Source organism: Emydura macquarii, unplaced genomic scaffold (genome assembly GCF_026122565.2).
Source record: "Emydura macquarii macquarii isolate MOO-44397 ecotype Brisbane River unplaced genomic scaffold, CSIRO-AGI_Emac_v2 contig_431, whole genome shotgun sequence".
NCBI lineage: Eukaryota > Metazoa > Chordata > Testudines > Chelidae > Emydura > Emydura macquarii.
Window position 1 is genome coordinate 13053844 of NW_027130568.1, and position 144179 is coordinate 13198022.

A 144179-nucleotide genomic window follows, 5' to 3' on the forward strand; every position below is an offset into this window, starting at 1 on the left:
GGTCATTACAAAATCCTTTTGGATATCAAAATGTGTGTAATGCCTGGCTGTGCTTTCTACAACAATCAGTTTATTTTAGTATTTGCATGGTGACCGTCTGAATACTATAAAATCAAGCTCTGTTTAAGTGCTTGGCCATAATTACTTCTTCTAGAATTTATCTTATTTGTGCTGATAATGAATTAAGCAGGTATTTATGTAGTCTCATGTGTGCTTTCAGAGGCATTGCAACATAATTCAGAATCTGTTAAGCAACACTATAAAATATGGTGTACAGTGCTATGATCCTCACTGCTTAATAACAGATTTTCTGAGTTAAAGTAATCTGAATCGATGTGCGTTTCCATTCCATTTCCAACTGGAAATATCTGCATGTAAGATAGTGTCCCTCTCTGCTGTAGTGTCAGCAAGTGGATCTTTAACTTCATTCCAAAGAGACAACTGCTGAAAAGCTATGGATTAAATCCAGAGATAAAGTATTGCCAGCAATACTGAAGATTCCATACCGTCCCAGGGGGATTGCTCTGCCTTTCACACACTCAGCAGAATTGATGTCAGAAAGTCATTATAATTTGGAGGCACATTCATCCTTGCTGCCTAACGTAGCTCCTTGTGCTGCAGCTAAAGGATAAACCTATGGCTTCTCTGAAATTCAGGTTTCTCTCTACCAGAAGTGGTGGGGTGGAGGGAAAGGAAGCCCTTCGGCAGTAATCAAGAAAAGATTTGGTTTTGTGGTTGTGTCACCAGGAGGACTAGTTCTTGTCTATAATGCTGACTGACATCATTGTTCTCAACACATTAGGGACTCTGACATCAGATAAGGGTTTTCTTTAATAAATCTCTCTAGTCAGAGCTGGATCCCTGGCTCATTGCAGTTCTTTCCAGCCCACGTCAGTTTTATAGGGGATAATTTTAATTTGAAAAATACATATTAATTTGCATATGAGCTCTCCCTTCCCTACCCCAGTGTGTCACACTCCATTTTGTGGGGGCTGCATGCCAAGTAAAATAACACATGCAAGATCCCATTCTGCTTCTTACCCGTACTATAACTGGGTACTTTTCCCACCTTGTGTACCCACCTGGGCACGCTCTGCCTGCCTTCCACATTTTTTAGGCTATGGCTATTTTTTCCCTTGTTTTTGAGGCTCCAGGGTCTCTGGTTTAAGCCCCTTCCTGTTTAAAGCAGAAATAGGAGATGCAGTCCAAGCACAGCTTTCCAAATGAGGGACAGTGGAAAATGGTTTGAGAATTTAATCTCTGCCATGGCCCAGTGTTGCTGGAGTCAGAGGAGCTGTGGATGGAGAGTTGGGGATGGTGCTTTGTCTGGCAGGTCTGATATGTAGTGTGGGTTTCTTTTAGGCCACACAGGCCATCACTTTTTCACTCCTGACAAGAAGGAATCTTGTCGGAGTGATTCACTAAGAATTGTCTTGGACAGTTGTTGATGTGCTTCTTACATTTTAAGACGTTACCCCATGTCGTCATGTTGCCTTTTTTTTAAACAGGGAGACAGAAACACAATTATTCTAATGAACAATAGGTGACAGCACATAGTGATGAGAATAGGCACATGAATCACTAGCAGCCATGGTAGAAAAAGGTAAAGGGCCACTGATCAGAAATGTTTTCTTTCAAACTATAACTGGTTTTGGGGAAAGGGCAGTTAAGAGCAGTGCTGGCCAAAGTCTGGTCATCCAAAGCTTCTCTAAACTTCTTGGGACCTCCAAACTGATCTGGAGTTCTCAAAAGGTAACTGGAATACATTGCTTCTACCTAGGCCAAAAACGATGGAAGGATAGCTTTTCTCAGTATATTTTGATGTTGTATATACTAGATCAAGCCTAACCCAGTAAATGTAGAGACATGCAGAAATTAAAAATAATCGGGAAGACAAATGACCAGAAAGTCAAAAAAAGGTTTGGTTCATGCTTAGGTTAATAGGTTGGGGTCGGTTCTTATTTTATCAAGTTTCCCCAGCCCTCATTTTGGGTCAGTCCTGTTCTCACTACTTAGACAAAATACCAAACTTACTCCAGATATGTGATCATTACCCTTGTGTTTGCTGGGTACTGCACTTTTCAAGATACAGGGGCCTGCTGTCTGCGAAGGCAGATTTTTTTTTTTTTTTTTTTTTTGAGACCGTTGATACAGCCTGTCCCACATGGATGACACACCATGTACTCTGCCATTACTTTTGTTCATTCTTATGTTAATTGTATTCCTTAATCTAACTCTTTGGGTATCCTAACAGGAGAATAATGCCTTGCCAGGGAGGAAAGCCCACTGTGGAGTGTAGCCCCAGAGGACAAGCTGACCACACAAAGAATTAATCTGATAGAGCTCAGGGAAGTGAATGAGCAGAAGATCTTGTGCTGTGTGTGCTATTTTGAGCAGGATGATGGATCTTCTTTAGTATTAGTGACCCTGTGTACTAGCAATCTATATGTTATGGATAAAAGTGTGTGTACAGATAGTGTGTTTATCTCTAGAGTTGACAACATCCCAACAGAAGACAAGCAGTGGAGGACATTGAAGGTTTTACAACTCCTATGACAGCATCCTCCAAAGCTGACTTTGGAGAATTATGAATTTAGTACATCTCTGTTTGGGACAACTTTTGTTGTAAGTCTACATAGTGAGTCACTTGTGGCCTTTCTTGAAGTATAATCTTAAAAATTTATCCTGATTCATGGATTTAAATGGATTTAATTCTGTTAGCTGGAAGCCCATAACAGGCATAGTCTGACTTCTATATTTTGGAGGGCAAAGGCTTAATAATAGTATAGGTCTAACTACTGGATTTACTGATTGTTAGTTGTAGTTAAATTACAATGTACTTGAAATCACAAATACAGTTTATGTTCATTATTTAATCAACTTTGTTTATTTTAACTTATTTGCCATGTTTACCAGCTACCACTTAAAAATCAACATTTGCGTAAAAACAAATTCTTGAATAAACAGAACTGAGAACTTTCATGTAACTATGAATCATGTTTCCCTAGTTTTAGAGTTACTCTCAAAGTGCTCGATCTAATTCTCATTGAACTCAATAGGAGTCTTTTGACAAGGTCTCCACTACACACTTACTGCAATATAACTACGTCACTCAAGGGTGTGAAAAACCCACACCCCTGAGCAACATAGCGCTATCTACATGGTATAACTATGTCGGCAGGAGAGCTTCTCTCTCCCATCATCTTATAGCATCCTCCCCAGCCCCGCTACAACGGTGCAGCTAAATCAGTGTAGTTGTGCCGATGTAAATTTCTAGTGTAGATCTGCCTTTTGAAGTCTAGCTCTTCCTATGAGAGCTTGAAGAGGTCATAGAGCCCCAAGATGTTCATAAAGACACTGGCTGATTCCATCCCTATCGATTCTATATAACTGCCCCTTCTGGGTGTCCAGTGAACATGAGTCCATTTTTGAGCGAGAACCTGAAATCAGATTAACTTCAGTTGAACTCAGCTTTCAGTTTGTTCCCCAAACTCCAGACAAACATGCCAGAGGGGAATAAAAAAGAAAGCAACATCCACAAAACCAAGATTTGTACAGCCCACTCCAAACTGACATCTCGATCTTGCACGTAATTTACCCTGTCCAGTAATTTTGATTTTCTTCAGCCCCTGCAATACCCACATCAAACAAATCCCTTGCTAAAGCCTCTCCCCTGCCCCTCCACCCCAGGTGCACCAAGGCAGGGAGTGGAGCGGGGAAGAACCTTGCAGACATGCCCAACCCTGCCCTTCAGTCCAGGTGTGGGGCAGACACAGGCTCAGCCTGGCAGGATCCAAGTGTGTGTGTGTGTGGGGGGGGGGGGGTTTCTGCGTGGGGCAATCTTGGGACGGGTGGCTCAGGGTGGGGGAGGAGATCTGGATGCACAGGGGCTCGTTGGGGGGTGCTGGGTGCGGAGGGACTCGGACTCAGCGGGGGGGGGGGGGGGCGGGACTCAGAAGAGGGCTGGTGGGAGCCCGATGCGCGGGGGTTGGGCAGATGGGAGGGGCAGCTCCCGCTATGGTGACCCCCCCCCCCGGCCCCCCGTGGCCGAGGAGCGATGGGGGCAGGAAGCAGGTGGGGAGCGGGGTGCGGAGCTCTGCAGCCGGGGTGCGGGGGGGAGGGTGTACCTGGGATGGGTCTGACAGCGCCGCTCAGCCCCGTGACTCCCTGCAGGGAAAGGAGGGAGTCCGCCCCGCCCACGCCCAGCCGGGACCGGCGGCGGCCGGAGCAACCAATCACCTGGCGCCGGCTCGCGGGACTGAAAACGGCCACCCACAGGCCCAGCCCACGTCATGTCACGTGGGGAAACTGACAGAACTGACCAGCCACCTCAGAGTGCCTTGCGTCATCACCGCTCGCGCCCTCCCCCCAAAGTTCTTTCGCGCCGTGCCCCCCGCCCGGCAGGGGGGGAGGGGACCAACGGTCACTCCAGGGGCTCGCTCCGTGCCTGCTGGTCAGTTTCCCCACGTGGGCTGTGCTGTCAGTCATCAGCAGCTGCTCCCTGTCCCCTTCCACGCCTGAGACGCCCACGTGGGCAAACTAAGTGACCACTGACCGGCAGGCACAGAACGCCTGGCGTCACGGGCCCCCTCCCCCGCCTCCCGAACGTTTCTCCGCGGGGAAGATGCAGCAGCAGGGCTACGGGAGAAAACTTCGCTTCGGCCTCACATCTAGTGGGCGGGGGCGGGGGCAATGCCCCTCCTCTGCAATCTCCGCCCATGCGTGGCAGAAAAGTCACGTGTCGTAAAACAAGCGCTAACCCGCTCTTTCAGCGGTGCAGCTGGAGGTAGCTCTGGCGAGTTGAAGAACAAGCGGAGCACACAACGCTGTGCAACAACGTAAGAGGAGGTGTCAAAGAAATGTGCATGTGAAACTCCACGTGACCAGGTTAGAGCCCTTAGCTACTAGGTCAGTTGCAATCCCCTTTTTTTCCATGTGTGTTGTGTGAAGATGATCTTCTACACCAATGGAATAAGAAGATACCTTCTGGTGGGAAGCTTTATAAATCAGTCCCCTGTTTCCCCACAAAGAAAGTTAACAATTTGCCCCTACATAATCTCCTGGTATTAAAGACAGAATCACACAGCCCACTCCCAGTAATTAAGTAGGAAAAAAAGACAGCAAAAATAAATTATGCGTAAATGAAATGAAATGAAATGACTTGATGCATGTGGAAGTTAAATACCACTGTTTCAATGCTGAAGTGCATATTTTCTGAATCTAAATGGATAAATTCAAGGCAAGGGAAAGCCTCATTTTTTCACTTTCAATTATGTTCCATGCAGTATAAACCTTTTTTCCCCTCTTAATCAGAATAAATGGCTACATTTACAGCCTGGAGAGCATGCATTAAAACATCCCTAATGAGAATGGCAGCCAGAAGCAAGGGCATTTACAAAGGGTAATTATTACTTAGATTGTGACCATCAACTTTCTATTGACATGAAAAATGTACATTTTACAGAGAGATTATATAAGCATTGTCATTCACAATGAATCATGACAGAAATGAATTTACTCTCAGCTGCTTGTAGAATCAAATTACGTGGGCCATTCTTCCAGCACAGAGAATTGTAAAGTTGGAAATTAGAAAGTCTGAGATTTATTTCCTATAAACTAAATGAGAATTGTATTGTTTATCTTCCTAGAATGTGACCTGAGGCTAAGGGTGGGTAAATGCAACATACTAACCGGGAGTGGGGGGATGGGAAATACACTTACAAGGTATCCATGTGTAGGAATTCCCACATGCCCACCAGGGCATAACATCACAGTCTGGTAAATGGACAGTACTTCCAGAATATCTCCTCCAGCAATGAGAGCGGGATCGGACACCTAATTGTGGAATGTCATTTCTGTCTGGTGTGATCATCTTATGTAATGGTAATTATTAAGGCAATCTTAAACATTCCTTATTTCCAAAGGACTGAATAGGAGTTGTGTGCCACAATATAAATTTTATTTTTTATTTTGAGGCTATAATGGAGGGACACTTAGAGCGTATCTATCCATCTGTGGTGAATACACATTCATGGCCAGAACATTGTCAGCCCTCAGCTGTCTAAGATACTTCTATGGCCCCCATCACTGTGGTATCTGAGCACCTTGCAAACTTTTATGTATTTATCCTCATAACATCCCTGTGAGGTATGGAAGTGCTATGTCCCCATGTTACAGATGAGGACTGAGGCATAGACAGGCTGGGTGACTTGCCAAGGTCACATACGTGTGTGACAGGAGGCAAAGGTTGTAAGGATCCTTTGCCCATCTTGTGACCCTGTGCAAGGGTCTACTCACTATGTAATCCTACTCCTTACTAACACCACCATGGTCACTAGCTTCCTGAAAAGGTGTATGTGTGTGAGGAAGGGGTTGTAGGGAAAATACCCTTTTCCTTCTCCAAGAGTGGGGTAAGAAGGTACCCTGGGGTGCAAGTTGTTCTGGGGGAGGTGCAAGGCTGGGAGCTATGAGGAATTGGTTGGTGCCTTTCTCTGTGATTCATGAGTGGCTCAGGGAGCATTCATGCAATCTAGCTGAGTGTAAAGTAGTTGTGCTGAGTGATAACAGTGCCTGGAGGGGTTTGCTGCTGATCACTAGCAAAGCATTATGAGAGAGAGTCCAGGATGGAGAATTAAGAGGGCCCAGTGGTCCCACAGTTCCAGGTTGTACCCTGGGAAACCCTTTACAGACAGAGATTCCACAGCCTCTCTAGGTAATTTATTCCAGTGCTTAATTACCCTGACAGTTAGGAAGTTTTTCCTAATGCCCAACCTAAACCGCCCTTACTGCAATTTAAGCCCATTTCTTTTTGTCTTATCCTCAGAGGTTAAGGAGAACAATTTTTCTCCTTCTTCTTAGTGACAACTTTTTATGTTACTTGAAAATTGCTATCACATCCTCCTCAGTCTTCTCTTCTCCAGACTAACCAAATCCATTTTTTTTCAATCTTTTGTCAGAGGTCATGTTTTCTAGACCTTAAGTCATTTCTGTTGCTCTTCTCTGGACTTCTACAGTTTGTCCACATCTTTCCTGAAATGTGTGCTCAGAACTGGACACAATACTCCAGCTGAGTCCTCCAGTTGAGGCTAGCGTGGAGTAGAATGGAAGAATTACTTCGTGTCTTGCTTATAACACTCCTGCTAATACATTCCAGAATGATGTTTGCTTTTTTTGCAACAGTTTTGCACAGTTGACTCATGTTTAGCTTATCTACTATGTACCCAGATCTCTCACCACAGTACTCCTTCCTAGGCAGTCATTTCCCGTTTTGTATGTGTGCAACTGATTGTTCCTTCCTAAGTGAAGTACTTTGCATTTGTCCTTATTGAATTTCATCCTATTTACATCAGACCATTTCTCCAGTTTGTCCAGATCATTTTGAATTTTAATTGTATCCTCCAAAGCACTTGCAGCCCCTCCCAGCTTGATATCGCCTGCACATTTTATAAGTGTACTCTCTATGCCATTATCTAAATCATTGATGAAAATATTGAACAGAACTGATCCCTGTGGGACCTCATTTGATGTGCCCTTCCAGCTGGACTGTGAGCCACTGATAACTACTCTCTGGGAACAGTTTTCCAACCATTTACCCACCTTTTAGTAGCCCTTTTAGTAGATTGTATTTCACTAGTTTGTTTGTGAGAAGATCAGGCGAGAAAGTATCAAAAGCACTTCTGATCTGCTCAGGGTCATACCTCACCATGTCATTAGTGCTCACATAGATGAGTAGCTTGGGGTAGTAGTCAGAGGGCTGAATAATCCTTGACAATCCCTCCATATGTCGTGGATATGGGAGTCTGGCAAGCAGCATACCTCCTGGGATGTCATGTCAGGCCAACGAATGGGTGCCTCTGTCCCCCACAGGAGATAGATGTACCCTTAGTGGGAAGCTCATGGATTTTGAAGTACTGTACACCTTGCTTGGCCTGTCAGTTCAATGCTAAAACTGCCAATTCAGGATAGACATGGACAAGAACTGAGGGGGAGAGAAAGAGGGATTTCTTCTTGGCTCTGGATGGGACAAGACTTCTATTGGTAAACATGAAGATTGGTATCACAGGTCTTGGAGCAACATGCTTTTGTCTGAACTTGCAGAATATTTGTTCTATATGGGCCAGACATTTCCCTTGAAAATGGCAGCCTTGCAGGTTTTGAACTGTGATGGATCTGACACCCAAGAAGGGGGTTAATATGGAGCAGAGAAATTTCAGAAACTCCTAGAAACAATCTGCCCTTTCAGCCAAAATGTTGGTTTTTACAGAATGACATTTCTAACTGTCTTGGCATTTTGATATCTTGCTAGAGGGATTTGGGCATGGATTTCTCTAGATGTCCAGCATTTTCTGTTCAGCTTGATGCAGTTCATCTGAACTCTTATTAAACCCAACCAATATCACTCAGGTTCCCAACCCAGTGGCTTTTTTGGATCCCCTGCTGCTTCTGGATGTTCAGGAAGCAGCAGTGACCAAGAGAGTTCCTACTATCTGTATTTGGTTAGGCTGATCTTTACTTTTGGCTGCAGATCATGACACAGTTATAACCTTACAACTGGATGTCCGTAATATGCTTCTAAACACCTAAGTCAATTTGGTGACCTTCACTTCATCCATGAATTGAAATCAAGTGTAAATATTTCCCCCCTGCCATGTACAAGCAACTCCCACTGATGGCCAAAGGAGTTACTCATATCCTGCAGCAGGAGAATAGGCCCCAAGATGTATTCTTTGATCAAATTATGAAACAAATATGTGGACCATTTCTTTCTTTGAACAGTCTTGTAAAACTTTGTTCAAAAGCAGACTGGGAGAGCAGGGATATAGAGCCATACTTCCCTTCCTTAAACGTTGATTATTGCAACTCATTTTAATTGGCTAAGCTACGTTCTAGCAATTTCATCTGATTCCAAGTTCTATGGCTTGCATTTTTACAAGGGCTGGAAAAATATGATGGTTTTGTCCTATTTATGGCGCTCATTATTTTTTTTCTGGACTTCATTATCCTTAGAGTCAAAGAGCACAATTTCACACATACTTTACTGCTTTTGATGTGTAGATGAGCAGAACACCCACAGGGAAAGGAGGAAGGTCTGTTATATTTGTTGGATAACTATTTCTTTCTCAAGCCTCTGTTAACTTCTGCAGATATGATCTTATAAGTTTATCATCTACTTGTCTGAAGTCTTTTGTGAAACAATCAGCCATTAAACCTTCCTCTGTGACAAATCTGTCTCCTCAAGTTGTATTTCAGTCACAGTATGTAACCAAAACGAATTAGCCCTTGATATTGTGTCAGTTTTACATTTTGCCTCCTTCAGATATGGTTGCTTTCATGTTCTCTGTGTTTGTTTTTCTGTCAGGAAAGGCTAAGCAAACTTTTTCTAATCAAAATGGCAAGATTATAGGAATTTGCTTTTCATATTGCTGAGTTTTTCTTAATATAATTTATCACTGAGATAGTGGATACATACCGAGGAGTTCAAGGCCAGAGGATAATAGCATAAACTGCCTGTTTGAAAAATTTCAGGGAGACAAATGATTAGAGAGGAAGCAAAGTGTATTCTGGTGCAATGAAGTTAAGCAACTTGTGAGGAGAATTTGTGGCCTGGTTCTGCTCTCTCTTCTGTCAGTGTAAACCTAGAGTTACTCACTGGCTTCAGCGGCATTATGCCAACTTTAAAGCTGTGAAATTGAGCAGATTTTCAGACAGCAGATGTAAATTAAGATAGAATTTGATCATAGAAGATTAAGGATGGAAGGGATCTCTGAAGGTCATCTAGTCCAACCCCCTGCTCAGAGCAAGACCAACCCCAACTAATTCATCCCAGTGAGGGTTCTTTCAAGCCAGGCTTTAAAAAGCTCTAAAGATGGAGATTCCACCACTTCCCTAGGTAGCCCATTCCAGGGCATCACCAGCCTTCTAGTGACCATTGCTCCTTGTTCTGTCATCTGCCACCACTGAGAACAGCCTAGCTTCATCCTCCCTGGAATCCCACTTCAGATAGTTGAAGACTATTATCAAATCCTCTCTCACTCTTCTCTTCTGCAGACAAAATAAATCTGTTTCCTCAGCCTCTCCTCATAAGTCATGTGCCCTAGCCTCCTAGTCATTTTCGTTGCCCTCTGCTGGTCTCTTCAATTTGTTCAAATCCTTTCTGTATTGGGGGGCCCAAAACTGGACACAATACTCCAAATGAGGCGTCACTAGTGCTGAATAGAGGGGAATACTCACTTCCCTCGATCTGCTAGCAATGCTCCTGTTAATGCAGCCCAATATGCTGTTACCCTTCTTGGCAACAAGGGCATACTTTTGACTCATATCCATCTTCTTGTCCACTGTAACCCTCAGGTCCTTTTCTGCAGAACTGCTGCTTAGCCAGTCTGCTCAGCCCCCAGTCTGTAGCAGTGCAGGGGATTCTTCTGTTCTAAGTGCAGGACTCTGCACTTGTCCCTATTGAACCTCATCAGATTTCTTTTGGCCCAATCCTCCAATTTGTCTAGGTCTCTTTGTATCCTATCCCTACTCTACAGTGTATCTACCACTCCCCTAGTTTAGTGTCATCTGAAAACTTGCTGAGGATGCAATGCACTCCATCCTCCAGATCATTAATGAAGATGTTGAACAAAACTGGCCCCAGGATCGACCTCTTGGGCACGCCGTTTGATACCAGCTGCTGACTAGACATCGAGATGTTGATCATTACCCATCGAGCCCGATGAACTAACCAACTTTCTATCCACTTTATAGTCCATTCATGTAATCCATACTTCTTTAACTTGTGGATAAGAATACTGCGAGAGACTATATCAAAAGCTTTGCTAAAGTCAATGTATATCAGGTACACTGCTTTTCCCACATCCACAGAGCCAGTCATCTCATCACAGAAAGCAATCAGGTTGGTCAGGCATGACTTGCCCCTGGTGAATCCATGCTGACTGTTCCTGATCACCTTCCTCTCCTCCAAGTGCTTCAGAATAGATTTCTTGAGGACTTTCTCCATGATTTTTCTAGGGACAGAGGTGAGGCTGATTAATCTGTAGTTCCCTGGATCCTCCTCCTTCCCTTTTTTAAAGATGGGCACTATATTTGCTTTTTTCCAATCATCCGGGATCTCCCCTGATTGCCATGAGTTTTCAAAGATAATGGCTAATGGCTCTGCAATCAGCACCCTTGGATGCATTGCATCTGGCACCATGGACCTGTGCATGTCCAGCTTTTCTAAATAGCTGGACCACCATGTTGGTAGATATAACAGCAGCCTAATTTCTGAGTAATGTGCTGGATCTCCATCCTGCAGCTATGAAATTTTACATTAGTTTGACTAGGTGATATGTTTAGAAATATTAAAGTGCTGAAAACAGACTTTTATACTGATAAGGTATTTTTAATAGCAGAAGAACTAACGTCAAATGAGAGAAAAATAAGATAAATGAGAGGAAAAATCAAATGTTTGATATCATGATAGCAAATTGCCTTAGTATCTCCAACTACCTTTTCATAATTTTACATTGACAAATATGTTCCAGTGGGAAAATGACACACTGGAGTTTTTGGGAGATGTTTGAAGAATTTCAAATAATAAAAGCATTAAAGAAAACTTCAGTTTAAAGTTTCAAGCTGTTTAAAATGTTAAGCTCTTAAATAATGAAATGATTCTGCACTGGGGTCATTTGGAACAGTTACTGTATATGCAAAATTAATGCAAGTAAAAAATATTAAAGTTCTTCAAATTGGTTTGTGTTTGAACACTATCAACTGAAAATAAATAATTAATAGTTGTGTCTTGATATATGTGTGTGTTTTTTCTCCAGCCAAAGTCTTCAAACGAAGAAGTGTTTTAACAACTACAGGCAAAAGGGTGTAAGTACGGGTGGTTGAAATTTCATATGAAACTTTTTGGATGAAAAATAACTTTCTTGTGTGAATTATTAGTCTCTCTGTGCATTGTGGCTCTATAGCAGCTCTGCTTCTACCCCGTTGTGAACCCTATGAAGCAGGGTGTAATTTAGAGCAGCCTTGAGGCTTCTCTAATTTACACTGGGGCTAAATAGGCTCCTTTGTGGCTCCAGAATATGGGGAGTGCAAAGGTGTTTTAAAGCTGCCTTTGTCCCCAGGCCCTCTATTCCTGTCTCAAGAACAGGAATGGGGGAACTGAAATTGGACCCATTATGTTCAGGGTACTTTGGTGTGGTCATGCGAAGTTGTGTGGTTCTTTGTACAGTTTATACTTAATTTAGATTGAAATATGATTTCTCCCAGAAGGACCCTGTATCCAAAAACCTTTCATACTTCTGAGACTTCTCACTCTGACCTCTAATTGTTCTATAGCTATAGCGTCTATGGCTCTGAGTTTGCAATCCAGTCTGCTATCACAGACAGACCCTTGTGCCCTCAGTGGTTGAGATTCATGTGCCAGAAGGCCAGAGACTTGATTTCCTTTTTACTGTAGTGATTAAACAAACTGGAATATAAACAAACATATTCCTTTGCCAGTTCTTTTAAAGCTAAAAATATAACCTAATAAATTATTTTCAGGCTTACTTTATGTGCACTGTATGTTTGCTTGCTATGGGTTAGATTTTAAAATAGCTTTATGTCCCTCCCCAAAAAAGAAACTTGAAATTAAATGCTAAAAACTGGAGCTATGTCTATAGGAATTATGCAGCAAAGACATTAAATATTTAATTTCCTCACAATCTGCTGCACACAATTTTCCATTTTTAATGGGAGACCTATTACAATCCAGTCACTTTATGGAAGCAGAACAGCTATAGTTGCAAGATAGTAGGAATATTCCTAAAAGGCAGCTGGACTTTATTAAGCTAAAATATTAAAAACAGAAAGGCATTGTCCTAAAGTGTTTGAACATTTGCTTTCACAAACAGGAAAAATGAGTTTTTTTCATATCTACAATGTTTCTCTTCAAAAAGAAATTTGAAACTCGGCACAAAAAGCTGGCAGGTTTTGTTTGTTTCATATTGTTGCTAATTTGGAGCCTGACTGAAATAATGCAAGTCAAGTCAATGGAAAAGATCCTCACTGACTGGTGTGGCCTTTGTATCAGGCCCTTTGTGCTGTTTCCTTTTTATATGCAATACTTCAATCAAAGCAGCTGCCTTGGTTTGAGTAATATGCTGATTGTCCTCATGAATGTTGGAAATAGCCACCAATGGAACTGCTTCCCTCTGCTAACAGGCACATTTCTAATCATGTAGGGTTGAACGCTAACAAAAATGCTTGCTATTTTTTAAAGTTAAAATTTAAGAGCTATAGTAGCTCTTAAGCAAGTTGCACTTCTGAGCAGCACTCCTATAGACTAGAAATGTAAATCAGAAATCCCATTTTGTTATACCAAGCTGTGGATCCATGTTCATTAGCTCCAATGCCCAGCTCACTTTCCCCTTTGATTCATTTTTGATCAATCACTTCAAACCGCGACTTTGCAGCAGCAGAACAAAAGCTTAAAAGGTAAGGTTTAGCTTTTATCGCTTTCATGTCAATGTGAAATACTCTCATTGCATTGTAGCCTTCCACTACAAAACACACCAGTGAATAATACAACATAAGGTACATCTTTGAAACGAAAGGTATCCCAAGCTAAACTAGGAGCTTTCAGATCTGCATCAAATGTTTCTTAGAGGAGCAAATGAGACGCTGAGGAGCATCAGCCAATTGTACCCTTTGTTCTTGCCCTGGAGAGCTTTACTATTTCAAATTGCTCATTTATGGCTCCTGGGGAGATTTAGGAAGAAATGCATTTTAACTTACCAAGTTCCTTCTATCAGGAATCACTATGCAGAGCTTCCTCTGGTCTGATCTGGCATTAGGTCACTTCTTGAACTACCTCTTTTTAGTTTCTACAAATCTGAAAATTGTTTCAATCTACTAAAAGTATTTCTTTCTATGTAGTCTACGTATCTCCATTACATTCAATCCTTCTTGGTCAAGAAACAACTGAATTTGATGAGCCTTGCATGGAGGGAGTCCTCAATGAGCAGGTGGGATTAGCATTACACACGTGCTACCACCCTTGTGAGAAATGAGAAAAAGATACTGGGGCGAAAGGAGGTGGTGGTGGTGTCTGTCAGGAAGTGTGTGTGGAACTAGGTTGGAGGAGGTCATATATCAAGTTGTTTTGAAGTCCATTAACTAAGACAAATCCTGCTCACTCATTGAAGGCAATGGGACTACATGCATGGATACAGGGCAGATGTCTCTCTCCCTGGCCCCGCATTCCAAATAGCAATGAATACATGTTTCAATAGGAAAAAAGTAAGGGCTAGTTAGATTTTTTTTTTTTGGTAGAATATTGGAGACCAGATTCTCAGCTAGTGTAAATCAGGATCATTCAGTTGAAATCAGTGACTTTAGTGGAGTTCTGCCATTGATAACATCTGAGGATCTGGCCCTGTACATTCTTTCCATGTTTCAGTACAGTGATACCCTAGTTATGTGTACATCTTCAAAGACAGAGTGTTTAATTTTACCATAAAAATCAGTCCCTGAAAAAGCTTGACAGAAAAAGTGTCTCCATGAGCAATTTCTTTCTTTCTCTGGGTAATTGGATCATTATATCACAGAACTGCCCCAAAATCTAGATTCATCAGATGCATTCCCACTGTATGTTAAGAATGAAACAGTCAGATACTAACACTCATTAAAATAAATTGTATATGTCAGGAAATGTCAAGATAATTAAGAGAGAGGTTTTCCTTTAACTATCCTAAGTTTTCAGACTATACAGATTGGTTTAATATATAATCTAACTTTAAAGGCTATGTTATCATAATCATAATCAAAGGTTTTCTTGTGATGGTTGAAATGTTGATTTCTGTAGAGCTGATATAAATAGAATCTTGCTTGCAATCATAATTGTCTGGCCTATGCGCCTGATCCCAACTCCCACTGACTTCAGTGCACTTTGGCTCAAGACTGCTATGGGTATTTTTGATGTGTGATCTTCATTGTCCCTCCTTTTTTTTTTTTTTTTTTTTTTTTTGTGGTTGAAATTTTGCCAATAAAAAGGAATTGGAGTGTCACTAATGAATGTGAACATGATCAAATAAATATAGAGCCACATCATCAGTAAAATCTGTGGCCACGGATGTAGACAGAGTCCCAGGAAAATCTGAGATTCTCCTCTTAGATTGTCTGACTGATACTCCCTTCAGTGGGAGGGATATAGCAAAGGACAGAGTGTTATGATCCAGAGGGCAAGGAAACATGATCCTCACAAGGACTGCCCTTTCTCCTCTGTGCCATGGTGCTACCTGGCCTCCTCTACCTTAGCAATGCAGCTTAGTATTTGTGGTGCCATTAGCGCCCCTCCCATGCTGATGTAATACCTCTCTTCCTGAGGTGATGTGCATCACAGAATGAGATTTAATGTTGCTCTACTTAGAACTCTGTAGCTATCCAAGCAAAGTATGCCTTGGACAGCAGTTGCTTGATAGCCTGCTCCCCTATTCTCCTAACTGCGGACCCCCTATCCTGTGAGTGGGTATGGAAGGGTTTCTGTGGGCTCCTGGAGAAGAAGAGTACTGCTGCTTCTTTGCTAGGCTTCCCACCTCGTTTGTGTCTCCTTTTGCTTCCCATCATCCATGAAAGACTAGGAGCAGCATCAAGTCCTCTGGGAAGGGGGGTGTATGTGTGATTTGTCATCCTGAATTTTGCTGTGCATGTGAAATGCTTCACACATCAGATCATGCCAACCAACCATACTGAAAAAGAATGTGTGGGAAGAGAAGGAGGAATCACACTCCATTGAGTAAAACTAGTGGTTTTAAGAACTAGCAAGGAGGAGTTTGACTCACAAATGAGACCCTTCTGATTATCCACTATAAAGTGCACAAAGCCACAACAGGTCCCTGTCTGAAACAGGTCTGCTGGGAACATTATATGCCATGACCTGCTGACAACTTTTGATTTGATCTTGCCTTCTTCTCTTCACAAAGAGGCTTTAATCTCCTGCTGTGTAAATGCTATGGGAATGATGTAATTGAGGAAGTCTGAGGCCTACTTCGTGTTGGATAAACAAGATCGCCTGAGTTCAGAAGCCCATGTGTGGAACATTCGGTTTAGTAGTGGTGCTTTGGGTTTTCACTCTAGGGGATAGTGCTAAAATCTCATGCCACAGTGGTGATAGTAGTTTGTGTAGCAAGCCAAATGTTTCCTCTACTATTTAGAAATGAGATTTTCTTCCATCACAGACTGCAACTCAAAAAGAAGGTGATGTAGTAAGAGACAATAAGAGCTTTTCCAGCACTGTGGTAACATGAAACAAACCTTATCTGAACAGTAGTTTTTCCCCTTTTTTATTCAGGAATGTCTGTCTTTGAATGTATCAGAACGACTGTTGGAAACTGACATTTATCCTGAAGTCTCTACTTCAGATGTTGCAATGTAATTGCCCCAGATAAACATTTATTGATCTTTCTGAAAAAATGATTTCTGAATGGTAAGGTCACTCATCTCAATACCTGTATGCCTTCCAGATATGATTAATATTTACTAAAATTCCTGGGAAAATTAAGCTTTGTATTTGGAGCAAATCCGTTCCCCTTCTTTAGTCACACAGATAGAGCATAAGCCTATTCTAGTTGTGGAATAGTACATCATCAATATTGTATTATTGTTGATATCTGTACATCATATTCAGGCACTGTTATGGACGGTGGAGTAATAGGATGCATTCACCTCACGCAAGGGCCCCCTAGTTGAGTGTATGTGCACCTGCCATTTTCTCAATTTCCTCCGCTTACAGTGCCCCCTGTCAGCTGCTGCGCTCATCAGGCGGGTCTTTGGTGACGCAGCCATCTGGCCAAGTCACACACAGTTTGTATGCAAAACAAACAAACCCTTTCTAGGGTATAAGTCCAAAATGTCCTGCAGCCCTTCCAGGGCTCAGTCTTCTAACAGTACAACAGGGTCCGTCGCGGTACCCCTCTGTTGGCTATGTCACTGTAGCCCTTTCCACGCTCAATCCTCAGTCTGACCAACAGTGCCTATCTTAGTACCCTAGTTGACCAGTTTACGTGTGAAGGTTCCTGTTCTGGAATGGAGCAGCACCCCCAGGATTTCCTCCCTGGATACTCTTTGCCTATTCTTTGGTCCTCTGACCCCGGATCTCCAGCTGGGTCAGTCTCAGTTCAGCCCCCTTCCGGAGGGGTAACTGTTCCAGGCACAGTCCCTTCCCTGGGCCTGTGTAAACTGCCTTCTTTCAAGGCTGGCTGTTGGCAGCGGACCTGGGGCCCACCCACTACTCTGGGCCCCCACCCAGGGACCCTCTAAGTAGCATCATGTACCACATCCCTTTAACTATTGCTGCTTTTTGTTTCCCTGGGCCACTTTCTCAGAGCCTGTCTTAGTTGAGTCCTGGCAGCCAGCCAGAAGCTATTGCCTTGCTTCCCCTATCCCTGCCAGCAACTGATCTATCCAACTCTTTCAGCTCTTGCAGCCAACTGGGAGTACAGTTGCTCCCCTGGTCCCTGCCAGCAAACTGAACTCACATGGCCCTGCAGCTCCTTTTATATGAGACTGCTGGGCCTCGATAGGCTGCTCCCTGCAGAGTCTTTCCCGTTTGGCTGTATCCCATGCAGTCTCTCTAGGCAGCTTGGGGAACCCTCTCCATTGCCCTTGAGGTGCAGCAGGGCTGCAAGGCCTCCAGCAGGGGTTATCAAGGCCTCATCTACCCCATCACAGGCAGATTAATGGATGGGCCCATAGGGTCCATGCCCAGGGGTAACAACATATTTTTGTAGGATTTCACCAAAATTTACATTAAATCCTATTTTTCAATGATTTATAAATTAACTATAAATATTTAATCTAGGCTGAGAGTCCTAAAGGTTGTTACAAGGAGGATGGAGAAAAAAATTTCTCTTTAACCTCTGAGGATAAGACAAGAAGCAATGGGCTTAAATTGCAGCAACAGAGGTTTAGACTGGACATGAGGAAAAACTTCCTAACTGTTAGGGTAGTTAAGCACTGGAATAAATTGCCTAAGGAGGTTGTGGAATCTCTGTCATTGGAGATTTTTAAGAGCAGATTAGACAAACACCTGTCAGAGATGGTCTAGATAATACTTAGTCCTGCCTTGAGTGCAGGGGACTGGACTAGATGACCTCTCAAGGTTTCTTCTAGTCCTACACTTCTATGATTCATTATGCAAGATGTGCTTCACAAAAATATCTCTTAAAATTTGTCTGATTATTATGAAGTCATGAGTGTACAGTAACCATAACAAAAAGAAATAGAAAGATTTTACTCATTTGGCATTTAGTAGATTTAGAAATGACTCATTTTTTAAAAAGGTGAAAATACTGGCAGGCAATTAGTCTATAGAATGTTCAAGTCACTTAAATTCTGAAAACCGTATATTAAGCATTGATGAGAAGTTGAAGATTAAGAACTGGTTGTAGTATTAGTGCTGCCGATAATGAGGGTTTTCAACCTGTGAATTTAGTGGCAGTACCTGGCAGTTGGATTGGTAAGAGAGACCATAATGAAGCATCTGTAATTGTGCTGGAGCTATACAATGGAACTAGAGAGATATACTGGGTCAAGAATCTTGGGTTTAGAAAACATTCCTAGATTTACATGAACTACAGTGTCAAGAAATGTATGATAATTAAATGTAATATATCTATATACACACACCAGAGAAAGTGTTAGGAATGAAATTCATACTAGCGCAGCAGGCTCATACAACGTCCTAAATATTTAAACATTACTTTAGCCCTGTGTTAATCATTTTTTGCAGAGGCGGTGGTGTGGGTAAATGTAAGAAGGGTAGGAAAGACCTTCTTACAGTAGAAATGGTGAGGTTTTTGCCGTACAAAGGGGAGCACGATTTGAGAAGATTGCACAAGAGGTACGTACACTGTGCTTGCCACAGAGCAAATAGATAGGCTTGGAAGGATTAGATTTTTATCCGTAAGGATCAGTTTCACCATCCACACAAACAGACAAAAAATAATTTCCATTGAGAATAATTGAAGTTTACAGATAGGCAAAGAAAAATACTGCTTGATAACTTATTTGAATTTGATTTAAGGATATTTACTTTGCATATTTCAATGCGATGTTGACAATTTGTGTTTTAATGAGTATAAAGTTTTAACTTTGTCATTAAATGACAATCTGCCATAATTTCACCCAACTGTGAAAATTCAAATGGAGAAAAATTGAAAAAAATGCCTGATATTTAGAGAGAGCGCATCCTTTCTCAAGCTGGGCAAGCAAAATGATGCAACAATTCCCAAGAACATAGCTCTTAAATCTGGGCAAAACAAATTTGAGTGAAAAGGTTTAAAAAAAAAAATTAAATGTTAAAAGTGTTTCATTACATTTATTTAAAAAAAAAAAAAAAAAGGTATTGAAATGTTTCTGTTCCTGAAGATCAGGTTTTTGGAAAATGAAAATTTTGAGAAGGTTTTTGATAAAATATTTCATGTAAAATAGGTCTGTTTCAAACCATGCAAAGCTTCAAACTTTGTGATTTCCTTCTTTCCCCACTCCAGCACCAAGATTATGACCAGCTCTAATAACAGTTGGTATCTGGGTGTTCCTAGTAATGCACTTATTTTCATATTGTTTTTTTGAGAAATGAAATAAAATATAGTGTAAAAGAAAACAAGACAGAAGGCACGTGCTGAGGGTCTGGCATCACACCCAAGGCATTACACACATCTTCATCCTGTTCAATGTGTGGTCATTCCAATTACCATCCACAGTTATAAACTTGTCCTAAATAGGTATTTGGGCCCTGATCTGCACAGATTTATGCATGTGTTTAGCTTTACACACTGTTATTAATCCCTTTGACTTCAAAGAGACTACTACTCACAGTTTGTAAAGGTAAGCAAGTAAATCTTTGAAGGATCAGGGTCTTTTTATATAACTGGATTTGACAGAGACTTGCACCGTACTTACAAAACAAACAAAATTGATCTGCAAGATTCATTAATATTTTCCCACATCCTTTCACCCCAGTTCAGTCACTGTTGCTGGTTTATTATGTTTGAAGTAACATTTTATGAGTTTGTATATTTTTGTTCTGTCTGAATGACTCCACAGGGTCTCAGTTACATTACATTACCTTGACCGTCACCAACAGAAACAGACCCAGATAAAATTATGTAAATGTCAATAAAATAAGTTATTCTATTTCTGCAGATGTTGTTCTTCATCTGGATCAAATCTGATTGTGGATGCTTGTCTCTATGCATAATGATCCAGAGCTAAAGGATGAAAGTGGCTCTCAGAGCAAAACATTCTGAATCTTTACTGTAAATTATACACTATACAAAATCAGTTCAAATTGTTCAAACCCTTGGACAATTACAATGTTATTATACTCCCCATGCTGACTATGGTGTAATTACCATGTTTAGCAGCAGTTTGCTTGCACTGAACCCTAAAGGGAGAGATGCAAGCTTTACTGAACAAAAATAAAAGCAGATGTTGGACCTGGTTTTGTTTTTTGACTCAGCAAGTGAAAATAACCACATAATGTGAGACCTTTTCATTTAGTTAGTTGATATAGCATAAACGAAGTATCAGCAGTGATCAAATATGCAGTACACTCTATCAAATGGATCAAATGGTTACTCACATGACTAAGGAGCTTGCAGGATTTTGACATAGGGCTCAAGTGTGCAATCCATGTAGCAGCGATAGAATTTTATAAGGTACAAACCCACTAAAGAATCATTCCCTTCTTTCATGTAAAAGAAAACTTTCTGATTTAGAACCCAGCTGTTGTCCTGTTGAAGTAAATGGTAGATTTGCCATTGATTTTTCAATGGGAACTGGATTGTTACTTGTGTATGAATTGTGCGTGAAGTATATTTCAAACATCATTAGTTAATTTTTTTTTGCAGGATCAGTTTACCAGTTCTTTTTAAAGATGATCACTGTTCTTCTAAATATTTCCTTCCATGAAGAGAATTAAGTTCTGAGAAACTTGTTTGGAAGAACAGATTTGGAAGTTTGGAAGTTACAGATTTGGAAGAAACAGCATTTAAGTTAATTAACTGAAGGCCCTATCGAGTACTGAATGCTTCCTGCAAGATGCTGGGTATGCTTAGCTGCCATTGACATCAGAAACTGGGGAGTAGAGGGTTCAGGAAAGCAATAATAGAATACAGTAGAATGGTTGGCTAGATAAGTAATGGAACACATTTTGGCCAACAGTTTAAATCTAGCTCAGGTCTGTTCTGACTGAAATTCACTATTAGCTGGGGTATATTTTGTGACCTATGTGAGTTCTCGCTAAAATCTGTTTGATATAGGTATTTATATTACGCCCACCGGTGTGTTGTCTGAGCACTAAGGAATAATCTGAAAGACAGCAGCCTTCATCCTTTCCTCAGACTGTGTTTTGGAAGGTATTTTAAAATATTTCTCTTCTGTCATCCATCTTTCTCCTCCTCCTCCCCTCTATTTTCAGGGCTGAGAAATTGAGCCATTTTTGAAATGTTGCTCTGGGAAATCTATAGCTCAGGGACGTCCGACATCTTTCTCTGCACCTGGCGAGATCGGTGATCATTCTGATGTCTAGTGGGAGTTCTAATACCTGGACCTGCCACCCAAGAAGATTCAGATCCCTGGTCCCCTGAGTCTCATACTGAAAGCTGTTAATGCCATTGTCCATGATGATCACAACTACTGTGAAAATTCATGTGGGAAAAGATGGTCTCTAAGGTTGCTGGGGCCTAACCTATTCAGAGGCTTAAATTAGATCTAAATTAGATGGAGACAGAGTATAGCATGTGGAGCACATGCTTAATGAGCTTTCTTCAATCTGAGTTAATCAAAAGATGGACCAGATTAGATTTATCTAGAGCTTCTTCAATGTACTTCTGGGCATAATGCATGGCAGTAACTTAGGCTGATGAAAAATAACAAACAGATCTGTTTGGTTAGGTCCTTATCTAATAGGAAGGGGAGCAGCCTCCTGGCCAGTCAAAGGAGGTAAAAAGTAGAGGTGGTTGAAAATTTTCTGACAGAACACATTTTCTGTAGAAAAATGCTGATTTGAGGAAACCAAAATGTTCTGCAGGAATGTGTTTATTTTGTCAAATGTTTTGACAGAAACCAGGCAGGCAGCCTTCCTGGTTCCCTGCCAGCCTGGTCTCCCCTGGCTCCCTCGGCAACTGATTTCCAAATCCCTGGGCAGCAGGTTCCCTGGGGAGTTGGGCAGCACAGAGAGCAGTTGCTTGGGGAGCCAGTTTTCCTACTCGCCACATAGCTGCCTGTCAATGCTACCTGATTCCCCAGATGAGAAAAACAAAACCTCTCACTGTTTTCATGATGCAGTTGTTTCTCCATATTATATTCCTAGGTAGATTGTGTATTGTCTTGAGTCAAACTTGTGACTAAACATTTAAAAAATAAATACCCCTCCAAACATTGGCACCATCCTAAGTTGCCAGCTGCCTTTTCTTCAATTTACATATAAATGGAAGGAATATAGCACTCACCCGCCCGTGATTTCAAATGGGTGGGAGGTGCTTTTTTGGAACTGTATAGACATTAGGAAAGCAGCCTGTGCCCCTGCAGAAGTGCCATCTTCTACAACAGTTATAGTCTCCCTCAGCTGTTGGTCTCCTCAAGAATTCAAGTTACTTGCATTCCTTAGTTGCCACTTATACACAGACTTCCAAATGTTTTGTAAGGTAAAGTAGTATAGCTGCTGCTTCACAACATCTAAAATGCTGCGATACCCCCAATAGCGATTTCTTTTTTGCAAACTGATTTACAGAATAGCCTCTGGGTGGGATTGGACCTAGTTATTTTCTTGTCAATCCTGTATGTATGGATTTTTTTTATTATTGTCAGTTGCCCCTGCTGCCTCTCTAACTTCGTTATCTGTTATACAATAATAAAGATGGACCAGCTACTGGATTCTGTCCTACCTTGGGGATCTGGCTCCTTCCCAACATTTACTGTTTTGGGAAATACTTTCCTGCCTTTACCTTCCCTTCTTTAGGGTCTGATTCAGAACCCGTTGGAGTAAACCGAAAGATTCCTATTTACTTCAATGGACTTCGCAGCAGGCTATCAATTCTGTGTCCTTCAGATGTTACATAGAAATTTCCATATTGGATAAGCCCACCAAACCGTCTAGTCCAAAATCCTGTCATCATGACTTAAACCGGGTTTATAGTACATGTCACTTGAGTTATTCCTGCATTATAGCAGTGTAACCAAGAAACATCTGAAGCTACCAAGCACGTCCCGCAGATAGGAATGTCCACTTGTGGACAGCTCCAAGTAATGAATAAGGAGCTGGGGACCTACAGGATGGGGTTGGTAACCCCACCATATAAAACAAATTTACTGCAGAAACAAAAACCAGGTGCCATATTGGTACACAGCTAGCTGAAACGAGATCAGCATCATGCAAAGAATATGAGAGGCACTGGTCAAACTTGCAAGGAAGCCAGAGACCCAAAAAGTCCCTTGCTCAAGGCCAGATCAGTAATGATGATAACTTGATTTTGGAATGTAAGAACAGTGCATAAAACTACACAAACAGCTCAAATAATTAAAGAAATGGATCGATACCATCTTGATATCCTTAGAATCACTGTGTGTAGGTGGACAGGCTTTAGAGAAACAAATAAGAACAAAATCTACTCTGGGAATGCGTATGGTAGCCATGATGTTTGTGTAAAATTCAAATGTTGAATGAAACTGAACAAGCACTGACTGAGTGGGCATCAGTGATTGCAAGAATGATCAGTTTAAAAGAATCTAGTCTGAAAGCAAGCGCTAGCAGTCATACAATGTGGTGCATCAACCAACAAAGAGACAGAGGAAGAAAAAGATGCTTGTTAATTATTTGTTGCAGGGTGTGTTAACCAAAGTTCAGAATGATATAGTGACAATAGGTGATTTTAATGCTGAGGTTGGAAGCAACGATGATGGGTTGGATAAAGATATGGGCAAGTGCGGCAGGGGTTTGGATGTGAACCAAAATAGACAGCAATTAGTAGAAATTGGTTGTGTGTATAACCTAGTGATAGTGGAACAATATTTCCTCTAAAGAAATTCATAAAGTGACATGGAATTTCCCAGATGGTACTACAAAGAACCGGATAGCTCATTTCTGCATTTCAAGAAAGTTTTGCAGTTCATTGGTTGATGTACGTGTGTACAGGGAAGCAGACCTGGGTTCATACTGCTGAACTGAAGATTGAGTTAGAGAGGATGAAGAAGATTAAAAGAAGTCTGCGCATCAACAGTGCACAATTAAAATTCTAAACACAAAAAGTGCTTGTCAGATTGAACTGAAAAACAGACTCAGTGTTCTAATGGAATCAAGTGAAGATACTCTGGGGGAAAATACAAGAGTACTATGAAGAAAGTACAAATATATTCCTACAACAATGAAATCTAAAAAGGAAGAATGGATTAGCGATGCTACTTGGGCAGCAGTGGAAAAGAGAAAAAGTATAAAGCAAAAGCACATGAATGCTGAGAATGTGACGAGATGAGCAAGTGGTAAGAAGAATAGAGTTCTAGACAGAGGTATAAAGGAGTCCTAGAAGGGACAGAAAATATTGAGAGGCTGAAGATGCTAGCGTATCAACTTACAACCTTGTATAACAGACAAAAGGAGACTTTAGCACTACTGGAGGCCCTATTAAAGATGCAAATGGAATGATATTTGGTAAGAAGAACAAAGGAAAAGATGGACAGAATATTTTCATATTTAAATATGAAATATGTTTTAAATAGATCAAACCTAAGTGAAGTATTAGAAATAAGTGGTGAAGACCTACACCAGAGCTTGATATTGATTTAGGAGATATTACAATGGAAGAAGTTAGAAAAGCCATCCAGACACTCAAAAATGGGAAAGCAGAAGGAGAGGATAACATTACTGGAGAGATGCTTAAAGCAAGAGACAAAACAGCTTTCCAAACTTTCCTTGAATTTTTTGATAGAAAGTGGAATAAAGAAAAGAACCCAACCTGATGGAAGGAGAGGTCTTATATAAAATTGCTAAATAAGGGGGTGACCTTATCTACTACAGTAATTGAAGAGGAATCAAATTACTGTCTGTGCCCAGGAAAATCAAGCACATCATCATCTTGGAATGTATCAAGAAACAAATAGCTCTCCAACTTAGAGAGGAACAAGCAGGTGGGAGACCACTGAGATTCTATGCAGTCTATATTATTCTCAGACATGTTATAGAAGAAAGTGTGGAGTGGCAAGCACCTCTTGTGATCAATTTTATAGATTTCCAGAAGGCATTTGACAGCATTCACAGTGAGAGTCTTTGGACAATGACATATTATGGAATATCAGCAAAAATAATTAGAATAATCAAGAACCTATATGATAATGCCAAATCATAGCCAGAGATGATAACATTTCTGTGACAACTGAAGTAAGGCAAGGATTTATTATGTTCCTGCTATTTTTTGCACTGATAATTGATTATGACATGAGGAAAGTAACCACAGAAGGCAGCCAAGGAATTTTATGGACAAATAATAAAGGATTATTGGTTAACTCATTTTTTGCTCGTGTTATCCTGTCTAGTTCAGCACACCATTTCATGGAAGAAAAGACCCACCTGTTAGACACAGCAAAACAAGTTGGTTTGTTTATCAACAAGGGAAGACAATATATGGCTATCAAAGTTCCAAAAACAACTATGAGAGTAGATGGAGAAATATTAGAAGTGAGTCAGTTTTACTTATCTGGGAAGTGACATGTGCAATGATGGTGACACCATGCTAGGTGTCAAGCAATGAATACCAAAAGCAGAAAATAACTTTCATAAACTTGAAAAGGTTTGGAAAAGTAGCATGATTGGTGCTGATACAAAAATACTAATTTTTAACTACCTTTAAGGAACAGAGTCATAAGACCAGCCATATTGGGTCAGATCTATGGTGCATCTAGCCCAGTATCCTGACAGTGGCCAGTGGCAAATGCTTCAGAGGGAATGAACAGAACAGGGCAATTTTGAGTGATATGTCCCCTGTCATCCAGTCCTAGCTTCTGGCACTGAGAGGTTTAGGGGTACGCAGGGCATGGGGTTGCATCCTGACCATCTTGGCTAACACCATTGATAGACTTATCCTCCAAGAATTTACCTAATTCTTTTTTGAACCCAGTTATATTTTTGGCCTTACAACATCTCATAGCAATGAGTTCCACAAGTTGACTGTGTGTTGTGTGAAGTGCTTCCTTATGTTTGCTTTAAACTTGCTACCTAGTTATTTCATGAGGATAACCCCTAGTTCTTTTGTTAGGTGAAAGGGTAAACTTCCCTGTTTACTTTTTCCACACCATTCATGATTTTATAGACCTATATCATATCCCCCCTTAGTCATCTATTTTCTAAGATGAACAGTTCTTATCTTTTTAATCTTAGTTTTATGTTGGAAGATTTACTGGTGGAAATGGTCAGTGTTATTTATTTATTTATTTATATTATTTTAATGCCTAGGAGACCCCCCCAGAAGCCATTTTGTTACACACTATAAATACAGGGAAAAAAAAGACGTTTCCTGCCCCAAAGAGTTTATAGTCTAAGTATAAGGCAAGAGATAGCCAGATGGGGGGAGGACAAGGAAACAATGAGACAGTATTGATCACCTTGATAAGCTATGGTGTCAGTACACCAGCAGCCTAACGATTGTAAAGTTTCTATTTTTTATTTATTTATTTTTTGTAGCAAAGGAGAGTTGGTTTCTTGGGGAGCTAGAATCATAGACATAAAAGACTGGAAGGGACCTCAAGAGGTCTTCTAGTCCAGCCACCTGTACTCAAGGCAGGACTCCTTTGGCCATATTCTGATGCCCTCGCTTCATATTGAGTAGTAACTTTGCCCAGAGTAGTCGCACTGAAGTAAACTGAACTACTTGTTAAGCATAGTACTACTCATAGACTCTGACCTGTGTGTGTTTTTCTATAGCCATAGTACTTTGGTTAGATTTGATAATTATTCAAAAAATAAACAACAGTTTATTGCTAAATAGATATTAATTAATAAAATTACAGTTTTTCTCTGATCAACTCAAGAAAGGATAGTGCCTTGATTTATATTAATATCAGTCCCTTGTATATATTTTGTCTCTTCCACCTCCTGTAAAAAGGAAATAGTTTTCTTTTTTAAATCACAGATAAAAAAAGAGCTGCAAGGAATCACACCGGTAAACTTGTGCCCTGCTTTGAATGAACAAGAACATCTTTGTGGTACACATTTCCCTTGCAATCTTTTTTTCGTGTGTTTTGTTTTCCACAGTAATATAGGGTGAGTTACACAAATGCTTCCCATTTCCCATCCATCACTGTTCTCTGCAGGTGATTAGTCAGCCTGTTGGTGCTGGATTAATGGCAGAAAACAGATTTTATTGTCCAAGTCATCTGTGAGTGATGAGATTCTCTGCAAATTCCCATGAAACCCAACTAATGTACCAATTGAAATAGTGTGTTTATAACTCAGGCTGCTCGCTGTGAGCAGATTAAAACCACATAAAATCTTTTGATACATCTACAAAACAAAATGATAATTTGTTCTGTTTTCCTAAATTCCACATCACTGAGCTATTTCTCTTCAAATCTAGCGTAAATATTAGACCCCCCCCTCCAGAGCAGTCCTTTACAGAGACACCCATTAGTTTCTTTTCCACTGCTGTATCAAGCCAGGGCAAAATTAAAACATAGGAAGGGATTCTCCATGAACAAGCTGTGCAAGAATTACTTTACTGTTGGATGCTAAGAAGCTAGCACTAGTTGACATTTTCTCAGCATAAAACCATTAGGCACAATACAAAATATACTGTCCAAAAATACCTCAAACCCAGACTTCAGAACAATCCTTAAACTTATGTGTTTAATCTTGATAATGACCCCAGGTTAAAAAACAAAGAAACATGCTACAATAGATCTATAGACTCAAATAGTTGGTTTATATATTATCCTTTTTCAAAAATATGTAAAGGAAAAAAATTAGGCTATGTTTAGCAAAATTCATTGTGTTACTTCCTTCCTCTCTCAAACACAACTGGTACCTGTTTGGGCATTGTGGGCCTGAGCCAATGCATATTGAAATCAAAGAAACAACACTCCTTGAATTTCATAAACTTTGGATTGGGGTTCTAAGTTGTTTTTTTTTAAAAGTACCATGTGCAGGGATGCAAAATGTATGACGTATAAAACAAAATGAAGCATAAAAACACTAAGTTCATTGACAACCGGGCTTATTGCTATTTGACAGCCATGATTACTGTTGCTGAGCTGGAATGATTTCAGTCCGTAATTGAGCCTGATCTTCCACTTCTTACTCAGGCTGTACAAAAGGAGCTCTCTGAGTAAACAGGACAAGCTCATGTGTTTTAATGCTCTTATGTGTAATGATACTGTAGGATATTATTTGGCTACTATATGTATGTGTGTTGCACAGAGTTCCAGACAAGGGGCGGTCTTTGATAAACAGGCAAAAGAATGATCTTGAACTGTTTGGAAGCTGCTTTGTAGCTGTTTTATTTAATAAATACATCCTGCTTAAGACAGACTGTGGCTGTATATCATGACACCATGGAATCATAGAAGTGTAGGACCAGAAGGGACATCGAGAAGCCTTCTAATCCAGTCCCCTGCACTCAAGGCAGGACTAAGTTAGTCCTCCATCACAAAAAATCAAACCTGTATAGCTTGTATAGGGGCCTTGTAAGGTCAAAATGTACCATTGGTTGGAAGGGTGGAGCCAAAGTTTTGGGCTGTCAGCATGCTGGAGAGTTGTTGGTCCAAAAAAGCAACCCTGATACCATGCATACCCACATATACACCTCGGCGTGGCACAGAGCCACACCAGATAAACTACTGGATGTTACACACCATTCTTTATTCTGTTCATGTTTCTAAAGAAGCAGCAATAGAATCTTTAAATTCATGCTGTTTAATCTGCTAGTGATACTGATTTTTGTGTTTGAGTCTTAAGGAAATCTTTATTCAATGGACAAAATCATTATGTGGGGTGAGTGACTCAAATTGTCTCTTGACAAACTTCAGATTCCTATAACTTAATGTTATACAAGGTCAAAGCACCATTGATTGAGTGCAGAGCCTACTTATTCAAATGACAGCATGTATTACAGGAACAAATAATTCCTGTCTATAATGATGGCACATAGGCCAGACTTTTTTCCCCCAGACGTGATGTTTATAGGACTAGTTGAAGTATAGTGAGTATTTTCCATGAAAAGTTTTCATTTTGTTCATTTTCTTCAAATATTGTAGATTTTTTTCAACATTTTGATAAAATTAATAATTCTGGTTTAGTTTGAAGTTATACTAAAAATGTTGTGGAATTTTCCCCCCTCCCTCTTTCTTTCCCCTATTTCAGTGTTTTTCTTAACCTGGGGGTTTAGAGGGGTCGCAAGTGCAGATCTGATATTGGGGGTGGCAAGAAAGGCAATTGCCTGGAGCCACAGGGGCGCCATGAAACTAAGTTACATGCCTCAGCCCCGTGGGGGTGGGACTCAGGCTTCAGGGGTACAATAGTTTGGAAAGGTTAAGAACCACTGCCCTATTTCCTCTCATTTCCAAGCTGGGGGGATGGGGATGGGAAGAGGAAAAGGGGAAAATAAAAGAGAAAGGAGAGAACAATTTTCATTTTTCATCAGGAAACAAAACATTGTCATTTTCTGTTATGTAGAAGATTCCCTGTAGGGGGTGGTGCCAATGGCTCTCCCTCTGCATCAATCTCAGCAGGAGGCCACACCTCCCGGCACCAACGCCTTTCGGGGAATCTGAATTAAGGGGCAGCTTCCGGCCCTCAGTAGGGCGAGCCTTGGTTCAGGCCGCTCCTTTGGGGGAATAGTCTCTTGCCCCACAGGGTGTGCCAGCAGTCTGCGGTCCGGCCCTCAGCCAGGGATGGGCCGGCAGTGGGAAACAGCCCTCAGCAGGATGAGGAAGCAGTCTATGGCCTAGCCTCTCTGGAGGGCAGGCCAGCAAACAGTCTCGAGCCCCAGGCAGGGCGAGGAAGCAGTCTCGCGCCCTAGGCAAGGTGAGTCAGCAGTCTATGGCCTGGCCCTTCTGTAGAGCAGGCAGGCAAACCCACACAGGCTCGAGCCCTTGGCAGGGTGAGCAGCAGTCTATGGCCCGGCCCTTAGGCAGGGCAGGGCAGGCAGTAAGGGACAGGTTCTGGCGCTCAGCCGGCATCCACCCCAGGTCAGGATGAGGGAAGGGGAGAGGGGACGCAGGCCCACCTGTCTCCACTGCATCCCAGCCCAGGGCCCTGTCAGTGACAGGGTGTCCTGTGGTTGGGTCAGCGGGGCTCCGGTCGAAACACGCCGACACACAACGAGTGTCAGCTCAGCTGCACCGTAGTCAGCTTCCCTGGGCTTCTTCCTCCCACCCTCTCCCTAGAGTACCTGGGGCTAGTTGTCTCCCTCTGGGTCGCTGGGGTAGAAGGCATGTGGGAGTCCCACAAGTCCCTCCCCATCAATTGGCGGCAGGTCCGGAAACTGTGCAGGGTCCTCTGCAGAGAACAGTTCCTCTAAGTCCTCAGGCCCCTAGGCAGTAGGCAGCTCTGGCAGGTTCTCAGGGTCCCAGGCAGTAGATAGCTCAGGCAGGTCCTCCGGGTCCCGGGCAGTAGGTAGCTCAGGCAGGTCCTCCGGGTCCCAGGCAGTAGGCAGCTCGGGCAGGCCTTCCTCCGGATCGTATGGTTCAGGCAGCTCCTCTGGATCCGCAGGGCCCCATGCTGTGGGTAGATCCGGCAGCTTCTCCTCTGGGTGGATGTTGGACGCAGCCCTAGACTCGATCACCAAGGGAGAGGCGTCCTTCTCCCTCGGCCGCTGGCCCCTGACTGAGCGAGTAAGTCTAGGTTTTAAAGGCCTAGCCCCGCCTACCTGTTTCCAGTCAGGTGTTGTCTTTCTGAGTTCCAACCCCCGGTGGGGCGGGAGGTTTGGCTCTCCCTTTGCATCAATCTCAGAGGGAGGCCACACCTCCCGGCTACATGCTAACATTTTCATTTTGGATGAAAAGCCATTTTTTGTTAAAAATAAAAGTTCTGATGAAGATCTTTTCAACCAACTCTAGTTACTTGTTCCATGGAGAAACTGAGGGATAGAGGGATTGTTATGTCTTACAGATGGAGAAACTGAGGGATAGACTTTAAATGACTTGTCGAGGGTCAGACACTGAGTCATTTGGTGAGTGGGAATAAAACCCAGTAATCTGATTTTTAGTCATCTTGCTTTAAGAATAGAGGAAATTTTTCGGGGAAGTGAACTCTTATTTTAGTTGAATCTGTTCACCCATTTCTACTTGTATCACTTCTTCCAATCCCTCTTTTCATTACTGTGATTGTATCCCATGCACAGTGTTACAATATAATGTACACCACTTACAGACTATAAATAGTGTGTGTATGGTGGAGGTTGTGTACTTGAAAATCTATCCGTTCCCTAATCACAAAATGCTCACTAACATTCTGAGGATTTGATCCTGAGAGGTGGAGAGCCACTCCAACTCACTGTTGATTTTAATAGGAATGTCAGGTGCTCAGCACCTGTCTCTTAGGTTTAGGTACTAAAGCAGATGCCAGCCGGATTAAGGCAGCACTCATAGGCCAAGGTCAATTCACTGGAGTAACATAGATGATAAAGGTATTTTCTGTATAATTAAATCAAAGGTACATTATCAATAAATGTTTAACTACTCCATTATTAATAGATGAAGCTTGTAAAGAACATTTGCATATTTAACAAGTTAATACACCATATACAGATCATTAGCTATGAATCATTTAAGCACTAACTAATATTTAGGAAGCATGATAATTGCCATGTAACTTTATAAGCTATCCTTTAAAATGCCAATCAGTCATTTACGATTCTGCATTACTGAACAAAAAATAAGAATCAAACAAACAAAAAAAGCAATTACAAGGGGACTTTGTAGCTCCAGGAACTAACAATGGCAAGATGAATGAGCCTTTTTTCTGTAGGTTACCTTCCTGCTGATTCAAACCCAACCCAGCAGTGATCAAAATTTGTCTCTATTTAACAGTGTGATGTGTTTGAGGTTTCAGTTCATTTGCAAAGAGACCAGAATCCACACCACAAAATAGTACTTATCATAGGTATGCTTGTTGGCAGTCTCATACGGGTCAAGGACAGAATGATCATGGACCACTTCTAATAATTAAAAACTGGTAAGGTCACACATAAGTCTGATCCTGCACCACTGCAGTGAGTGGGAGTTTTCCCCTTGACTTCAGTGAACTCAAGATCAAGTCCTTAGCTGGGAACTCTCCACTAAGAAAACCTCTGAGATTATGGCAAAAACAACAAGAGTTCTGTAGCACTTTAAAGACTAACAAATTTAATTTCAGCAGGCATAAGCTCTAAGCTTCAGCCCAACTTCCTCAGATGCAATTGGTAGAAATAATACAGCAAATATTGGCAACATATATAGGAGGATGCTGTAACTAGCCTCTAATGGCCGAACTACTCTCCTCCCGAGAAAGTTAACAGTTGAATCACGTTAGTAGGGCAAAGAGGAGAATCGCACATTCCCACTGTACTGTGGAGAGCAGGGTGTTTTCTTCAAGGCCTTTCACAAGCTCAGCATTCTTTCCTCAAGAAAACAAGGTTCTGTTGGTGAAAGTGAGCATGGCTGTCAAAAATAGTTTTGATACAAAGAATATTAGTGACATCCCTTAAGCTTTAAGTCTGCCCCTAAGACATTCTGTACCAAAACACTGAAAATCTAAGTACATAAATGGCAGGTCATCAGCAGGTGTAAATTATCACAGTTTCACAGAAGCTAGTGAAGCTATAACAATTTACACTTGGTGAAGATCAGACCCAAAATGTATTCGTTGTTGGTTTTGATGATATGGATGCTCTCTCTGTCTGTTTCCCTTCTGTTCCTTTCTTCCATTCTGTCTGTCTGGTTCTTCCTCTCCTCAAGGCATTGATTTTGTTCTAAGAATACTGAAAAAATGTGAAACTCAATTTATAGTGAAGGTGAACAAACACCCAAATACCATTTATATAACAATATTTATGGGGGGGAGGGAGGAGGAATCCAACTGAAGATATATTAGTAGTCCGTACTGGATGGGATTATTTTGTTGAACTGAATATATTAGTTGTCCACATAGAGGATTTAGCCAGAATTTTGACTCATTCTTGTCTGTTTTGCATGGCATACTTTACAAACTTTCTCACATCTTTGGGGCACTTTACACTTTATGCAAGATACACGAACTTAACTGTATTTCCGTATTTCCACAGCAGTCTTCCCATGAAAGCTGTGTGTGAGTCATTCCATTATGATGTTGTTAGGCCCAATCCAGCGAGGCACTGAATTCCCTCAACCGTTAGTGAAGTTGCCAGCAGTTAAGTGTACTCAGCATTTCACAGGACTGGGCTCTTTAATTTCTTATCAAATTAGCTAATTGTTAGCTCATTAATGATGTTGAAGTGTGGAGTTCTGGGCAATATGACATTTGTCCACACATCCTAGTTTTTATTTCTTTTTTCTCCCCATCCCAGTATTGTTTCATGTTGAAGTGAATATTTAAAATAAGTTTGAGAGGAAGTGTAAAGGGGCACTCACTTCTTGAGTGCCTGTGAATGGGTGGGTGCAATACCCAGTCCTTTTGTCATTCCTGATGCCCCCTGCAGACTGTTGGTCAATCTTGAGGAGTCTCCAGAAGCTTGGCCCTCTGGCTAAGTCACAAAGTCTTAGTGAACCCCTTCCAAGCTATTAAAGAGTCCAATAAATAAACGGCCTATTTGCCCTTGCTAAGGTCTTCAGCCCCAGCTCTGACCCTTTAAATTCAGCTCTTTGTTCAGGCTCCCAAACAAGCCCTATTCCCTTCTTTTTTTGGTTTACATCACTTAATCAGTAGCCGGTAGGGGAACCCAGGCTCAATCACTACAACCCAGGTACCCTGTATACAACAGCCAAATCTTGTTTATTCCAATCCATCCCAGCCATTTCCCTGGGCCTCTTCCTACCAGGCCCTTTTATTTCCAGCCCTATCTCAGGCCAGCATCCTTAGGTTCTATTCTTCTCTCTCTGCAATTTCAGCTATGTAGGTTCAGCGAGCCATAAACTCTGGCTACTTGCCAGGCTGCTTGGGCCAGAAAGGAACCCCCTTCTTCACTCCTCTGCTCCCACCCAGGAGCTGTGGTGCTAAGGCTAGGCAGCTCCTTTTATCTGGGCCAGCAGGGCCCTGATTGGCTGTTGCTAGTCCCTCTAGCTCTTGGAGGACCAAGTGTCTGTGGTTTCCAAAATAGATGCTGTGGAGAGTCCTCTCTAGGCAAGTATGGAAGATACACCTTCACTGCTCTTGTAGTCTCAGCTCGCCACTTCTTGGGGTGGGATGATATAGGCGTATGGGCTCCACCCCAGCAAGGAACCGCTGTGACACACTGCACCCCCATGTACACCCTTATGATGTGATTGTGTATCACTTATGTTCACCCTTATAATATAGCTGTGTATTGTTTAATGCAAAGTATGTCATGTAAGATGTTTTTGGAATGCTCACGGCATACTGAACGTTGTTGTTATAATAGCATGTTTGTTGCAATGTCATGTGTATGGTTATGAGGCTTCTCTATTTAATTTTCCCAGATATGTGTCTCATGGCTTGAGGCAGATCTAGGAAAACTCCACAGAACTGGAGAGCCATTCACACCTCACTAAGACTTGTATAGAACTACCCAGCTCAGCATTTCAAGAGCAAAGGACCACCACAGATGTCAACATGTGAATCCACAAAGAACCGCAGTGTCTCAGGATGTGGAGAAAACCATGCACAGATACTGTTTGTCACCTGACCCTGAAGGGGGATGGGGGTGAGGCCCTAGAGCGGGGTGAAGGGACATGTTGAAAAGGGGAGACATTTTGGCTGGTCTCTCTCTCTTCCACTCTCATCTACATACAACATCAAGCAACTGAAGCATTGATCACAGGGAGACAGCCTGGTTAGAGGCTGACCAACCAGCCTGTAGTGAGAATTATCTGAGATTGTAAGGTTGCTGAAAGTATTAAGCTTAGTTTAGAATGCGATTTGTTTTTTATTTACTTAGGATCAAATCTGACCTCCTTTCCTCTGACTTATAATCACTTAAAATCTTTCTGTACTTAATACATTTGTTTGTTTTATCTAAGGCAGTATATGTGGTTTGGGTGTGTAGAGACTCCAGTTGAAGTACAAGGCAGGTGCATATCAATTTCTTTGATAAATTGATGAACCAATGAGCTTGCAGTGGATAGCACTGAATGTTGTAAGATGGCAGTTCCTAGGGTTGCATCTGGACTGGAGATGTTAGCTGGGGTCATACCATTGCATAATCCCATGAGTGGCCAGCTAGAGGCACTCACTCACTGAGTCAAGGATCACCTGGCTTGCTGGTGGTTGTGCGTGAGCTGCCCAGGAGTGTAAGCAAAGCAGAGTAAGACATGCTCCAGGAATGGGGGATTGCGGTGGCAGCAATATACCAGTCCAGATTGCAGAGGGGAACATCACAGCCTCAAAGGTTAAATACATTCCATCACAGGAAGAATTTTGTAGAGAGACTTCTTTGTGTAAAGGGGTGCCAGGGTGTGGTGTTGGATTTAGGTGCCTGTCCTGAAAGACAGGTGAAAGTTCGAAGGAGGGAGATAGAAAATAAGCATTGTTTTTCAGTTTTAATGACATATATCTGAATGCCTTTCTGTTGAGTAATGACTCTGAACTCCCTGCTTCAGCCTGTCTCTTCTACTATAAAATCTGTGTTCATTCAGTAGCCGTGATGTGTATGATGTTTCCGTGAAAGTGACTGATTGTCCACTGGATTTTGCATATTTCTTTCTATCACCCTTTCTCTGCTCTGGAGGCTATCCATCTTTCATTGTCCAAACCTTGAAGACAGGTAATTAGGTTGTGTCAGTTTTGAAGATTTTTTTATCTCTGGAGGATTGAAGGACTTTTCCTTGCAAAAAATTTCAGCTATGCTGGAGATCTCTTTCTTTCTAAAGATTATCTTTATTCCACTTACCAACGACCAACTTTTACCTTTCTGCCCTGACACATCATCCTGTCCCATTTCCTTCTTAAAAAATAAATATTACAATATTCTATATTTGTGATTCCAAACTCAATAGCTTCTAATGGGACTGCAGTGTTTTTGGACAATAATGGTAGAATATTGAGATACATTTTATAAATGTCTCAGATAAGATCCTTGTGCATAGTTTCAGCAAAGGGAAAGGAGAACAGACTGGCATGTATAATTTTGTATTCGTTGTGAGGATCAAATTCTGATCTTGGTTAGTTACTCAGGGTTTACACTAGTGTAACTAGAATCACAACCTGGCTCTACATGTCTTAAATTCAAGCATTAGTGGAAAATGTCTTTATACTAAGGCCCCAATCCAGCAGAGTATGTTAGCAGGTCCTTAACTTTAACCATATGAGCAATCCCTTTGAATTCTTTTAAATGAAAACCAGGAACTTAAATTGGACGATGTAATCAACTGCGAAATTTCTGTCAGAGGACCCAAACCAGGATGAAAAACATAAAAAGGGAAGACTGTGATGTTGGGAGTCAGACTATGTCCATGACAGGATCTCTATCTCTAACAAAGAGTGGGCAGAACCCTTGGTCTAAGAGGTTGGCTTCAGCTTCTCTCATGGTTTGATCCAGACTGCAGGATCATCCCCTGACAGACAGACAGCTCTGTGGTGAAATCCACAGTGCAGTGAACTCCTTCTTGTGTGGTTCAGCTATAGTATATCATATCAGAATAAAATATAATAAACTAAAATAAGAGGATTGTGTGTTTTGAGTGTGCAATATTAAAGGGACTGTGTTTCTGACATAATTTCTGAGTTTCCCTATTTAATCTTTTTCCATGTTTTGTATTTTTTAAAGGAAAAGTCATATAGCCTGGACCTCTACTTTATGAATTTTTGGTCTCATGGGTTTGTCCTTTAGTATATTTATGTAACAGGGCATGATAGGAAAAAATAATAAAAATTGTAGGAATACAGGGAAAAACTCTTAAATTCACTATAGGTAAAATTTTCAAAAGTGTTTGAAACACACAGACTCAGACGTATAGTATCTGAATGCTTTTGAAATTTGTAGGAATCTAAATTGCTTAGTCAATGATCTAAGACCTTTAAATCACTTAGGTACTTTAGAAAATTGTATTCTAAGTTTCTAACTACAGACTTTTCCAGAGGAGACTGACGTCTAGCTATTAAGGAAATCACAGACAAAGCTGGGATTTTGGCTGAACTGTAAGATATTATGCTATATTTGGAGACTTTTCGAGTAAATATAGTTGAGCAAAGCCTAATCAATATCTGGAAAGTGAATTGGCTGTAATGCTGCAAGGATTTGCTTAAGGTTTATCAATATGATTGGTTTTGACTTTTGACATTGTTATAGTAAGATGATATCCTCTGCCTCCATGTCCCTCACCCTTCTGCTGGTGCCAACCTGAATTATGGAGGCTAATAGCACCATGTAGTCTGAAGCTTGTTGTGTGTGTGATAAAACTCCATTTATTCACACAAGTTTTTGCTAGGCCTTCTTTATTTTGTGTTCAAAGGCTTCCGTCCCCATCTGTCAGTTTCCTAGGTATGCAGAGGTATTTCAGATAATGTGTGCAAAGGCACTGAGTGCACAAAAGTGGAAAAAAGAATTTGAGTCCCAGGCAAAAGTTCACTTACTGCATAGAATCACATTCCAGAGATTACGAAGCTATCTGTCTTTTGGATGCAGACTCTTTCAATTTGGTGACAGTAATAATTCCACTCATAACTCTTTGCTAATGCATTAGCATAAACTATAATTTTTGTCTTTCGACAGGCTCTGCAGTATGTGGCATGATGGTTTCTACCCTATAATTGTAGGATCCTCATTAATCAAAAAGAATATTATGACATTGTGAGCTCACAAGAAAGACAATTCATGACTGACTCAATAAAGGCCTAAATTATGCTTCTTTTGATGATTAGAGATGCAAAATTGCCTTTTTTCCTTTGCAAAAATAGGATTTAGCAGCTGTAAGAAAAATCACAGTATAATGAAAGCCGAGGGTATTCAGACACAACACACCAGATCTGCTTACAAGAGACCTTTATTTCAGAGAGAAATTAAAATTTCAAAGCTATTTTTGGTGGCATTTTTATTGATAAATCTGCATTTAAATCAGGATCTTGAAAAATGTATGAGATTCACATTGCTGGAACATTTGTGTTTTAGAGTTCACTGCTGTTAGTCTTAAAGATTACAGAATTTTATATACAGCTTTGGACAGTTTCTAAGATATGTTTTGACATATATGAAATGATTAATACTCAAATATGCCTGATAAGATGTATTCTCTTATACATATTCCCTTTTGTTCTTAAGTAGCCAAAGGTTGTCTATCACTTTTGAATTATAAACTAGAGAAAAAACAAAAAATCCTGCAGAGCTAAGTATCTTCTACTGAAATTAAACGGAGCAAAGTACAAAACAATTGAAGTCCATGGGTGAATTTATTGGGCCTAATGCTCATTTAAATAAGGAACAACTGCAATGAAGCCAGTAGAATTACATACCTGTAAAACTGTTGTATGAGGAGATTCATCTCCACTACATGCTTTCTTTGGGTGACTTAGCAATTACCCACAAGTGCCATAGTGAGTTGGGAATAACTTTCCCCCCCAAAATCCATTTATGTTGCCTAAGGTTGTTTCGTGTGTGTGTTTGGCTCCATGCATTCTCACTCATTGCAGTGCCAGCCACGTTAGTCAAAATGATGGTGTCAACCCCTCTCAGCTATGAATTCTGATTCACTTCTGCCCTGACGTGTGAACTTTGAAATGTCTTTCTACCTGTCCTTATGAAAGGAAGTTGAAAATATATGCTTTAGAAGATTCTTCCTGAACGTTTTTTGAACCTGTCGTTTCCCCAGATTCAACATATACACTGGGGACAGAGGCATCATGTTATGGTGGTTGGTTGGAACTCTTATACACTGGATGGAAGAAATGAATGGTTTAGATAAATTGATAGAAAAATAGTAATTTTCATTAAACTCCTATTTCTAATTTCTTGAAATTATTAAAATTCTAATTGACTTTCAGTGAGAATTAGATGCCTAATAACTCACGTAAAAGGCCTATCTGAATCTTGTAAGTCCCTAAATGCCTTTGTAGATCTGGCCCCTTAGCATTTAATTGGCTATCACATGCTGCACACATTTTGCTCTTTGGCACTGAATCCCAGGGGAAAGGCTTATCTAGGTCGTCTCTTGAATTAGTGAGTTGAGCCATTTCTGTGGTGAAACTGCTCACTTTTGAGAGATGAGACCAAAATGCACACCCCTCTAAATGCACAACCCCTCTAGATACAAGAGTTTTATGTAAATGCAAATAGCATCTCCGCACTTACAGTGATCAGCTATGGAGGCTAGTCCAAAATATTGATCCATATGGTCTCCACAGCATGAAAGAAGCATGTGGAATGGAGAATTCCTATTCAAGGGCAAGAAATACTGATTCCGCTCAGATTTCAATTCCTGATCTCTGCATTAGTATCAGACCTCTCTTTAATAACCCCTCCTTGATCGTTGTCATAATATGGTTGAAAGTGTTGCACCCCTAAATCATTGCTGTGCTTTATCACAGTATTATTCTGAGTGGACTGTTCTACCTTTGTTTTCTCTTTGTTAGTTGGGAACTAGGTAAGATTGCCAACCCTATTGACTCTTTTGTTCTATTTTAGGGCTGCATGTTATTTTCATAATGTATTGGATTCAAGATAGTTAAATAAAATGAGGTTGTTAAAAGAAATTTCACTCATTTCCAGGACCAACATAGAGCTTATTTTTTTCTTTTGAGATTTTGTAGTGTTTGGAGACTTTGTGTTTCAGGTTTATGTCCTTGCCAGAAGTGCAAAAATGCCATGAGGAAAGTTGTTCTTTGTGGCCATCCTGAAGTTGGAAATTATTACATCTATTACTTGTATTGCATCTTCTCCTAAGAGCCCCAGTCATAGACCATTGTGCTAGAGACTATAGAAACACACAACAAAAATATGGTTCAAAGAAAAGCCGGGATCATGACTTTTTCAGGTTAGTTTTGCAGTTTCAGGAGGTTTGAACAGTGTGGATAACAATCCATACTGTTGCATGCTTATCCAAATGGAATGGCAAACCCTTGAAGTTTGCCCATTCATAATTTTTAGCACTGTAACAGAAGTCTTAGATCTTCCTGATAATATGTACAGATTAAGTCAAATCCTTATGATCCATGCCTCATAGAAGAGGCACAGATGGAGTAAAGAGTCTGAGATAATTGAGCAAGCAGCAACAGAAGGCATAGCTGATTTCTGCCAGGCAGCTGCTTCTTGGTGTCTGTCTACCTTGCTGAAGCAAAAAATTAAGGACCCAGAAAAGGGAGGGAGAATAAAGATCATCTGCAGAGTCCATTTTGGGGACAAGAGAGTGCTGATCTGGGAGGAAGTTTGTTTTAGAGCTGGAGAAGTTTACTCTTTTTGTTTGTTTTTGTTTTTTTTAGGAAGGAGACAAACATTTGGGTATCCAACGTCCCTTTATCCTCAGTACACCTGGTCCTGTCCCTGCTGTGACACCGTTGTGCTTTCACCATAGGAAAACCAGGAGACATAATTCTTCCCTTCTCTGGTAGGAATTGTATGGAAATGTTCAACTCAAGTGTTGATTCAGAAGAATTAACAAAATAATATTTTTAAAGAGAACAAAGTTCTTACAGAGGTGGCAGTATAAGTCCATTTATCAAAGTACAGTAGAACCAGCTCACAGTGAATTCTGATACAAAAATACTTTTATAGGGCCAAACCACTGTCTGAAATAAGGGCCATAGAAGGCTTTCAGTGCAGTGGAATTGGAATGGCTTTTATAGAGGCATAAAATTGCTCACAGTTAAAATACATTTCTAGTCATAGGTATAAGGACATGCACTTGTGTTTCAAGGAAGAATTATGGCTTTCTTCACTGTAAAAAAAAATAGCGATAATGACAAATACCCGGCCTCCCTCCCTGCCCAGTCCCTTGTATTTTCTGGTGGAAATGGCCACGTTTTGCCTTCATCCAAATCTGCAAAGACTCTCAAATTCTTACTAACATTCCCCAAGTGAAAATCTAGCATTTGGTACAGGCGGCTTTGTTTCTCTCTCTCTCTCTCTCTCTCTCTCTCTCTCTTTTTTTAAGTGATAACTGATCTCCTACCACTGTCTTCATTATCAAAGAGAATGATAAGGTGGAGAAAATGTACTAAAATGACAGAAACCTGAGCATTCAGCAGAAGGACTGGAACCACAGTCCCTGAGACCTGAAGGTAAGACCTGAATGATCATCCTTGGCTGTGGCAGGAGGTTTTGTTTCATTATTTCTTTCTCACTTTGGGCTTAATCTTGAGCTAGGTATCAGAGGGCCAGATTCTAATATACTTTCACTGGTTACTTCGTGAGCAAACCCATTGACGTCATGAGATTGTTTGTGGCGTAAGGTGCTACTAAAGCAGGGGAAAGGTCTGATAAACTGGCCCAGAGGGATTCAGTTGGGTGATTCTTTATTGTTGTCTTAACAAATGTTCCCTCTTCTCATATTCTCTTCCCAAAACATTAAACCAAAACTGCTAGTGAACTCTAATTACTTAGGCATTGTGCATCATCCTAATTATGGTTTTCTATATAAGATAATAATATATATCTTTATCATCTATATGACAATAATAATCTCAATAATTAAAAAAAAAATCAAGTACTCAATTGCTTGTGTTACCATCTAAAATAGCCTTTTTGTTCTAGATCTCACAACACCAAAGAGATGATAATAAAAACCTTCCGTGACTTACTTGTTCTTGGGGGAAAATTGGTTCCACTATACACATTGCAGAGTTAAACACATTTAATCCAATTTAACTACCAGCCACTCAAAAGTTCCAGTGAATTGATGATACTAATCTACAGACATTACACAGGTGTCTCACTATTTTTAAAATATGTTTATGCCTTCTGGTAGACTGCCTAACTGATTTTAAAGTGATTTTATAAAATGTGTTTACTACACATTCTAAAGGAAAGGATATAATTGAACAGTGATTTGCAATGACATGAGTACAATATATACTAATGGAGGTAGCTTTTATTAGCGCTTTAGTATATTAGTCCTTGTTGTTAGTCACCCTGTACGAGGACAGCATCTGGCTCTTTAAATGTCTTCCCAAACAATGCCAAGGGTTACAGTCCACTGTGTACAGGCATGAATCTTTATGTTAGGTCTGCCACTCTGAGATACTTTCAGGCTGTGATTTCTGTTTTTTATTATGTAGAATGTCAATTTTATGTGCATCTTCAAGTCTCTTTCATTTAACAGTGATGCAATCCATCTCCGTTTTAACCTTATTTTCATCTTTCTGTCCCAGTTCTTCTTAGTTCCCTGTCACAGGGGGCTGAGTCTAATTCTGCTCAGAGACATGAATCCCAATTAGAGATAATCCTATTAAATACTCCATTATTTGCAAATGTGCTCACAGGCAAGGATTTTTGAAATGGAGAAAGTCTTGTGTTTCAAATGTTGTGGAGACTGAGTTTTTTACTTTGCTCACATATGCATTATAAAGCATACATCTAAACAAGTAACCTCTTCCGTTATTTTTCTGGGTTTTCATGGCTCCAGCAAAAAACACTTACAGCTTGTTTTAATCCAGTTTTTGTAGTAACTTTCCTCTCTTATTCCTGATTGTTTCTTCTCATTTTTGGAGTTCCTTAAATCCAATATGCTAGCATCAGCAACTATACAGTTGGGTCAAAACATGCCTGCCTGTTCTTCAGACTAAAGTGAGACAGAATAATTCAAAATCCTTCCTTTCCTATGAAAGTTATTGATGTTTTGACCACACACAGAAATAAATTATTATATTTCTGTAATGGAACTAAAATAACTTGGCAGAAGATTCCTGAGTGTGGCTGGTTTTATGCCCGGGCATGTAGTGTTTCTGTAGTCCAGTCAAGTGGTGATGAAGGCATGAATAACCAGTGCCCCACTCTGCCAGGATGGGATGACTTCTGGCCAGCTGGAAATGATAAAAAGCATTACTTGTGAATGCTGGTGTGTGAGAGCTTAGCATCAGTGAAGAATCAAAGAGTATTCTGAAATTGTAGTCAGAATTGACCAATTGTTGGTGTTTGCCTTTAACCAAAGCAGATGCACTGTGGCTGCAACTTCTTCAAAGTCCTTTCCTCTGCTCACCGACATTGCCTTTCTTGCTTGGGTTCAGCTTCAACCATCCGTTCTTCATCCAAGAGCTGATCTTGTCCAGCCACTGGCCATCTGGGTGGCAGAAGTGTGGTCTGTGTGTGATGAAGGATAGGTAGAGCTGTGTATCATCTTGTTATTGGCACCTGAGTCTGTGTCATCTGGCCAGTTCACCTACTGGCTACATGTAGATTTTGAAAAGGACCAGAGAGGAACTGATCCTGTGGGATTCCACAAGTGAGAGGTCTGATGGAGGAGGTGCAGTTCCCCATTACTACTCATTGGTTGTGTCCCTCCAGATAAGATTCAAACCAAGTTATGTATTGCCCTAAACTCCTGCCACATTTCTCAGGCAAGACAGCAATATCAACATGGTCAGTAGTGTCAAATGCTGCAGAAAGGTCCAGGAGGATGATAATGGATGCCAACCCTCCATCCAGTGACCGGAGGACATCATCCATCAGTACCACTAAAGCAAATTTGGTCCAGTGTGCTGGCCTCCATCCAGACTGCATTGAGTCTAATATATTAGCTGCAATTAGATACAATAGCAGTTGGCCTTGGGCTAGCTTCTCTTTGTGCTTACTCAGGAATATAAGGTTTGATACTGGTGGTAGTTAGCTAGAATTGACATATTCAGAATAAGTTTGTTCAGTGTTGGTCAGACTATTGTGTGCTTGAAGGAGAAAGGGAAGATTGAATGAGGCATCAACTCTTTTAGTCATGAGGGGCCCCAGTTGCTCATGACTCTTTTCCACAAGCCAGGAAGGGCATGGGTTGCATTCATAGGTTTTGGGTTAAGAATCCTTCAGGTTGTCCAGAGCTCCAGGAATACAGATGGCTCTTTTCTGTGAGCAAAGAGGGAGTAGATAAATGCTGTTTGAGACGACTGTCTGAATGTGCATGGTCTTCACATTGAAGCAGGATCATATTTCTTTGCAGCACTTGGTGCTGGGTTCTATTGAGAACTGTAGGCACTCAGGATTGATGAGTTGGTTGGTAAACAGCTGATGAGGCTGTTTACCAGGATTGATGGGGCTGTTACTAATAGCTCCTTGGAACAGGATTTGGCAGCTTCAGTGGAGGCTGATAGGATTTTTCTCTTGGCCTGTAATACATCCTAAGCATAGCTTTGGGGAAATTCTATGTTTCATCTTCTCTGTATCAGACTTCATTTTTCACAATCTGCTTTCCAATTTCTACCCCTCTCCATCTGGCACTTGTCAGAAAAACAAAGAGATCTTTATGGGTGATGGAAAGAGATGGGCCATTTGGGGGCCAGCATGTCAACGGTCGAGGCTAGTGTACAATTATGAAGATTCACCAGAGCTTCAACTCCTCCTCTTGTGGATGAGGTGCAGCTGGCTTTTAGCATGCTTTAGAATGTGATGAAGTCCATGAGTCTTTGCAGACTAATCAGGATCATGAGTCTGTCTGGTTGCCTAGTAGCTGGGAAAGCTCTGACCCCTGCCTTAATGAGGCGATGGTCTATCCAGGATAGTGAGTGAATTGTCATGGCCTTGTTATTGACATCTAATCCAAAGACCGGATCCAGGGTGTGACCAGCTGTGTGGCTTGGATCAGAGATGACCCGTGAAAGAAATAGAGGGGCTTTAGGGTCTGTGCCTCATCCAACTCCCATTGAAGACAATAGGATTATTTCCAATATCTTTAGTGGGAGAAGGATCACTGCATGCTTTAATGATTTATGTGTGGTCATTAGATATTTAAATTTTCAGAATATTGTTTAAAAACAAGAAAACCCTAGCAGTGCATTGAACACAATGAAGTTCACATGAATATTTTGCTTGTTCAGCACATAGATGCCACAGTAATGGGTGCTTTAGGAAGGCCTGCAAGAGATCATTGCTGCATTGGAAATGCAGTATGAAAATCACATCTTTTTAGCCACAAAATTATTGCTCAAGCAGTTTCATCATCTCAATAGCAATTTCCATTTTCCCTCCCATGGTAAATATATATGTTTACATTAACATTACAGCTGTGATAAATTTGTTTTTATTAAATGTCATAATGAAAATGGCACTTTCCAAGATAAGAGATTTGTTAATATCTTGTCTTACTGAAATGACTAATTGGGTTGGATTATCATATTCTATTAGCAGCAGTAGAGCATTCAGGAATTTAACTAATGGCCCTATGTCCAGGCTATCGTGGCTTTTTTTCAGCTTTGTGTCAGCTTGTCTGTCTATCAAAATGTTTGATATTCTGTAAAATGCTTTTAACATCCTCTCCTTGTCCTTTTCGCCTTCCAGGGTAAAATGTGTATGGGTTGGAGATGGGATGCACTTAACAGAGGAGGGAGCATACCAGATGTATCCTTCAGGGCAGTTTGGGAAGGAAATGAAGTGAAAGGGCTGTTTCAACATTTTCAGTATTGGACTCTAACTAGATGCTCTGATTATAAAATTAAAAAAAAAATTGATTACAGTGTTTTAAATGTGGAATGTTTTAATTTATAGACCTTTCTGATTTAATTAATCTGTTTTAGGACAGAGATGTGGAAAGTCTCAGGTGATGATGAAAGTTTGCTGTTGACATCTCAGTCTGGTGATAGCCTCCCCAAAATATAGCCAACTAGAAGTTCCAGTAAATCATGAAATTGCAACATCTAGTGTATTTTGCTCTCCCCTAAGCATTAAACTATTTAGCACAAATCTAATTTCCCACGAAACAGCTTGAGGCAGTTAGTACTTAGCTTAATTCTTTAGACCCAAACTAACTGTAATAAACTGTGTTATTCTGAGTGGCTATATAGATAAACCCATTTTACACTATACATATTCAAAGTATATGAAAATAAAAAGATGATGTTTTATGGGTGGCATTACAATAGAGTTAGAGACTGGATTAAAAGAGTGTTTGTTCCAGGACTAAATAATAATAATAATTAATAATAAAACTGTTCCTTTAAAGCTCAGACAGAGAAAGATAAATCCAAGGAATTCACCAGGATGAAGCATCTCAAGGTGTTTTCAATGACTAAAAGGGCTAAATGTGTATCATGATACATGGAAGAACCAGAGTTCATTGTCCCCTCAAATCTAAGTCCGTGCTTTCACAGTGGTTTGTTTTGAGGGCAACTTAGCCTTCCAAATTAAAAGTATTCCCTTGCTAAAGTTCATAGTCTGGAATTGTCAAGGCGAGTTTTGGTGACTAAATGAGTTATTATGGATATAAGAAGACTGAAGGGGAGACTGGAAGAGAATAGCTGGGAATATGAAGAATGTTGTATGTGGAATGGAGAACACGTGAGACTTTTTTGAATAGTGCCCAAGGCATATACAGTATATGGTCCTCTGCATGGAGGACTTTTACACTCCAAGAAAAAGTATTTCCTTTAGCAAATTTTTAAATGAATTGAATACACCATTGTTCCTGCTCTCCATTTCCCTTCACTATCCTGTTTAGTGGCATCTAATATACCTCTATTGTGTCCCCTTAGTTTAGGCCTCGCAGTTAGTTAGTTTTGCTTGTCCGGGGTACATATGATCAATTTATCAATTTAAATTTGTCATAAAACCCAGCGACTTGCACGTGGTTTCAGCTTTTGCTGCACACATTTCATGCCTGTTGATTATGACAATAAGATGCAATTACTAATAGATGTCATTACACTTTATATTCTGGTGTTCACACTTGTCTTGGCCAGATGGCTACAGTGGATTATGGAATCTCATTGAGTAGACTGACACGTCTTTGTGTGGGGCCCATTGATTTGAAGGCTGGTGAAACTGGCGAATAATCCTTAGAAGCGCAAATTTTTCCAGTGGTTTTATCGCAAACCATGTTAGGAACCTGTTTCAATGATGGTTTTATTGCAAACTCTAAACTACCTTGCAATATGAGCTTCCAGATCTTGTAATAAAATAGTGGTATTTCCTAGAGAAAAGCATAATAGAAAGTCATGGTTTTAATAAAGACTCAACCAGGAAGCTTACAATTCCTCCCTCGTTCCGTAATATATTTTTCTATTAGTTTTCTCCTGGAAGCGTTACTCATGCACAGGAATGACAAAGAGAAGAGAATTTGCTTTGCTGGGGAATGTCGTGTCTGGCTCCAAAAGAGATGTACATAAGTTCCATTTTAAATCCAACCCATAATGTCATGAGATGATTTACCTTTGTAGATTCTCATTTGCTGGTATCTTTATATGTCATCGTCGTCTTCTTTAGTGGGACCAAAGAAATTGGCTGAAGGCTGACTTTTGCTGTTTCTTGGTGTGATGGATATGTAGCTGGAGAACATGTAAGATCTGGATTCTAAATAGAAGTGGATGTTTTCCTTTTCCTGCTGTTTTTGCCATGGGATATGTTTTAATTTGGTTTTGTTGCAATTTTGAAGAATGTTTAATTTCTTCCTTCATTGCTGAACTGGAGAAATATATTCATACTAATCTGTGAATCCTGAAAATTGTTTTATTATCCTACTGTATATTATAAGGCTCATAATTATTACTGATACATGGTTACATTTTCAAGAGCTTAGCTCGTCTGTAGACACCCAAATAAAGGCCAGATTTTCAAAAGAGCTCAGCACTCAGGGCCTTTAGGGCAATATTTTTAAAGGGCTCAATGTGCTGAGTGTTAAAATCTAGCCACTAAGAGCTGAACTTAAGTCATAATGATTTGCAGGATGTTACTTTAAAAAGGCAGGTAGGCGATTGGGTGAGGTAGCAACAAAATTCAGAAGAGATGGGTAGGCAGAAGGAACACTGAGCATTGTCTGGCCGGCTAGCACACAACTGCAAAAGTGCCAACTGGACCAGGAGAGCAGTTGCAGCTATATGCTGTCTGGACACTATGGAAGAGCAATGTTAGGATAGGGAGAAGGAGAGGCAGGCCTTGGGGAAGAGAAAACCTGCAGAGCAGTCAAACGGGAGCCAATTCCATAAATTGAATGAGTGTGAGTCTGTTCAGAGCACTGCAGCCTATGGCATATTGGATTCATAGATTAAGAATACAGGGCACACAACATATTTGGGTTTATGTATGCTCATGGATTGATCTATCACTGTATATTATGGATGCAGTTTTCAAACCAGTTCTTTTCCAGGCATGTTTTTTCACCTGCACTTTAATTGTGCTTTCATTCTTGGGCCTGCAGTGAATTTCAGGTGCAATTCCTTCTACATAGACAATTAATTACCTGACTCTGAATGGTAGCTTTTGTGCCTGCAATGAAATTTGGGCATACAAATGTGGGCGCCGTTATTTTGAGGCAGTGTAGTGGCTGCAAAAAAACCAGAGACCCATCTTGAAACTCAGGCCTTATAGAAAAATTAAAAGAAAGACTATGTCCTTTTTATGTTTGGAATTTAGTGGCCTCTTGAAATTAAGAATAAGTGTGTATGGGCACGGGGTGGGGGCAGGACATATTTTGGGATGTTGATCTTCTCCAAACACACACACACTACTAGCTGAAAGATCAAAAAATCGTTTTAGAACTTGATTGATTTTTTGAGCTTCACAATCCGAAGGATAAAGCATGCTAGAATACTAATAATAACAGCTTTTGGAAACTCTGTCTTTGAAAACTTTTATTAACAAGTATCTACTTAGGTTCGCATGTCTAAGTAGTTGGAATTCCCCCAAGGGACCATTGCTTTATTCCACATGATTAAGCACCTTATGTGCTTGCTTCCAAACTGTCTTTCTCCATGCAAATATTACACAATGCTACTGGATGCATGTTGCTATACAATAGATAATCTTAAGAGAATACGACTGCGGTGTATTCCTGCCCTCACCCCATGTCTTTTTCTGTTTCGAGTTTCTCTCTTTCTAGAAGATATATGTATCATTTCTACCACTGACATTTCCAGCTTTGCTGCCCAGGCCAGTCTTGTTTTTCTTCTCTCAGTAGATTAGTTTGCATTCAGATGGATTAAAAAAGTTTAGAAAGCAAGGGAGCTGGCAGGAAGAATATGAATTGTTTAGAAATGTCAAAAAGTATCAAACTACCAGCCATTTGGGGGACAGCAGCATTTTTCAATCAGTCTGCACCAGAAAAAGCAACCCTAAGAAAGAGCCAGGGAGAGCCATGGAGATAATAAAACTTACATGTATTATGAGCAGAAAAGGAAGAGAGATTTTCATACAAGGCAATTGAGGCCTGACAAATCAGACAGATGAGCACACAATATAATAAATAGTCAGACTTATTAAAATGGTTCTATAGGGGTGGATGTAGGGGAAGGCAGACATGGGGAGGAAAAGAGGGCCAACCTGATTCCTTATGGTTATCAGACCTCAGTCTAGTTTTTTGACCTTTTCATAGGCAACTTGCTTCCTGGTGCCTGAAAACTGTCCACTGGCTAAGCCACCATTGCCCAATTGTGCTTATTTATCAGAAATGGCAAATTCAATCCTCTTCTTTATATGTATATGTCCTCCCTCTCCCCCCCTCTAAACAAAAAGCCGAAACACAAATAGGAAATTGTCTCCTATATGCCCTGGGGTAAAGCAGAGCAAAGCAAACAGAACGCTGTAGGAATTTGAAGAAGAAAAGACAAAAGGAATACCAGGTAAGTCTCATTTTCACTTCCTCTGTGTCACAGTCCAATGTATACTCATTTCAAGAGAGTACACCAGAACTGAAGAGACTACAATATAAAGGAAACATTTTCCCTAGAGTCTTGGAGAAGGGAAGTAATGGATTTCCCACTCACTCTCCTCAGGATTACTACTTTAAATAGTATAGCAAGAATTCCCCTCACTGCCACAACAAGAGCTTCTCAAGCTCTTTGTTCTGAATGTTGTTCTTGTTTTTGATTTGCAGATGTGTCATGAATCAATCGTAATGTTAGTGGATGTTTTAGTTCTTCCTAAATATTTTGCCAAATAGTTTTAGTAAATAATTTTTAGCTTGCTGATGGCTGGTAAACAGTTTGCATCAAATATTCAGCATTTGTAATTTGTTATAACTTATTCATGTTGTGTGATTGCTCACCTGAGTCACACAGCATTGTGACTGCTGCCTGATCGGATGATTCAGGAGAATGTGGAATAATGGCTAACAAATATTCATTACACATTTTCAGAGGAATAATTGTTCAGGTTAAAATTTGTTTAACTTTCATGATTTGCAAACATTTTCCAGAATCCTCGGCAGTCAACCACATACTCTCAAATATCACTCACATATCATAGCAAAACAGGCTATGATATAGGCTTAGGACTTTAATTTAGAATATACGACCCTGATCCTGCAAAGGTTTACATACCTGCTTAACTTTACCACTGACTTTAATGGGACTGTACAATGTGTAAAGTTAAGCAGGTATTAGTCTTTGCAGATCAGGCTTAAGTGTTAATCAGTTGTTGAGTTTTTTTAATCTTTGACCAGCAGCACTAAAGACTCCTTCTATCCCAGATGAACAAAAGAAAGAGGAAAATAAACAGCTTCTAAATGGACTGGTCACTTTGTACTTGTCTCTGAAACATTCATTAGCTGGGACCTAGCAGTTGCTCTTCTCATTGCAAGAGAGATGAATTTGAAAAGTCAGATAATGCTAAATATATAGAGCAAGAACTCAACAGACACTGATAAAGAGGAGACTTGATGAAGACCACAAAAAGACCTGAAAATCCTTATTTTAACATATCGAAAAATGAGTCGTGTGTGATAACAGAGAAGATGCATTAAATACATTCCCTCTTCACTGTCCCTCACTGGGCATGAGATGGCTATTTATGCAAACTGGATTTTACATAGTCATTTCACCAATGGTTTTAGGGTTTTTAAAAAATGTCTTTAAAATGCCACAAGTGTCTGTGGATCCAGATATCAGTGTATCCAGGTCTCTGTGTGGCGATGCTGATTTGGTGTGCTGGGAGATGAGCAGTAGTCCTGAGAGGGCCCTTCAAGAATCAGGGTCTCAACATGAAGGCCCTGGGTTCCTACACAGTCTTGGTCCAACATTTCCCTAACCCAAACCCTCTTCCTGACATAACCTCCTCCCCTTCCCAATCATCTCACATATTTCCCAACGCCTACATGGGCATTCAGGCCTCTCTATCCCCATAGCCCTGACAAACCCCTAAAGCTCCCCATAGGGTTGCCCATTTAATAAAAAGGCGTGTGGTGGGCAAGAGGTTGCTCAGAAACGTGTGAGAGAGTGGAGAGGTGGAGGTCAGGTTGACACTAGGCTTGTAGGGAGAGGTGTACACTGTCTCTGTGCTGAGGGGTTGGTGCTGGAAGGGTTCTCCCCAGTCCCTGAAGAGCCCTCCAAGTGCTGATCCTTCAATGCCGGGCTTTCAGGCCTCACAGGGCTGAAGCCCATGGAACTATTTGCGCATAAGTTGTGTTCTATTCAGAATAAGTAAGGGTAGCAGCACTGGGTATTTACATTAGTATTTCATCCTCTCTGTAATCCCAGTAAAGCCATAGATACGTGTTTTGTTTTATCAGTGTGTTTTTAATGTCTAATGCTTGTTGACAAAACTGTACAGTAGTTGGTTGTCTGGTGGAACAGAAAACAAGCTGTTTGGACTAAGAGGTCTTCCTTTCTCACCCGACATTTCAGGTGGAGGGACTCTGGAGGGTTACATTTCACTACATTTCTAGTCAGAACTGAATTAGCTAGCAGGGCTTGGGCTCTAGGGTGCTGATGTCCCCTGTCACTGCCCACATCTACTGTGCAGATCAGTGCAAAAGGATTATCATCCCCACTGATTATTGTTCTTAGGTATTTAATATATCCCAGAATTATGAATACTTCCGCACCCGCACAGTGCATCCTGAGTGTTTTCTATTGAGGTAGTTAAGTCCATACATTTACAAGTTCTGTGTTAGGGGCTCTCCAAGTCACCCTGCAAATTACTTTAACGCAAGCTATATTCTGATCCTCTTGTAGTTTTCACTGTGAAAAATAGACATTTTTACTATGTTCTGGGAGGGAGGGTAGAAAATTGGGCTTTAAAACTAACTATTTGATTTCAGACTGAGATAATGATCTGACACTGTATGGGCTGCTACTTATCAAAAAACCCCATTAACAACAAAATTCAACCCCACATTTTGCTTTTCTTAGCTAAATTATTGTTGTTTAAATTTGGGAAAGGCATAGAAGTGGCTTGCTCCAGTAAATATTATTCTTCCTTAGTAGATTCACTGGGACAGAGATTCTTCCCCTTCCCCCACACTTTCAGTTTCAACTCAGCATGTCTAATGAAGACACATGAATTATTGCTTTATTGGGTAGCACACAGTACACTAGATGGCAGTAACACCCCAGTTTATGAAATGGTCTGTTGGGCTTCTCCCCTCCCCCAAATTCTTCCTGTCTGAAACAGCATGGTAAAAGATAAAATAAAATAAAATCCCTCTTCTCTTCCGCTGTACATGGCTCATTCAGAAAAGCTGTTATACACTAAATTCTGCACAGCTTCATTCTATCTATACACACACACACACCCCTGCTCCCCCCAAAAATCCTCATGTTTTTTCTTTAACAAATTTTAATTAGAAAACAATTTAAGTAAGACAGAATCTTACAGCGCCATAGTAAAGGATGATACATCGTCCTTCCCTGAAGAGTGAGATACATTCCTGCTGCTGATTGGCCAAGGTTTCAGCAAACCTGATGCCCTTACTTGCAAACACACCAGGTTTTACACATCAACAATAACATGAGTGTTTTGGCGTTTTAGTGAGTAGCATTTTCACTTCTGATTGAGTTAGTCACACAGATGTGCATTTCAGCCAGGGATCTAGTAATCCTCTCTCTGCCCCAAGGATGGATGGGCTGTATTATGCTCCTGGTAGATAACAGTGTGGTAGAATATCTGTGGTAAGAAGAAACTAGAGAGCCAAAGGCACTGTTGAAGAAGAAGAAGGGGGAGGGAAAGCCCAGTGTCCTGGTTAATTTCCTTCATTGGTTCATAGGAATGTGTCAAATTTCCCTCATCCCCCTCAATTTATCTAGATACCAAATGTGAGGTCATAAGTTTAATCAAATACTGGAATCAAACTGAGCCATTGAAGTGGGATAGTAGCACTTTTCCTGCCTGCTGCTGTCTGTGCCCTTACTTCTCTAGCAGCCAATAAGATGTGGTGAGTAGGCCACTCCCAAAACCTTCTGCAGCAGGGAGATGGAAATGTGCTACTCAGCACTCACCATCCAAAGAAAGAAATGGTGTGGAGAGACAGAAAAAATAGCTGTCATCAATCTTGCATGTGTATTGTACACATCCACATGGTGCAGCTAAGGGACATGTATTATTCTCTGTAGTATAGCTAATGCCAAGACAGAAGGTGGGCATTTGAATTACGATAGCTGTGAGCCTGCCTTTGAGTGAAGCAGTTATACGTCAATGTTTTTTAATGTCACTTTGCAGGTGAGGATGGGGGAAGGATGGAGAATTCATCACACTAATTGAGAATTTCTCATATTAATGTTGCTGGCTATTTTGGATCATGTAGACAAATAACTGGGAAAAAAAAAAGACCGAGAAAGTAACTACAGTAATTAGAATGCTCACACGCCTCTCTGCCCCCCCTCTCCCTCCCCCGGCTCTCTCAACTCAGCTCAGTTTGAAGACATTGTCCCATGATGAATGCATGAATGAATAAATTCTAATGTTGGTAACTAAAGTGGTCATGGACCCACAATGCAAGCAGATAGGTTTCACTTCTTCAGCAGCAGAAGAGGCTGCTGGCAACCTAAAGATTCCCCTCTTTATGCAACATTAATCAGTTGAATTTGATGAGGGACCCAAAGAATCATCTCTTTGGATACCCCCAAAATCCTAAAAGCCAAAGTTTCCATTGATGCTGCCGTGTATGTTGCTTGTGTACTAAAGGATGCGATGAAAGTTATAGGGCTATGGTAAATTGATAACCTTTCGCCACTGTAAATTTCTTGTTGAACTGTCAGTATTTTTTGTGTGTATACAAAATGATTATTCTTCTTGTTGAAGGAGTGGGGGAAAATAAGACTGCGGCAACAGTCTGAGGAATAGTAAGTGCACACTTTTATTTATTTGGGTGCATGTATGTAAAATCCCAGGGCCCATTTCTGAATAAATGTAATCACATGGGTAGTTTTTTTCATATAACCATGTGGCTAGTCACAATGGTTTCAATAGGACTGCTTACCTAAGTATGAATTAAAACCTTGGCTCCAGACAGTTGGATGAGTACTACTTTTTTTCAGGCTGTGCGGTGAAGAAGCAGCTAGGTTTTCATCTTTATTTATACCATTTTGTAAAATAAAATATTTAAAATATAGCAACAATATATAATATACATATATATTGTACAAAATAGTACAAAATTCAAAATTATTATATGTGAGAGTGAATAATAGTGAGCCAACAGCGTCAGTGTAGTAAAGGTTACACCAAGAATTCCACTTTATTTTAACAGGAGTGAAAAAGGTCTTTAAAAATTTGTGTTTTGAGGTAGAGGATCAATTCCAAATGCATATTGCAATTTATGGACTGCTTGAACTTTCTGTAGAGGTCTGTGGTGGAAAAAATATAAGACTTTTTTAATTACTCTTTTTTAAAAGTTCCAAGTGACTTGAAATTTTTCTAGTGTCTGTCATTTCTTCAGATTCCTTTTTGAAAGTAATAGAACAATCTGATCTATGAAATTAAATGTGTGTGATTCTGGCTGTGTCTAGATGGAAAGAACACTTGTTAAAAGTTGCAGTGTGTTTTGTATAATTGTTTAAGGTTTAAAAAGTAGATTGTCAATATTGAGACAATGTTATCACTGTCCAGGGCAATATTATTATTGCTGATCCAGAGCAATATTATTATTGATGACATAACTCTTATGCTGTCCCATTATACCTTATATTGACACAATGGCAGAGAGTGTAGGATAACACAGTGTATCGGACATATGGTTTACTGCCATGTTACTGTACTTCAGTAAGATGCAGTTGTAACCTAGCATGTCCCATTGGGGTTCTTTTGTCCTCTTGTAGGAGCAAGACTACAGATAGAGGCAGTGTTTAAAGAGGTTTTGGGGCTCAAGCAATTTTTTTATATTCATAACTGATGCAGCAAGCCTAGAGGTGCTGGGGCTATGAACTGCCAAGCCTGGAGATGCCAGGGCTCAGCCCTGGATAGAGGTTTTGGTTTCTTGATGAACTAACTCATCTTTTAGTGCATGTACTTGAGGCTTGTGCTTCTAACTCCCTAGATTCCAGATTAAATCCCTGCAGATGTGCATGGGGATTTGAACTGCTGTGGATCTCAAGTCTCGGACAAGCTTCTCCAGATATGGAGAGAGGGTAACCTTTGCTTATACATGGCTTTCTGTTACCCACTATTGACTAGACTGCGTGTATTGATTTATGAGTCTGTTGCTGCTGCCTTTGAGTGGCCTTTTAACTAAAGCAGTAGAGGCTTGTGCAGTGTTAAAACAAAATAATTTTCCAAATGAACACACTGCTGCAGACCTTCCCTTAACATGTGATTTCCAGGCTCTTACGGATTTGAGTGGATGAGGTGGATCCTGACATAAACAAAAAGTACAATGACAGTTAAGGTTAATATATTTACCAGGTTAGCAATGAGGAATCTCTGTGGCTGTGGAGAGGAGTCAGGAGTCAGTCACTCTGGATCAGTGAGTCAAGTGGGAGCCAGGCGAGAGTGGGCAGAGAGGGAGAGGGTCAATGGGAGATCTCTGGGGCTGGTCAAGGGATCATGTAGAGAATAAAGCAGTAGGGAGAGATGAATGGGGGGGAATCCCTGCGGTCAGTGGCAGTAATAAGTGATGGAGCCAGTCTTTGGGAGGTAGTGAGTCTTCTAGGTCATAGATGGGATGAAAGAAGGTGGTGAGAGGCAGGCTTGTCAGTGGAAAAAAGGTAGGAAAGAGCCAGTATACTTACTGATAGAGGCCTACGTTTTCAAAATGCCCACTAATCATGTGTGCATCAATTTTTTGGTGTCCAGCTTGAAGCAACGAAGGCCTGATTTTCATCCACAACTGATAGTGCTTTGAGCTGAAGTTGTCTGTGCTCAGCACCTCTGACAATCAGGACCTAAATATTGTCAGCTGAGGTCCTTAACATTAGTGCACACGTTTGGATATGTTGGCCCCAAATTTCAGGAGTCAGATTTGCAGAAATATGAGTTGGCAAAATTTCTAGGCTGATGTGTAAAATCCATTCCATTCCAGGGAACCAACCCACTTGGATCCAGTAATTAAAAAAATCAACCAAACAAACCCAGATTAGATATACAGTAATTGTATACTAGGCCTGAGGCTACATCTGAAAAGTTAGAGAATGTGATCATTACCGGGTTTATCAGATGAATGTTACATTCCTACTTGTGCATAATTTCATACAACTATATTCTGTATTCTTGTGCATGCTAATTATATGCTTTGTAAGGCACTTTGAAACATCAGATTGCATAAAGGACACCATGAAGTTGCAAGTTATTGCAGAATAAATAGTATTAAGAAAAAAGGAAAAGCAGAAAGTTGCCATAATTTTCTTCTGATATCCTTAAACTGATTTTTTAAACTGCACCTACCAACTGTTGTTTTTCATATTGCATTTGATGACAAGACAAGTCATTATTAAAATAATATATTTAATGAGGGGATAAATCCATATTAAAGCAATTAAAGCAAAATGCACTTTAAGAAAACATTTTAGAAGTGACTTGGAAGAGTAAAACATAATCCTGCCAACATGTAAAGACACTCTTAATGCATTATTTATAGATATTATTTTACCAGCACCAGTCATTGAGATCTAGGTCACCCAGTGGACTCCTGGGCAACGGGTCAAGACTTGAGAGGTGATATTGATAACGCCAGCTGACAGTTTATTGGATACAGCTGGTATGTTACTAAGAAGAAACATTTTCTAACTTTTAATGAACAATGAAAAGTTGTTTGCTGTGGAACTGCTCATGTCTGTCTTGATCACAACTCATTAATTATGGTCAGTAACAGTGCCAGCACTGGTGTAACTGCTATCTCTCTCTCTCTCTGCATCATTCTGTAAGTCAGCCAAGTAAGTTCATAATATGAATATATGCAATCACTAGGCATTTTTCTGCTTGAGACCCTGTTTCTCCTCTCTTTGTCTCCTGCCAATGACATATTCCAGCATTTAAACTCCCTAAGTTGAGGAGTTGCATTGTGCTGGGATTGACTATAATAAATTGTAAACTGTGATTGAAGCAGACATAAACAGTGTCCACGACTCCTGGCACACTGATTCCCTGTTTGGTGGGAGAGGTTTCCATTCATCTTTATAACCTGTTCTCTCTATTTATTGCCATGAGCTTGTGCTTTCTTCTTTTCTAACTCTGTTTAGTTTTGCATAATTTCTCCCAAAGGAAGAGGAGAGGAAAACCCTCTTGCCCTCTTTAGTTAGATCACACATTCTCCATTATCAGTGTAACAGCTCATAGTCTGATATTCATGATATTCTTCAGGGCACTGAGGCACTGCCCTTTCCCCACACTCTTTGCTTGATAAGATCTCATGACTGTGTAAAAGACATCCTATTTTCCTCATGCTGTTGCTATGGGACTGGCAAAACCATAACTTTATTCTGCTCTGTCACTGTTCCAGCTATATGTGTCTAATGTATTTCTGCCTCTATTGACTTATGCTATTGACAGTTAACAACCTACTGATGCCTTCTGGGAAGTATTGATCAAAAAGTTTTATTGATGTACATTTTTGCTTGTCATGTATTTTCTGTATTCCTCTTACTACTTTTTAGTAGCTATTCTCAAACCACAACTGCTTAGCTGTTCATCTGTTCCTCATCTTCTCTTTGAGACATCTCAGTCGTTTCTGGAGCAACCAACTGTGTTGTCACAAACAAAGGATGATGACTTAAAGTGAGAAAATAAGCAGCAGGAATAGATAAGATGTAAAAAACAGATCTATTTTCTTATTATCACTCTCACACACACACACACACCCTTCCTCTAGGACTGGGCTACAAACTCCTCCTTCTAATTTTGAACTGAAAGGATCTTAAAAATAAAGATGGAGATAAGGGATAAGACTCAGACTAACAGCCCTTTGCAAATACTAACAGGACTGAGGTAAAAGTTAGCTGGCTATTAATGACCCTATTTTACAGATGGGAAAATTGTGGCAAAATGGTTAAAAGACTGACCAGACATAGAGAAAGACAGCCAGCTATAATCAGAAGTGGGGCAAGAACTCATGAATTCCTTATTCCCAATCCTTTATGATAACCACTAGACTCTGTGACAAATTTTGCACTCAGTAACACTGGTAAAAATCTGGAGGAACTCCACTGAAACTGATGGAGTTACACTGGGATTAATCTGGTGTAATGTGAGGCAGAATTTCTCTCTCTACCTTAAAAGAAACGAGAGTTCTGTAGCACTTTAAAAACTAACAGATTTAATGTCTGCAGGCATAAGCTTTCGTGGGCAGTAACCCACTTAGTCAGATGTAAGGAATAGAAATCAGATTGGTGGTGTGTATATATACGTGTATATATATATATGTGTGTGTATATATAATATACACACACACACACACACACACACACACACACACACACATCTAAGGTTAGGGAACAACAATGGGGAAGTTAGGTATAAGCAAAGTCCATTCAGTTGGAGTAGTTGAGGCCTATTCACAACCATTGATTAGGAGGTTAGAATGTGTGAACAGTGACAATTACTTCTTGTAATGAGATAACCATTCCAAGTCTCTATTTAGACCCAGTTTGATTGTGTCAAGTTTGCAGATAAGTTCCAATTCTTCAGTTTCTCTTTGAAGTCTGTTTTCGAAGTTTTTTTGTAGAAGTATAGCAACTTTCAAATCAGCTACAGACTAACATGGCTACCCCTCTGGAACTTTTCACCATGGAAGGCACTGAATTTAGAAATGAAATGGAAAGCTACCAACTTCATGAAAAAACTCACACAGATACAGACAGACATCATCTTCCTCTCCAAGCGCAAACAAATGGACATCATACCAAATGGACTGAAAGTGAAAAATCCCTTACGATCAACGTATTATACAGACTATGGTGAGATATCGTGTCACACACACTCAAAAAAAACTACGGAACCACCTGATCAGCATTCTGTACAGCAAACAGGAGAAGATCAAGAAAGAACTCTCAATATTGAATAATCTCATGAAAAGCCAAACTTCCACAGAAAATTCAACGTGGTTGATCTTTACAAAAACAAGACGGGCCATTTACAACACTCACTTTGCTTCTCTACAGAGGCAAAAGGACTCTAAACTATCTAAACATCTACATGCCACAAGAGACCACAACTGTGATACTCTTGACTCATTCAACAATACTGTAAATCTATCCAGCTATACACTTAACCCAGCAGAAGAATCTGTCTTATCTCGGGGACTCTCTTTCTGGCTCCCCTCCTCCCCCACATGATACAGTTCTGCGGTGACCTGAAATCCTACTTTTGCCGTCTCCAACACAAGGAATATTTCCACCACACCACTGAACAACAAGGGGGGACTCCAGAGAGACCTTCTAAGGTACAGTCCCAATAAAGAATTTCAATGTTATCTTTGAAAAGCTATTGTGGGCAAGGTTTAGATCAGTTCTTTTGCTGAAAGAATTCTGTCTTGTTGTTGAGCTAAATCCTTGGTACTGAGCAGTCATTGTTCTGGAGTAGTAATCGTGCTGTAATATGTGGACCTAGTAATGGAACATATCCCTGTGTATGTTCTCCAGACATCTGTGTATATGGAGCTGTTCATCAGTTAGTGGAATTGCTCTGTATTTCTCTCTCCTCCTCTATCTGATGCCTTTTTATTCCATGCATACCATACTGCCTTCAGTGCCCTCCATTTTTGCTGGTCTCTTGCAGCTGTCTTGGCTATTCTCACATCATTTTGGTACCGTTCAATTCTGCCTCTATTATACATTTCCATGTTTTCCTTGGTCTATCTCATCCACTCTTGCACTGGGCATTTCAGTCCAATGCCTGACTTGTTATGTTGTTTTTGTCTTTCCTCTACTCTGGCTGTACAGTAATGTAAATAAGATTGGTGTCACATATGTAAATAAGGACAGCATTTGGTCCAAATTGCTTAGGGCCATATGAAATTCTCTGGTTTTGTTTTGTGAATATTGTGCTGATAAAGCAGAGAATTTTCATGAAAATTTGTGAATTTGGAGCAAGCTGAAATGTTGTCATTTTCTCTAATGTGAATGGTGATATGTTGTGCACACAGCCCCCTAGCCATTATTAAAACTAGGAGACTGGGGTGTTGTAGAAGGCATCCAATGCTTAGGCTTCAGAATTTTGCTGCCTGGTGGGTGGCAGGTGCTATTCATAAATAGTAAACAAAAGTAAATTATTTTTCATTATGAGAAAAGATGTGGTCCCAAACGATCCAATTATTTGTGATGACTCCTTGGAAATATATGTACTTTCAATTAGCCGTGTGGATTGCCTAAAACAGTGGTTCTCAAACTTCTTGAAATGTGCCCCCCTTCTTTGTGCCTATAGTAGTTTACACCCCCTTTCCCCTGCCACACAAGTACATATACCGATTAAAAGAAATCAACATGCAACTTTTACTAAATATTAAAACAGTAAGGCATTTATTCAAACAGAGCCAACAATCCACTATAATAACAGCAAAAGCAAAACTGTGATTTTGGTCGATACTCACAATTAAATGTGCACACCGCAGTCATAGCAAACGGATTAACACACGTCGTATAATGCTATGCAAGCTTAACAGAAATCCATCAAAATGCACTGTGCCATCTGAAGACCTGATACGTCTGGAAGAATCAGCTTTGCTAGTTATTCATTGCGGTGGGTAAAACGTGCTCAGTAATTTTTCCCCACAGAATACATACTGCAACCCCAAATGGGGCCTGCCCCCAGTTCGGGAACCTCTGACCTACAGGACTTCTGTGACCTGGATTGATGACATAACAATCAATGTGCTACCTAGATGTGTGAAGAGATTCCTTCTTATCTGCCTGGTCTGAGAGACTTCACTCAGTATGTTTCCTAAGAAATTATGAGTTTAGAGTAAAAACAACAAGAGTTTTGTGGCACTTTAAAGACTAACAAATTTAATTTCAGCAGGCATAAGCTTTTGTGAGCCTCAGCTCATTTCCTCAGATGCAATAGTTAGAAATGATACAGCAAATGGTACAGCAATGGGTAAACGAGTTTAGAGTAAGATGCAGTTTATTTTTTAAATATTAGTTCCTCTATGCCCAAGCCTATTCAAATCAATCCCATTGACTTCAGTGGGTATTGGCCCTAATTCTGTGGTTCATATCAAACCACACCTAACTTGCCATGTACCCATGAAGATTTAATAACATTTGGGCATTAAAAAGGCTACACAAAATGATGTCATGTACAGTAATTGCATATACAGTACCAGCAGTTATTTTATTAGCATGCCATTTAATTCCTTTGTGATGGAATACAGCCACATTCACACCTTACACACTACTGTAATAATCTTTGTACAAAGTATGCCTTGTAATGTATCATTTGAAAACTCATCATTTGGTGGTCATTATTGTCTTGACAAAATATGTGTGGCAACATTGTTTGTGAAGTTATGAGATTCCCCTGTATGATGTTATTAACACATGTTCTAAACCCTACAGCCTTGCCCAGGTATAAGTCATGTTTGTCCTAAACAAAGGAAGGAATGTGTGTTTGCCTTAATTTGCATTTAAGAATTAAGCAGAGTCATCAAGCAGGAAGGGAAGGCAAAGGAAGTTCAAACAGGTGAAAAAAAACCCAGCAGGAAACATCCTTCCACATGGACTCTTTCGCTTCTGGTTCTCAGCTGGAAATGTTGTTCAGGAGGGACACTGAAACTATAACAAGAAGGTGTCGGGGAGTAGATACCCCCCTGTCCCCTTTTGGGGGTCATATTGTCCAGGGGTCTGAGTCAATAGCACTGCCCAGGGACTGCGAGGCAATAGGGCCCAATGGCCAGAGTTATGTGGCCCTTCTGGATCAGGGAAGCATGGTCTAGTGGCCTGAGTCAGTTATGTCGCCCGATTCTGGGGGACAGTGTGGCCGGTTGTCCCGTTGGGGGAGTGCAGTGCCACCTAGGGGCATGGGGCACCCAGGGTAGGGGGGCCCAGGCCCTCCCTGCTCTTCTGAGCCCCAGCCCAGACCCTAATGGTGGCAAAGATACTTGCCACTGAGTCAGCGGGGATCCTCCTACACATGCTGACTCTTCCTTTGGTCAGGGCCAGCACCCTTACCTGGGCTATTTCCTACCTCATCTCCATAAATGGTGGCTTATCGGTTGGTTGGGCCTCAAGGTCCTTTGACGAGTCCAGCCTTTGGGTGGGCAGTCGCAGGCTCCAGGGTATCTCTGGGGCTCACTGGGGCTCCAATTCTCCTGGTCCCCAGCTGTGCTGGTTCCATGGTGGGAGCCTCCAACAGGACTCCTTCTTACTCAGTGGTCAGCCCTGAATGAGCTGGGCTGCTCCCTTTTGTACTGAGGCAGTAGTTGGAGCATGCCCATCACGTTCTAAGGGGCGGGACTTCCTCTGCCCATAATGCATGCTCAACTCCCTTGTCTCTAGTGTGGGGTAGATCCACTCCAAAACACCCCTCTTTCTCTCCCTTCCCATCACATTCTCTGCACCTGCGAAGACAAAAGGAAACAGCCATTGAACTTTGGAGAAAGGGTCCTGACCTGAAGAGTTTGGTCAGTAAGCTGCTGGAGAGTGTGATGAGAAAGTTTGCTTTGCAACTAAGTTAGTTTCTTAAGTAGATGCTAGTAAGTATTTTATCTTTATATTTCTTGTAACCATTTCTGACTTTTATGCCTCGTTACTTATACTCACTTAAAACCTCTCTCTTTCTAGCTAATAAACTTGTTTTACTGTTTTATCTAATCCAGTGTGTTTCAATTGGAGTGTCTGGGTAACTCCATTTAAAATAATAAATGGACATATTATTTCCTAACTTTTCTGGGCATAATTTTTTTTTTTATTATTCCAGATAAACCACACTTACACCTGAAATCATAATGAAACAACACAACATGAAAATATAAGGCTAACTCACTCAACCCTGTTGAGTTGTGTTTAACAGAAGACTGGGGATGGGCAGGGAAAAGTGGCTTTCAACCATCTTTATTCTTCTCTAATCCCAGCGCCAGCCAGGAACCAGGTCAGTCCCTGGCATAAATTACAGCAATCTCAGGACTCTGATTTATGCCTTAATATCTACAAACCCCAGGGAGATGTTTTTGCAGCTGGGGAATTGCCCAGGTGTAGACACATTATGGCTTATGTCCCCTTTCCCTTAATTATGTTTCCTTATGAGAGGCTTTATGCCACTTGGAGATTCTTGTATGTGGGGGTGAATCTTCCGTTATCCAGTTAAATTCGCCTAACATCTGCTTTACACTGCTGGAGTAGCACAAAGCAACTGGATTAGGCATGAGGACTGGAGTCATAGGATGCAATGCTGTTACATGTATTTATTGAGTATACCATGCACTACTAACTCTGTGCATAGAATGAAACCATTCTGAGAATTCCTGGTAGTAAGTGAAATAAAATTCCTGCAAACCCAATGCCAGTGAAAACAGCGGCTGGTGTTTGTTGAATTAATTCATCTAGATAAGAAAACGCATTTGATTTTTCTTCCTCTCTGTGGAAATGATGCAGGAGTGGGATGTATATAAATAGCATTTGCTCTGCTAAATATATTCAATCTCTACTGCAGCACATCATTTTGCAGATATTAGAGGGAGGAATAGTTCAAATAAGCTTCAGATACTCGTATTTAAGTATGCTTATCTATCCCAAATCTCTCAGCTTCTTAGGTACATCTATAACCAATCTTTATACCCTGATCTTTCAAACACTCCTGAAACTTCAGCTTGCTTCAGAACAATAGAATCATAGAAATGTATGTAGAAGTCTGGAGTGAGGTCTGAATTGAACCCTCATCTAAGTTTTGAATCTGGATTTGAATGTTGCATCACAGGTCTATCGCTAATTGGGTCACCTAGTTTATTCATATTCCCAGGCAATTCATACAGTACATTTTCCAGTGCTTTATCCTGTCTAGTTTTAAACATCCTAAATGATGGAGCCTCCACTCATTCCCTGGGAAGGTTGTTCTAGAGGCAAATAGATTACATTGTCAGTACATTTTTTTCTTGAGAAAGTTTTTATTTAATCTTTTCACCCTCCTCAGTGCTTACACTTGGATGTAGTTATCATGTCCCCCCTTAGTCATCAACCAGCCTTTGGTGGTTATATATGTTTTCTTTTACCTTTTTACTATAGCAGGAAAGGTGCTTGAAAACATATCTCTTGTTTTTACAATGAAATACTTCTAGAATATGTAATGTTTTACCACCTGATAAAAGGTTAAAGAAAACTTTTAAACTATGTCCAATGTATACCTACTTAACTCTTTCAATCATTCTTTATACTGTTTGTTACTCATTCCAGCCTCCTAAATATATTTATGGCTATTCTCAGAACTCTCTCAAATATATCAGCCAATATCTTTATGGTAATGATGTGCCTCGTACTCAACATCAGGGCCGTGGTGTGATGACTCTATACCTGAGGCTTAAAATTGCATTGGCCTCTTTTGTTATTTTGGTGAGTTGCAATCTAATACTTTGCTGTTTTCCAGGTTTCAGCCTCCTAAATCTATATTTTAGATCATTTTTCTTCACATATTCGTTTGCATTTTTTCCAGAATGAATCTCATTCTTTTTTGTTCTAACCTCTCTAGGGTGGTTTTAAATATTCCTCTCCTTGCCAATATGTGCAACACTTGTCAGCTGGTCTGATTAAAATGAGGTTTGTTTACTACTTCTTCCAGATCACTCTATTACTTATGATGAACCCCTTGTGACAAAACGATGTAAGCTGGATGAATATAGATGATACAGTATCCCTTTCCATCAAGAATAATTGTCTGATTATTTCATATTATACTATATGTTGAGTATACGACCTCCTCTAAGCATTTCAGGTATATACTATGCCATCCTAAACACTTTATTTTTGTTTCCTTGGTAATAACTGTCTTATGGATTTTGCATAAAGTTATAAGGAGTCAATAATATATTTATAACCATGCTGCCAGTAGTGTGCAGTCAGTCACTTATAAATATATTACAGATAATTTACAATGCATTTACAGAATACGACAGTTATAACACATCAAAGATTATTGCAAATACATGTACTGAATTATAAAAGTTGTCCATTTTATTATAAATGGCTGAGACATGCTCTGCAAACCATTTCTAATAAAATGAGTAGCCCTTAGCCACATATGTGCACTTTTAGGGGCTTGTGACAAGTTGAAACTCTTTAGCAAGCCATTAATAATAAGTTTCATATTGGTGGAGACACAGTGAATGTTACTATTTGTAAACAAGATGTCATAGAAATTGGAGTTGGTGAAGTAATAGGATGTCATCTAATCCATCCTCCTGTCAGCAAAGAATTGTGCATTGGAATATTCTTAAAGGACCTTGCTAATTCTAGGGTAAAATGATTCAGAAAATAGAGTTTTCATTACCTCCTTTGAGAAACTGTTCCACAGGCGAGATCTCACTATTAAGACTTTTTTTCTGATATTTCTAATATAAAATTACAGTAATCCTAAAATAAAGACATAAATGTAATGGAAGCAGTTGCTGTTTTGGAATAGCTGCTTTGTGGTTAAATATACTTTGTTTTGTTCATATATGAATGTCTTACAAATAGCATGAGCTGTTCAAAATTGGTTAATATGTTTTACAAATGTTTTCTCAGTAAAATTTTTGTTTTTAAACTTTTCATGACTTTGTTTTCTCAATGAAAAAATGTGAAACAAACCTTCTTTCTTCCCCCCCAAAAAGTTTCAATGGAGAAAAAAATACTTTTGAAATCCCTCCCCCTTCTTTTCCACTGGTCAGCCTGCTCATGTCTTCATTTGTGCATTCTTCTGCTTAATCTGTCCCTGTATGTCTTTTAATGAAATCAAATTTGGATGGGGGAGTACTTCTGTAGTTGGAAGGCTCCAAGTCACTTTGGCTCATCAAAATTTTGAGTGACTTTGTACCATGTTGCTTGTGTAAGAGTATATTCCACATAGGGAGAAGGTAGATAATACCTCAGAGCAGACTTTCATTCTTTACTTGTTTGTTTGTTTTTTTTTTTTTTTTTTTTTTTTTGTGGGGCGGGGCAGGGCAAGGGTCCTCAGTATGGCTTCTTACAGATAAGAACAGCTTTCTGTTTTTAATTACTAGAAGTGGTTTCTAAGTGGCTGGAACAGCTTTTGATACAACCTGATTTGAATATATTCCAGGCCCCAGATAGACACATATTTTAAAGTCACAGCATGCTTAGCATGGCTTCCTGCCAGTCAAACAGTTGTCACTTGCTAGACAGTCCTAAACAACTTCTGCTTTCTTCCTTTATTTGCTGTCTGTTTGACTGATGGGAATTGCAGTCCCCCCCGTCTCCTTTGTCCTGCACCAGTATCACCAAACCCATGGGAAATTCAGTGAACACCGCATTGACCATGCTGCTAGCAACAAGAATTGAATTAGGGCTCTCAGAAACAGATTAAGGGAGAATATAATATTAGTTCCCCAAGTCTCCTCTGCCATATTCCTCAGTTCCTTGAAAGATCGAACCACATCACTGGGGTTTTTTTAATGGTTTTTCCCCCTTGTATTACTACTAACATTTTTAAGATCTGTATACATCATCAAAAATGAAATCCAGCTCTGCTTTTTCTAACTACAAGGAGCCAGATCATGTGCCATTTGCATTAACATTGTGGTCTGGCACCTTAACAATGATGCTCAGAGTCCTAATCTGAAGTGAAGTTATCATGATAAGTGTACAGTATATGTTTATTCTGCTTTAACTACATGACATAAATACCATGAAGAGGCTTTAGCACTGTAGCCAGATCAGCAATGAAGCATCCAAACTAGTTCATTAAGCCCATAAGAAACCCAAATTTACCCATATTTTCAATAACTGTGGAATTCTCCCCCAGGCCTTAACTTTTGCTGGTGCCCTGTGAAGAACATCAACATCTACCACATGGTCCAAATGCTCTCTGGAGCACTGGAAAAAGTTTCATTTGTCCTTCTAAACTCACAGATCATAACTTTCCCACTTCTGCAAGATTTCATCTAGATTCTGAAAATGTTCCCTTTCATTCTTGTCAGTTATAAGCGTTTCATCTAGGTACTCCTGGAATTAATTCATTCAAATATTGGTCCTGGCCCTCTGGAATAAGGCTGCCATTGTTATTATGGGAAAAAGCACATGGAGGTATCAGTATAACTTTTAAGATTAAGTATTACTTAACCATGCACTTTTCCTCAGGTATTTAAATCTTTCTTTGCAAGTAAACCTTCCAACCCCAGGTCATTTGGTTTGTTTTCTTGCTTTTCTCAGAAGTTCCTCGAGTTTGCCAGTGACGAGGGGTAGAAAATTTAGCGTTGATCAGTGGCATACAGAGAGGGTATGGGTGGGGGGGCCAGGCCCCTGGTCACTGGTCTGTGAGGGGACGCCAGGCTGGCCCTTCACCGTGTGCAGGAGGTGGGGGGCGTAGGAGGCTCTGAGGGGCACCCTCGTGAAGGGCCATGCTGCGGGGCTGGAGCAGTGGGTAAGTGTGGGGGGCATGCCAGGCTGGCCCTTTGTTATGGGTGAGGCGCGGGGGGGCGCAGGAGGCTCTGAGGGGTGTGTCGTGATTGGCCAGCCCAGTTCTCCTCCCCAGGCCAGGGGGTGAGGCTGCCCCATCCAAGCTGGCGCTGGGCTGCAGGGCTGCAGTGGGAGAAGCGGGCACCGCATGGCAGGTAAGTGCAGGGAGGATGGAGGCGGCAGAGCCAAGTCTACATTTGCCCCCCCTCCCACCACGTTTCACGCCTACCCCTCCCCCACAAGTACAGACCCCAGTCCCTGGTGCAGTTGGGGGGTGGCACTGGGACCCCTCCTGTCTTGCACGGGGAGGTGTGTGTGGGGCAGGGGGAGCGCAAATTTAGGCTTGGTCACCGGGTGCTGGAGACCCTCTGTACGCCACTGGTGCTGATGCTGGAAAACAAAAGCTGATTCAGACAGGATGAAACATGGCGAATTCCTCAAGGCCTATGATGAGGCTGTATTAAAGTACAAGAGAACCTTTCTATCAGCCTCCATTGAGATGTCCAAGTCCCACCCCAAGGAGTTACCCATGATGAGAAACTGTTTCATCAGTCCTGAGTGCCTACACCCTGCATCAGAGCTGAACACCAAGTGCTGTGAAGAACTACCATTCTACCAATATGAAAAGTATACACACATCTGAGAAGACTTCTCAAAGAGCAAGTATCCACTCCACTACCACCCACCAACAGGCCACCTGTATTCCCAGAATTCAGTAATTCTCTCATACAGAAGTTTTGGACAGCCTAAAGGAATCTCGACCCAAAACTATTCAGTCCAACCCATGCCCTTGCTGGCTTGTGAAGAAACATCATGAACAACTGGTGCCACTCCTGACTGAAATAGGCAATGTCTCATTCTGAGAAGAAATCTTCCCTTTCTTTGTCAAATTCACAATAGTCCAACCAACGCTGAAGAAATCTACTTTAGGGTACTTCCATCCTAGTTACTACTGCCTAGTGTTAAACCTCCCATTCTTGAGCAAGCTCATAGAGAAGCTAGCAAAAGGCTGACTACTAGCTCATCTGACTGAAGCTAACATTCTAGATCCGGCACAATCTGGATTCAGGCCAATACAGCAGACTGAAATTGTTTTAGTGGCATTGATGGACGATCTCTTGCTGTCGATGGATAGAGGATAGATATCCATTCTCATTCTCATGGACTTTTCTGCAGCATTTGACACAGCTGACCATGTGGTTCTGCTGTCTCTTCTGAGAGATGTGACGGGGGCCCAGGGTAATGTCCTCCTGAAAGGACATTCCCAAGCAGTAGTGATGGGAAACTTAACCTCCGCAACTAGACTCCTCACTTGTGGAGCTCCACAATGATCACTTTTCTCTCTGGTCCTCAACATCTGCATGGTGAACGGGTCAGGCAACACAGACTCAAGTACTCGCAATATGCAGACGATACCCAGCTCTATTTATCCTTCACCAGCTATGACCACACCACTGCCACTGAGATGCCCAGGGTTGGATGAGATCAGCTGATGGATGAAGAACAGCTGGCTGAAGCTAAACCTCAGCAAGACAGAGGCGATGCTCCTGGGTATTTATTTTAAAGAGCTTGAAGCCACAGTTCAGTCTCCACGAGTTAAGGATTCACATGTACAATTGGTCAGTTCAGCCTATAGTCTAGGAGTATGCTTGGATTCCTTTCTGACTCTAAGCTCTTACATAGCAGCATCCACAAGTAGCGCTTTCTACCATCTCTGCTTGGCTAGGAAACTCTGTCCCATCCGGGCATATGAAGACCTGGCCTCAGTTATTTGTGCCTTTATCGCCTCTTGGCTGGATTACAGCAACACAATATGCCTGAATATGAAGCCTTCGGCATGTAGGAGACACCAACTAATTCATAAAGTTGCAGCATGCCATCTCAACGGTACAGGCTACCAGTACAAGCTACAAAACCCATCCTCTGCCCGCTACATCGGCTCTATAGAATCTTGAACCAAGTTCAAGGGCTCAGTCCTTATCTTCAAAGCATCCATGGCTTGGAGCCAGGGTATTTAAAAGACCGTTTAAAGCTTCAGGATAAAGATCTTGTTGGATAGCCACGTTCCTCTGGCACAATGGAATGCTCAACAATAAGGGTAAAGCTTGTCTCTGAAGGAGAAAGAACTTTCTCAGGGGCTGGTCTGAGACAGTGGAATGAACTCCCCCAAGCACTAAGGACCATCTCAGACCTCACCACCTTCAGCTCCAAATGCCAGGTGCAGTTCTTTGACCTTGCCATCTATAAAATGAACATATGGAATAGGTCTATAGATATCTATATATATAGAAATAAAAAAGACACACACTACCTAACAAGACACACTCCATTGCTTATGCTTCTCCCTCTGGAAGGAGGATGAGAGAACAAACAACACTAGATGGATGTGTAGTCACATGGCTTAATGCACTACTGGAAGGTTCTCAGAGACTATGGTGATGAACACAATACAATAACCTCCGCAGAACTAAATAGAATAGAATATTAGAGCTAGTCGGGAATTTTCCTTCAAAACTTTTTTCTTCCACTGGAAAATGCAGTTTCCACAAAATAGAAGTTTTCCATGGGAAAATTTCTATTTTAGCTGATTTTTTTTCCATCAGGAAAATAAAATGAAACATTTATCTTTGTTATAGGTAAACCTAAATTGAAAAATGTCATGAAACTGAATTGAAAAATTTAGTGTCAGGCCAGTTTGACATTAACCTCTGTCTCCTGAGCTGCCGTGGTCAAGTTCAAGTGCCTCATGCCCCCATTCCCTTTGGCTGGACTACAGCTCCCCTGATGCACTGCAGTCACAGCCATACAGAGAAGAACTTAGATCTCTCTTTCATGACAATAGTACCATTACTCCATGCCATGTTATATGGCTCCTATCATACAGAGGTCTCTTTCTTTCTCTTTTTTAACCGCCTTACTCCTTCCATCTTTGGGGTTCTCCTTTCCTTCTGGGATGCTTCTTTCTCACATACCACAGTTGGTGAAGCTATATGGATATGGTGAATTCCAACAACTTAGGCAGGTTTCACATTCCAGAAACTCCTGCAGTAAAGGAGTTATGGGGTTTTTTGCCTGATGGCAGTGTGACAGGGGAGTCATAATCCTTACCACCACTTAAGTGTTCAGAAGTTTAGAACTAAAACAGGCCCTCAGTTAGATAAGATGCCGCAGTGACAAGTCAGCAACAGGTTCTGTCTTTATTATGATGATAGATTTTACAGAGAGACAAAATTAAGATGCCTATTGCTATCACATGATTTTAATGTGGGCTATTTATTTCGTGCAAATACTAAACAGAATACCAATCCAGACCATTATAAAACAAAAATGTTGTCATTAAAATATTGGCTAGGATTCAGTTTTGAAAAACACTGATCTCTTGCTTCCGGGAAGAATTATTTTTACTAACATATCCCATCACCCTGTCTCATTTTGTGTTTATAACAGAACAACTGGACTTAGACTCAGCCAGTAAAATTCAATCATTGCTTTAACCTGTGATAGATTTCCCCCTTCTTCCTAGACAGGACCTGTGTACATACTAAAATACACATTGTGATGACTGAAACATTTCATGGAACTGCAAAGGAAAAAGAGAGAGGAGGAAAAGAAAATTAGAATATTTAGTTTAAGCAATAATAGCTTCCAATTTATATTATAATTTATTTCTTAATATGTCCCATAGCATTCTCAAGACTCATCTTTTAGCTTATTGACTCATGGAGTGTGGAAATATATTCCACTGTAACACAGTTCACACTGACGGATTTATTATCAGCTGCTACCAAACCAGGCTTTAAACTGTGAAATGTTTTATTTTCCTTTTCATTGTTTGTTTATTTTAATGAAAATCCGTGAGCTGGAGTCTGAATGCAGACCTGTTCTACTCATAGGCTTAGTATGAAAGATTTCAAAAGATAGACTTTTTTTTTTTTTAAAGGAGCAGAGCTCATAACTGGTAGTGATTTAAATGCCAATGTTATTTGACTCCCCGTTTCTGCTGTTCATCTTCAGAGCTAGCGGAGCAAATTGCACTTTGAGGAGTCACACCCTTTTGCACTACTTTTTAATATTATTATTAAACAAAAATACAGCACTATGGAAATCTTAATCCTAGGGCTTTTCAGTTCAATACATGTAAAGGCATGAAATCCCCAAGAATAAGTATCTATCTTTAAGGGGACACTACCAATATAAAATATATAGGACTCAGTTTACTGGAGTGTGCGTGCATGCGTGCACAGAGCGGTAATCTCTGAAGCACAGTGATTTTCATCCAGGGAAGAGACACTGTTGTTTCTGCCATCTCCCTTCCTTTAGGGTTACACCAGGGTAAAGCAGCTTAAAATTGCAATCACGGCTCCAGATTAAAGTTCAGACACTGTTTGTATGTCCACACTGCAGCTAAGCACACATGGGTGGCCAGTGTCCACTGACTTGGGTTTGTGGGGCTTACGCTGTGGGGTTGTAAAATGGTGCTGTTTAATTACAGAGTAGACAACCCTATAGGTCTGTGCCTAGGGCCCTAGCTCCTAGAGTCACATAGTGAGATCGGAATTTTCACTTAAAAAAAGTGGGAGAAAAGCTTGGAATTGTGACCTGAGCGTACCTAGTACCTGTCTGGGTCTGCAGACACCCTAAACCAATGTCTCTGGGAGGTGTGAACTTCCCCCTTCATTGTATTTCTGAAACCTGCTGCCACTTCAAGGAAGGCCAGGGGAAAGGCCATGGTGTGGGCCCCAGGTGGAATATGCTGAGGATCCCAAATTGCTTTAATTTGGTTCTGCCTCACAGCACAGGCTGCCTGGGGATGTGTTGAATCAATATATTGTTGGAGTCACAACTAGAGTGTATGGCACGCTACATAAAAATTACCATTACCTGCTTTAGAGTTATTGACAGTTCAGAAGTGCAGTACCTGGAATGCTTCTAGATCGATGTTCTAACTGACAAATCATAATATCGGACAATGGTGGAGGTCTGTTATATATTATATCAGAGTAGAGAAAAGGATGAGCAACTGCTTTAACATCTGTAAGCAGGGTCTGAAGGAGCTCTCCCCTGCCAAGCTGGCTGGGATGAGGGGAACAGGTGTCAGGACCAGATTGTATTTGCATGAGCACACCCACCCTGCTTACGTGCTCAGCATGAAGGGACTGCTTTGCCTAAATGATCCCTTTGGCTGGTGTTGGGTTACAAATCACTTTGGTGTTAAATGCAGGGGTAACGAAATGTTGTTCCCCTTATTGTGTGAGCAAAGGGCAGCAGACCTGTGCTTAGCCTGCTTTAACTGAAGGGTTACTCTCATCTGAACAGAACTGGCTAAGCAAGGGGCTCAGATGCCAGCAGTCTGTGAAAGATGATAGGGGTGGGGACAGGTATTCCTGCCAGGAAGTGTGGGCTCTGGTTTAACCTCCCTCTCCCACTGTTCACAGATAGAGCTAATTAAGATTCCTTTAGGTGTCTTTTGTTTTGTTAAATGCTCGTTAGAGCTGAAATCATATACTGTCGGACAGCACTCTTGCCCAGCCTCAGCACTAAGATTCTCCCACTAAGAACTGGCAATTACTGAGAGCTGAGAATCAGAGCTGGGTGGAACCTCAAAAGACCTTCCCACAGAAGTCATAATGGAGAAGCAGGTGGCAGCTGCGGGTGACAGTGTGCAGCAGAACAGCATAGCAGGGTGGCTGGCAGAGCAGCTGGTGAAGGGTGGCTAGCAGAGCAGTTGGCATGGCAGCTGAGAGAGTGGCTAGAGGGCGCCTGGCAGAGTGACCCACGGAGCAATGAGTGGCCAACAGGCCATGACAGAGCATCAGGTGGTGCGGCTGGCAGGGTCGCCTGTGCAGTGGGAAGCGGTGCGGCGGTGATGGCCTGCGGGGAAAGCAAGATGCCTTCTTCCTCCCAGTCACAGCGGGAGGTTAATTTACTCAGATACACCCCTGAACTCTGGGTCATCGCTGACCAAGGACAACTGCTGTGGCGGGGTGTGGGGGAGAAAGAAAGGAGAGGCAAAGGACACTGTCAACGTACTCTGGGGTGGGGCTTTAGCTCATGGGTTTTATGTTTATAAATCCTGCTTAGGCTGTTTTTCCCAAATTGATGCTGAGTTACTTCCCTCCTTTTATCAAATGGTTTTCTTTCTACACTAGGGGTATGTCTACACTGCCAGGGCTGCAGGGATCAATGCAATGGGATCAATTGAGCAGGTTGTGGAGACCCGCTCAATCAATCCCGGAAATGTCCTCTTCCCAACACCATTAATCCACCTCCCCCACCCCCCAAAAGGAGTAAGGCTACATCAACTGGAGGGTGTCTCCCATTGATGCAGTGTGGTGGAGATGCCGCGGTATGGCAACATAAGTAAGTTGATTTGAGATACGCAAGCTACGTTACGTATTACACCCATTTTGGATCTCATTCTGACAGGTAAAGATGAATTGATCACTGAACTACAAATTAATTGTCATCTGAATTCAAGGGTTCATGACCCAAGCAAATAATTACGTACAAACAGAATACAATCCTGACCCCAGTGATATATATATTGTTTTGTTGTATTTGGTGTTTTAAAAGAGTTGAATACAATTATGAACAAAATTGAGTAGGAAGAGAGAGTTAAACAAAATATGTGAATGTTAATTGGGAGTTATTTAAAAGAAGTTTTAAACGTGCCCCTCCCCCACAATTCCACAGACCAGTGCGTGGGAGAGGAGTATTTGTTTGTTAAACTACTATTCCTGGTTAAGAAGGAGAGTGAAAGTAGAAATAAAAATATAACTCTATAAGAAATGGGAAAAAAGGGGTAAATTGATAGCAAGACCTATACATTAGCAGCTATGAAATGCAGATAGATGAAGGAAACTAAAGATATCAGTGAAAAATCTATGGTCAGTAAGGTTAAGGGCAACAAGAAGTAATCTTAAAAATATATCAGGAACAAAAGAATTATTAGCAATGGTATAGGTGAGTTTCTAGAAGGGGATGAAAAATTCCCAGTAATGATGCAGAAAATGCAAAATTGATTAATACATTCTTGTTCTGTATTTGGAAAGAAGCAGGATGATGTATTGACCCCTTGAAGTGACAATGAAATACTTTCCATTCCAACAGTAACTAGGGAGGCTATTAAACAGCAAAATGACTAAAGATAAACATTTTAAAATCTGTGTAGAACCAGACGCTTATACCTAAGAGTATTAAAAAGAATTGTCTGGGAAGCTCTCTGAACCATCGATGTTGATTTTTAAACAAATCTTAGAACAATGGGGAAGCTGCAGAGGACTAGAAAAAATCTAATGCTGTATCAATATTTTAAATAAAAAGGAAATGAGATGACCCAGGTAATCATAGGCTGGTTAGCCTGACCTAATTGAGTCCTGGAGACATCATGGAAAAGGTAATACTAGATGCAATTAGTGAGAAATTAAAGGATGGTAACACAATTAATGATGATCAGCATGGGTTTATGGAAAATAGGCCTTGTCAAACAAACTAGATATAATTTTTGATGAGATTAACAATGCCAACAAAGTTACCTTTACCAGCCAATCTTGTAGATTAGTGCAAAGCATTTGAGTTAGTATTTTTTGACATCCTGAGTTAAAATTAAGCATTATACAAAAACTAGGTGGCATATATGAAATAAAGTAAAACCTGTTTGACTATTGTAACTCAGACTATAAACGTATAATCATAATACATTGGGAGTATTTCTATGTTCTGCAAGGATCTCTTGTTGGCCCAATGTTGTTCATTAGTTTTATGGATGATTTGTATGAAAATATAAAATTGCTGGTGAAGTTCACAGGTGACACAAAAATTAGTTGAGAGGTAACTAATGATAAGGATTGATCAGTTCTACAGAGCAATCTTGGTAACACATTTGAACAGCATTTACTTTAATACAGCCAAATACAAGGTCATACGTCTAGGAAGAAAGAATATAGGTCAGACATACTAGAAATCTGAAGGTCATACATCCTAGAAAGCAGAGACTCTGAAAATGGACATGGTGGATAACCAACTGAACATGAGATCCCGGTCTGATGCTGTAGCTAAGAAAGCTAATGTGATCCTTTGATGTATAAGCAGGAGAATATCAAGTAGGAACAGAGAATTTATATTATCTCTCTATACTTCACTGATGAGACCATTCCTGGAATACTGGTATCCACACTTGAAAACAGATGTTGAAAATTTGGAAGGTATTTGGAAAAGAACTAAAAGAATGATTCAATGTCTGGAAAATACAGGAAGAGACTAAAGACCCAACACATTTAATTTATCCAATAGACACTTAAGAGATGACTTGATCATAGTTTATAAGTACTGTACCAAAATGGAAAGAACATTTCTGATTGAGAGGGTTTTTTAATCAAACAGATAAAGGCATAGTAAGATCCAATGCTTAGAAACCAAAACTAGACAAAATAAGACTAGAAATAAAGTAAAAGTTTTAACAGCAAGGATAAATAAGCATTGGACCAATTTATCTACAGGTGTGAGGGGCTTCTCCGTCACTTGAATTCTTTAAATAAAGATAGGCTCTGGTTCAACCAGAAGTTATAGGCTTTCACCGAGGAATTACTGGGTGAAATTCTATTGTCTGTGTTATGCAGGAGGTCAGACTAATCACAATGATCCCTTCTGGCCTTAAAATCTATGAATCTCTTTCCAGCACTATGCTCTTTTGATGGCTATGCTGGCCAGTTGTTGGGTCCCTTGCTGAGTACACGCACCACCATGCACTGTCAGAAGCACCTTCCAACCAGATTTTATGTCCCCTGGGGGTATAATCCTTGGATGTCATAACAACATGTTGAATTAAGTCCAGATAGTTCCTCAAATCTCTTGCTAATATTGAAAGCAGACAGCTTACTTTCATTTTCCAGTTCTCATGCATTCATGCTGCTGCATATGTTGGGGTTCACAGCCAGAACTGTGTAGGATTTCTCTTAGGCAGCTAAATATGGATGTAAAAGAATCTAGATTTGAAAATTTTGGCAATATATGTGCATTATTTAGCAATGAAGAAATTTAAAAACAAAGTACACAGTATAAAGAGAAATCAGCAGGAGTATAGAAACACCATAATGTATATGTTAAAAAGATGTCAAGGCTAAATAGTAGGCTCACAATTTGGTAAAAACAATAGGCTTTATTTGCAGTGTGTTGAATTTCTGTTGTTGTAATGTTAAAGAGTGCACAGACATGAATATGTGGTAAAGTGAATTTGGCCAAACCTTCATAGGCAGGTGAGCTCTGTCAGGAGAGTTCAATGTGACCGTCCTAGGAAACCATGACTGCAATCAGTGAGACATAAACAATTGGGAAATTGGAACTGTACCTAATACACACTCTGAAAACCAAGAGAGGCCTGTGTGAGCTCCCATATACACTCAATGTTCATATCAGGCCAAATCCCACTCACCTACCTATTGCAAGAAGTCCTGTTGAAGTCGATGGTCTATTGAGGAAAAGTGCTATATGAAGGCTAAGTGTTTATTTTCAAGAATACTGCAAGCAAGATCTGGCCCATCATATGGCTTTTTGCTTGGTAATGAGGAATGGGAACAGTCTGACTGTAAGTATAATAATGAGTTACTTACCTGGGTTGTCACTACCTCCCACAGATAACAGCTGTGGAATATATTTTCATTTATACTGAGAATCAATACAGAATAACTGGTATATACTAAACCAGACAATCCCTTCGCTTTACTGCCCCCAAGCACATTTTTTACTTGACTCTGGCCTTTTGAGGAGATGTTGAAGAGACATTCTTTCCTGGCTTTCTTTTGTAATTCTCCAAGTGGAAGATAAAACTATTATGATTCTTTTTGAAGGAATCCTAAGATCCTGGCCAATGTTTTTCCAGATGAGGTCTCACCAACGCCTTATATAATGGTACTAACACCTCCCTATCTCTATTGGAAATACCTCGTCTGATGCATCCTAGGACCGCATTAGCTTTTTTCATGGCCAGATCACATTGGTGGCTAAAAGTCATCCTGTAATCAGCCAATATGTCCAGGTCTTTCTCTTCCTCTGTCACTTCCAACTGATGCGTCCCCAGCTTATAGTAAAAGTTCTTGTTGTTAGTCCCTAAATGCATGATCTTGTATTTTCCACTATTATATTTCATCCTATTTCTATTACTCCAGTTTACAAGGTCATCCAGATCTTGTATGATATCCCAATCCTTCTCAGTATTGGCAATATCTCCCAACTTTGTGTCATTTGCAAACTTTATTAGCACATTCCCACTTTTTGTGCCAAGGTCAGTAATAAAAAGGTTAAATAAGATTGGTCCCAAAACCGATCCCTGAAGAACTCCACTAGTAACCTTCCTCCAGCCTGACAATTCACTTTTCAGTATGACCCGTTGTAGTCTTCCCTTTAACCACATGTCAAATAAGCATTGAAGCCTGTTTTCATGTGATGTTAACATGAGGCTGTGAAGTCAACATAGAGCCAGCACAGCACGGAATAAACTCTGGGAGCAAAACAAAGATTTTGGGGAATATAAAGGGAAGACAAAAAGATACCCCTTCATCCTTCACTGAGGAAGCAAGAAGGACAGTTCTTTTGGCATTCATGAAGTGGAGATCCCAGCCATGTTGGTTGGAGACATTGGGAGATTGCTTTAGGTGAGAGAAACTACTTTAGATGAGGATTTAGCTTGTTAGTTACATTTAGATTCTAGGAAGCGCCTTATACTTTTTGTTTTATATGTAGCTATTTGTGTTTCCATTGTTATCCCTATTCACTAGCTCTTAAATCTTAGCCTTTGATAATAAACTGATGATTGTTTTCACCATAACAATATCTGTGTGCCTATATCTATATCATCCATAATATCTATAACATATCTACAACATCTGTGATGTTCTGGGGAGCTGATCCTCACTTGAATCAAACAAGCTGGTGCATGCACTGTTCCACTGGGGACAGCTTACCTGGTAATTTCTGTGGGGATCCGGTGAGCAAAGGCTGGACACTTCAAGTATACTCAGGGATTGGGGTGCCCCTATTGTTAACCTGTGAGGCAAAGTAAGGACTGGCAGAGCCCTGAGGAGATTGTTTGGGTCACTAACAGACTGAGGGTGTCAAAAAGCTGACACCCAGCACAAGCAAATCTTCCTCCTGCAGGGGGTAACAAGGCACTCAGAGTTCTGGGCACCCGAGAAAGCATGACTACTGGGGCAAAGTCACAATAGCTCTGTTCTCCCTTCACCATTTTGGATATCAGTTCTGCTGCTGAGCAACTTCAGTTGTGGTTGCCCCTTGTGCAGCTGAGCTTGCACAGTACAATATACAGTAAGCCCATAAGATTAGAAGACCATTTCTTCAAAGGGACGTTCACGCCACACATTCCCATCAGATAGGATCATCGTGACTAAAACCGTGTAAGGAATGTCATAACCACCAGTATCATTCTTTAAGTTTTCATAGTGTTCCTTGTCTTTATCTTAATTTGGTAATAGCTTGCTTCACATGGGGTTTTTGGATTTGTTATGTCGGTCTTATCTTCTCACTACTCCATCTTCCCTCTTATAAAAGGGCTTGCTCCTGTGCCCACTGAAATTATTGGGACTTTTGCCAGTGATTTCTGTAGGGTCCAGACTGGTCCCCAGGTTAGCTAACAGCTGATTAACTGGAGATGCTCAGAGGTGTATAGCAATGACTTGCTGATTGCCAAGAGAATACCAGATTGCCAGCTCCTGGCGCTTAGGGTGAGCTCCACTTTAGCACTCGCTTCCCCTGGCAGTGAGTTCTGTGCTGTGCCTCCTGGAGATTCAGCACCTACTTCTCACTCCTACTTTCTATGAGCTTACTCAGCACATAACCTAAATAGAAGGCTGAACATGAGCTCTGCTCAGCACGACCTATCATCAATGGTGTTTAAATTGTCAATAGCTACTACGTATGTACACTGTGTGCATGCAAAGGGTCATACACACACTAATATATGTTTATATTTGTGTATATACACTGTATATACAGTATCTAATATATTCTATAGAGGCAGCATGAGTAGAGCTGGTATTTAGGAGACTTGGGTTGTATTCTTAGCTCTGCCACTAACCAGCTGTATAACCTTGGGCAAATCTCTCTCTGAGTCTGTTTTCCCTCCCACTTTTTGTCTGTCTAGTCTATTTAGACTGTAGGGCCTTCAGGACAGGGATTGTTTCTTAGCTTGTGTTTGTATAGCACTCAGTACAACTGGGCACTGCTCTTGGCTGGAGCCCCTAGGTGTTAGGCCTTGTCTACACTAAAGAAATAAGTTGACGTATTTATGTCGACTTTCAGCCACCGCTATAGCAGTGGCTCACATCCACGCTGCTCTCCTTGGGTCAGTGGGGTGTGTCCTCACCAGGAGCAGAGAGACTCATCTGCCTGCTGGGGAGGAAGCAAAAAGGACAACTCCCTGCTGGGATCCCACAGGCTCCCGGGAATCCTGTGGGCTGCCCTCCCGACAAAAGCCCTACACCTCTCGTAGAGGTGGTTTTATTTTGTCAGAAAAACAGGGCAGTTTTGTTGGTGGAGAGGTGACTGTATGTGTATGCTAGCTCTGTTTTGTTGACAAAAGCCGACTTTTGTCGACAAAACTCTCTGGGGTAGACCAGGACTTAGTGTAGTAATTAATAATAATATATAGCTATAGTTCTATGTACACACGTTTTGAATAAAATAGATTTCACTAAAATAGAGAAGTTAAATAGCCCCTACAGACTTTAGAAAGAGTCAAGATGTTTTGGCTGAAATGGAGACAAATCATGTAATGTGTTTTTTATCCATTTGCTTAAAAAGTATGTTTCAAAGACTGAAAAGGGCACCTTTAAATGAGTACTAAACATTTTCTACTGACCTACAGGCAGGCTTTAGAAAATAATTAATTTGGTTTTTTTTAGAAGTCTGATTTCTTTCAAGTACGTTTTAGTATTATTATTTAAACAGATGCTTTCATTTGTAAGACGGGAACCTTTTTTATATTCAATAAAATACAAGCCTTTAGTGAACAGAAAATGCAAATCTAAAAATCACTCATCTCCCCTTTCTCTCTCTAAATAAGATCTTTTGTTCCTAAGCAAAAATTTAAATTGGAATAAAAAAAAATCCCAGCCCTATTACTTGAAAGAAAATGTACCAATACTTACTGAGCTCTCTCTCTTTCCTCAGTATCTAGAAGTCTCAATTATATTCTCTTGTTGGCATTAAGGTTCTTAATTATGCAGTTGTCTGTTTATTTTGAATAACTGAAAGACTGTGCCAGGGACAGGAAGGGGGAAGGGGAAAGAGAGAAACAGAGAAGGGAAAGATAGAAACTCATTACCTTTTGCAAACGGCTAATCATTGTAAATGGCCACAAAGGCCAGAGGAGATTGCAGAGAATTACTATCAAGCGTGAAAGAATAAAAATACCCTAGTCTATATTAAAAAAAAAAAAGAGAGAAGAAGAAAGCTTCTTGGTAATAAAGCAACTAGACTGGAAAGAGTAATGGAAATGAAGCACAGTGAGGGGTCTTGGCAAGTCCCATAAGCAGGAAAAAAAAAAGAAGGATTTTTTCATTTCTTGCTGAATACATTGGATGAACCAATATCAAATACCAGAAAGTGCTCTTGGCAATTTTTTAGCACAACTCCTTGCTATTATTCAGTTTTTCTCTTTAGTGCCACTACCCTTCTCACCTCCACATTCCCCTGCTCCTCACCAGCTGCAGTGGATACAGCAAGCCTAGATACTCAGAGGCGTACATTTTAAAAATAAAATCAGCCTGGCCATACCAATTAGTCAAAAGGACAAAGGACCTAGCCCATCAACCTGAGAGAGAGAAACTGCAGGTGATTTTTAGTTTTGGATTTAACCTCAGGTTCAAACTCTGAGCCCACAGCTAAGATCTCAACGATAGATCAGTGTCAAGGGTAATGAAAAGACCAGCCCAGATGCAGATAGAGCTCCAGGCCCTGAAAATCATATCAAGGTAGCAGGCCAGTGCAACTCTACTTCATGAATTCTTTACAAAGCTGAGCCAAGTGGTCCCCAAGCTATTTAAAGTTTTTATTGGTTGCCTGACAAGCTGGCCTAAAGTCATGAAGCTGCCTACCAAATTCAACGCTAAATATTAGCACTGTAGCAAGGAAAGCTTTCCCTTGCAGGTTTTTATTGTTACTAATATTAAAGAAGATTAACTTAAAGTTTATCACAGATTGAAAGTACTGTGCCTGGGTTCCGATAGACAGACCTGCCAACTCAGAATACCACCCATTAGTCATCTATATTACATAAGAAAAATATGCATTCATGAAAGAGAGAGAAAAATGAACTAATAATTTAGAGAGGAGAGGAGAACTAATAATAAGAACTAATCATTTAGAGAGGAAAAAAACCCACGTGGTAGGAAATTTATGCCCCCTGGATTGGTTTTTCATAATCACAGAATTTTGTATTTATCTCTTTCTATACCTACAAGCTAGATTTCCTTTTTGTTTGGATTTTGAATTTGAAAATGTCAAGTCAATCTAAAAACAAACAAAAATAGCTTTTCTCTAAAAACCTATCAAAAAGTATTCGCATTGATATCAAAATGAAAACAGGCCATTTGGTGTTAACTTTGGGCTAAATGTTCTAAACTACAGACATCTTTCACATCCACTTTTTGTCTTTCAAACTACTTTTGTACATACATAACAAAAGCTCATCAGAAAATGTGAGGTTTTTTTGGTGGGTTGGACTTGATAATTTTTCAGTTTTCACAAAAAATCTAAAATTTCTGTGGACATTTTTTGTGTGGAAAAAAATGAGTTTTGTTGAAAACACAATTTTCCATTGAAAAATAGTTTTGACACATTTTTTTCAACCAGTCCTATACTTAACTATTTGACTTTCATGTGAAAATACAATTGGTTACTTACAACTCAAAGTTTATATATTTTATTTATCTTCATTCTGTTTAGGGTCGCCTACCATACCCATTGCTTTGGTGTCTGAACTCCTTTTCTCATGTTCATGAAATACTGTTTATCCAAAATCTTGGGTGTGCAAAACACAACATAGAGACCAGGTTAACATTCATTTGACCTTTTCATCTTTAATCATCATTGTGAAAGTAGGTTTGCTACTGCAGCCCCTAGTGACACAATCTGCTGCATCTATCTTGAAATGGACATGAGATAATTTTCCATTAAGTGTGTAAGATTAATTCTCAGTGAATATCTTTTTGAATTGATGGGAGGGTAACCCCCTTGTTCCTCGTTTCTTTTGTGGAAAGGGGATTTTCTGTAGGAACTTTCCTTTCTATAGGGAATGGATATTTGGGAAATTCACTTGGCTTAAGATGTTTTACACATAGTAGAAAACTATTCTTTTAAAGTTGCATGTAAGCTGAGTAGATATCTTGTGAAGTTCTCTGTTCGCTTGTCTAGTACAGACCCAATCCTCAAAAAGGCTAAGTGCCTTCAACTCCCACTGATTTCATTGGGAGCTGAAAGTGCTCAGTGCACCTCACAAAATTGGGTGCTGTAGAAGCATCTTTAGCTGCACCATAAACCAGAAGATCATTGAAATATTATAAATGGCCTATACGACTATAATGCCTATATACACAATAAAATATCTAGCACAACATGAACACATAATGTACATATATTTTATGTTACTGTTTTATTTCATATCAGACTGCTGGCCTGACAGATCTATCACATTGCAAGATCTAGGTTCAGATCTAACCTCAAGCTCTTACACATCGTGCTGGCAGAGCTTAGGCTGGTTGATGGGATCAAGCTCTCAGCCTTGGGCTGGTGGGTGGGCAGGGCCTCATGTATGCTGCATTGTGCATAGTCCCTCCATATTGGACCCTGGGAGGAGAATGACTTGCCTCTTAGCTGCAGGGATTTTAGAGTTGATAGGTAGGGGGAGAATAGAATTAAATAGGGGAGAGAATAGATTTAATAGGGATATGATTATAACAGTGAAGAGCTGGGGGAAAGCACCAAAACGTCCACTCAGCCCTGCCCTGATTCTTCTGTCTCTGCTTATGGGAGGTGAAAGTACATGCCATGAAGGGGTGGGCATTTGATTTGACATTAATATTCATATTCAGGGTTCTACCATTCATTATTCTTGTATGTGGCAGATGGCCTGATTTTGAAGATAGAGATGGAGGAAACAATGAGATGGTTTTGGAAAACTCCATAGGTCAGGTTATGGTTTTGCAAATGGTCCAACCCCTCGGTGATCAACTTTGATATGCGGCTGGTTTAGCTGAACCTCCACATTCTGGCACTTAGGATAAATGGTTCTGTTTTGGGCACCTGTCTACATTAAACCAATGAAAATGAAGAGTTGCTAAATTCATAACATGCTGGTCAGTGTTACTCTAACCCTGGAATGTGTGAACTGTCCACTACCTTTAGCTGCACTGTTGGTAGAACTAAGTTTTTGCCCCCCAAATATGAAAGCTTTCTGGGCCTCTTTATCTCCTTGCTGTTTTTCTGCTTTTACTCGCTTTTTTCATCTCTCTGCTTGGTCCTCTTTGCCTCCATGCTTCATTTCAGAAACTTGGTTAAATTGGACCATGTTCTGTCAATAACAAAAAAATAGGAGGACATATATGAAAGGTAGGCACCCATATTTCAAAAGAAGGGATCATTTCCCCATTTGTTTTCTTAATTTAGATCGGGAGGGTCAACTCACCCTGTGTGTTTTGGGCATGCAACCCGGCATTCTATTCCATTGGGAGGAAAAAAGAGTGAGAATGAGGTTGTGTACTCAGGGCGCAAGGCTAAGCTCTAAAATAAACCTGACGCCCCAGCTTTCTTTCTCTTCTTTTCTCTAACTGGAATGACATTACTTGTTTTATTATTGGTATAGTAGCCACTACAGTAGCAAACCTTTCTGATGCTAACAACTCTCGATTTCTTCTCTTCTGCCCTTGCTGTTCTCCCCAATCCCAGGGTCTGAAGAAAGTCTGCTAACCATGGCATAAAGAGACTGTGAAAGAAAGTATTTATATAGCAAGATAGGATAGCCAGGTCTACCAGTAAACTCATCATCTAGCATGTCCAAAGATTGATTTCCCTAAATTCATCCACTACAGGCTCACTTGACAGTTTACAAACTTAATCAGTCTAGTAACATATAGGTAATTACTCATTAAGAGGGATCCAACCACATTGAGGCTCGTGTGTATCAATTTATCATTTCATTTTCATGCATGTCAGAAAAGTATATTTACTTTTCTGAAGCATCATTTGTGCAGACAAGGTTAATACTAATTTAATTCACTTTAACAGTAATCTAAATGAAATGCCTCCATGAAAATAAAGAACTGGACAGACTTCTGATTAAATCCAATCAAAATCCTGCTGTCTCAGCGGCAGAAATTTATTTTTGATAGATAGTGATATTGTTTTGTTAGTCCACACCGTAAGTTTTTCAGAGTATCATCTTCCATAACTGGACTGAAATTACTGGAGCAGCCAACTAGGATTTTATGTCAGAGTTTTGGTTTCTTAGCCACCGGCCATACAGTAAAATGGTGTGGAGCTGCTACAAACTGGCTAGTAGTTTTTTATGCACTCAGTCCTTAATGGGCTACAATTTGCCTCTGCAGGAGTTGAACACCTGAATGGGTGTTTAAGAAAGAATATTTGAAATTCCTTAATGGCCAAGCAGAAAAGATGGCTGAAAAGATGGTTGGCAAAAAACAATAACCACAACCATACAACAACTGAAAACAAATTTTGATGAAAAATGGAAACAAACATTTGTGAAAATTTGTTTTTAGCATTTTTCAGTTAGTTCTGCTCAATAAATATTGTCCAGATTTCTGCACTTAGCTCATCCAAGGTACACACTCCTGTTCTTGCATTTGGTCTCTTCTATGCAGAACAGGCCTTAAACTACAGCAATAAATTATTTGCACACTCAGAGAAAGAGTTAGTCACTGCTTTGTACAGACGTGAACATTTCTCACATAAGGTGAAACTGGTTAATATCTAGCTTGCGGTTGCCATTAAAAAGTCGAGGACCAAAATTTTCATAAATAGGTGCCTCAAGTTAGGTGCCTAAATCCATTTAGGCAACTAATTAAGTAACCTGATTTTCAAACATACTGAGCACTAATAGCTCTCACTGAAGTGAATGGGAGCTGTGGGTGCTCAGCACATTTTATGAATTTAAAAGCCTAATTTCAGGCACCCAGGTTTGAATGTTGTGGCTTAACTTGTTATTTAACATGTAAAATCAACTTTCAATTTGATCTCAGTAATGCCCTGCTTTTTCTATTTAACTATATATAATTCTGGAAAGTCTGGGCCAAGTTTCTAATCATATACCATACTATATTAGATGAAGTGTCTGCAAAATGCAGACAGTTTTTATATGCCTGCAGTACTTGCATATTGCTAAATAGTTCTAAAAACAGCTTCCCCAAGACTTCTAAAGCAGAGTAGTCATGTACCTGTAAATTACACAGTGTAGTACAAGATTTCCGGGCTTGTGTCCAAGTCATCATTCCTGTGCTGAGGCAAACCTTTATGTTAAACCTGTTATTTATTCTTCAAAATGCAATGTTAATTTTTTTCCCTTGAATCTTCCATAAAGCTTCATAAGCTGAAAGACAGAAGAAAAAGAGGCGATGAAAGAAGTCTGTATGTTGTTTGCTGGTACGCAGTAATGTCACACTTCAAATCTACTTTTACTTGCTGGGATCACTGGACACCAAAGATACAAAACCACCCACATGTAATAGAGCTATATTACACAATGGTGAAGAATGGTTTAAACTGTTTATTTGCTTTTGTGGCAGACCTAATACAGTTCCTTCTAGCCTTAGCTCCACTTCTTTCTCCTGCTGTATTTATGGTCATCTCAGCAATGGCCTAGTTTTATTCCAGGATGCAAACTATTTTCTCATTCTCTTTTTGCATAGCCCTGTCCCTTTTCCCCCCAAGAAAGAAAGAAATGCTCCACAAATGGGGTAAGTCACTATCAGATAAGATCTCGCAAAATCTTTGCTTCTTATAGAGATCACTTCTGAGCCTGCTTTGAACCATGCAGTGGAGTGAGGGGACATAAGAAATCTGCCCTTACTTCACTGCTACCTGCATCTCTAGAACCTGTGTGGTGGGCATAGCAACTGCTTCTGGGTTGCTACTCCCCTTCCTGCTCTGGGGGGGTGGAGAATGGGCAGTCAAGTAGAGAGAGTGGACCGGACCTTGGCTTCATCCACCAGTGCATCAACCAGCTCACCAGAGCAATCCTCGATGCGGAAATAATCTGTGCCAGAAAAAGGGCTCTCAAGTAGGGGAAGAAGGGATCAGATTGTGACCCGCTCTGCTCCTGGGGCAGCACAACTACGCACTGCCTCTTGTGAGGCTACTACCCCTGCCCCGTTATTTGGCAAGATACAAACATTAAACCCGATAGTTTACAGAGATGTGGATTTCAGATCTATTAAGAAAGGGGATATCACGTTCCTCTCTTACAGTTTCCTCTTTCTGACTAATTGGGTAATGTAAAAATTCAGGAAATTGTATTTACGCCTGCCAACAGGCTCTATCTGGCATGCCTTACTCAGGCAAACACTCTTTGGACCAAATTCTAATGTCTTTACTCAATCACAACTCCCATCGACTTCATGTTAAATATGAGAAAGGACTGAGCAAGAACCTCAGGATCTAGCCCTTAAAATATTATCAGGAGGTTTGCTTGAGTAATGAGTACATGGCTGGGCCCTAAATCAGTTAATGGTAATAATATTATTGACAGTTATCTATGTAATGATGTTGCCTCCTGAATGGGTTTATAAATAATTGAAAATGGGCACTTTCAAAAGAGCTTAGTGAGAATAGAAGCTCAACTTTTAGTATTTTTTAAAAATATTGTTGCATAAAAATATATCAGTATTATCTGTATTTTTCTCTCTTCACTTATTTTGTGGTTGCAGGTGGATGTGAGCCGCTCACATCATCCTCAGAACTCTGAGTATCTTCCGAACTCAAAATACCACTTTAACTTGCATTGCTGTATTCAGCTAAGTGTCTGCTTGGTTCTTTCACCACATTCTTTCTTGATGACCTTCCTCTGAACCAGTTCATTGGAGCTGAAGGAGCTAAAGGTGAAAGACAATGGGGATGGATCCCCTATTATTTTTTCCCTTTGTTCCACACATTAGTGATCCTGCTGCCCTTTTAGGAGGGAAAGCAGGCTGTATAAGGCCAAGATCCCTTATGTGGGAAGGGACATGAAGGGTAACAAGAAGGCTTTCTACTGGTATGTTAGTAACAAGAAGAAGGTCAGGGAAAGTGTGGGCCCCTTACAGAATGGGGGAGACAACCTAATGATTGATGATGTGGAAAAAGATGAAGTACTCAATGCTTTTTTTGCCTCTGTCTTCACAGAGAAGGTCAGATCCCAGACTACTGCACAGGGCAGCACAGTATGGGGAGGAGGTGCTGAAAGAACAGTGCTGAAAGAACAGGTTCAGGACTATTTAGAAAGGCTGGACATGCACAAGTCCGTGGGGCCAGATGCAATACATCCAAGGGTGCAATGGGAGTTGGCTGATGTGATTGCAGAGCCAGTGGCCATTATCTTTGAAAACTCATGGTGATTGAGGGAGGTCCCGGATGATTGGAAAAAGGCAAATATTGTGCCCATCTTTGAAAAAGGGAAGGAGGAGGATCTGGGGAACTACAGACGGGTCAGCCTCATCTCAGTCCCCAGAAAAATCATGGAGCAGGTCCTCAAGAATCCATTTTGAGGCACTTGGAACAGATGAAGGTGATCAGGAACAGTCAGCATGGATTCACCAAGGACAAGTCATGTCTGACCAACCTGATTGCCTTCTATGATGAGATGACTGACTCTGTGGATGTGGGGAAAGCAGTGGATGTGATATACCTTGACTTTAACAAAGTTTTTGATACAGTCTCCCACAATATTCCTATCAGCAAGTTAAAGAAGGATGGGTTGGATGAATGGACTATAAGGTGGATAGAAAGCTGGCTAGATCATCGGGCTCAATGGGTAGCGATCAACGGTTCAATGTCTAGTTGGCAGCCACTAACAAGCGGAGTACCCCAAGGGTTGGTGCTGGGGCCAGTTTTGTTCAACATCTTCATTAATGATCTGGAAGATGGGGTGGATTGCATCTTCAGCAAGTTTGGAGATAACACTAAGCTGGGGGAGTGGTAGATATGCTGGAGGGCAGGGATAGGATACAGAGTGACCTAGACAAATTATAGGATTGGGCCAAAAGAAATCTGATGAGGTTCAACAAGGACAAGTGCAGAGTCCTGCATTTAGAATCCCATGCACTGGTACAGACTGGGGACCGACTGGCTAGGCAGCAGTTCTGCAGAAAAGGACCTGGGAGTTACAGTGGACAAGAAACTGAATAAGAGTCAACAATGTGCCCTTATTGCCAAGAAGGCTAACAGTATATTGGGCTGCATTAGTAGGTGCATTGCTAGCCGATTGAGGGAAGTGAGTATTCTCCTCTATTTGGCATTGGTGAGGCCTCATTTGTAGTACTGTGTCCAGTTTTGGGCCCCTGTAGGAAGGTGCAGTGGCCTTCCTCTGAGCCTGGGCCTGAGGAAGGGCCACAATGCCCAGAGCAGGCAGAAAAAGGGCCGGCTGTGCAGTCTGGGGAGCTGGCCAGCAATAGGTTCCGCCGGCCAGCCAATCCAACAATGGAGGGCCGGAGCATCTGCCGAGGCTGAGAGTATAAAACTCGGGGCCCACAGCTCAATGAGGGACAGGCTGCTGCCGGAGGCAGACGTGCCATCTCGCTGGCTGCAGCCAAGGCTGGAACCTAGCCAGGCCACTACCCCAAGCAAGCGCCTCACAAAGCCTTGAACCTGGGGATGGCCCCAGCAACCAAGCCTAAGGGTTGGATAGGGTCTCCAGGCCCCCTAGACTGGCCTAGGCCTAGGCCTGCCAGCCCCCAGGACTGGGCCCCCTGGGCCCCAGTAATTGGACCGAGTTCTCTGAGCCTGCGGGCTGGGAGATCCCCCCCGAGGCCGGACCTGACTGGAGGAGCTGCCTGAGGCGGCGCCATCCCCCGAGATGGGTCAGGACCTGGAGGAGCTGCCTGACACTGAGCCATCCCCTGAGCCCTGTGACCTGGAGGAGCTGCCCCTCACAGAGGAGCTCCCCGCCCTGCCGCCAGTGGACGCAGAGGGACTGACGAGCCTGCCATGGGCTGTGTACCCCAGTGACACCGAAGATCCCACTGGTACAGGTACCTGGGGATACGGAGAGGAAGTGGCCCAGGGACAGCCATAGCCATGGCTGAGAAAGGGGCAAGTCCCGTCAGCGTGTTGTGGCAGGAGCCCCGCCGACTTAGTGGCAACGCCTTTGCCACTGATAGGGCCTGGGCTGGGATGCAGTGGAGTTGGGTGGGCCTGAGTCCCCCTCCCCTCACCCCTTATCTTTGCAACCCCGTGAAGGAGTACCATCCCTTGCTCTCCTGACTCCAGAAAACTGCTGGCTCGCCCGCCCTGCCAAGGGCCAGGGTGATAGACTGATGGCTCGCCCGCCCTGCCAAGGGCTGGGGCGATAGACTACCTAGCAGTCCGCCCTGCCTGAGTGCCTGGACAGCAAGTATCCAGGCGCTAACATTCCCCTTTTTGGAAGGTGCAGTGGCCTTCCTCTGAGCTTGGGCCTGAGGAAGGGCCACAACGACGGGGCCCAACGAGCCTCCGTGCTACAGCCCCCCACTACAGAAAGGATGTGGACAAATTGGAAGGAGTCCAGCGGAGGGCAACAAAAATGATTAGGGGGCTGGAGCACATGATTTATGAGGAGAGGCTGAGGGAACTAGGCTTGTTTAGTCTTCAGAAGAGAAGAATGAGGGGGGATGTGATAGCAGCCTTTATCTACCTGAAAGGGGGTTCCAGGGAGGATCGAACTAGGCTGTTTTCAGTGGTGTCAGATGACAGAACAAGGAGCAATGGTCTCAAGTTGCTGTGGGGAAGCTCTAGGTTGGATATTAGGAAAAAGTTTTTCATTGGGAGGGTGGTGAAGCACTGGAATGGGTTACCTAGGGAGATAGTGGAATCTCCATCCTTAGAGGTTTTTAAGGTGTGGCTTGACAAAGCCCTGACTGGGATGATTTCGTTTGGGTTGGTCCAGCTTTGAGCAGGGGATTGGACTAGATGACCTCCTGAGGTCCCTTCCAGTCCTAATCTTCTATGATTCTGAGAATTACCAAAATCTTCAGAGCAAGAATTCCACTTCAGAGATTTCCATCATGTTTCAGGTTACAGGAGAATTCAGAGTTGTTAATAAAGGTGACAAAGGTCCAATAAAAGAGGTGGCAGTAAAACTGTTTTAGAGGGAGAGCAAACAAAGAAGGAACAGTTCTGCTGAAAATGCATTTTAGGCACTGTGGATTGGATTAGGAGAACACAGAGACGAAGGTTCCCCTTTCCCCTCCTAAAGCTAAAGAATCCATGATCCAATACAGTGACTATCCCAGCGTTCTTGCTCAACTTCTCCTAGCTGGACTCTCTCCCTTCATCTCAACAGTTGTAGCAATAACTAGTATGATTCCTGTTTGATTACAGACGTTTTTTACTAGTCCTAAATAGCATCTGACACCTTCCACGTGTTTAATAATTTCATGAGATTCTGCTTTTCAGAGACTGTAAAATAACACGGAGATCAGGATTACACACCTTCAGATATTTTTTGAAAGTGTGATTGAATCAGAATGCAGAATGTGAGGAATTTTTTTCCATCTTGATGCAGGCATATAACCCCGTTGTCAGCAATAATTGGAGATGCATAAGAAGTGGCTGCTATATGTGTCTGTTAACCATTTATAACACTGGGAAAATGGAGCTCATTGCAACTTTCACTGACAGAATATAGTTTTCTTTTGCTTTAAACCAAAAGTGTCATGGAAATGAATTATTTAGTACTGTTTTTTTCAAAGAAACCATTGGTTTCAGTGCACTGAAGGCCCAGAGTTACAGTGAAGAAACAGAATGTTTAAAGAATTACTGGTGCAAAAAACTGAAATGTATCTCAATCAATAGGCATTGTTGGTTTAGCAGATATGCCCTCACACACATCACACACAGTAGCATAGATTTATTATTAATCCTCGTGTTTTTGGACATTTTCCAGTCATGCATTACCTTTTAAACTCTGTATATTTGTCTGATTGGCCTGAACCTTTCCCTTTACAGAAAGGCCCCTGATCCAGGCATCTTTTATTCTGTCTCTGTAGTGAAGTCCTGGGGCAAAAACAACCCCAACACAGCCTTCTACTTCCATAGCAGTTTCCTCTTATCAGTGTCCTCAAACACTAAAATGCTTCACTCTTACTTCTACTGTCCTCTTGCCTAATGGAGAAGAGCAGCAAAGAGGCAGGTTGCTTCCTGAGATAATGAAACAGGCTTATTAAGCCAGATCTCTTCCTACTCTCTACGGCTCTAGTCCATACAAGTGATATAAATCTGATTTTTATCCAGAAAATGTTCCAGGCATGAGAAATGCTCTGTAATGAGTGTGTGAGGATCCGTCTGTATGTGACACTGCGAATTCTGAAAATCTTGTGTAGCTGAGAACACATAAGCCAAAAAATCATGAATCATTGGAAGAATTTAAAGACAAAATTTTTGATACTTCACTTTCCAAATTCTCGGGGGTGATCTGACTGACAGTGGTCTCAGTAATCCCTCATTGGTGTCTTGTCCCTGTATAAACTCATGGGGCGTATCAGGAAGTATCTAGGCAATAATGTGGATTTCTAGCTAGCTGCCATGACCTCTGTGCTTCTCTGTGCCTGACCTCCTGGTATTGACCTTGGTGCTGACTTGGAGTCTGACTCCTAATTGGCTGCTGGAATCCCAGCATGCACCCTGATACCTAGTATTAACCCTTGCCCTGATTCCTGACTATGGACCTGGCCCTCAGTTTAACTCCTCACTCTGACTCTGGTCTGACCCTCAGCTTGACCCTCTTGACTCTGATACTGGCTCTGCTCCTGCCTTCAGTTATGGAACCCCAAGTTCCTGCCACTGGTCCTACCGACCTTCTCCCAGGACCAGGAGAGTTACAAGGCTAAGGGCTGTGACTGTGCATGGTGTGGGAAGTCATAGATGTTTTCAGTTTTTGACTGTAATGATTAGATTATAATGGCCTGAAGCGAAGACAATTTTAGAAGGTCCTCCCAAAACAATAGAAATTAAATTTCATTTAAATTTATTCATTTAAATACATTAAATGATTTATTCTTTGTCCCTTATTCCAGACCACAAGTGGCCTACATAAATATTTATGTTCATAGTTATATTACTGCATGACTGCATCATTTTGAATTTCCCTTTTACTGTCAGAGTATCAGAATATGCCTTTTTTGAAGAGGATAAAAGATTAATATTTTGAGATAACGGGCTAGGTTCATTATACTGAGGAGTCAGACCGGTCCACTGAAAGCTATTCCTCTACTGTAAAAGTTGTACATATATAATTGGATTTATTTGATGGATTGAGGTTAAGTGAATGTGGTATAAATATTTATAATACACAATCATACGATATATAATTTATATAGTACATGGAAAAATGCCCTGACAGACAGAATTCACTATAAGATATTTTAAAATGCTTTCACTTTAGCCTTTTTTCAGGAATAAAATATTATATATACCTCAGTGAAACTGAAAGATTCTATGATATAATTCTTGTGGGGCTTTTGTGAGGATTTTATTTTGGAGTAGGGGAGAGAGAGGAGGAATACACTTAACTCTGAATAGAACCTTTCACCCAAATAATGATTGAGCTATGGCTATCCTAAGATGAGCCTGATTTTTAAAGTCCTGTACTATACAACTGAAAAATATCCCCTGGGTTATCTTAACTTTCCCTGGTTGTATTAATCAAATGTTGATGACCATGACTTTAGGCCTGAAAATATTATGGTGGAGAAACCTTGGCAGAGAGCGAGGCAGATTGCATGTGAGTGGAGAGATTCATCATAGTGTCACCACATACCTAGGGAAGTGAATTTTCAAACTGATTTATTACAGCATTGTTTTTCATTTTTACTAGACACTGATAGGACTTAGGCTAAGGCAATCTCATTGTGATCCGCAGTGGAGCAGTAAGAGTGACACTGCTACTTCATGGGCTTTTTTTTTTTTTTTGGGTAGCTTTTTCTTACATCTGCTATCTTCTTGGTAACACATGGAGGAAAGCTTATCTATGCTGTCAGCTCTGTTGGTGTAGCTAACAGAGTCTAGTGCTGTCTGATGGCAGCACTGTGATCCCTAGACAGAAGCGGCAAAGCTTCAGTGCAGATGTGACCTGTAAATTTGAGCTGGATGTGTGGAGTATCCTTTCATAAAACTTAATGGGCCAACTCCTCCGGGGTCACTCAGCTGACACAGTTTTGTCAACCCTGAGTGTTCAAAAGTCTTAAAGCAGGCCCCCCAACTCCAAGACATTGGTCTAAAGTCAGGAGGTTCTTTTAAAAAAAAAAAAAAAAAAAAAAAATGAGGGTTCTTTCTATTTGCCTTTGAACTGGATCATATTCTCAAGCTTGTCTCTGCAGCCATGAGGACAAGAAACTTCCTATTTTGTAAATGAAAGTTGAGACATCACTCGCCTCTAGGAGCTGGGGCAGAGCATCAAATATAGTGATATTTGCAATACAATTGTGTGAGTTGGCAACATTAGAGTGGCCATATAGCGAGTGTGAAAAATCAGGACAGGGGAGTGGGGGGCAATAGATGCCTGTATAAGAAAAGGCCCCAAATATCGGAACTGTCCCCATAAAATCGGGACATCAGGTCTCCCTACTGAAGATGTTCCTGGCAATACTGTCTACCTGTGAAGCAGGAATTGAATCCTCCAAACCATACCGATATAACTGACACTCGAGTCTATGACTCTTAGGCCCCCAATCCATGCCTGCTGCTACATATAGTGTTGGGGTCACTGGGAAGTGAGGCCGAGACTCCAGGTAGCCTCCCAACATGAAGAGGTCTCCACAGTTAAGTGAGAGTGAGGGTACTGAGCCCTGGAGTTGACTGAACAGTGCGCAGCAGCCCAAGATTAACTCCTCTGTCCTAAAGGCAAGTAGGGGCAAGAACCTAGCCCTCCATGACTATGGAGCTATGTCTACACTTACGGCAGTGTGTAGAGTACAGGCACTACATGAGTAGCTAGCTACATGCTGCAGTAAAAGGCTCCAGCAGTTGGGAAGGCAACGGGGAAAGGTTTTGGCCGGGTGGAGGCAGCAGGAAACTAAACTGCTAAATATAGCAGTGTAGATGTGGGAGGCAATGCCTGGCCTGGAGCTTCTGGTGCGTAGCACTCTGCTCGACTCACCTAAGCTGTGCCTCACCAGTTACACTGCTATTTATACCTGTGTTAGCTGGGCGTGCAATGGCTGTGCTCTATGTGCTGCTGTAAATGTAGGCATACCCTATGTCAGAATCATTCGCTTTTGGGGGAGGGCTCCCTCTGAGTGTCCCTTTTTCCCCAGCCCCTTGTTCCCTCTCTCTACCCCAAAAGGGAGTAACACGGCTGCTACTACAACCTGCTGGGCTGCAGTAGCATCCGTGGCCCTTGAATAGGAAAGAAACAGAGGCTGGGTTCTGTGAAGGGCTCTGGGAGCTACTCTGTCATACAAATGAGACCTCCAGCCCCTTCTGGGCCTCTGTAAGGCATGGCCATGGAGTTATTTAGCAGCTGTGCATGTTCCTTCCGTTCTGGCCTGCCCGTGTTCATGCTCAATTTACCTGGCATAAAGAACCTCCTCTGCAGAGAAGGTAGCCAAAGCAGTCCTCAAAATTTGTGCTTACGTTTCTTGTTTGTTTATTCCTTAAGAGTATATCACAAGAGGATGGTCCTCTGTGTCAATGAAAAGCTGGTATATTTCAAAGATAAATATTGGAACAACACCCCTTGAGGTCAGCGGACATTGACCCCTGTCGTGACAGAGGTATTAACCTTTGCTTTTATCCTGAGCCATGTCAGGTGACTGGAGCCAGGAAAGTGTCATCTCTCACCAGCACCCCTTTATTACAGATATAAAGTAGATTTAAGCTGGTGAGAGGTAAACTATCACCTATGGAGACTGTATCATATACACAGAATGGATGCAGCAGGAGATGTGAGTGGCAGAGGGGAAAACTTCTCCACACAATCTCACTAATGATGCTTCCCCCAAAGAGAGACAGCTCTTCTGTTAGAATTTGCATTTTTCATTATGAATAACATTTGCTCTTGAGAATGGTGGCTATTTGTGCTGTGCACATGAGAACCTTCTACTGGACGGGTGGGTTAAATGTCAAGAATGGACCCCCAGCAGAAACCTTGGATGGCTCATCATTATTTTTACCACCTACAGTAGCTAGACCAAATAGAAGATTGATTCATATTCCTTGTGTGTGTGTGTGTTAGATTTCCCTGTCTGAAGATTTGAACACGTTCTTTGCTCTTATTTAACCATATTTGTGACTAATCAAAATATTAACCGCTTAAAGATTTTCTTCTCAGTGTTTAATTTTATGCTTAATATGATTAAGCAACATTTGGTGTTCAAAGTATAGTACTTTCTCCATCTCTTATGAGATTTTTATGTCACTTTTATATGATTTTAAAGGGAACTGTGTTAGTAGATTTTATCTAGGAAAAGAGAGAGACTTCCTTTAACTTCATACAGTAGCCATCTTTCTGATACCATATCATTTAATCGTGGTTTTTTTAACTTGGCTCAGCTTCTGACTATTTTCAGTTGGAGTCCTGAAATACAGAAACAGAATAATGCATTAGCTATCAATCAAATGAATTGAGTCTCTACGTTTAAACTAATGCAAACTGATTTTAACCCACAGAAGCAAGGTAACATAGAGTTAACAGTTGAATTTCTATCTTAACTCATACTATTGTATTGCAGCAGCATGTATGGTACATAGAGTAAAATCATCCATTTAGTGCTTCCTTTCAATATATGCTCTGAAACAAGAACATGGAGGTTGAAGTCCAATTTTCCCCTATAACTGCCATTTTCTTTCTTTCTTGGTTGTGTGTCCAAGGCTTGTATTTTATTTGCTAAGCTAACCAACCCAGGTAACTTGTGAGGGTTTTTTGGTAACATATATCAGCATCATTTCAAGTCTGACATTTTTCTGAACATTGTGGGTTTTTCTCTCCCCTTGGTTTTTCAAAGAAAAATATTTTCAGTTTTGGGGTTTTATTTTTTTTTTCTGCTTTCTCTTCTCTTTTCTTCCCTCTTCTTTTCTGATGGAAAAAAGGTGGGAAAGGTGAAAATAAGGGAAGGGGGAGGAAAAACAGAACAAAAATTGAACCATTCTAGGGTTTTTAGTTTCCTTTATTTCCAACAAAACTCACTCTTTCCACCCCATACACCTGCCTGAAGCACCTTTGTTTGTTTCTTCCATTCAATGCACAGTGTATATAGCACAAACATGGGGGTTTTCTACCATACATGTTTTCGGCCATGTCTTTGGCTGGTGGTAGTTGGCACAGCTCCAATGAAGTCAATAGAGTTATCCTGACACCAAGTGAAGCTATAGGCTATTTTCCATAGACTATGTGCAGTATGGGCCTTATCCAAAGCCCACTGAAAGACTTTGATGGGCTTGGAATCAGGGCCCATATGAGATCATTGTAAGTGAAAAAGCAACATCTTATTTTTTTCTCTACCTGGTTTTCTGATGATAAAGGAAGGCTAAGTGACTTGCAAGTAAATGAAATCCTGCTTCCCATGAAGTCCAGGGAATTTCTGAAGATGACTTAAATGAGACCAGGAATAGGATTTTTATTGGTAATGTGTCTGGACTAGGACTGATATTCAGAATTCTCTTCTAAACCTTCCACACAGCTGCATAATCTTATGCCAACTTAATTAACGACGTATATGTGTCTGTCTGATATCAGTCCTGGAGAGGAAAGGGAAAGCTGATACAGGATTCAAATGGTAAAAAATTAAAGCATAAAAATACAGTTAATGCTAGTCAACATGGTCTTATGGAAAATAGGTCTTGTCAGACAAACCTGACTTAATTCTTTGATGCAACTACAAGTTTGGGTGATAAAATGAACTGAGTAGATGGAATATACTTAGACTTTTTGGTAGGCATTTGATTTCATACCACATGACAGTCCAGCATCATGACATTCTGCATTATAGAAAATATCATAAAGCATATGTTAAATCAATTAAGAACTGGCTAAGTGACAGATCTCCAAAAATAGTTATCAGTGGGGAATCATCACTGAGTGGAGGCGTTTCCAGTACTAGGCCCAACACTATATAACGTTTTCATCAATGATCTGGAATTGAATGTGAAATTACTACTGATAAAATTTGCAGATGGCACAAAAATTGGAGGAGTGGTAAACAGTGATGAGGACAGGGCAGCTGTACAGAGTGTTCTGGATGGCTTGGTAACCTGGGCCCAATCAAAAAATGTTTTAATATTGTCAAATGCAAAGTTATATGTCTAGGAACAAGGAATGCAGGCCATACCTACAGAATGGGTGACTGTATCCTGGAAAGCAGTGACTCGGAAAAGGATGTAGGGGTCATGGAGGACAAACAACTGAACATAAGTTTCCAGTAGGATGCTGTGGCAAAAAAGGGCTGATGTGATCCTTGGATGTATAAACAGGGAAATAGTGAGTAGGAGTAGGGAGGTGATTTTACCTCATATATAGCATTGCAATACTTTGTATAATTCTCGTGTCCACATTTTTAAAGGGTGTTGAAAAATTGGTGAGGGTGAAGAAAAATTTTTGTGGCTTTTTTTGAGAGCTGGAGAAAATAGGGTTCTAGGGTTAGAGACTTAAAGAGTTTGATCTATTTATCTTATCAAGAAGAAGATTGAGAGGTGACTTAGTTATAGTGAAGAATTACCTTCATGTGGAGAAAATACTGGGAAATAAAGGGATCTTTAATCTTGCAGAGAAACATATAACAAGAACCAATGGCTGGATGCTGAAGCCAGACAAGTTCAAATTAGAAATTAGCACACATTTTAAAAAGTGATGGTAATTAATCACTGGAACAAACTGTCTAGAGAGATAGTGGAGTCTCCACCTTTTTGATGTCTTCAAATGAAGACTGGATGCATTTCTAGAAGATATGCTTGAGTCAAACACAGTTATTGGACTCAATACTGGGGTAACTGGGTGAAATTTAATAGCCCATAATACACAGGAGGTCAGACGAGATGATCTAATAGTGCATTCTGGCCTAAAAGTCTATGAATGTATATATATATCATTATTCACTGTATTTACTGTATTCCCCATATTTAGGAAGCTTTAGAATCCTCAAGAGTGAAAAAAAAAGTTTCTATAAATATATATATATACACACATTTATCATGTGGTTTTATACTTTCTTAACTAATATGTAACATTGAAATAAGACATGATAAATAAACTGAGAACACAGAATTGTGAGTCCTGTCCCTATAGTAAGACTTTCTGTCCCAAACAAGAACAAACAGTGATTTATGGGAGTGAGGTTCTGGGAAGCCCAGAAGGAAGGAAATTTCCCAACCTCCAAATGATGGGCTAGAACCTCTGCAGGCATAAATCAGCATTGTCAGTGTTTGCTTTACCAAAGTATACAAATTATTACATTCCTGGTGTTCCCTGAAGCCAGTGAAGCACTGCTGATTCACACGAGCTGGGATGTGGTATATGTTCCTAGCTGTTAAAAAAAAAAATAATAATCAATAACTATGCAGTCATGAAGGCCCAGATTCACAGAAGTATTTAGGTGGCTAACTCCTATTGATTTCGATATGTGCCTATGTACCTTTATGAGTCTGGGCCAGAATTATATTTGCCTCTTCTTGAGCAGCCTGAGCCAAAACCTGCTGAAGCCAGTGGCAATTTCAATGGACTTTGGGTCAGGCCCTGTCTCTGCTATAAATGTTACGATTCAATTTGTTATTATTTACTAGCCATATTACAATTCAATTTCACCTCAATCCATAGTTTCAGAAACTTTGTGCAGTTTTCCTAATCATCTTTAAAATGAATAAATCACTGGGACTAAGTTATACAAATATAAATGATCGTTTTTCAATACAAGGTGGTTGTTTAACAATGTTGCAGTATGAAATCCCATTAAATAAATATAGGATAGATCTGTGATGCAGTGTCTTTATCATGGCTACCCCTGCTTTCCCTCCAGCCAAGAAGCCACATATTTTTAATATCAGGATGGATGCTATTCTAGAAAAGATTAAAATTAATTTATCATTTTGCATTTTCTCAAGTAATTGAAAATAACATGAATGCAATAATTGCGTACTGTTTCTAAAAGCAAAACTTTGCCCAGCTATTCTTGAGAGATTTATACCATCTTGAGCTACAGCCAAACGACATTTTGAAAATAAGCCTCTTCTGGTTTTGAATCCTACCCAAAACCAGAAGGTTTCAGATCAGAGGATTCAAACCTTGAACCCTTCCCCTAACCCCAAATTTCAAGAGTGGGAGCCATTTAGATGTGAAGTTCTGGTTTCAGGTTAGTTTCTAGTCACTGAAAGAAGGTCTCCTCTGCCTAAGCACATGTTCAAGAGAGCCCAACACAATGTTAACATGATGGAACTCCCTTCCCAGTAAGCATAAACATATCATGCATCTGCTGACAAAAAAAAACTACTCTCTCTACCTTTTCCTGATATCAAACTATTGTGCAGTCAATTAAGCCATTACGAAGGAAATTTCCTTCCAGACAAACGGTATAAAAAAATCTCTTTGACTTTCAATGCAAAGTCTTGCTCAAATCCAATGATTTAAACACTGAGGGCCACTTCACGGGAACTGGTGAATGGCTGCTCCATAGGGAGCTGATGTAAAACCCAGTGAAGTCAATCAGAAGCCTCTGATTGACTTCCGTGGGCTTTGAATCAGGCCTTACAGAAGGCTCACACAAGAAACCTCCCCTCCCTTGTGCAGATATACATTCTCGGTATGCTGGGGAGCACAGGGAGGGCTTACTCCTGCTTGTCAAAGTGAGTAAGGCCTAGATCCACAAAGGTATTTAGGCCCCTAACTTCCATGGGAGTAAGGAGCCTAAATGCCTTTGTGGATCTGGACCCAGGATGCCAGAAAAGGAGTAGGGAGGAGGCAGCATCATTGCCCTGTCCCCTCCCTTCCACCACAGCCCAAGAACAAGGCCCAAGCCCAAGAATCCACCTAGTGGATGGAGCAGATTGCTCAACCCCATCTGTCAGGGTCTGCACTGTGATAGATTGTTCCACAGACAGGCACCTTTTAATGCAATCTCTCTAGGGCTCCTCTTGGAGTCTGGAAGACCCACATTGCCCCTGATGGGGCTGTGGTGAAACTACCATGGACAAGCCTTGAGTATTTGCCTTTTAGCATGTCTCAGGAATTACCTTGTCTAATTTCCTCTCTCTCTCAAAATATTTTTACCGGAGCTAGAAGTGATGAATTGGATTTCTGTCTGAATCATAAATTCCTTGACAAGGATGAGTTGAAGAAGCTATGCTTAAAGAAACTGAGTTCTTTTGATGTCCTTTTCTGTACACAATTTCATTATACCACTGGATTCTCCTTGCACATCCACCATACTTCATGGCAGGCAGAATTGTACCTAGGATGTGGTGGTCTGGGTTTCCAATTCTTTTGCCCAGTGTAGTTCTCTCAGAGTTTATTCTCTCAGTTGTCTAACTTATCACATACCCAGTACTGATGGAAAGCCTCCTTATTTATAATTAATATTTCCTTGTGGTATCTGGTTTGGTCTCACGTCAGTTCCCAGTACATCTTACACCATTGCTTTTAGTCATAGGGTATAAGAACTAATTGTTTGCTGCCCAGACATAGACTTGCTTCTGTCACACTATTTGTGCTAACAGCATTTCTCAAACTTTTCCAAATGTAAAGTCTTTATATTTTCCCTCATCCTCAACAGATGCCGGCCCAAAAGATGAACTTTTCCATCCCTTTTATTTTCCATACAGAAAATATTAGCGGGAAAGATAGTCATTTAGTTTGCAGTCCTGACCTTTTCATGATTGATGCTCCCCAGTTCTTTTTAGAAATAGATCTACAACTTAAAATAGATATCCAAATAAAATAAACCCAACAAAAAATCACTGTAAATGTGACTGCACAAACGGCTACGTAGTTGTGATTGTGCAATATACTTTGCTATTCTTTAGTTGAGGTAATAGTTTATTTTTATGGAAGTAGCCAACTGCATGGTATAAACCAGCTGTTTGGACTGGAGTCAGCTGCACATTCATCACTGTATGTATCCAGAATGGTCCTGAGACTCATCTAGATAAATAATGCAAGAGCCATTCTCCACTGTATGTAGAAATGGCATACATGGTATACACCAACTCTCTGGAGTATGGTACAAGCTACAACATCCATTACTTCATGGATGTATAGGGTTTCAGAATTCAGCGAGGCAGCATTCCCCAGTCTCTGAAGAAATAGTATGTATGTATTACACAAACCATCTGTATAGGGGAATATTATATCAAACAGCAGCACCCTACATGGTCTAAAACATATTTCACCTCAGATCCTCTGAAGTAAATGTCAAGAGATTTAATACTAAATGCAGAGCGCTGAGAGATACAAGGACTAAAAAAATCCTTCCCTTTTGACTTCAAGATAAACCATTTGTTATTTGTGGAGAAGATTGTTTTTAGAAAAATCCACTTCATGTTTGAGAGCTCTTGGAAAGTTTATGTAAAGTTATTTGTTGTTGCTTTAAAATCTGCCTACTCCCGTTCTAATGCTCTTTTCTACCATATGCTTTGCTTCTGCCTCAGTGGTTTCTCTAGAAGCTTCTGCTCTCTTTAGAGCATGTTTTGGGACTTGAGAAAATTGATTCAGAAAGACTGGAAGGCACATTCTGCAAAATTCATCAGTATTAGGTTCAGTCCTCAAAATAGTAAGTACACCAAAGGAAGAGAGGCTGTGTTGGAAAATTATTCTTTTGTGTTCCTTACTCCTACTTAGAGGCTACTTTCAAGAGGCTCCAGATCTCTCACTGGTTTTCATTGGAACAAGCATATTTTAAATTGATAGGTGAAGAGTCATAGGGCAAGATGTGCAGCTGAAGTCAATGGAGCTAAGCCAATTTACACCGGTTAAGGATCTAACCCTATGACTGCGCATCCATCAATTTAAAATATACCAGTGTGCTACATTAAGCCATTGTTTTGAGGATTTGAAACTGAGTATGTAAATCAAATTAATTTTTTTTAATAAAAGAGATGTTTCCCATCAAGTCTATCTCATCTTAAGCTAGAGTTAAGCCTGAAAGTATCAGAAGCCTGAGAGTTAAAAACCTTAAAAGAACGCTGTAGTTCTTTATTAAACAATAGGCATTACAAAGCCAGAAATTTCTTAGGTAAGGTTAAAGAGGCCTCTCCTTCTGAAAATATGGAATTGCCCATTCAAGGTCACTCAGACAACTGTAACCTCTGCCTGGGAGAGGGGGGAGACCAGCGAGAGGGGGGGAAGAGACAGAGAAAAAGCTGAACAACCTGAGACAGCCATATGCTTCCATAGTGACATAGGCAATATTGAAAAAGTCACTTTTATTCCAGAACAGTGTCCACATGGGGAGTTACACCAGCATAGCTATAGTGGTATAATTAGTCTACCATAGTGCTGTAGGCCAGTTTCCCTGTGTAGACAAGCCCCAAGTCCTAAAGATGACTTTCAGAAATAATGAAGTAGCAGTTGAGTGGGAACCTGGGCTGGAAGGACCAGATCAGAATATTTCTAAAATAAAACCAAGGTAAAATAAAACCAAAGGGGAAAGAATAGGGAGAGCTCAAATTCTTCAGGGTTTGAATATCTGATGAACAGTTCATTTGTAGCTCCGACTTCTTCATCTCCCTCCTGCAATTCAGGGATAAAAAGAGAGGCCTCTTTAGTGTTGTCAAAACTACATTAAAAACATGCAACCAAGGAGTGACAGTAGAAAGCTTTCATTTTCCAGGCTTTCAGATACTCAGATTCCCCAGTGAATGGGGGGACTCTTTTGTGAAGAAAGTCACATATGGCATGTCTCCATCTTAAATGCCCTGCTCTTTTACTATTGCATTCTTTCCTTGGTCCCCCAAGTCAGAAAGCAACTGATGGTCAATACTCAGGTAAAGATAATATGGTCAAGGGAGCACCCAAATAAAGCTTCTTGTCCTCCAGATATATCCTGCATCTGTAGCTCAATGAAATTAATCATTTTCTGTGTATTAACTTCACCCCCCCAGCCCTTTTGGTTTTTTTTATATTTTTTGCCTCCCAATGTGCTCAGTGGGTGATGGTTCCTGTTTATCATTTGTTTAGGCCTAGTCTTTCATCCATTCACACAAGGGGTGACACCACATCCATTTCAAGTGACAGTTAGCAAATAGCCTAGTCTTGCCTGATTAAGTGTATACGGAGTTTTCTTCCCCCATTCTTCTTGTTCTCTTTCTGAAAACTGTGTGTGTGTGAGAGAGAGAGCAAGATATGCCATGAATGGATGGTGAGTGGTTGACTTTGAGTCAACTCTATGAAAAGATTGTGTGTTGGGGGTGGGAAACAAAAAAAAAAAAGTTTTGTGTTTCTATAGAATGTTGGAGAGTTGGCTGGAAAGTAGCAGTCAGCAGCACTGGGGATATACTTTAGTCAAATGGGGTCATAAATGAATATTAGTACTGAATGGAAATTTTAATCTCACTGCTGGCACAAATAATGCAATGGTACTTTTTGCTTGAAACAGTTTGGAAGCTTCTTATAGTCACCTTGTCTAATAGTGTGTCAGTAAGAAACACAGTTGGAGTTGGCAATGTGCAAAACCCACAAGTCAGAAGAATTTTGACTCAATTTAGAATTATCCAGTCACTCAGGTATGCAGAAGAATACAAAGACAGAAGGATGACTTGCTGTGTGTGTGCTATAATCTAGCAAAAATCACCAAAGCAATCATTTTCATATTTAATTAAACAGCAAGAGAGAATGCTAGTGATTCTTATCTTTATAGATTGAACCAATGTGTGTTCTAAATTCCGGTTGGCAAACTTAACTTGGTACTCTCTGATAAAAATAACACTTCAGAATGACAGTGAAGGGTTGACTGTCAAAAGTAGGGGAACATTACAATACAGTGCTTTTCAAAAAAAGGATGCAGAAAGAAACTTGTAGAGATAAATGACAAGTGACAAGTGTAATCTAAGACAGACTGTTACTTTTTTAATATAGCCAAAAGGCTTATTAAGCAGTACTTCAGGATGAAAATACCTAAAAAATATACTAAGGTACTAAAGGAGAAAGGGGGGGGGGGGGGTAATGTGCATATTATAAATACAGTATATATATTCCATAGAAAAATTGTCATTAGGAGATGTTAAGGTTGCAAAGTAAATCCTCACAAGACTGGAAATACCAGATTTAAGACTGACCATGCTACCCTAACAATGTTCCCTTTTATGTGTACACACAAGCATTATTTACATGATTTCAGTATTTGTCTATGGGACCCTGGCCACATCCAGTGTGAAGGAGACTGCTGTTGTACACTTATTTTTATCAGTCTTTAATGGGTGGTTCCATGCCTCACACTGCAAACTAACTAACTTCTGCATTAGGCCCTGATTTGGCAAAGCACTTTGATCTTGTGCTTCATGTTAAGCATCTGCTGTAGAGCTTTGTTGAATCAGGACCTGAAGGAGGCAAACGTTCTTTGGATGCCTGACCTATTTACTGCTCAACTCTGCCACTTTCACGGCACACCGCACAGTCCAGCTTCGGTAGAGTGAAATTCTAATAGAGTGAAATAGAGTGAAAAGATATATTAAATCCACATGCACTTTGTCTGCTAATAAGAAGTTTAATCACTGTCTGATAACTTTGAACATATTTGGTATTTGGTAAAACATGTGCAAGTTGTTTTGACTTCTAGATGCTGAGCAGCTCTAATATCAAGGAGAGTCACAAGCCACAGCCTCTTGGGAGTAAATAGGCCCAATGAAGTGTTTAAGTTTAACTTTGCAAAATTGACTCAGCTTTTGGGGATCCAACCTGAGTCGTCTTGAGTTCAGTAGGGGTCCATGCAGGTACCAGGCTGTGCCCCTATGGGTCTGATTGCAGGATCAAGGCCTAAGGTGCTTAGTTGGAGAGAAAAGTAATGAAGAAGTTTTAATTTCTTATGAAAAAAGAAACTATTACATTTTTTGAAAAAGTAGCAAAATCTTTTGTGTAAATGTTGGTCTTATCCAGAATGCTTCTAAAAAACCACTGAGTTCAGACCTCTACAGCTTCTCTAGCCCTTAAACCACACTTCCCCCACACACTGCAAGTTCCTTTTGCTTTACTGGTGACCAATAAGAGGAAATTCCTTTTAAATAGATCATATCAACCTCTATGCATTCTGGGTGTAGGAAATTTTATTTTCTCTTGTTCTCATAAAATTTATAACTTATTCTTCTTGCAGCATAAATCAGTTTCTATTCTATGGTTTTATGAGAGGTATTCCATCTTGTTATTCACTATGCTATATCTAGTCAGTCACGACCATATAAAATATTAATCACATGTGTTTGAAGGTACGTTGCTATAGCAATACATTTAGTGCCATGAAAAGTCAGGATATAACAGGGCACGGATATGAGAACAGAAAGAATTACACAGCTATAATGACACTATTAATGCATTACTCCATTGTTATGATATTATTTCCTAAATATTCTAATCCCCAAATGGCTAATTTTCAGGGTAAAATTCTTCAGTAGGGATTTCTTAAATGGCTCCAACACAAAATATACTTGCAGCAGGAAAAAGGCATTAAGCAATTTGTTGAAGAAAATATTTTTAAAAGAGAAACAAAGCCAATGCATAAAATATCTTCTGTTCCATACATACCACATTCTTCCTGTTCCATATTCATGCAGGTTTCACCCTCAGGGACCTAACATGACAGGGTTGAATGGAGAAGATTATCAAGAGCTCGCTTAAAAAGAAGTGCTGTGATCTTACCAAACAATGCTGTAGAGAAAGGAAGATACGACAGCCAGCAGGAGAATGAATTGGAAATGTAATACAAGGTGAAAATTAGAAAAATGACTGGAAAATTTTAGAAACAAAAGAGAAAAGACATTATTTCTGATACGGTTACAATTATTTGAGGGAGAATGGAGGTGTCCGTCTAAGTGTCATCTGAAGAGACTGTGCTATGGCACATGTGACTGAAAAGAAATATGGGATGAAGCATAGTAGTAAAGCTGAACTGGTTGTACATGGATGCATTTAACCTGTATTGAGTCATCGTGTGGCGTAGTGAACCCACTTTACATCGGTCTTTAACAAAAGGATACACCGGTGAAAAGAATAAAAGTCAAGTCTAGAAAATTGTACCACTTCAAATATATAAATATAGTTAAAGTGGTACAACCCCCCAATGGGAATGCTGTTCTAATGGTAAAATTGTGTGTTATGCTGGTATACTAATTCCCACATGGGAAGGGCAATAACTTTACTGGTATAAGGCGCCTTGATACTAGCATAACTGAATCTACAGTATGGGTCGTGCAGATAGATATATATCAGTAAAAAAATTTGCACCCTTACCTGCCATAGATATACCCGTACAACTTTCAAGTGTAAATCAGGTCTTACATGTGTCAGGTGGTGAAGCTTGTGCTTACAGAAGGCTGCAAAGAACGGCTAACTGAGACTTAAACTCCAGCAAGTATGCCCCTTAGACTTACGTAAAAAGGGTGGACTTTGTCTTGTCCATTAGCTGGCGGGGCTTGCATCTGCTTCCTTTGCCCCTTTGGCTTAGTTTATCTGATTGCTTCAGCTCTGGGAGATGGTCAGCCAAAGGGGGAGAAAGAAAGGGCATGGATATGTGCTGACTGTAAACTAGCCCACGTGTATATTAATTTCCCTCTCACACATGTGAACTATTTGTTTATAAAGGTAGCAATTAGGTAACTATAACTTCTTTCAAAATTGTTAACAGGACTGCTCTTTTTATTTGTTACAAAAATTTTTAAAAAATCATCTCATTAAGGAACCTGGCCTAATGTTGCAGGCTGTCTTAAAGTAACACTGACTAGCTTTACCTAAAGATAGACTTACACCCAAACCCGGGATCTAAATATCTATGAACTTTGCAAATGTCAGCAGCCAGCTCTGGGTATGAACTTTGCGGCTCAGTGCCATCTCTAGTTATAAATCACTCAGGAGTGAGGAGAGCTTTGAAAAAGAAAAATGAGTGCACCAGACAGATTTTTCTAAGTGTTCACAGCTGCAATTATTAGATCTGTTAAATGAAATAGACAAGTCATATTAATCCATTTGTTTTTTCACCTAATTTATTCAAATGAGCACCTGGTAGAACACTAAGAATTTGAGAAGGCAGGCTTTTGCCCAGGCTCTTAATTTAAGAGCTCTGCTTGTATTTATGGCTTTCTTGCATGTTCTTGTAATAACCACTTGCAGTCATACAACCTTGTGCTGTCTCCTTATCAGATCTAAAGCTAAGTAGAGTGCAAAATCACCAGATACCACCATTTTTCTGTGTATTGCCTGCTTTTGTGAGCACGTGACCCCCGTGACTGAGTACTTCCATTAGTCAAGACACTGCCTAATATTTCTACTAATGGAAAAATGTCTTGGGATCTCTAATAAGTAAAAGTGGTCAGGATTTCAGTTTTTCATTAGCTGCAGAAGACAACCCCTCACTAGTACAAGTTGGGATATTTGTTTTGTAATGACTCAGAGGAGATGCCACCAATGTTGGAGATTTCCAGTCCAAGTAATGACAAATTTCATATCCGTGTGCGTGTGTGTAAGTATAGTGTTCACCATCAATGTTCAATACATATACAATAAAGGCACTTTCATACTATAGAGGGTAGGTGATCCTTAGCATTTTTAAACTTGGGTGATTAAAGGAGACACTGAAATACATTAGGCACTTGTAAATGAGTTGCCCCATTTTCTGCAGCCACTTGAAATTCCTCTTGAATTCAAATTCCTAGAAATGTAGAATGAAGGGATTATTATTTGCCTGTCTTTTAGGTGCTTAATTTTTCAAGTGTATATAAGAATATAGAATTTTTTATATTATGTTTGCATGTATGTGATAAATAGTATGTGATCATTAAGGCTATGTGTGTTACCTAGAGGATAAAAACTATTACTTTTAGGTTTTCTTTACAGAAGGTCATCTGGCTTCTTACTGATCGAGACACCATTCACTTTAAAAAAAAAAATGGTTCCATATATCTCCCTTGTAGTGGAGTATGGGAGAATGTCTTAGGGTTGTTAATGGTTTTGAACCGTGAAATTCAGGACTTGCTCTTTCTGTCCCACTTGTGTGCGGTGGCCGAAAGAGTTAGCTGGGCAGGGAGTAGCTTTAATCTTCTAAAGGACATATCAACCCTCCCCCCACAGCAAAAATGGGAACACTGGAGGAATTGTGACTCCCAAGGGGTGTCCTTGAAACACAATTCCTTCTTGAGAGTCCACCTGGGGTGATGCAGGTACATGTGAGCCTCAGATGCATAAACAGAGGAATCTCAGATAGAGGTAGAGAGGTTATTTGGCACTGATGCAACCACTGCTGGAATACTGTGTCCAGTTCTGATGCCCACAATTCAAGAAGGAGGTTGATAAATTGGTGAGGGCTCAGAGAAGAGCCATGAGAATGATGAAAGGGTTAAAAAACATGCTTTACTGTGATAAACTTAAAGAGCTCCAGCTCTAGCTTAACACAGAGAAGGGTAAGGGATGACTTGAGCACAGTCTATAAATATCTCCATGGGGAACAAATGTTCAATAATTGGCTCTTTAGTTTAGCAGAGAAAGGTATAACATGATCCAATGGCTGGAAGTTGAAGCTAGACAAATTCAGACTGTAAATAAGGTATACATTTTTAACTGTGACTGTAATTAACAATTGGAACAATTTACCAAGGGTTGTGGTGGATTCTTCTTCTTTGACAATTTTTAAATCAGGATTGGCTGTTTTTCTAAAAGATCTGCTCTAGGAATTATTTTGGAGAAGTTTTGTGGCCTGTGTTATACAGAAGGTCAGTCTAGATCAGGGGTGGGGAACCTCCGGCCCACGGGCCGGATCCGGCCCGCAAAAGAATTTGATCCGGCCCGCGGGCGGGCGGGAAGTGCGCGCCGCCGAAACCCTGCCGCCGTCTGCCCATTTTCGGCGGCGGCGGGAGCTCGGAGGCGGTTACTGGCCCACGGCACCCCGCGGACACTGTAAAACTGCGCCGCCGAAAAGGCGGAAACGGCGGCGGCATTTCGGCGGCCGGGGGGTGGAGTCGGCGGCGGCGCGGTTCCGTGGGGGGGCGGGGGCGGGCAGTTCCTGCCGCCGAAACCCTGCCGCCGTTTGCCCCTTTTCGGCGGCGATGGGGGGAATTCGGCGGCGGAATCGGCGACATGGCCCGCGAATGAAGGTAGGAATATCAAAATGGCCCTTGGCAGGGAAAAGGTTCCCCACCCCTGGTCTAGATGATCACAACGGTCCCTTCTGGCCTTGGAATTTAGGAATTTATGCCACTTTCTGCTCATGATGAGTTTAAAGGCCTAATTTAGCACTTTAAATGCCAGTAATGACAACTAGATGAATGAAAAATAAATATTAACTTAAATATTAAAATGATTATTTTCCTTATTTTAACTGTAATGATGAAGTTTGTTTGTCATGACAGCCAGCCGGCCTTGGTGGCCATGTAAATGCAGACTACACTATAATGCACATGCAGAAAAAGAGAGATTTAAGACTGCATGTTCCATCTTACCTTCAGAGTTTCCTAGGTTTTTTTTTTAGAAAGTGCTTAACATTTCCCTAAATACCTTCCCACTGAAATCAGTGGGAGAGTTAGTATTGTCTTCAGTGGGAGAAAATTAGGCCATTCCCACTCTAAGCCCACGTCTCCACTAGGAGCATTTTACTAGTGAATAGCATACTATACTGGCAAAGCTATGGAGACACAGCAATACAGCTAAAGAAAGCTGTGCTTTCTAACAGTGTCGTAAAACCACCCCCATAATCAAAATGAGCTATACTGGTAAAAGTGCAGCTTTGGCAGTTTAACAGACTTCTGCTGGCACAGCTATGTTGGTCAGAGATAACCGTTCTTCACCCTTCTGACTGACATAGCTATACTGGGAGAAGTCTATAGTGTAGATATAGCCTTGATGTTTAATTATTGAAGTATAACGTTCTCCTAACATAAATGTTTGTATGGAAGTATAAAGCATTTTGATTTGTCTAGAATAGAACCAACACTTCTCATGACATGTATTTCCAATTTCAAAAGTCTGATGAGACCATATGAATGTATTGTAGATTCATTCTTCAATCTATTCTTTTAAGAAAGGTTGGGGGCAGCAAGCCAGCTTTGCAGAAGTCCTTCAGATTTGTCCCATTGATTTAGTGTCTGAATGGGCAGGAAAAACCATTTATACCTGAATGAATGGGATCAAACAGCAAAGATCAGATAGGGTTGGTAATGTATTATACACATCCTTTCTCCTTAATTAAAGGCAAACATGAGCCTTCAAAGAAAAAGAAGCACCAGTTCAAATAGGCATTAAGTTTAATACCAAGCCTGCTTAATAGGAAGAGATCTTTTTTCTCAGTATTTCATTGCATAGCACATCAACAACAAAAAAGAAAAATAAGCTGAAGTTGTTAATGAAAAAAGAAAGCAAAACAAGGCTGCTTTTGTTTAAAGCATTTTTCCAGAGGAAGGGAATTTTTGAGGGGTAAAAGGAAAATCTTATTGGACTGAAGTTTAAAAAAACAAAAGGACTTCCTGGCTCTGAGAGTCTGCTTGGGAAGTGTGTGGATAGAACCTAAACAGACTGCTTAATTAGATTTATTCTATGGTAGATCAAATGAAATCAGGCAAGTATAGGTACCGAGGCCATTTGGAGCTGAGCAGTAGCACTTCCACACAGTACCGTCCCAGTAAACTGTGATGTCACTTTCCAGATGCATAAGAGCCAAAAGTCAACTACATGAAAGATTCATTAACATAATCAAATGAGTCTAATACTCATATAGCACTAGTGTAGGCTGACCTCCAGGCCAAAAGTTTTCATAGCTGTGAAGTGCCAAGTCTGTGGTAAGAAACTATGATACCACAAATATATGGCTTTCTCTAAGGGAAAACCCATCAGTTATCCTATAATAAATTAGGTATGTGCCAAATATTAGATTATTAGTAAACGGCTGAACTTAAGAAACGGAATTCTGCAGACAATAATTTCTGACAATATTTCCTGTGTTCTTAGTCCATAATACAGTAAGTGTGTGTGTGTGTGTATGTGTGTGTGTGCATGTATGAACAGAATGTGTGTGTGTGTATCATCCATCTAATTATCGCTGTATGTTTGTTTTATATGATTTGTGTGTGTGTGTATATATATATAGAGAGAGAGACACTGCTCCCTAGAGCTCTTTTAAAAATCCATCCCCAACTACTTTTCCAAACCTTTGCTTCAAAATGTTAAGGTGATGTAAGTGAAACCTACACTGACAGCGAAACTTGCATAGGAAACTATTCTTAAAGAAACTCCCCCCATATGTTTGAGGTCAGGTCTGTTGCACCTTTATTCAAAGACCACTTCTGTTAATCAATAACCTGAGTTTTACTGATCCCTTGAACGGGCCCAAACCAAGTTTTCTCTGTTGTATCTAATCTTTCTAAAATAATATGTATGCACAAACAGAAAACACAGGTGAACTACAAAACATCAAAAGAGGCATGCAGCCAAAACGTAAGTCTACAGAACTTTGTTTCTATTGGGCTACTCACACTGCCCCCTCAAAGGCTCCTTACTGCAGCAAACCTTTGGAACTAATCAAGATACTGTGGGTGAAATCCTGGTCTCACAGAAGGCAGTGGAAGTTTAGCCATTGACTTCAATGGAGCCAGGATTTCATCCTGTATGTTCATTCAAGAAGGAATGAATTCTTTAACAACACCCCCTCTTTCCGCCCTGCCCCAACCTGCATACCAGCAGGGGTGCTCAGAGCCTTGCATTCTTACTGTCTCTGATGGGAAGGTAATAATGCAGTTTATTTGTTTTTGTTCATAGTTAAAGCTGATTGTTAAGTGAGAAATGTACCAACCTGACTCATAATAAATGGCCTTTTAATGAACTGGTTTAGGATTTAAATTATCCAAGAACCTGGAAAATGCATTTTAAATTCGAAACCTTTTTAGGCAATTAAAAGCTGACATGCTTCCATTGAAAACAGGCCAGGGAAAATAGTGATTCTTCCTGTTGAGATTCACCACTCACAAAGGGAGATAATGAAATTTCAGACACCCTAGGTACAGTAACCTAGAGAGGGTGCTCAAGTTTCAGCATTAGGAATTAATTCAGGCTGCACTCAGCTAGAGTTGATCCTCCAAGCATGAGAAGGCTTTTGGTCATCGGACAAACAGGATTACTGTGTCTTGGGCCTGTGCCACCTGAAAGTATCAGGAAAATAGTTTTCCATATTCTTACAAGATTCATTCACTAAAAGACAGAGATGTTTAGCTTTTGTCCAGTTATTTAATTGTCTTTCCAAGCAAATCAAGTTGAATATCTGGAAGCTAGAAATAAACCTTTTTTTCAGAATTTGCTAAATATCCCCTGGGTAGCTGCATACATTTTAACAAGTGTTTCCAGAGTTGCAGTGCTTCATTGCAATGGAGAATTACCTCTATTTGTACAGCCCTTTCATTTGTATCTTGGATGAAATCTGCAGTAAACAGGCATCTCACACCCAATAACTGCATATTAATCAGCATTCAGTACATTTCCTCAATACACTTTGAAGAAATCCACAGTTAGTGAAGATAATCATAGACAACACCTAATCACAAACATATCATTAATACACTCAATTTGCTCCTTGGTTCCAATCTTGCACAATGTTTAAGTATGTTCTTAATTTTATGCATGTCTGTGGCTCCTTTGACTTCGGTGGGGCTACTCATGCCTAAAGTTGAACGTGCACTACTCATGATTATTTATTTGTATTGCAGAAACCCCTAGAAGACCCAGTCAGAGACCAGGACCCCTTTGTGCTAGTTGCTGTACAGCACAGGACAAATAGACGGACCCTGCCCCAAAGAGCTTATAGTCTAGGGATGTACTTCGTTGGATTGGGGCAGAGCAGTATTTGGAGGATATAATTCATTCAGTATGTTTGATGTATAGAACTATCATACATGCACCCAGAGCTTTTAAGTTAAGCACATTTTAATAAATAAAAATATATTTCTCAGTGAAATGTGTTTCCTTGTTTTTATTCTTTTTTGACATACCTTTAACATTCAAATCAATACTGCAAAACAACACTATAAGATTGTTATTCTAAAATTAATGACTTGGAGGGTCATTAATTACTGCTCTTCTACAAGGAGGAGGAAGCCTGCAGTACCCAGTGTGGCCCGCTAGCATGCACTGGTTACTCTGCACTAACTCCCTGTGTGGCCAATCTCACTGCACACTAAGGCTATGTCTCCGCTCTGAGCTACGAGTGTGATTCCTCTGCTCATGAACATAGACTTACGCTGGTGCAAGTATGAATTGCAGTGGAGTTGCAGTAGCGATGGTAGCAGCAGTCGAGGCAGGGGGAGCCAAACCTGCCTGAAACCAGTGGGGATGTACTTGGCATGGCTGAGCCAAGCCTCCGCTGCTGCCACCGTGTCTACACTGCTAGTTGTACTCCTGCTAGCTCGATGAGCACTAGCATGAGTATGTGTACATCAACAGGGAAATCACACCCTTCGCTCGTAGTGTAGACATAGCGGAAGAGTGCCTTAGGGTAAGTCTACACTAGAAACACAATAGTACCATAGTGTAGATACTTACTACAGTGATGGAAGGGGTTCTTCTGTCACTGTAGTAAATATACCTCTCTGAGAGTCAGCAGCTAGGTTGATGGAAGAATTCTTCCATCTATTCTGGGGCTTAGGTCAGCTTAACTACGTCTCTCAGGGGAGTGAATTTTTCACACCTCTAAGTGATGTAGCTGGGCCAACCTAAGTTTTAGGTGTAGACCAAGCCTTAGGCTATGTCTACACTAAGGAGGCTATACCAGCATAGCAATGTCGATATAGCCCTCGAGTGTAGGCACAGCCTACACTGACAGAAGGATTTTTTCTATTGGTGTAGGAAAACCACCTTTTCACTGCGCTTCCATTGATATACCTGTGTCTACACTGGGAGTTTTGCTGATATAACTGTCAGTCAGGGTTGTTGTTTTTTTCACACCCCTGACCAATATAGCTCTGACAATATAACTTTTCAGTGTAGACCAAACCATAGGACATAATAGTTTACTGTACTTAGAAGTGCATGAAACTAAACTGAGTGTCCACATGGGGAGTTAGTGTGGAATAGCTAGTGCATTTTAAATTCACACCTGAGCTTATGGTGCACTAACTTCTCTATGTAGACAAGTCCTTAGACTTAAAATATTGTATTTTTAAAAAATAAACATAACCTTGTTACTGCAAAGTAGACCTTCAAAGATGATTTCATGTCTGTAGAAGTCTGTACAAATCCTTTTCCCTGATAGTTCTTCTGTTCTGATTGGCTGTGGTTGCAAGAACGAGCCTAGCTGAATCAGCAAGTTCAGGAGTGAAGCTCTTGATACAGCTGAACAGTTTAAAAAAGAACAGAATCCATGACAAAGCAACAGCTACTTTAATGAGGTCAAATTCGCCGCTGTCAGATCGATCTATCTGGGTAAATTGAGCAGTCAGTAAAGACCTGCTCAATTGATCCAGAAGTCGATGCATTAAAACCACCCCCTCAAGTGGTGCAGTGCTACATTGATGGGAACACATTTCCCATCGGCGCAGCACAGTGAAGACGCCGCATAGAAGAGGAGTCATGAAGTTGAAGGGAATTATGCAAGTTACTCTGCGTAGCTTGCATAACTCCCATCAACTGCTGTTGAATTTCCAGGTAAATGTAGGCCTGGCCTGAGCATTAGGATCTTTGTGAAAGTGCCCAGCTGACTCTGAAGTAGATCTTGTTCTTCATTAAACCAGCCATTGCTGTGTCAGTAACCTCTTCTGAATCTATTCTCATGCATCATAAATGAATCCTTATGTGCAATGAACAAAGTTAGTGAAAAATGGGAAAAGTTATATTTAAAAAGTTTTATTGAAAAGTTAAACAACTCGATCTGTTGCCATGTGCTGCAGTATCATGCCCTCCCATCCAAAAATGGAGCTTTTCATGGTGAAGGGATAGGTTTTTCTAGTCCAGCAACATCTGTGTTGCATTGTGGAGGAAGATCTTCAGCAAATCTGCAGCTACATTGGAAAAAAAGAAAAGGATTTCCATGAAAATGGGGCTTCTGAGCTGGCTGGATAATTTTATGAAGATCTTATTTTTCAGCATGCCCCTTTCCCAAAAATAAGTGCATGTGATTTTCTGGAAAAGATTGTAGGGAGGAAGTCTGGTCTGTTTGTGGTGGTGGTGGTGATGTGAAGTTTGGCGAAGTGTGGAAAAGTTGACATCAATTCTGGAGCGGTGTTGTTTGTGGTGCATGATGGTTGTTCTAATGGTGAAGTGTGTCTCTCTCAGTGGTGGCAAAGAGGTTATGAACTTTACTTAACTTAACTTTTCATTTCCTTGCTTTTGTAGTTCTTCTATGTTAGGTATGTTATGTATAAAGCACCCTCACTCACATATAGTGTAGTATTTTTGTGTATTAATAACCTTAAAGGAGGATTTGACTGATGAGAGGATAGTGCCTGGTAGAACAGAACATAGAGGGAGTTCCATGCCTAGTGTCAGCACAGAAGAAGGCATGGATATGATTGTAGGAGTAGGGGTGAGCATCATATCTAGGCTGCCACCAATAGCAGAGCACAGCTGAAAGTGGGTGTTATAAGAAACAAGGGCTGAGATGTAGGCTCAGGGGAAAGTTTATGTAAAAGCCTTGATGGCCTTTGAAAAGGGTAAACCATTGGAAAGATCAACAGGGAGGGGCAAGGTGATGTAATCAGATTATATAAATACTTCTCAGTATTTTTAAAAGTAAAATAAACAGCCAAAAATAAACGACTGCCACCTGCTTTAAGGCATTATCTGCCAACTTCTAGCACAAGCATTAGAACCCTGTACATTAGAGTAGGGCCAGGGTTCTGCCTGCTCCAACACTAAATCTAGTGGAACTTAAACCTTCCTAGAAAAGGCCCTTCTTGGAGATGAAGTTCAGCCTCATTTATAGGTGGAAATTACCCATAATTCTCCCACCCAAAGGATTTAAATCTTCCCCTCCAATCATAAAAACCCACCAAATTACTTCAGATGTACAGCAAATAGGCCAGGTAACTCATCACTGTCTTTTAATGGAAGCCTTCAATCAATAAAACTACATTTGTTAATTTAACTTATCACAACCATTTTGGCAACAAAATGGCTACTCACTCACTAAACTGCATGACATTTTCCAAAAGGCCTCAGGTCAAAATTCACACTCCTCTAACATGGAGAGAAGGGTTTACCTCTTGTCGGTGCCTTCATGACAGGGAACTAGAAACTACAGGTAATGTGCCCAGGGTAAGTAGTAGCATCCTGTTACGTAAAGAAACTCACTTCTTTTTTTTTTTTTTTTTTTTTTGCAAACAGCAAGATTACATAATAATTTCAGTTTCACCAATCTCATGCATTCATGAGTCAGGCTCCAAAAATTGTGAGTGGCTTAAAAAAATAATACATTCCATGATGTTTTTCATTTCCTTGTGGTTTCTTAGCCTTTAAAGTACACTCCCTTCATGTTTTCAAGCTTCTCTCTACAACCAGGAGGGTTAGAAACTTATCTTTCTTTTAAATAAAAATTGAAATTATCATGTAATTTCTTGATTCCAGGAGCTGGGGCTTTAAGGAACCCCCCCCTGCAAATATTGCAGAGATGACAAGATTGAGAAACATCACGATTTGTACACAGTTTTCTCAGTGTGGCTTAAAATTACCTTAATTTTATGTCTCATGTATTCATGCTTCTCTAGAAAGAACAAGCTGCTCCTCCTAAACTCAAAAACAGAGCTGGGCAGAAAAAGGTCATTCTGTTTCAAGGAGGATGTTGATATTTCCAAATCTGGTTTTGTTTCAATTCAATTTCAAACAAACCCCCACATTTTTTAAATTCTCTGTGCACACTGGAAGCCTTGGGGCTCCTGACTCTGCCGATTGGGCTGCCCAGAGACAGGAAGTCTGGGCTGCTGAGGAATGATAAGCCTGTGATCTGGGGCTTCCAGGCTCCAGTCTCCCTATCAGCCTACCAAACAGGCTGCTGAGGAGCTAGGCAGCTGAGCTGGCAGGAGCCTATGAAAATTTGCATCACCACCTCATCTCCAGGAAACATTTCAGTTTCAACTCATCAGCAAGTTCTCATGAAAATTTTGTTCGAATTTTTCTGCCCAGCCCTACTCAAAAGTCCTTTTAGAAGTTCAAAGCCTAATACCCTTTTTACCTATATATACATTTCTATAATGTAATCCTTGAAGCACAGATGCTGTGTTCCTACATTCTTGCAGTTGGTCTATGAACTGAATAAGGGGAGTGGGTCAAAAGTGGCTTTAAGGCACCTTTGTGCCTTTTTAACTAGGCCATGCTTGAGGACTGCCTGCTCCTCAGTGCAACTTTGAATAGCCATGGCACATTTTTGCCTGCTATACCCTACTTGTACTTATTTCAGACAATTTTGGATGCTTAGCTACAGAATTTCCCAGTTTTCTCAAGCACATTTCTGTTTCTGAGCATTCAGGTAGGTATTTTTTTATTTAAGTGCATGATCATTTTTTTCACAGTATCTGTTCCAGCCCACCTCTGAAAATCTGACTCCTCTAATCATGACAAGAAAGTTGTTTGACTAAAGCATTAAATATGTATATTTGGATTTAAAATGAAAACACGGAAACAAGCACTAAAGACAGCATGATACATGATACTCTAATGCTAGATTTCTCTGTGTTTCTGCACCCAGCACCATTTTTATTTCAATTTAATGGTCATAGGCATGTCTTTCAGCTCAGGGATCTGATCATGCTAAATAGTAGCAGTAAGGTTTAATGAATCTGAAAACAAGTTGGTTTGAACTGAGTCTGATCTGCAGTAATGCTAACACTCAGTTCCTGAAAGTTAGCTGATGGAGAACAATGAGCTTAGCTATATGGCATTGCAAAATTAAATAATCAAAAACAACCCTTCTCTCTCTCAATCCCTCCAGTTTTTTTAGCGGTTAATAATTATAATAACATACTCAGATGCAGGCAGTATTATTATCTGCTAATGTCTGAAATTTGAAATGGGGCTATTAGCCACCTGAGGCGAAACATAATTGCCCAGTTTCTGTGCACTATCAGATGGCAGATGATGTTGCTGAATGTTATTACTTAAGTATTTCAATTTCTCATATGGCAAAGAAATTAAATTTCAACTGTATGCTGCAGCAAAGCGCTTTGTTTAAAAGGGTGTGAAGTGCTGCTACTGTAACTGTTGTATTTGTAGGTGTTGTGAAACTGCTGCCTTAACTATATAATTAAAGCTTAAAACCACTGTTGATAGTGACTTTACATATTGTATAGTGATGGCAAACGATAGTTGCTTCTGGTCTCTCACACTGCTATGTTAATGATGACCTGGTATCAAGTTTCATGAATATGAGAGGTCTGAAGCACTCTCACTGTGGTGTTATTTATTCATTTAAAAGGAGCAGTAGTATGTACCTGGCATTAGTCACTGTGTGTGAAAACCTTGCCCTATTGAAGTCAATGGCCAGATGCCTACTGACTTCAATAGAGTAAGGATTTTACTCTGTGTGTGTGTGCGTGCTTGTGCGTGCATGCGTGCGTGTGCGCGCACGCACATACATTCACTGTGGGAGAGGAGGGGAGAATGTTTCCCTTTTGACAGTGCATAAAGAACACATTGTTACTGGCCAAAAAATGTTTTTATTCATCTGCAAATCCTGGCATTGCAAACAGCAATGTTAGTTGGTTGAGCCAGGCGAGGAAAAGACTTATCCTAGTATATGTCCAGACAGGCCTGATTATAGCGGAGGTAGAATAATACTTGTCAACTCTTCCAATTTGTCTAGGAAGTTTCCCATTATTTCTTAGACTGTTCTTTCCATTTTGCTCATTATCACTTGTAACAAAGGTTCTGGAGGCCAAATTAGGCTCTCATCTACACCTGTGCAACCACATCACCTTCAGTGGATTTGCACAGGCCTAGATGTTCAGAACTGATGCATCAAGAAGGAATGGAACCCAGCTCACTCTTTCTTAGCTGTGCTGGTTCTGCTGGGGTAAAAGCAGTGAAAATTGGTGTTATTAACGTCTGTAGGTGTGACTTGATATTCACACAGAGGACAGATCTTGTGAGTAAGATGATGCCACTTTTGTGGTCACTTTTTAGAGTGCAACCCCACTTTGAAACATCAAATCTATCACATGGGAGATTCTATATAATGTTGCCTGAATATGTGGAAGAATTTCTTAAGGTTTATGTATGTTTGTTTTTTAAACTGCATTAAAATAACAAGCTTCTCACTGCAACATCATGTCAAAAAAGTTCAGCTATGTTAAGGCTTTTACCTCCATCCTTATCTTATACTATTTTCCTACTGCAGAAGTCAGAGACAATTGTTGTATGCAGTACTGTTGTAGCTGTGGTCCCAAGATTTGAGAAAGACAAGTTGGGTCAGATAATATCTTTTACTGGCCCAACTTCTGTTGGTGATAGCTCCAGAGAGCTCTTCTCTTAGCTCTTTCCATCAACAGAAGTTGGTACAATAAAAGATATTTCTTCACCCACCTTGTCTTTCAGAAAAAATTGTGACAGTTATGTCATATAGTAGATGCTGCAGTTCTTAGATAGAATATTGCAACTTAAGTCTGAACTTGGAATTGCCTGGCTTTTAACTATAATACATCTAATTTTAAGACAAATTAATCCATATAAACCTTCAATATGCCCCAATACTCCCTTAGGACTCAGCCAGGCAACAAGGTCTGTGCAAGCGGACCCCTGCAGAGCTCATCACAGGATTGGGGCTTTAGTCCCCTGAAAAATTTCCTCTATGGGTTTATTCCTGGGTTCTTCTCCCACTCAGCCTAGAGCTCACTCATCCTACTTCAGGTCCTCACCCTCTTTCCTTGAAAAATAAATCAAAAGGTTATTCTCCTCAGGGCTATTTGTATTTATTTCTCTTGGATGAGCTCATAATATAAAGCTTCTTTTCATATGGAAATGCTAATTAAAAAAGGACATTATACTTGAGTATAAAAATGCCTTTCTTCTAGCTGCCTGGGTGAACTGTGCTGAATATACCCAGCTGCTTTAGTCACTTTTATTTAGTGACTCAAGGACTCGAGTGGAGCCAGTGATCTTCAGCTACAGCTGGTAAGAGGGCCCTGTGCTGACCTAAACCTGTGTCACATGCCGCTGTAAAAGCTGCAGGACTTGGCAAGTCTCTCTCTTTTTTTAAAGAAAGCACAACTAGAATACAAAGAATGCAATCTCCTTTTGGGCTTTTTTAGTGCTCTGTCTGACAACTATGTGTCTGTTCTCAACAACTGAGAAATGTAATGATCATGTGCAGAGAGAGTCTCTAAACAAAGTGGAACCTTCTGGCTCTCTGCCTCTTTGCAAAGAATAATTTGTCAGACACTTGCAGTAAAACAGAGAAGGTCTGGGATTTAGGGAAGAAAGCAGGAGTTCAAAGCCACCCTACAAAGCTAGACTGAAACAGTAAGAAGAAAGATAGTTTGTTCTCACCACTGGTTTTCCTCTACTGTAATTACTGAAATACAGTCCTTTGTATGTACAATTCGGTGAGTGAAGCAGCATGGGAAGGGCTGTATATATAGTACTGAGTGCTGGAGTACTGCTGGGGGCTGTGTACCACTTGCAGCTCCTCAGTCTACATAATGCCTGGACTAGAGTAGTTTTCCATAATGGTTCCACAGTTGATATTCAGCTGCAGGAAAAGCAGTTTCGTCCCATCATCTTACCATGTAGGGAAAGAAGACTTCAACCCTTTGTGCCTAAAGACATTACACTAGGAAAATCTATCTATTACAACTGAGGAATCAAATTCACAAACTGACTTACACTGCGGGTCCAGGAAATCCAAAACTGTCCTTTGCAGCTTTGCTGTAGAAATGGGTCCCAGAGAACACTCCTTTGAACCAGCCACTACCCCGACTTATCCAATCCAAAATTTTGGTATGTTCAGATGGGGACCCCAAAGGCAAATTAAGGAATATCCAGTCTGTTAAGTCTTGAACTGGAGGATGTTCATCAACAGAACCACTCTGTTCAAAAAACGTTCTTGGCTATCCTGGAATTGTACTTGATTATGGTAGATGGCTCCAGATGCCTGGGATATCTACATGAAATGTACAGTAGAACCTCAGCATTACGAACACCAGAGTCACAAACTGACCAGTCAATCACACACCTCATTTGGAACCGGAAGTATTCAATCAGGCAGCAGCAGAGACCAAAAAACAAAAAAGAAAACCAAATACAGCACAATGCTGTGTTAAATGTGAACTACTAAAATATAAAGGGAAAGTTTAAAACAATTGACCAGGTAAGGAAACTGTTTCTGTATTTGTTTCATTTAAATTCAGATGATTAAAAGCAGCATTTTTCTTCTGCATAGTAAAGTTTTGAAACTGTATTAAGTCAATGTTCAGTTGTAAACTTTTTAAAGAACAACCATAACGTTTTGTTCAACGTTACGAACATTACAGAGTTACAAACAACCTCCATTCCCGAGATGTTCATAATTCTGAGGTTTTATTGTAATATGAAGAAGAAAATCCTTATTTCACAAGTTTGGGGACTATCCCAATACTGTATCTTTTTTTGTACAATGTTGTGGTTGATAGGATGAATTTAGTCTGAAACTCTTAATACTTAACTCATTGCAGACTCCTTTTATTATTAAGAAAATTACACTGTTTTGAAAATGAAATTGTTGACATGCAGATATGGTTTCTGAGCATTATTGTGGTTTCCACAAATATGGTTTATATGACTTGAGATAGCTAGGAGGGTTACTAAGATTGATCAATGTATTTGGAGGGAGATGAATTGAATGATCTAATTTCTACCTCCACATGCCAGTACTAATTTCTATTGCAATGGAATTGACTTATGCTGTATCAACTAGTAGAACTCATTGTCAAAGGATATAATAGAAATAAAGAACTTGACAGGATTCAAAAAAAGATTAAATATTTATATAGATGATAATATCCACAGATATTCAGATATCTTATTGATGGCTGCAGTGTAAGAACTGCGACAGACAGTTATATTAGGACACACAAATGTTATAAAGAGAAACAATCCTCATGCTTAAGTTTATAAGCCATCCATCAACTATTGGATATTAGGAAAACACTTCCTCTGTTTTTCTATGGTACTTATCTAGCCTCCATTATAATAACAGAACACCTCAGAATCTTCAATCTCTTTATACCCCTGTGAGGCAAAGAAGTACTATCATCCCTATGTTACTGAGGCACAGAGAGGTTAAGTGACTTGTCTCCGGTCACACAGAATGTCTGTAGCAGAGCAGGGACTTAAATCTAGGCCTTCCAAGTGCCAGATGAGCCCCCTAATCACTGGACCAATCCTTTCTTTCTAAAAGTTCCACCATTTCTGAAAGAAAACAGGTGGGATTTGAAGCTGTAACCATTTGCATATAAAGCAACAACTGTTCCACTGATCTACCCACTCTCTGTGGAAGTATTTCCCCAATTGTCTATTATGTAGTTTCTTTCACCTTCTTCTGAGCTGGGTTTCTTCGTAGGCACTGCCTGGTAGTGGGGCATTTTGGAGCCCCAGAGGAGTACCAGAGGCATTCTGCCTCAGAAAGGTACAAAGTCTCCTAGAAGTCCTTGGTGTACAGAGAAAGTCAGAAGCAATTACATTCTCTTCAATGAGTGCAGCATACTGCCCTTCTCCTCCTCTCTGCGTGCAGCTTGCAAGCTGTACTGGCCGGAGCATGTGGGGGAGGGGGAAGATTAGAGCCAGGATCTACTCTTCATCCCCTCATATTGTCTTTGGCGCACTATGTGGCCTATGGGGATAGTTAGAGCAGTCCCCGTTCTCTCTCTTAGCACAGTGACTACAGTTCTGTATAGCCCTTATATGGGACCCAAAAGTGTGAGGAAGCGATTTATTCCCATCAACTCCCTGGGAACCCGCATAAGCACCAATCAGAATCTAACCGTAAGAGCCAGATTCTTTTCTCATTACACTGGTGTAACTCACAATAACTCCACTGTAATAAAATAGAGTTGCCCCAGTGTAGAGGAAAATCAGGTTCTGAGTGTGCTAGTTCTGTGAGGCTCACAATCCTAGCTGGCCTGAGGAAAGCATCCTTTTTCTCTGGACATAGGGCCTGGGTAGGGCTGTGTATAATGATCAGACTGGTCTTACTGCTAGGAATTTTTACTTAGATTAGGGGCGAGGGGAGGGGATCCAAAGAATTTGAAGAGCAGGAAACTTGCCAACTTGCAACTTGGAAATTGCGAACAGATAATGACTCAAAGTTAATTTTTAATAGTAGGCTTCTAATTTTTCTGGAAATAACTGAGCAACTCAAAAAACTCTGTCTGAACACCGACTTCATGACTATTCTTTGGCAGTGCTACTATTGAACTACCCATCACAACCCATCAACATCTCAAAATGGTAGAGTTCCTTTCTATCAAGGGTTTTTGATAATCCATAGACTTCAGTGACAAAACTGGAAAACAACAAAATAAATAAGCTATAAAGCAAAAAGAAAAATGATATTCATAGTACTCAGCTCAGTTTGTTGAGGGGCATAAAAATCGAATCAATTGCCTGTGCATGAACAGCAGTTGTCACATTGGGCTCTAATTGAGAAGCCAGATGTCGTTGTAGACTGTAGCAGTATTCCTGGGACACACAACACCACATGAGGCAATGAGCAGTAAGCTCATCTTCCTATCTGCATGTAGGGAGGACTCTGCTTACAGACAAAAACAGATTTCCCAAACCAATCATAGGTAGTTCAATGTGCTTCTCTCCTGAATGTAACAGATAGAAACTTTGCTTATAATGGACACTTTACATTTTTATAGATATTACTAAGTGCTCAGAAGCAGGGAGACGTGTGGGTTCCTAATGCCCAGATGACGTGGAAGAACCATAGAGATTCAATTGCCTTTCTAGTATTTTCAATGAACTATATACACATAGCTCATTTAGAAGGACAATGTCAAGGTATTTTTCATAAACACTTTATCCCCCAAGGTTTATTTAAAACAAACCAACCCTTTGGAAGTCTGAAACTGAAATCTGTTTCTCCACTGATTTTTTTTCCTTCTCCATTGTAAATCCATTCATTTACTGAGCTGTTAGCATATTTTTCACTACTATTATTTTTTTAAGAATTGAGATCGGAGAAATTTTTGTCTTTAATAATAACATAAATCAGAACATCACATTTGACGTCATGATTTACATGGAGTGTAAAAAAGTCAAAAAGTAGGTCAAAGAGTGGGCTTATAAAGGTTGACAGTGTTCTTTTACATGAGTACTACTGAGTCAAGTCTAAGCTTTTAAAAAATCCTTGGGCCAAATACTGACCAGATGTCCTTTACAGCCCAGACTCCTCAGGACCAACTTGGTCCAGCTAAGTTCTATGATCATGGAGGGGAAACAACCCTACAATATGTTGTAATGTTTTGGCACCATGTAATGTTTTTATTTTCTTGAGTGGATATATCTTCTAGCCAATTCCTGTGCCCATAAGAAATGAATTCTGATCACAACCTTGGGAAAAGAACATATTTTATTGGTGAGATGCATAGCTGGTAACAATAATGGAACCACCATTGCCACCTTAATTCTCATGTATCCACAGGATCAGTGCCACGCCCCTGGCTTTGGAACAGTTTCTTGGAAGAACCCCTTCGATATCCCTGACCCTCTAGGGGTCTCACTCTTGCTTCAGGGTATGCCACATGAACTCGCCGCCTCCTGAGACTGAACCTCTGGGTTTAAGCACTCCTACTGCACACTATGATCGCTGTTCAGAACATCCAATTGATATAGACTCCTGGTAGAGGCTTGTACCCTCTTCAGGGGTTAATGGACCTCACCAAGTATTTACAGTGGCACTCAGGCAGCACTGTCAAAACAGTCAGGTTTATTAGTCAGCTGAAACACAGCACAGGAAATCCTTAGGTTAGCACAGAGAAATAAAGGTTGAAGCATAGTCTATTCTGGTCAGTCCAGAGCCTCAGCCTAGCTGTACGGAAACTCCATTTTCAGGCTCTGTCTCCTCTCTCTCAGTCTAACCTCCTTAGACAGTTCCCAGGTGAGAGATCCCACCTTCCTTCAGAAGCCAACACTTACCATTACTCCAAGATTTAGCTACCTATACATGCAGGTAAGGAGAATTGGTAACATTACCTGCAATGGTTCTATCTGATTACATAATGCTACACGATGAGATTTTTAACAAAAAAACTTAAAATCAGACTTCAGTAAGAAACTGCAGAGCTGGAACTCATATGCAAACTTGACACAATCAGACTGGGTCTGAATAGGGACTTGGAATGGTTATCTCATTACAAGAAGTAATTGTCACTGTTTACACATTCTTACCTTCTAATCAAAGGTTGTGAATAGGCCTCATCGATCCTAACTGAATTGACTTTGTTAGCACTTGCCCTCCACATTGTTATGTTTCTCACCCTTGGATGTATAGATATACCTCCTATCTGTGGTTTCCACTTCATGCATCTGACAAAGTGGGTTGCAGCTCACGAAAGCTTATGCCCGCAGAAATTTGTTAGTCTTTAAGGTGCTACAGGACTCTCGATGTTTTTGCTGTATACAGACTGCCATGGCTAACCCTCTGGAACTTCCCTCCCTGTTATTTATCCCTCTGATATATTTATAAATACCAATCATATCTCCCTCAGCCTTCGTTTGGTTAGGCTAAATAAACAAAGCTTTTCGAGTCTCCTCTCATAAGGTAGGTTTCCCAATTCTCTGATCATCCTAGTAGCTCTTCTCTGCACCTGTTCCAGTTTGAATTCATCTTTCATAAACATGAGAGACCAGAACCACACACAGTAATTCAAATGAGGGCTCAACAGTGCATTTTATAATGGTACTAACATTGCCCTATCTTTACTGGAAATACCTCACCTGATGCCTCCTAGGATCTCATTAGCTTTTTTCATGGTCACATCACATTGTTGGCTCATAATCATCCTGTGGTCAGCCAATACACGCAGGTCCTTCTCCTCCTCTGATGCTGCCAACTGATAAATTCCCATCTTACAGCAGAAATTCTTGTTGTTAGTCCCTAAGTGAATGACTTTGCACTATAAAATTTCATCCCATTTCTATTACTCCAGTTTTCACGGTCATACAGATCTTTTTGTATGATATTTCGGTCCTCCTCTGTATTGGCAATACCTCCCAACTTTGTGTCATTTGTAAATTGTATTAGCGCAACCCCACTTCTTGTGTGAAGGTCGTTAATAAAAATGCTAAATAAGATCGGTCCCAAGACCGATCCCTGAGGAACTCCACAGTAATCTCCCTTCAGCCTGAGAGTTCATCTTTCAGTATGACCCTTTGTAGTCACCCTTTTAACCAGTTCCTTATTCATCTTTAAACTATCATATAAATCCCCTTCTTCTCCAATTTAACTTATCATTTTCCATGTGGAATTGTATCAAATACCTTACTGAAATCCAGGTAGATTAGATCTACTGCATTTCCTTTGTCTAAAAAAATGAGTTATCTTCTCAAAGAAAGAGATCTTCCTTTAAAAAAACTGTGTTGTATTTTATCTCAGTTAGCGTTTACCTCTATGTCCTTAACTACTTTCTCTTTCAAAATTTGTTCCAAGACCTTGCATACAATCATAGTAACAGGCCTACAGTTTCCTGAATCACTTTATTTCCCTTTTTTAAAAATAGGTAATACGTTAGCAGTTTTTCAGTCATAGGTTATGAACCCTGAGTTTATGGATTCATTAAAAATTCTTGCTATTGGGCTTGCAATTTCATATGCCAGTTATTTTAATATTTTGATGGAAATTATCTGTCCCCCTCTTCCCCTAGTTTGGTCCCATTAAGCTATTTGAGTTTGACTCCACCTATTTGAGCTCCACCAGCTATTTGAGTTTGATTACCACCTCAGATGTGGTAATTTCTACTTTCATATCCACATTTCCATTAGCCATCCTTCCATTATCCATAAGATCCTCATTACTCTTAATAAAAACTGCTGCAAAGTATTCATTTAGATGTTGGGCCCTGCCTACATTATCTTTAATCTCCACCCTGTCCTCAGAGTTTAGCAGTCCCACTTCTTCTTTCCTTGGTTTCTTTTTATTTATATAGCTATAGAAACTTTTAAAATTGGTTTTAATTTCTCTTGCAAGGTCCAACTCTGCTTGCCTTTTCACAGTTCTCCCTTTTCTCCCTACACTTTCTGACCTCCAAGAGGTAGCTTTCCTTGTTGATCCATCCCATCTTCCATTCCGTGTAGGTTTTCTGCTTCTCTTAATCACCTGTTTGAGAAGTTTGGTCTGCAAGTCTTCCCTATGAATTTTTTCCCTTTGCTTGGGATGTAGGCTTCAGATACTTTAAGTTAAAGTTGCAGAAACTACTTCCAAGCCTCCTCCACATTCAAATCCTTGATTTCTTCAGACCAGACCCTTCCATAACTAATTCCCTTCAGTTTTTAAAATTTGCCCTTTTGAAATCAAGGACCCTAGTTGCAAACTTATTTTTGTTTATCCTTCCATTTAGTTTAAACTGAATTAACTCATGATCACTCAAACCAAGTTTGTTCCCTACAACCAATTCTTCTATGAGGTCCTCACTACTCACCAATACCAAATCTAAAATGGCATCACCTATTGTTGATTTGGTGACTATTTGGAGAAGAAATCTGTCAGCTATTATATCCAGGAAAATCTGGGCCCTACTATTATTAGTAGCACTTGTCCTCCAATCTACATCTGGGAAATTAAAGTCTCCAATAATCAGGCAATTCCCAGTAGTATTTATTTCATTTAAATACTAAAGAGGTTTCTATCCATATCCAGACTGGATCCTGGGGGGTCTGTAGCATACCCCAAGCACTGTCCCAAGGGAGCTTCTAGTAACTTTCTTCCTCAAAGTGACTGATTGAAACAGACTCTGTTTATCCATCTCATCACTTCTAAATTCTGTACAATTTACCTTGTCATTAATCTACAATGCTACTACACCACCTTTATCTTTATTTCTGTGTTTCCTGAACAGCCCAGACCCTTCAGTACCTGTTATCCAATCATGACTACTATTTCACCATGTTTCTAGTTGCTCTACCCAGGCTCCTTGCATTCATGTACTGACATTTTAGTTGCTTCTGCTTCACTTTGCCCAGATTTCTCACCTGATGAGTTACAGTCATTCTACTGCCAGTATCACCTGCCTGACTGTTAATGTCATTGGTATTGGCCCTATCTTTCCTCTTGATGTCCATTTTCCTACCCTCTGCTGTTCCTTTCTCCATTGTCTTATCCATTTTTTCTTGATTTTTCTCCCACTCAGTATTGGAATCAGGCATGGAGATTATATGAACATCTCGCAACCATCTCCCTTGAACTCCTAGTTTAAAACGCTTGTAAGCAGTTGTGACAAGCTTCATTCCATAAATCTATTTCCCTCCCTACTCAGGTGGAGTCCATCCCATGACAACAGTCCTTTGTCCGTGAATGCTTTCCAGTGGTCAAACATTCCAAAGCTCTCCTTATAGAACCACTTCCTGAGTCATCTATTGATCACAATAATCTTGTTTTGTCCTTGTCTTTCCCCCCTTCTAGGGACAGGTAGAATCCCACTGAAGATCACCTGACCCTCTTTTTCTTTAACCATCTTCTCCAGCCTGGCATAGTCTTCCCTGATGCATTCACAGAGAATCTAGCAGTATCATTTGTTCCCATGCGACGGAGAGTCAGTGGATTCTTTCCTGCTCCTGCATTAGGATCCTCTTCAGCCTCTGGTCCATATCCTGTATCTTAGCTTCCGGCAGACAGCACACCATTCTATTCTCCAGATCACCTCTGGTGACAGACCTGTGCGTTCTTCATAGTAGCGAGTCACCAATCACATAGACCTGCCTCTTCCTGGTGTTGGTGTGATTCTCCAGCCTTCCTCACGTTCTTTCTGGCTGCAATTCCTCTTGTCTTTTGTTCTGTCTAGAAATCTTCTGTAAGTCATTCTTTGTTCTCCTGGGGCTCCAAACTCTGACTACTTCCATTGACTCTTCCCCTCTTCTTGTAGGATTAGCCACTCTTCTTGTCTTCCTTGCCCTCCCACCTTCTGTTACTGCCTGCTGTGTCCCTTCTTCATTTTCCAACTCAGAAAATAATATAAATAATAATAATTAAATATTGAATGAAATACCTTCTGACATTTTGAGATGGTCTGTGGTCACACTGGAGAGAAGGGAGAAGTTTCAACTGCTTCTGACTGCACTTCACTTCCTTTGTTGGCAGAGGCCATGCGCATCTAGGATTGATAGTCTTAAGATTTCTCTTTTAACCATTGAATTTCCTAAATGTTTAAGGAAAAAAATGTCTGTAGCCATTAACTGTAAAACATAGTCTTTATTGGGATGTGTGGGTAATGAAACTCGCACTAAGCAGGAGAACATCCACTTCATCTTCAATTGAATGATAATGTGTCCACGCTCACTGAAAATTTCATAACTAGATAGTTCTTCCTACCAGTGCCAACAATGCTGAAGAGATGCTGATTTGCCAAAGTTGAGATCTGTCAAATCATTGCTCTGGAGAATACAGAATCACTCGACAGGTAAGAAGGTTTGTGCAGATGTCCTCTCACACGCTTATAGTATTGTTGATTCTACCCAGCATGTGACATGGCATTTTCTAGCTGTGTGTGTGCACACGCACGTGTGCATGCCCTCACACTTCCATATATGAGTTCAGTGCAGTCAATGGTATGGCATTGCCTAGCTGGTAAAGAGGTTGACCTGTGGTTAAGTGTGCTGTAGGACACAGCGTCACCCAGCATATAAGTTGGTCTCTGCCTGTGTTCAAGCAGCATTCACAGCAATGGCACTCAACCTTACGAAGTCAAAAGCCATTTTTTCATTGGCACTGGCATTGCATGGAGCTAAAAAGGATTTAAAAACCACAGAATACAGAGGTAGATGTGAATAGTTTATTAATGGTGCCTAATAATTATCCTTTATTAAAGCAACGTTCTTCCTTGTTCTGTGTTTTTACAGCACCTAGGGCAAGGTGGTCTTGGACCATGACTAGGGCTTCTAGGCTGTACAGAAACACTACCACTACTAAATAAATAAAGAGTGTAAATTAGCAAAATTTCTATCAAGAGGGGCCTGAACCAAAATCTCATATCCAAGCCTTTTGATCTTTTCCCAGGTTTAGCTCCACTTCACATATCTGACCCCTTCTCTAACTTGTTGAACTAGAATCCCAGATTTGAATACACTCACATTTTTTGTCAGTTCATATCTGGATCTGAACTTTGTGTCTCTGGCTCATCTCTTCTTCAGTTTTCTACCAGGGCAGGTACATACATAATTCTTTTGTCTACATGATTTATAATTTTGTTCCAAATTGCCATATTTCCTTCTGAGGCAACTAAAGCCCAGGACTGAAATTCCATCTTTGAAACTGAGAAGCGAGCTGTACATTTGACTCCAAGCTAGGGATCTGTATCACAGTTCTATAGGATTTAGTAGTTTTTGCTAGCCAATAATAGAAATGACAATCTGCATCACAGCAGTGATTTAAGTGCATAGTATTACAGTGCAAACTCTTTGCCCTTTTGCTAACAGTATCCCAAATCCATTCTGTCCAGAGCATTAAGCACAAAGCAATTTAGTGAAATTTCCATCCTCTGTTGTTGAAGACCACAAACGGCAACTTACCGCTACCTGAAAATGAGAAATATATGTGATTGTCTGTGGCCTATTCATTCTTCATCATTCCCCAACCCCATCCACCCTGCCTCAAAACTGATGTTGTTGATGAGGTTTTCATTAAGAAAATCTTCTCAGTTTTATGTACTACTGTATAATATAGATATAAATTGAAGAAAAAAAGGATGTGTGTGGCATTGGCAGTTTTTCCACTTAAAGAGGTATGGCTTGTGGGTCATGATTATCCTGAGTTTGCAGCTCCTGGGCATTTGCTAGTCCATTGTAGCAGAGGAAACAACCACATTGTTATTGATGTCTGCTACTATATCCCTAAGTGGTTTTCAAAATTCTTCTATACTAAGTAATGCATATTATTAGTCCTGGGATAAGATGTATTTCCTGAGGGGGAAGGTAGAGGTGAGGAGTAGATCAAAGATACTCATTTCACTTTTGTTGCAATATATATTGTGTTTTCCTTGTGAAATACTTTTAGCAATAAAATATCCTTTTCCAATAATTTTTTATTGCCCACATTTTAGTTATAAGTAATACATGTAGATGCATTTTAGCTGCAAAAAGGAAACAATAGAAATAGAGTCATTTGATTTCCTGAAACAGACTTCCAATAAAATTAAGGCATTGCAACAGATAAAAAAAGGAACTTAAATTGGTCAGTCAAATTCTGCTCCTCGTTATGCTATTGTAAATCTAGAGTAACTCCACTAAATCATAGAATTGTAGGACTGGAAGGGACCTCAAGAGGTCTTCTAGTTCAGTTTCCTGCACTCAAGGCAGGACCAAGCATTATCTAGACCAGTGTTCTTCATTGCATGGCCTGAGAGTGGCGGCTCTCATTGACCCTAAGTGAGGCTTCCTGACTAATTGTTTATATTCCAATTTATTTTATTTTTAACATTAGTATATGTACCAAACCTATCAAAGTCCGCCTTTGTTACACGTCACAATGACCACATGGTACGATGTGTGCCAGTAAGTACATCCAAGTATATCTGTTGTATAATAACCATAATATTACCGTAGCAACCAACATGGAACTCAGAGTGTTCAACTGTTTGTGTCATATATTATATTTTGGCCCCAGTCAGTTACTGGAAAGAATGGATAGATTCTTAATTCCATTGAAGAGAAAATCGGAAAGTGACGCAGGAGAAAAAGCAGATAAGAACGTAACTCTGGATATTAATGAAAAGAACAAACAAAAGTTTTAGTTACACGAGTCGCTCTGTAACATTAGATCACGAAGGAGTAGCAAGCAATGTGTTAATTTTGTAGTTGATGTGGCTCTCACATTGAAGGCTTTTTGCCAAAGCTTTTTGACCCCTGCTTGAAAAATAGTGAAGATCACTGATCTAAACAATCCCTGGCAGGTGTCCATCAAATTTACTCTGAAAAATCTCCAATGATGGAGATTCCACAGAACTCCCTACACAATTTATTCCAATGCTTAACTACCCTGAGAGTTAGGAAGCTTTTCCTAATGTCCCACCTAAACCGACTCTACCGCAATTTAAACCCATTGCCTCTAATCCTATCCTCAGAGGTTAAAGAGAACAATTTTTCTCCCTCCTCCTTGTAACAACCTTTTATGTACTTGAAAACTATTATCGTGTCCCCCTCCCCCCCAGTCTTTTCTTCTCCAGACTAAGCAAACCCAGTTTTTCCAATCTTCCCTCATAGGTCATGTTTTCTAGCCATTTAATCATTTTTGTTGCTCTTCTCTGGACTTTCTCCAATTTGTCTACATCTTTCTTGAAATGGGGCACAAAGAATTGGACACAATACTCCAGGTGAGGCCCAATAAGTATGGAGTAGAGCAGAAGAATTACTTCTTGTGTCTTGCTTACAATACTCGTGCTAATAAATGCTAATATATGCTTTTTTTTTTTTTTTTTTTTGCAGTAGTATTACACTGTTGACTCATATTTAGCTTGTGATTCATTATGACTACCAGCTCCTTTTCGGCAGTACTCCTTCCTAGTCAGTCATTTCCTATTTTGTATGAGTGCAATTGATTGTTGCTCCCTAAGTGGAGTACTTTGCATTTGTCCTTATTGAATTTCATCCTATTTTCTTCAGACCATTTCTCCAGTTTGTCCAGAACATTTTGAATTTTAATCCTATCCTCCAAAGCACTTGCAACCTCTCCCATCTTGGTATCATCTGCAAACTTTATAAGTGTACTCTGTGTGTCATTATCTAAATCACTATGAAGATATCGAACAGAACCAGATCCAGAACTGGTCCCTATGGGACCCCACTTGATATGCCTTTCCAGTTTGACTGTAAACCACTGATAACTACTCTCTGGGAATGATTTTCCAACCAGTTATGCACCCACCTCATGATATGTTGTAGGGATATAAGAGATTAACTGTTTAAACGGTAATCAGCTGTTTAAACGTTTTAAACAGCTGGTTAATGTTTAAACTGGGGGGTGGAGAGGAGTGGCAGCTGGGCTGGCTCCCCACCAGCCAGAACAGCTGGACAGCTTTCGCTGGCGGGGAAGCGCAAAGCCTAGCGTGGGGGGAGGGTGGTGGGGAGGTGAGCCACAGATGGGCTCGGCTCCTGGAGAGCGGTGGGTAGGGGGCAGTCTAGCAGGGGGTGGGCTCTAGCTGGGCTTGGATCGGCTCAGCTCCCCGCAAGTGAGAGCTGCCCTGCACGCTCACCCCCCCCCCCCCAGCGTTTAACCATTTAAACGTTCTATTTTTAGAATGTTCAAACGGATTTTAAATTACATTTTAAAATCCCTAATATGTTGTAACTTTAGCATTCACCAGTGTAACAGCCAAATATGACACATCAACTATAATAAGAACCAAACTCTGAACATTAACATTAGAGAAATATATGTAGTTTGTTTCATACTGAACGAATTACAGTACAATTCAGTATAAAAAGGGGCAAGTGATTAAATATTAATATTCTTCTATTGTCTTAATTAGGTCCTCACTCTCGACATCAGTGCCAGTTGTTCAAAGTAAGAGCTTCAAGATTTGACCAAAAATGTATGTATTTTAGTTAATTAATATTATATACATAACTCGATTGTCAGTCAACCAGCAGTTCACATTAATATGCACATAATAAATATTATTTTTAAAAACTGGAGCAAGGTAATTACTAAAGTATCATAGCAGAGGTAATTAGATGGACCTTTCTTGACTTCTGAACTCTAGTGTGAAAGGCTCCATCTAGGTAACCATGTCATTTGATGTGATTATCAGGTTTTTGATGCCAGTGATTGATGTCAGGGATTGCTGTTTGTCACTGGCTGGGAGTGGCCGAAGGGATGGATCACTTGATGATTACCTCTTCTATTCATTCCCTCGGAAGCACCTGCTATTGGCCACTGTCAGAAGACAGGATACTTGGCTAGATTGACCACTGCTCTGATCCACAATGGCCATTCTTATGTTCTTATGTCTCCTCCTGAAAAGGAGCACTTTCCTCTGTGATTAAATATTTATCACTACCTTACTTTCTTGATAACAGTCCCCCAACGTACATTTATTCTGAGAATTATTCTTCACAATGGTACGCTAATCCTCATTCTACTTTGTTTTGACCTATGTGCAACTTGGTTAGAAGTCTGTTCTTTATGTTAGAAAATGCATTGTCATCAACTTTTCCATTGCCTATTTGGGTCAGTCAAGCATTTTGTTTCATAAAGAAATATAGCCCTGATACGTGCTACAGGTACATTGGCTGATTGTGGGCTGCTTTATCCTGTCTTACACAACTTTACATGGAAGTATAAGCATGGCCTTTTGTGAGATTTCTTAGGAGGATAATGGTTACTGTGCGGTGACTGATATTTGCTTCTGAACATAGAGGTGGCTGAATATAGTTCAAGCTTAAAAGCCAATTAAAACATTACTGCTTCTTAATGAAGCACCATGCATCTGCTACGAAATCTGGTGATAAACGACCGAGAGTGGGCTATAGCTTTGTATTCAATTATTTTTTTACACAGACAGGAAGGGATAAATGTCAAAGTCACAGAGAGAGACTGCTATTTCACAGCAAAAGTAATTAGATGGCCGTTTCTTGACTTCTGGACTAGAGAGTGCAAGGCTCCTTCTAGGTAACAGCGCCCTTTGTTCCATTTTCAAGAGCCAGTGACTGATGTCTCCTCTTGCAAAGGAGCACTTTCCTCTGTGATTAAATATTTATCACAGTGAGAGGCCAGCAGTAGGACTAAGTGCCTCCAATTAACCACAGCAGAGGTTCATAAGTGACTATAGGACAAGTATAAATATTTTAAAAGAGCAGGTTAAAGCAATGGTCGTACCAGAATTTCTCCCTGCAGATCAGCCTATGTTTGTTGGTAAACAGATGTGTGCCTAACAGGCCTCCACTTTATTTGTTGTGCCCTTGTGATAAATCAGGGTCTGTCAGTTATTGCATTAATCTTGTGTATGAAGAACTCTGTTTTGCCTGGTGATTTTGAAAAGCAAATGAAAACATAATTAAAGGCTCTGAGATCTGTGTTGTTGCTGTTGTTTTTTTTCAGGATTCACCCACAGAAAGAGAGTTCACAGTTAATTCCTGGGAATGTAAATGTATGAGGAACTTTGCCAGAAAGGAGCCTCATTGAAAAAAGAGAAGAAAAGAGGCCTTGCCCCAGATCTGTGGTCAGGATCATCTGGAAAGATATAGAATGGGATCTACAATATCCTACAGAGCTAACCAGTGCATGGAATGGGATTGTGCTATGTGGGGAAGATTGGCTGATCCCTGGCTTTTATATATATTCATTCATGGACAGAACGTTGGAGACTTAGAGTCACTTTGGGTTTCTTTCCTCCTGTATGTGAGGAATAACTCTAATTTTGGAGCTGTCTAAAACTACTGTTGTATTATCCATCTTCTTGTCAGTATCCTATAGGGAATCCCCAAAGACCTCTCACTGTCTTTTATCTTTGATTTCATTGTTTCTGGGATTGGAGTGCTTGGTGCCAAAACCTAAGCAACTGACTGTGCTGCAACACATTTAGAGAATTTGTGCTACACCGGCTTGCACTGTGGCTTAACCAAGTAAAGGACTAAAGGTAGGTGTTAGGATCAATCAACAATCTATCAAATATACATCTTAAAACCAGACACAACCACAGTGAGATTTCCCTGGAGTCTTAGGTTTGGGAGTATGTTTTTATAAGATGTTACAAGAGTTTACAGCAATTTAAGATGTAGCTGAAATGTTTTCATTACTGCTAACTAAGAATGAGGCACTGGCAGACAGAAATCCAGGTCACGGTTTATTTGTTGCAAAGGTGTGTGAGTATTTCCATTATACTAACTCTGTTTTCAGTTATCAAGCCCAGTCACATGGTAAAGAGTGAAGCCCTGCATACAAGATCTCAGCCAGGTGAGAGTTTTCATTAATTCAAGCTCAGAATTCATTCCAGCTATTTGTAAAATGATTGATTGCTGTTGTGAGGTGGAACACTGATAAAGAGTCCTTAAAATGGACATGGAAGAGGGATGCCACATACAAATTAGAAAATCTTGCTGATATTTAAATGATGAGATTTCAGTTGTTATATCAGCAATATGACTTGCATAATAAAGAGAATATTTATAACTCCCAGAAAAAAAAAAGATACTGGCTAGCCAGGTAATGTCTGGGCCCAAATTAGAATTAGGATTCAGTTACAAGGAAGAATCAGAGCTAGAGTTCAGGGTAGAGTTCAGGGTAGGTGCAACTGAAATATCAATCCAATGTGCTTCAATCCTGTTCTGTAATTTTATGCGAAGTTGTGGCAGGATATATTGCTCATCAGGGGTGTGAGGCAGTAAGAAGAATGGACATTAAGAGGAAAGATAATTGAGTGAATGCTCAATGAAGCTAACAGTCGGGTAGGCAATACTGGCAGTACAATGACTATACCTTATCAGGCAAGGAATCTGTGAGAAGTCAAGTGGAAACTAAGAAATCTGTACTGCAAGGAGCCTGAGTAACAAAATGGAGGAGCTAGAACTATTAATGGAGGAAATGAAACCAGATATTATTGGGATAACAGAAACATGGTGGTATAGTAGTCCTGATTGGAGTACAGGTATTAAAGGGTATGTGCTGTTCAGGAAAGACATAAATAAAGGTAAAGTTGTTGGAGTAACATTATATGTTAATAATGAGGTGGACTGCTAAGAAATTAGAAGCGATGGAATGGATAAAACAGAGTCTGTTTCCATCAAAAACACTAGAAGAAAGCTACCAGAGGTTCCCCTGGGATAGCATTTGAGCTATGCTACAGACCTGCGGGATCCAGTCTGGATATGTGCAAAGACCTCTTTAACGTTTTTAATTAAATAAAAAGTACTGTGAATTGTGTGATTATGGAATACTTTAACTTCCCAGATATAGATTGGAGGACAAGTGCTACTAATTACAGTAGGGCCAAGATTTTTCTGGATGGAATAGTTGACAGATTTCTTCACCAAATAGTTGCCGAACCCACAATAGGTGATGCCATTTTAGATTTGGTATTGGTGAGTAGTGATGACCTCATAGAAGAACTGGTTGTAGGGAACAAGCTTGGTTTGAGTGATCATGAGTTAATTCAGTTTAAACTAAATGGAAGGATAAACAAAAATAAGTTTGCAACTAGGGTCCTTGATTTCAAAAGGACAAATTTTAAAAACTGAAGGTAGTAGTTTCTTCAACTTTAACTTAAAGTATCTGAAGCCTGCATCCCAAGCAAGGGGAAAAAATTCATAGGGAAGAGTTGCAGACTAAATTTCTCAAACAGGTGATTTAAGAGAAGCAGAAAGCCTACACGGAATGGAAGATGGGATAGATCAGCAAGGAAAGCTACCTCTTGGAGGTCAGGAAGTGTAGGGAGAAAACTGAGAACTGTGAAAAGGCAAGCAGAGTTGGATCTTGCAAGGGAAATTAAAATCATTACTAAAAGATTCTATAGCCATATAAATTAAAAAAAACAAGGAAAGAAGTGGGAAAAGTGGGACCACTAAACAATGAGGATGGGGTGGACATTAAAGATAAACTAGGCATGGCCCAACACCTTTGCCTCATTTTTTAATAAGAGGAATTTAGAGGTAATGGCAGGGTGGCTAATGGAAATGAGGTTGTGAAATAGAATTTACCACATCAGAGATGGAAGTCAAACTCAAACAGCATAATGGGATCTAATCCAAGGCCAGATAATCTCCCTCCAAGCATATTAAAGGGATTTGCACATGAAATTGCAAGATCAAATAGCAAGGATTTTTAATGAATCTGTAAACTTGGGGTTCATACCCTATGACTGGAGGATAGCTAATATAGTACCTATTTTCAAGAAAGGGGGAAAAAAGTGATAAAGAAAACTACAGGCTTGTTAGTTTAATCTCAGTTTTATGCAAGGTCTTGGAACATATTTTGAAAGAGAAAGTAGTAAAGGACATAGAGGTAAACACTAACTGAGATAAAATACAAGATGGTTTTACAAAAGGTTATCTTCTCTTTCTTTGAGAAGTTAACTGATTTTTAGACATAGGAAATGCAGTAGATCTAATCTACCTGGATTTCAGTAAGACATTTGATACAATTATATCTGGAAAATTATCAGTTAAATTGGAGAAGATACGGACTTACATGATAACTTAAATGTGGATAAGGAACTGGTTAAGGGGAGACTACAACGGGTCATGCTGAAAAGTGACCTGTCAAGCTGAAAGGGGTTCCTCAAGGATTGGTCTTGGACCAATCTCATTTAACATTTTTTTAATGACCTTTGCAGAAAAAGTGGGGTTGTGCTAATACAATTTATGGATGACACAAAGTTGGGAGGCATTGCCACGATGGAGGAGGACCGGAATATCATACAAGAAAATCTGTATGACCTTGAAAACTGGAGTAATAGAAATGGGATGAAATGTAATAGCACAAAGTCACACATTTAGGGACTAACAACAAGAATTTTTGCTGAAAACTGGGGATTTATCAGATGGAAGCATCAGAGGTGGAGTGTATTGGTTGATCATAGGATGACTATGAGTCAGTGTGGTGTAGCCATGAAAAAGGTTAATGCATGCATCAGATGAAATATTTCCAGTAAAATGTTAGTACCATTATACAAGGCACTGGTGAGACCTCCTCTGGAATACTGTGTGCAATTCTGGTCTCCCATGTTTAAGAAAGATTACTTCAAATTGGAACATGTGTGGAGAAGAGCTACTAAAATGATCAAAGGATGGAAAACCTACCGAATGAGAGGAGACTCAAATAACTTGATTTGTTTAGCTTAACCACACACAGGCTGAAGGGAGATATGATTGCTCTCTATAAATACATCCAAGGGATAAACACCATGGAGGGAGAGGAGTAATTTAAGTTAAGTGCCAACATTGACACAAGAACCAATGGATATAAGCTGGCCATAAACAAGTTTAGACTTGAAATTAGATGGAAGTTTCTAACCACCAGAGGAGTGAAGTTCTGGAACAGCCTTCCAAGGGGAGCAGTGGGGGCAAAAAACTTAACTGGCTTCAAGACTGAGCTTGATAAGTTTATGAAGTCTAAACTTGTTTATGGTATGATGAGACTGCCTACAATGGTATATAGCTGCTCTGTGACTACTAGTAGCAAATATCCCTAATCGCCAGTGATGGGACATTAGATGGAGAGGGCTCTGAGTTACTACAGACAATTCTTCCCTGGTATCTGATTGTTGGGTCTTGCTGAAATGCTCAGGATCCAACTGACTGTCATATTTGTGGTCAGGAAGGAATTTTTCCCTGAGAGAGATTGGCAGAGACCTGGAAGTGTTTTTGCCTTCCTTTTGCAGCGTGGGGCGTGAGTCACTTGAAGCACTGAAGTAGCGTAAATCGTGAATTCTCTGTAACTTAAATTCTTTAAATCATGATTTGAGGATGTTAGTAATTCAATCAGAGGTTAGGGGTCTATTACAGGCGTGTATGGGTGAGGTTCTGATGTCTTGATGTGCAGGAGGTCAGACTAGATGATCATGATGGTCCTTTCTGGCCTTACAATCTCTGAGTGTGGCCAATGAGACTGGGGCTCCAGGCTGAGGAAGTAAAAGTTAATATATAGTGTTTTGAAGCAGCTGGGCCTCATTAGCCTCCCTGATGCTCAGCCTGGAGTATTTATAAGGAAGAGAAAGTCAGCTAAAAGGGATTCCTGGGAGTGGTCATTTACAACGATCTCACACAGTACATCTTGACTGTAAACACAAAGAAAATGTGGAAATGGTGGAAGTTGCACCAAGTTCTTCTAAGAACAAAAGAAATGACTTTGTAAGTAACACAAAAGAACAAACCTTGTATTAAAGAAACTTCTGTGCCCCAAAAGTATTTATTAGTAGGATCTCTATTATTATTGAGGGATTGTGGCCCTATTATGCCAAGCACTGTCTACACATGTGATGAAAAGATGGTCCCTGCCACAAAGAGTTTATAATCTAATAACTACTGAGAATAAGATGCCTTCCATGAATGCTGAGAAAACAAATGTGTAACGGGCAGTGTGATAGCATAGGGGAAAGTATTCATTCCTCATAATTAGATGTTCCATTCTGCCAAGAGCAGACTCAAATTAGACTGTAAAATCTTTGACTCAGGGATCATGTCTTCCTATGGTTTGCACAGCACCTAGCACACTGGAGCTGCAATAGTGATAAGAGCCTTTGGACATTACTACAATACAGATTATACATAAGGTTGATAACTCGTACTCACCATATGCAACAGAAATGGGATTAGCAGGAACAACACAGGACAAAATTGTGGCCTAGTAATTTTGACATATTAAAAAGCTTGCAGTAGCTGCCAGAGCATGGAAATCACACTCGGTCCCTCAGAGATAAGCATATCTCTGAGCTAAGCCATAAATTGCCTCTGAAAAACCAACAACCACATACCCAGCACCAAAAAAAAAAAAAAAAAGAATAAAAAGCTACTTTCACTTTGCAAACACTGTGCAGAATTCAGGAATAAAGAACCATTTGACAAAAAGCAATCTGAGTCATATATTCCATTCTACAAAATACAGAGGAGTAAATCACATGCCTCCAATCTATCTTCGCCAAGGGTTCCACATGCCTTCTAAACAAAAGAAACTGAGCACCAGTGTGATAACTGAACAATCCTCAGTATTTAGATATGTAGATACTGTGCTCAGTATGTAGATAATGAAAGAAACCTGTACCCTTGAGGCCCCAGTGATGCTGCACTTCCCAATATTGATGAGAGGAACCAATTTACTGAAACCTATTTAGATTTTTCAGATAGAGCTGCCACGGTCAGGTCCATGTTTGCATAGTGGACAGCTTTTTTTTTGTTGTGCATTGCCTTTGAAAGCTGTGTACTTTAATCTATACTGACCTTGTAATTGTGATACCGATGTGCCTGTTTTTAATGTTACACAGGGCACTCTAAACTTACCTGAGAGTACATGTAGGAAATTACATTCCTGACAGCATAATATTATTTTACAAATTAAATAAATTCACACCTAGGTAAAATGTTTTCGCCTAGTTGTTGGCGTATGCAAATCAATAATATTGATTGACTAATAAGCTTAATTAACATGCTGACTAGTCATAACTCAGCAAACAAAAAACACAATCTGAACTTCCCTTTGGAATTTTTCGGACCCTTCTTACTCTAGCTTTAAATCACACTAAAAGCACAATACACAGTCTGTAAGTGAATTATTGCATATTTCTCTTGGCTTCAGCAATATGTCTACACAACATCATGGGAGGCTGATGGATGCTAATATATCTATAACCCTAAAATTAATCCAATTTACAATTACAACATTATAAAATTTCCAGCATAGTCTGTGCCCCACTCCATGGGTGTGTCCATTATAATTACTAATTGTTTTTATTACAATAATAATTTTGAGGCTCTCACCAGGACTGTGGTTCTGAACACTCATTAAGAGATTAAGCTCTTGGGGCAGGAGCTATCACCTAGGGCCTTGTCTACACTAGTGTTTATGCCAGCAAAACTTTTGTCACGCAGGGGTGTGAAAAACCACCCCCTGAGTGACATAAGTTTTGCTGGCATAAACGTTTGTGTGGACAGCACTATGTGGAGGGTGACGCTGTCCCACCAACATACCAACCGCTGTTTGTTTAGGTGGTTTTATTATGTCGGCAGGAGAGCTCTCTCCCATCGGCATAACATGGCAACACAAGCACTCTTACAGTGGCACAGCTGTACCGACACAGCTGTGCCGCCGTAAATTTTAAGTGTAGACTAGCCCTAAGAGAGGAGAGAGACAAAGGGCTGCAACATGCAAGCAGAGTAACTCATGCTAATTCCATTTTTAAATTTGTTTTCTCCTTTTGTTGCTTTGTTTGTGGTGTGAGTTTTCAAAGTGGTTTATAGGGGCTCAGATTGGGTGAGAGAAAGGCAGGAGAGGATAAGTTATTAGTGAAGCTACTTGGAAAATGTGAAGGGTTTTTTCATGGAAAAAATTGCATTTTCAGTGAAAAATTAAACCCCACATTTTTCAGTGGATAATTGAAAACTTCCATTTGGAAATGCCACTGCAGTGCCTCATGGCAGTTGTAGTTTGGGTGATTCATGACCGCACGCTCCTTTCTGGGCTGGGCTCCCTAGCTAGATACATCTGCCATGATGCACCATAGTCCATCCTCTTGCTCAGCTGCCATTTTATCCTAGGAGTCCCCAGCCATGGAGCTAAATGGGAGATCTAGTCAAGCTGGAAAACCTGTCCCATAGAGCAGAAAAGGATGTTGAGGCAACATTTACAAATCAACATTTTTTTCCCCACGAAAAGTGATAAATGTCCCTGGAAAACCCACTTCTCATGAAAAATGTAATGTAGTCAAAAATCCAAATTCTGTTAAATAGTTTTGTTGGAAAATTTTTGACTAGCCCTAGTTATTAGGGAAAAGAAAGGAAGAACAGACAAGGAGGGGACGAGGATCCCAAAGGAAGGAGAAACAATAGAGGAGATGGCCACAGACATAATCATATGTCTGGCTTTTTAATTTCATGGAGTATTAAGACCCTTTCATGAAAGATGACATCATCTTATACAAAATAATAAAAGGAACATGAAATGCTACTGAGGGACATTGGCTCTGTGGTATGAAACAGCAGTATTCATGTGTCAAACAGCACAGCAAATAGAAATGCAAATCACAGAGCACGTGACTGTGGAAACCCTTGTTATAGGAATGA

The 144179-nt window shown here is 40.5% G+C and overlaps 1 long non-coding RNA gene across 3 annotated transcripts; it reads left to right on the top strand.

Annotated features, from left to right (window-relative positions):
- Positions 1–4361: 4361 nt before the first annotated feature.
- LOC137146273 (uncharacterized) lies at positions 4362–114244 on the top strand. Of its 3 annotated transcripts, XR_010917890.1 has the most exons (4): positions 4841–4887; positions 40559–40683; positions 106886–107038; positions 114008–114244. It is a non-coding gene; the product is annotated as an uncharacterized lncRNA (long non-coding RNA). The 3 variants fall into 3 exon arrangements; XR_010917891.1 differs by lacking the exon at positions 40559–40683 and having other exon boundaries at positions 4362–4887; XR_010917892.1 differs by lacking the exons at positions 4841–4887; positions 40559–40683 and adding an exon at positions 11822–11859.
- Positions 114245–144179: the final 29935 nt, after the last annotated feature.